The sequence below is a fragment of the Aristolochia californica genome, unplaced genomic scaffold (assembly GCF_029961685.1).
Source record: "Aristolochia californica isolate CCGP_79_NKW_82.1479 unplaced genomic scaffold, dmAriCali1.0.hap1 SCAF_7, whole genome shotgun sequence".
Taxonomy (NCBI): domain Eukaryota; kingdom Viridiplantae; phylum Streptophyta; class Magnoliopsida; order Piperales; family Aristolochiaceae; genus Aristolochia; species Aristolochia californica.
The window spans coordinates 36,354,855-36,496,433 of NW_027182268.1; the positions used below are offsets into that span (position 1 = coordinate 36,354,855).

The window sequence follows — 141,579 nt, forward strand, 5'->3', positions numbered from 1 at the left end:
CCAACTAGTCCACAACGATAACTTGTTGTAGGCTGTTGTCCATGCCTATGGGTCAACTTGGGCCGCACGACTGTGTATCACTCTTGCCACAATGATGCAGACGTCCTTGTCGCATTCTTTCCTTGATGGCTGAGAAGAAAAACATACCAAACAGATCTGCTCCCTCGATCGTTTGGCAAAAAGTAAGTTAATTGGGCTCTTCCCAAACTTGCTCGTAAATGTGTAAGTGACACAAGGGTCTATGTCCTGTTGCAAATGCCTCCTCCGTCGCATACTCGTTTGACACGTACACGAATATGCCAAAGTCGAAAAACTGGTCCATTAGCTCCTCTTTGAGTTGCCTAATGCGCCTTCGCATCAAAGTGGATTCATGCCAAAGTTGATGTTTTGACACTTTGATCGCCCCCGATCATGTTTACAATCTCCCTCCACAAGGGGCAAGGTCTTTGGCATCTTTCGGCATGAAATCCTTCTTTAGGACTTTCTCTTCAATCATACCTACCAAAGAAACAAAAAGATTGGACTCTCCACCTTTAAGACCCCTCTTAAGTTGGAGGGCTGAAAGTATAGCCATTTTCCTCTTTATATAGTCCCCTACACCATAAACTACACAAGGTCCTTCCTTGTCTATAATCCCTATCATTCCCATATAGGATATTACAAAGGCCTAGCTTTTATAAAGAAAATCCACCCCAAAGATTACATAAAGATAGTCCAAAGGAGCTATAACAAAATTTAAAAATCAAAACCACTTTCCAATAACGACGTGAACATGCTTGGCCACCCCAAGCACAACTTTGGCTTCGAAATTGACAACCTTTATTCAACTGTTCACAAATTTCCACCTAAAGCGTAATCGTCTTACTTCCTCCTTCAAGATGAATTTGTAAGTTGCTCCCAAATCAGCAAGAGTTTTCACCTTGCCATCATTTAGCAACGTATTACGAAAAATCAATTTAGGTCTTATTGATTTCTCGATCATTGCTTAGATTGAGTTGAGCAACATCAACGAACCAATTCGATGTTCTTCAACATGTTGATCATCACCTGATTACTCGACCCCATCATCTACTTTGATAGCATTTAGTAGTATCTTTTTACTTGGACAATCCTTTACAAAGTGATGTCCTTCACATAGAAAACAAGTAATTCTTTGGTTTTTAGGATTACCTTTCTTTCGTGTATTTCTTCTTCATTTCTCCATTTTTGTGGTTCCCTTCATATTTCTTGGAAGTCCATCTCGAAGAATATTTCTTCTTATGGTTCTCATTACTTCGATTTCTATCCATGGATGTGGTGACATTATCATTGAATTTTCTCTTAAAATTTGTTAACTTCTTTGTGATGGCTAAAACGGTTGCAAACATCTTCACCTCCCGATGCCTCAACTCTTATTCAGCCCAAGGATGAAATCCGACAAGAAAAGAAAACAACCAATCCTCATCAATCATATTAGAAATGTTTAACAGTAAATAAGTAAATGATTGAATATACTCACAAATCGTTTGTTTTTGCTTCAATGTACGTAATTCTTTTCGAGTTAGGTAATCGACATCTTCGGGAAATAAATGGCACTTCAACTCGCGCTTGAAATCCTCCCAAGTGTCAATCGAGTTTTCACTATTTTGACCATTACCAAACCTCCTTCTCCACCACAAGATAACATCATCAATGAGACACATAGATGCGATGCGGTACTAACCTTTCCTTCCTCATCTGTGAGATTTGAAGCTTTGAAATACTGTTCAACTTGCCATAAAAATTCTTGATCTGCTTTAGATCTAGTACGACCCCATGTGGTTTGAGCACAAGAACCTTGATCTCTTCATGTGCGTAGGAACCCTTTCCCCATTCAAAATGGCTCGTTTAAGTATCGTCATTTTGTCTATATATCTTCCAACTTTGCTCGCATCTCGATGAGATCGTTGTGAGTATCCACCTTTAGAACTGCAACGATGACATGCCTTCCAAATAAGGTGTTATCCCACATACCTAAAATCCCTAAAAAAAATTATGTAAATCCGTCAGGACAAGCCCCCAACTTCAAATTTTGAATTTTGAACTCATCGGCCAGCCAGTAGCCACAACCTATTGCAAGCTATTGTGTGTGCCCATGGGCCAGCTTCGGGCGCGCCTGTGTATGATCTTGAGTGAGCCAGATTGGGGACTGGTTTTAGTTGAATCTAATTCAACCAGTCGGTCCACTCCGAGTTTTATAACACATCAACAATGAAAATCGTAAACTTATATGCCTGAGTCTATCTTTCAATACGTCTCAGATATTTAAAGGTGTTAATGTAATATATCACTTTTTGAATATTTAATAAAACTTTGGTTCAAGATTTTATATATGTTTTAATATATATGTTGAGCTTTAAAGATTTAATATGATATAAAAAACACTCACACCATATTAGGGGGGGGATTAGTCCACGAAGAACTTGAATTGAATTGAACATAGGGGGGGGTTAGTCCCACAAATAGATACATGAAGATCAAGTTCATGTCCAACATGAAGATCATGTCAGTCATGTACATGAAGATCATCTTTGCACTTGGTGTGAGTGTTGACGACTTCATGTGCACTGGAAAACAGTTTCCAGTGTTAGTGCCCCAACATGAGAAAAATATAAAAAACAAGAGAATCTCTAAACCTTTACAGTACACTTAATTACAACATAATCTTTAAACCCCAAATTAGGTAAAACAACCATTATTACTACACGAATAAATTATTTAATGTATAATTACATATATTATATATATATTTATTAATTGAATTAGATATTTTATTATGCATTAATATGGTAATTACATGAGCCAATGAAATATGCACATGATTAATTACAAATAATAAATAAATAACGTTATAAATAAAAAAATGAAAGTATTACGTGGAGTTATTAATAACATATGATATACTTTAACCTAAAAATGAATAATTTAAGAGAAAAAATTAATCTAATCATTAATTTATCACACTATATATTTTATGTATTATTATTATTAATTAATAATATATTATCACAAATATTTATTTTAAAAATATTTTAATTATGACTATTAAATCACTATTTTTAATATAGTAATTATAAAATAAATGTATTAAATAAATAAAAATAATTATTTTATAAATAAATTTTATATATTAATGATTTTGATGATGATAGTTTTAAACTATCGTCGTCTTCTTCAGGGGCGAAAAATTATCATCGTCTTCCTCAGGGGTGAGCCAGCGGGCAACGACGACGGCGACGAACCAGTGGGCAACGGCGACGGCGGCGGGCAACGCCGATAGAGGCGGCTCTCCGACGGTACGCAGAGAGGGAGAAGAGAGGGAGGCCGAGAAGCCCAAATGTCAAAATCGAAGAAAACCGAAACTGAAACAAGGAAAATCGCAAGAAATTGGAAGGTCTTTTGGGGGAAACAATAATAGCGTGAGGGAGAAGGGAGTGAGATGCCGAAAGGGAGAAGAGAGGGAGAAGAGACAGAGAGATAAAGAGAGAGGGAGAAGCGAGCGGGAGGTTCAAAGGGAGAGCGAGTCCGTGAAGGAGAAGGACCCCGGGAAGATGTTTGCAGCAAGAGATGGAGGCAGTGGAGAGGGACGGCGGAGACGAGAGAGGGAGCAGAGAGGTCGGGCTTCAGGGAGACGGGAACGAGAGCGAGGTGCGGGAACGAAATGAGTGAGACGGTCTGAGCCACAAAGAGCCCACGCGAGAGTCATGTAGATGATTCTCAAAATCGCTTTCCGCCCTTTACTCTTGAGATATGAACTCTTGAGTCATGTATGTTCATGTACATGACATGAATTTCGGCGCTCCCTAACGACATCAGGACATGAACTGTGTAATGCGCATGAAGATCATGTCCTGAGTCATGTGCACTAACCCCCCCTTAAATCAATTGATTCAACTTCAACTCATCTTTGGGTGTTAGTGTAGACGAGTTCAAGAACACTAGAAAACAAATTCCAGTGTTAGCGCCCCCAAATGAAAAGAATGATATAAAGAAGAGAATGAGTAACCTTTTATAATATACTTAAATATAATATATACTTAAACAAATAATTAACCAAAATAAACATGGTTATTACACTTATAAGTGATTTAACGTGGAGTATTAGAATATATTAATATCCTAATTAATGAAAAACTATATTATATTACTTAATGATTATAGTTTATTATAAATTAAAAAAATAATTACATGTGACTAGAAAAAACTATTTAAAATAAATAAAAAAGTTAAAAATAACATAAGTGAATATAATAAATAAATAAATTTTTTTTTTAATAACATAAGATGTATTTTAACATTAAAACTCACTATTTTAATAACAATAAAAATATATAATAAAAAAATAAATATATTAATTTATCAATAACATAATATATATTTTACATATTATTAATTAATAATATATTAACAAAAAATGAAAAATTAATGGTTTAATTAATTGGATAGTTAAACCAATTATAACGATGGTTTAATTTTTCCAAACTTAGGAAAAATTAAACATCGTCTTCCATAGGGTGCGTCGTCTTCCTCAGCGGTGGGTCAACGAAGGCGACGCTCCGACAGTACACCGAGAGGGAGAAAAGAGAGAGGTCGAGAGAGAAGAGAAGTCGGGAGGCTGAGAGGGAGAGGCTCGGCCTCCCGTGCTCTGCGATGGAGGTCGAGAGGGAGAGGAGAGGGAGGCCGAGAGGGAGGAAGGCCGACGGGGGTGGGGGAAGGAGGAGAAAAAAAAACTTTGCTGAAAATCGTGGGGGGAGAAGGGAAGGAGCAACGCATGTCGCGCGTTTGATTCGTAAAATATGTATGAATTTGTTTTCCTCGATTTTTACCTGAGCGAATGAAGTGGTGTAATTTCACTTCAATGTAATTCATTCTACACTAACGCCATTATTTAATGAACTAAATAATGCATTCCAGTTCATTATGGACTAAATGGATACTTCGCCTTCAACCTGAACCATCCTCTTTCTAAACCCTAAATCCTATGTGGAAGCACCATTTGAAATGAAAACGAGTCTACTCTTCCGTCGTTAGAGGCAACCTTGTTGGTTTTCGTAGTTAGAAGAAGATGACGGTGAATATTAACCTTGTTGGCAGTGATAATCCCCTTTCAAGAAGTTGGGCAACGACGACAAAGATTCAACAAGTCTTTAAAAAATCCCTCAGTCAAGTTAAATTAATTTAACCGAAAAGGGGGCTGATCCAGAACTGGTGAACGGCACGGCACGGCACAATTTTTTTATTTTTTTTACATAAACTTCCTGCTTATTCTAAGATGGAACTTTACACTTTTCTCAACTAAATAATCGTTTCCAGGTTTGATTACATGGTTTGTAGCCGTTGCACAGTTTCGCTTTCTATCTTCATAACCAAGGAGAAGAGCATATGATCAGTAAATGGAGTGAAAGGGGATGGGGCGATGTCATTTCTCATCTGTATGTTGGTCGAACATAATTCTACCAGTGGTTTTGAATTAGATTCTTTCCTTATCTGAGTTGTTTCAGCAAAAGGGTTCCTTGAAAAGATCATTCTCAATATCGAATTTCATGACTTTGAAAATATATATTTCGTTTCTCCTGTTGGTGCGAAGAACTTAACAAAAATTCCCACCCTTTTTATGGATGGATATTATCATATTTTCTTTTCCTGTGAAAAGAAAAAAAAATCCTCTTTCTCTCTGATCTCCACGTATTCTTTAAACGTCTGCTTCGGCGCATCTTCAGTGAACCAATTCTTTCAATCTCTGGTAAACTCTTGCACTCTCAAACCCAACTCTAGAGCTCGTGACCTGCTAGAATCATAAGAAAAAATCAAACTCCAAAGAACTGAGAGCAGAAAGTAAGAAAGGAAGAAGAAAGATTTGAAGGCTGAACACACCCACCTGTGAGTGGATTATGTGGAAGATCTTGTCACCCACAACGGAGAAATTGGCATTCACCACTTCAACGCCTTCCTCTTCCAGAACACTGATAACATCACAGAACATGAATTTCTTGTACAGCCCACTGATCAAAACAACCTCCAAACTGGAGCCCAATTCCTTGACTTCGACCATAGGCAGCCATAGGCCTATCGTCATCCCGTCGCTGAAGCCTTGGTTTATCCCTTCCACTCTCACCGCCAAATCCCTCTTTGATTTCAACTCCTGGATTTTCTCTTGCAGGTTCTTTATGTAAAATGCCGCTTGCTCCAGCTGGTCTTGCTGAGACAAGGCCTCCTGAAACAACAATAGGTAACTCATTTCGGTAAAATTGCAAGAGAAGTTCTGTCCAAGACGGTCGAAGCCAAAGGTAGAATTGAAATTCAAACGAACTAATACCCTCTTTTTCAAAAGCAAATAAGAGAAGAAAAACGAGTCGACTTCTCTGTATTGTTAAACATCATTATATCGCAATCCAGAAAACGGGAAGAGCGAATTCTGATACGATTAAATACTAAGCGAAAACCCACACACTAAAAAAATAAAAATAAAAATAAAAAGTGTAAATAATCTCAATCACGAGAGAAAATTTTATGCACCTTCGGTTGGTGATTTGAAAGGAGAGAAGCCAACTTGAAGCAGAGGCTTTTCATGTGCATTCTCCTGTTTCTCTCCACTGTCTTGCGTTCAAGCTTAGACGAAGCATGAGAGCGCTTCATCTTCACCCTGCCAAGTACTTGAACCAAGCAAGGGAGAGGCCAAAAGTAGTAGAGAGATGGAGTTGTTCTCCGACAGAGCGGAGGGTATTTATAAAGGGGAGGATGTAGAAGGGCAAGAGGGAGAAACAGAGGAAGGAGAGATAAGGGGGTAAGGGCCCTATGGCCTACATCGACCTTTGGTTGCTTTGAGACGTGGAGGGTGCGACGGAGAACTCATAAAAGGCTGCGGCCGGCTGACTTTAGTCAACGGCGCGGTTCCACCGACCACGATTTCAGACGGGTTTTCATTGTAGGGCATCACCTAATCTTCAAGTCATAAAGCCGAGCCGAACCTAACCCTTGTCTCGAGCCTGAAATTATTATTGAGCTCGAGCCCAACGAGTTTGAGCCGAGCTTCGAGTCGAGCTCAAGCCTCAACATACATTTAAAACTTTTTAAAAAATAAATATCGAATAAAATGTATATAAAATTATATATACATTTTACATAAAATTGTGCATGACCTCTACATAAAATTAGGCATAACCTATATATATAATACGTATATAAGATTGGGCATAACCTCTACTTAAAATTGAGCATAATCTATATATGTAATACTTGTATAAAATTTGGCATGACCTCTACTTAAAATTGAGCATAATCTATATATGTAATACTTGTATAAAATTTGGCATGACCTCTACTTAAAATTGGGCATAATTAATATACATAATACCTGCATAAACAATCCATAAACACTTCATAAAATTATCTATACATTCCATAAACACTCCATGAAATTGTTTATACACTCTATAAAATAGTCTAAACACTCCATACACTGCATAACATTATAAATAAACTCCATACAATAATCAAACACAACAAAATTAAATGAAATATCACTATCAATTTACAATCACCAAAATAAAAACTATAAATCCTTTAAATAAAATCCTATTACTATTAGAGACTTACTAGAAAATTACAAGAAATATTTTAAATTTTTCTTAGGAAAGTTAAATGGACCTCTTATTGCCTTTTCTAAGGAAATAAATAAAAATTAATAATTAATCTAATATATTATTATACTTATCGATAAATTTTTAATCACATAAAATGTCAAACACAAAATTGCTATGAAAATTGCCTCATGCTCAAAGTATTATATCATCAACTGTCAAATACTTATTCAAAATTTTTCTATATGGTTTTATAACCCATCTTGGCAAGAAAATCTTACTTAGAAAATTATATGATTTTTTAAAAAGAATTTATAATTAGAAAAATATTTTGAAAAAACATGAGGCACTAATGGTCCCTATATTTCTACTAAAAATATTTTTTCAACATTTATCGGAAAAACCTCTAATAGTCTCTAGAAACGTATTTCAACTAAAATATCTTTTCAATTTATTTATGAGCTATGAGGAAGGGACAAAGAGTTTTATTTTTCCTTGTTTATGATCTCGCCCGTAGGGGTGGCTTTGAATAAATTATATATAAAATTATGCATACATTTTTAAAAAATATAATGATAGGGGAGGTTCAGGATTGAATTTCAATAATGGATTAAAATGCACCAATATTAATCTTTTTTACTCTAATTGTTGTCTGGCTTGTTTTGTAATTACATGAAAATTTATATTCTAAGAAAAACTAAAAATATTTTTCCTATGATACATATTCCCAAAAAAACCTTTAAATAAAATCTTATTACTATTAGTGACTTATTAGAAAATTACAAGAAATATTTTAAAATTTTCTTAGGAAAGTTAAATGGACTTTTTATTGTCACTTCTAGGGAGATAAATAAAAATTAATAATCAATCTAATATATTATTATACTTATCGATAAATTTTTAATTAAATAAAGTATCAAACACAAAATTACAATGAAAACTGCTTCATGCTAAAAGTATTACAGCATCAACTGTTAAATATTTATTCAAAAATTTTCTATACAGGTTTCTACCCCATCTTGGTACGAAAATCTTACTTAGAAAATTATATGATTTTTAATAAAAAATTTCAATTAGAAAAATGTTTTAAAAAAATGAGACACTAATATTTTATAGAAACTTATTTTTATAAAATTTATTTTAAATTTTTTCAAGAGGAAAAAGTTTTTTTTACTTTCTTCGCACGGGGAGGGGGGAGATTATTTCTCCCCTAATTTCTCCCCTGAAGTTAGGTTCTGGTTTTTCGTCGAGACTACCCGGAGGGAAGGGGGTTACGGTGTCGGGGAGGACTTGTCGTCGGGGATGACGGCTACGACGGAGGCAGCGGTGACAGAAGCGGTGGCGACGAAAACAGAGGCGATGGCGAGGAGAGGAAGAAATCGAACGAACGACCACAGAGGCAGCCGACGAGCAACTGCGATGGCGGTAGAGACGACAGGCGAACAGCTACAACGATGGTAGAGGCGGCGACAACAGCCGACGGGAGGGGCTCGGCCGTGACTAGGGGAGGAAAAAATTCCCCCCCCCCCCCTCCCCACTCTTGATCCCGCTCCCAATCCCGATACCGATTCCGACTCACCTCGAACTGCCTAGTGAGCCAACGAACTAAACCTGGCTTTGATCGAACTTGGCTCGTTAAGGTAAATGAGCCAAACTCGATAACAAATCAAAACAAACTGGTACCAAGCCGAACTCGAGCACCTAGTGAATCGACTCGGTTCAAAGCCACCCCGAGGTGGAGCTCGACTACCAATAAAACGAGGGAACGGTGGAGCGTCGCCCTCTAGTTTTTGCTACCCGAGAAAAGTGAAACTACCGGATCTTTAAAACACCACGACGAAAGAAACGAGTTCTTGTGACGGGCCATGGCATTAAAGAGATTGGCGAGGTTCCATGATCCGTCTGACTCGGAATTTAAGCGGGACAAATTTCAGTAAAGCACGAAAACGTCCCATCATTTCTGACGTGCGCCATTACGTGCTCGGTGAAAATGTGGTCGGTACCCATAAATGGGCGGCCTCGCAGTTCGCAATTCAATGAACTATCAGCAGATCGAACACTTTCTTTTCCTGTGATTGATGATGGACAGAAGAGACTGGCCAAGATTTGACGTTTGGTTTCTGGTCAGTGGTCGCTCATGGCGAAAATCGATTTCTGCGGGAAGATGCAAAGGATTATACCCATGTCCTTATCATTTATCGATATTCCACAGTCGGATCTTATTTAAATTAAAACCGATGTTATAGAATCGACTGATGTACTTTGTAGATAAAGATCTGTCTCTACTGTTAACTGTATGATTTTGAAGAAATTACGCTGAGAAAAGCCCCGAAGACGCGAGGAATGAGTGGCTTTTTTTCTTTTCTTTTTTCAAGGCTGTTTGGTTCGTTATCAGCAGTGTAGTCGGAATAAAGAAAAGATAGGGAAACCACCTTCACTTTCATGATGATCGTTCGCTTTTTCGTATCGTCAAAAAAGCTTATCATCACTACCAACAAAACGAATAAAGGCGGGCTCATCCTGATCCTCCCTTCGTACACGTCTTCAGAGGTTTCGCAGAAACCAGGAGCCAACCTACTTTCTGGATTGCATGTATGTTTTAGGAAGGAGGGTAGTTGGATTGAAGAGCAGGAAAAGAGCAAAATTTTCTGTTTTTAGCATGAACACACTGCGACTTTCCACCATTTCTGCGATACTCTTTTCTTCTCGTTTCATATAGCATCTTCCCCCACAGCGTAGAGAAAATAAGTGCGTTTGCGTCACTCGAGTGATTGCTGTGCTTGATTAAGTCACGATCCAACCTTATTTTCGAGCTGTTGCGGAGAAAGCAGGAAGATTCTCAAATTTCATTCAATCAAAGTAAGAAATAAAAGAGGATGAAATCACAGATGGAAAAGGACGATTACGCAACGGTAACTTCATCAGCAACGGACGTCATTTCTACGACGTAGGTGACTTCTTTAAAATCTTACGTCATTCCTCTTTTGCTCTCTCGATTTCTAGATCAATCTTTCTCTCTCTGCAACTTCTGTTTAATTTAAAAGGATTATAAAAAATCGTAGAAAAAGGGTTTACGTGAAGCGTGGTTCGAGAGTGACCCTCGAGTTTTGCCTTTAAATTATGACCGCCGATTTCATCTTCGCGAAGAGTTTCGAGTTGCCCTCGCATGAAATAGACCCTGAAAGGTTCTTCTTTGCCGGAAATAAATAGTCGGGACCTGACGGTCAACGGTCCTGTGATCGTAGTCGCCACTTCAAACCTGAGACCATCTAGTCTTCTAAGAATGGAAGAGAGGAAGGAAATTTCTTGCTCTGCTTCCACTGGAACTGTGGGACTCTGGCTTTCATGTCTGGTAAAAAATGATTTCTGCGCCGAAGAGTTTCAAAAGAGGCGATCGAGCGTCTCGTCTCCTGCATGTTGCACGACTCTTTATGGGCCCTAACGTCGGCTTCGTATAAGAAAGTCTCTTCCTTCGGCGGTCTCCGGCCTGCATTTCTCTGGTCGTCCTCATGCTTTCAGGTGAAATCTGCTCTACAGATAAGGCTCTTAATTTAGTTTTGGGTTTTCGATAACCTGCCTTATCCCCGTGAAATCTACAGATAAGATTTGGGTAAAAGGCTTATCCCAGAATGATTAGCCATTTAAGAAATATTTTTTCTAGCTAATAAACTCAAGATTTTTGTATCCACTTATCCACATGGGATTATTTTTTAATAATTTTAATAAATATTAGTAAACATATAATAATAATTTATAATTTTATTCATTTGAATAAAACACAAGGTTATTTTAGTATTTTAATATTTTATTTATTTAATTAATTAATAATGGTTAAATTCTTTAAGGGTTTAATGTTATGGTTTAGGGTGAGCTCGATTTTCGGCTTTTTTTCCATAAAATCCGGGGTACACTTACGAACCTTTTTGGTGTTCTTAGGCATTATTGATGTGGGCCAAATAGAATGGACTCACATCACTCTCCAGGCAGGTCTTTTAGACCAGATGGTTTCGCCCATAAAAAAGTGGCCAAAATAGAAGCTTCTCACGTCAGGAGAAAGTGATGTATATAGTCTTTGAAGTTGGGGTCGTGGCACAGGTCTAGAATGGGTTCAGGTGACTATTTGCCGGTTGAACTTGACTGAAATACATGTAACATGTGCCTCATTTGTTATTTAAGAACTTAGTTTTTTTTTTTTTGGGACTTATTGATGATGTGGGATTTTTTTTTTTTCTTTCCCACCTTTAACCATATGTCTCAGCTAATTTTCAACTCTTCCAAAAGTAGCATAAATTAATGCCAGAAGACCTTCAAATTGTGGCAGCAGAATCACAAGGGCTTCTTCCTTGATGGTGAACAGCTTAACCACACCCACTACTGGGTATTGGATTGCTACCTAAAAAGCTGCTTCTCTCTGACTGTCCAATCTGATTCACCCCTAAAAGACAAACTTCAGTCTTGGGAGCTAAATCAACTGATTCTGTGCAAAAAACCGGTTCCTAGTCCCAACCCCCATATTGTACCACCCTCTTAGAAACTCAGTCAATTTGCTCTGTTCACGATCAACCCAACGAGTTCCATAACCATGGTTCAAATATGTCATGAGATCTTGAAGCACAGCATTATTCAGAAAATACTAATCTGAAAGCATTCCTATTCTTCAACTTGATGAGAAACCTTATAAGTAACTCAACTGTGTAAGTTTACAAAAGACTAACTTGATTTTCTTTCGAGTAAACAAGGCTCTTTGATGGTGAAATGTTTTAAATAATCACAAATTGAAAATTGCTCTGAAAGACGGATGGTATTTTGAATATGAATATGACATATTAACGCTTCTTTACGTGTTGCTGTTCTCCACCCCTGGATCAACCTCACTGGTCCTGTTAAAGCGTACTTGCCAATCCTATCATTAAGGAAACGGAAGTAAGGTGAAGCAAGTTAGCAAATGTAGTACTTCATTGCAAACTTCTCTGATTTCTTAGTTGCTTGTAGAGAATTTGCAGGTAAACTTAAAACCAAAAAAGTAGAACGACTTACACCTTCTAGTTCATCTCACTTGGTTATAGCAGGGAAAGGCAAAAAGAACAAAACACCTATAAAGATGATTTCTCATAGCAAGAAGGAACAAATAAAACTAATTTTTTTTTTAAATGGCATATAAAACCTACAAGTAAGAAGGGGTAAAAGAATAAGATGCACACAATAGAAAAGGTTCACAATAACGTACGAAGAAGTTGGCTAAAATCAAACGGATTGTTGCCATTATTTAATTATGACAAATGAAACAAGACACCTGAAGGATTGTGATAGATTGGACATTTTGGTTAAGCAAACCCACCAACAAGAGATCGGTTGGAAGAAATAAAACTAGTGAGTGAAACCCACAGAAAGCTTGGAGAATATAGGTTTGCAGACTGAATTGATCTTCATATTGGTGAAAGTAAATGCATGGTCCAGAGTAGGATAACCACAACTCAAAACCTACACAAACTTTTCCATGTGCATGAGATCAGAATTTTAACTATATCTTGATATACACAGCTATGTCAGTAAGGTTTTCCTACAGCAGATGTACTGAATGCTTTCTAGGGAAATGAAAGAAATTCAAACTTATGTTTGTTCCACCAAGTATTCCCATAACATCAAATGCACCACACCCATCAAACACTTCCGTAAAATGAAGAACCGTAATATTATTCTTGTCATTGTGTAAATTTTATGTAGTAAAGGACATTGTTTTTTTGATAAGGAGAAAAGAAAGTAGAAGCAGAGAATAATTGAAGAGGATATATCAATAGCACTCTATCAAGCATATACCATTATCCAGCATGAAAGTACTGATAACTTAAAAGAGTTTTTAGAAGAGTTTTTCAGTGGAGATGTTCTCTCTTGAATCCAAAGAGGACACTGAGTCAAAATAACTCAGAATCAATAAACAGTGTAAGGCAAGAGCAGGTCAAGACTGCACCTGCTAAATCTGGAAGGTGAATACAGAAAAACTGAAAGAAATGTGAAAACATGAAAGTTATAGTTTATTGAAGTAGCAATGGCTAAGAACTATTAATTCCTGTTTAACGTATCTCAAATGAGGATAACAATTTAAAGGAAAATACCTTCTGCAAGCCACCCCCAGTTCTGAGCTTCGAGAGAAAGCATAGAAGTAAACAAAGCAGAAGCAGTAACACTATGCAATGGCATCAATGACTGGGCGGAGCCTAACTCCCAAGGAAACCTAGCAAACAGGGGCCTGATTTTAGACATTTGATTGTAAAGAATAACATACTGTGTGTTTATAACTAAATTTCACAGTCAGTTATAATAGAAAAGAAATACACGATGCAAATTTAACAGGGTTATGTGCATAGGTTTTATACCAATATGTAGCAACCAATAAAGACAACCATGTTTTTCATAGAAACAGAAATACACAATATATTGACAGGAAGTACAAAACACAACAGAAGTTATGAAACCATCTTGCAGAAATACAGTAACATGTAAAAATCAGATCAATAATTATGCAAGCTGGTGGAAACAGCAAAAGAGCAGACAGGATAGCTGGGAACAGCAACATGGCAACAGTGAAAGACCAATAAGTCCAACAACATAAAGAAATAATAACACTTGTTTTTCAGTTCATATCCAAGGGGAAAATACATCAACTAAAACATATGAGAGTTAAGAGTTGCCGGCCAAAGTATTCAGCTACCCTTATTCAACACAAATTAACTCCATGGTTTTGGGGAAAAAAAGAACAAAGAATAACACACACCCACCCACCCACCCACACACACACACCCACACACCCACCCACCCACACACACACACCCACACACCCACCCACACCCACACACCCACACCCACACACACACACACACCCACACACACACACACACACCCACACCCACACCCACACACACCCACACACCCACACCCACACCCACACACCCACACACACCCACACACACCCACACACACCCACCCACACCCACACACACACCCACACACACCCACACCCACCCACACACCCACACCCACACACACACCCACACACACACACCCACCCACACACACCCACACCCACCCACACACAACCCCCCCCCCCCCCCCCCCCCCCCACACACCCACACACACCCACACACACCCACACCCACACCCACACACACACCCACACACACCCACACACACCCACACACCCACACACATACTCACACACACACACACACACACACACACACACACACCCACACCCACACCCACACACACGCACGCATGCGCACGCACGCACGCACGCACGCACTGCATCCCAAACCCCAGTCACCCCAGTCACCCCAGTGAGACTTGAAGCCAATATCACAAACTAGAAACCAAAGGCAAAAATATTGCACACAGAAATAGAAATGTAAACACACAAAGCAATATTGCACACTGGACAAAATTTAATTTCAGATCCTTAACGACCGGATTCAACCAAGTAAGATAAATACAGAAAGTAGCAAACCAAACAAAGTCAACTTGTTTAGATAATAATAGACATAAAAACCATCTTTCAGGCATATAGTTCAGTTCACCGAAACAGCCAGACAAGCTCCATATGGTATGAGTCTACCTAATCTAAAAGCAGATGGGGGCATCATATAGAAAGATACCCATCCAAGAAAAAGAAAAAAATAAAAGCCCCGACTTGGGAATTCAGGCACAACATGCTCACAACAGAAAACGAGAAGAGCCAAAAACTTCGAACTTCCAAGAGTTGATCCGTATCAAGAAACTAGGGTCTAATCCATAGCACGAACGTAATAAACAACAATAGAGAGCCAAACATCCAGAACTTTTATGAAATGTAAACACGAAAACTAAAAAAAAACACATTAAAACCCATAAGTTTAGACTTCTTACCTAGAGACTAAAGTACGTCTATGTCGGGAAAAACGACCAGAGACGGGCGCTGGAGACGCTGACCCCATATATTCAGCTGCTACCATAGAGAATGATTTAAATCTTCTCACAAATGTAGCAGAAAGAGAGACAGAGAGACGTCCTCTTGCGCAATTAGCAGCCATTTTCTGCGAGCGAACGCGGCCTATACTTTTCTGCGTTCAGCAGCCTTGACACGCACCTTATCAGGGAGAGAGATTTCAGCTCAATCCCTGGCTGGCCGAGCTGCAGATGGACTTTCGAATGCCCGAAGACACTGACCCAAATTTTGAACGCGGATAGCACGTACCAACATCCAAAACCCGATAAAAGCCAAAACCCTAAACCCTTGTCCCCTTGGGCGTATGGGTGAGAACGAGTTGGGTCAAAGGAAGAAACCGACCCGATTCGACCCGGTTTGTATAGGAAAGGGGTTTTCCCCTCTTGTTGCATGGCAGGGGGTATTTCACTAATATGGTGTATTTTAAAAATGTTTTGTCAATTAAAATATTTATTTTATTATTAAAGTCGATTTAAATGATATATTAGAGAATTTTGCTGTGATAATCTCTTTCTAATCTAACCCTATCATGGTTTTTAATGTTGTGGACAGGGTCAAACCCGTTTCCAGCCTGACCCCGGCTTTCTAGTCTGATTTCTCTGGTTCTACTTCTGCGTAAAAGTGGAGCTCTCGATTTGGCTCTGTTGCACTCTCTTTCTCTCGCTCTCTTCTCGGTCTCTCTTGCATTCCTTCCCTGTTTCCATTTCTCTCTCCCCTTTGCCCTCTCGTTGTGTTACGGAGTCGATAGCAGACCGAATCATACAGAGGCGACGTAGCTTTAAGGCCATTTTTGTAAAAACAATCATTCTCCTCTAAAGAACCTAGGGTCGGCGTTCCCCCTGAGGAACCCAAGGTGCAAGCTTCCCTTCGACGAGCTTGGTCTTCTCCAATCGATTTCCATTGCGTTCCTCCCTATCTCTTCCCCATTCCGTTTTCAATCCCAATTCGTCATCATAGGTAGACCAGAAGGTCACGACGTCCTGGTTCTGCTCCAGAGTTGCAAGAAGACCTCTCCCACCGTCGTATAACTCGGTCCATGGTCAGAGACCACAACACGTTGGCTCTCTGTTTGATCTCTCTATGCTTCCATTTTTCTTTCGCTCTGTCACTCTCTTTCCCTCCCTCTCCCCCTCTCTCCCCAATCTCTCTACCTCTCTCTCGCTCTCTGTGTTTGACCTTTAATAGAAGGTAATCCTCAGCCCTCTACCCAAAGTTCAGAGAGTCCTTGTCTCCCCTGTTGGTCTTCAACAAGTTTGGACTCGTCATCTGTTAGGTGTAAGCTCACTTTGAGAAAGAACAGGTACTGTCAAACATCATTTGTTCATTCTTCTTAGATAGACCACTTTCGCCACTTCTTCTCACATTTGTTTGAACAAATTTTTCTTTTTTCTTTTTTTATTGTTGATGCATCTTATTTGAAGAAAGCAGCATAATCAAGTAATATTAATATTTTTGTCTTTTTTCATGTAGAGCTTAGCACATTGTTTTGCATTAAAAAACGGTAAAAACTATATTAATATTCTACCACTAAGTGAGATGATGGAAACTGGTTACAGCTAACCGGTAAGACCATTCAAAAGTGAGGTTCCTAGGCAAGTCTTTGATGTTGTCGCTAGTTCATTACAATTATTCGTTTATGCAGAAAGTAAACCACAGTATGAAACAAAAGCAGCGCTATATGCATAGCAGAACCTGAGTGGTGCTACTATCAATGATTGGAGTATTCAGACACACACTTTTTTCTATTTCTGTAGTTGTATTAGGTTTTCTTAGGATTATTATAGCATTCAATAATTGTGAGACAATATGTTAAGTGAGATGTCTCGTTTGTTCTACCTTATCACATTGTAATGAAATCCGAGGGGGACTAAAAGATATGATGAGAACAATTTATAGATTGTTCAGCGAGGCAGCTAGCTGATCTAATGATTTCTGCCAGAGGAATGAGAAGAAGAGGCTGGATGGTTTTCCTGATTCTTTATTTATTTATTCTCTAGTTAATTTGAATGTATATGGAAACAAGTTGTGTATAAGTGTACAGAAGTATATCAATGATGGTATCACTGATGGGCCAAGCAATTAGGATATTTTTATTTTGTTCTTTTCCAACAGTTTCTTATATCATTGGTCCTTTTTTTTTGTTCAAATGCTTTTTATTTTCTCCTTGCAAAAAATAACAATGTGCAATGAATGTTATCTTACAAACACGTGTATTTTATAGACCTTTTTTTATTTATCTTGGTACTGGCACTTGCTGTGAGTTGCTTTACACACTTGTTTCCTATCATCATAGATTTCATATGAACCTTAATTTTATGGACCATTATCCACCCACTTCCTTTTTATTATTATAATGTACTTCTCTAATTGATTCTTCCGCATGCTTATGATTTAGCCATTTTTTTCTATGAGAGAGAGAGAGAGTAGTTTCTTTATTAGTTTATTTATAGTCAATAATTTTCCTAATCAGCATTTGTCATGCTGATTAGCCTCTTTGTGGGTCCACAGTTTGTGATTGCATCCTTTCCATTAATTCTAGACAGCCAATCATATGCAGGACCTGCCATATCAACGATTTTTTATCGTAACAATCGGGAGTCTTCAGAGACAGCCCATTCTTTACAGCCACTGTACGCATCCTTCCTGGCAGAGTCGAGATGGGTCGTGGCAAAAGACGATTTCCTGATAGGAGATCCAAGGAAGAGGAAGCTGAGGAACAAACCCTCCCCAGAAGTATCAGATGTTGAAGACGGTTCAGGTGATTTATTGACAACCGTCACCTGAAATTTCTCTAAATAGGTACTTTCTCCCTAATGTTTTCTAACCCTTATTTGAATAATTATGTTTAGATAAAAGAAAGACAATGTTGGAAGATATGGACCAGGGGTCGAAACAGAAGGCCAAAGAGCACATGCAACAGCTGCAAAGACTCCAAGAGAAAGTAATACTCTTTGCCTATATTTCATTAATTATGAAATGTTAATTCCTCATTGAGATGCACCTTTTCTTATTTTGACTGGAATTCCTTTGAGCATGTATATGAATGGAGAAATTGAAGCCTGTGGGACATGTGGCAATTAGTCTACATCCTTTTAATTTCTACTTTTCATATCAAATGCTCTGGAATTTTACTTACTCTTAAGCAATCACATTTGTCTTACTGAAATTTTGCTTAATCTTGACTTTTATTGTACTTTACTGAAATTTTCTTGTAGACTAGAGAGCTAAGCAGGTGTGCTGCTATGCTTGGGTACATCTAAATGTTTCACTAGCTGTAAGTCTTTCTACTTTGTTTTATTTCTGCAGGACCCAGAGTTCTATGAGTTCTTGAAAGAACAAGACAAGGAGCTGTTAGATTTCAACGATGAAGACATCCCTGTAGGTGTTTTGTTTAAAGCTTGGAGAGTATTTATCATGGTCGTCCACCAACTTTTATGTCAACTAATGCCCATATGTGTTTGTCTCAATGTGGCTTAAGGATGATTCTGAGGCTGAACTCGATGAGATGAAGTCTGAAGATATGGCAGAGGATGTCGAGAAAGCATCAACAAATATAATTACCACTGCCATGGTTGATTCATGGTGCAATTCAATTCAACAAAATCGAAGTGTGGGAGCTGTTCGCTCTCTAATGCGAGCTTTTAGGACAGCGTGCCACTATGGTGATGATGGTGAAAAGACAAAATTCAATGTCATATCTAGTAGTGTATTTAATAAGATAATGTTGTTTGTTCTAAATGAAATGGATGGAGTTCTACGTGATTTGTTAAAACTCCCTAGCAGTGGAGGTAAAAAGGAGACCGTTATTGATTTGATGACCACCAAAGCATGGAAGAACTACGGGAGTTTAGTGAAGTCATATCTTGGGAATTCCCTCCATGTATTGAACCAAATGACAGACAATCAGATGATTTCATTTACTCTACGGCGTCTCAGATATTCAGTCATATTTTTGGCAGCATTTCAAAATCTTTTACGGAAGTATATAAAGGTTAGCCACTTTTGCTTTTGGTTTTCTCTTCTGCATTACCCCAACAAGAATAAAAAGTAAATTTTTTTATTTACTTATTGATGGCCAGCAACGTGTGCTACAGTGGCATAATTATGATGAATCTAAAAATACCAGAATTACCTGGATTAGTTTAGACTTTTTCCAATTCCATGGGATTGATGAAACAAGAATAGGTTTAACCTGTTCATAGATATTGTCTATCAGTTTTCTACATGAGTAGCTTGCATATTATCTAACCAGTAATTAAGAAGTCCAACTGGTACTGCAACACTTCATGATTCAATTAAACTTGCTATCTAACACAATTCAGGCATCTTGTGGATAGCCTTCAAATGGATTCTTGAAAGTTACCCACAAAAGAGATCCTATCTTGAGCTTTTAATATCCTTCACAAACAGCTGCAACTTAGTATCATATTGAAATTTCTCATTGCAGACCTGCCAGGGATCTTCCTTTGCTGTCTTCTTTCTTGTATTTCATACATACACATTCCAAGTTACCCCATCTGCGAGACAAACAAAGACCTTGCATTAGGAAACCTTGTAATGTGGCTATGACATGGGCTCAATCCACCTGGAGCAGCCTCCCTTTTGGTTACTAGTTCTACATCAATGCACACATTTCTTCGATGCATTTATGTATGTTAACTTTTAGCAATAATTTCTTCTGGCTCTTTTCATCTGAATTTTTACTTTGTTCCTATAGGTTGCTCTTCATTTCTGGGGAACAGGAGGTGGTGCGCTTCCCGTTGTTTCTTTTCTATTTATAAGGGACTTGTGTATCAGACTTGGTTCTGATTGTCTAGATGCTTGCTTGAAAGGAGTATACAAGTCTTATATATTGAATTGCCAGTTTGTGAATGCGTCAAAGTTGCAACATATTCAGTTCCTTGCAAACTGTGTCTCTGAACTGTATGGTGTAGACCATGCTTATGCGTATCAACATGCCTTTGTCTTCATTCGACAGCTGGGCATGATCTTAAGAGATGCTCTTACAGTAAAGACCAAGGTATATGGATATGTTTTATAAGACTTTTACCCATTTAAATTTGTATTTTACTAGTTCAGTTCTATGCCTCATTTTATTGGGAACATCAAAGTCACTATGTTTCACTATATTCCATCCGTATTTCAGTCTAATTCATGTAATCTCTTTTGCTGTTATTGTTGAAAAGTTTACTTCTATTTCAGTTTTTCCTTTTTAATTGTGACCCATGTCATTGAGAACATGGGAAACATGTTGTATGTAAGTAGATTTTTACTTGTAATTCTACTTGTAAGTTCTCAAGCTCAAACATTTGGTAGATTTTTATGACCTAACTTTTTTTCTGCTTAAACTTTTGGTAGATTTTTATGACCTAACTTTTTTTCTGCTTAAACTTTTGATAGATTTTCTATTATGATCCATGTTGCACATTGGTGTCTGTTGCTTTTCACTTCTATTACCAGCTATGCATATTTTTATGCAAACCCTTGCCATTGCAACTGTTCATCAAGTACCAGGAAGATCTCACATTTGTAGGTCTCATACAGAAGGCTTCTGTAGGTGACATTCTTTTAGAGAGCCGCATATCAAGTCAATGGGATCTGAATTATTTGTAGGGGATGAAGGTGCAAATGAGTTGCCTCATTTTGCTGCTGACTTGTATTAGTCAATGTTTATCAGCCCCTCTTTTTTATTTAGAACTGTGGAGAACTATTCTGAATGCCCCTTTATGTTAGAAAAGGAAAACAACAATTGTTATTTCTCAAGGTGGATGGTGATTTCGTAAATAAAGAATCAGTTCATGTAACAGTACGATTCTTTCGTGAGGCAAAAGAGCTGCATGAAGAGCTGGATTTCCCTACAGCTCATTTTCCCCTAACATGTCTGTACAATTTCTTTCTTCCTTATTTCTTTAGGCTGAAAACTCTAATAATTACATAAGATAATACTCTTTGCTTTCGTTAATAAATTCACCAAATCTCATTTCAAAAAAAAAAAAAAAATCATTTCAAAATAAATAAATTAACCAATCTAAAGGAACAGAAGCATAAGCCCTCAAGAAGTATTTTTCTGTAATTTCCCAAAATGTTTATTACAATTACAGTAATTTCTAACTGGTTCTTGGTTGATAGGCTAACCAAACAGTCATTGGACACACTTTTGTGCATATTATTGACTACTTTCCTTTGGTTTTTGTAGGAATCTTTTAGGAAGGTTTATGAATGGAAGTTTATGAATTGCCTTGAACTTTGGACTGCAGTGCTATGTGCCTATAGTTCTGAAGCTGATTTTAAACCTCTTGCTTATCCACTTACTCAAATAATATCTGGAGTGGCCCGATTGGTGCCAACCGCAAAGTACTTCCCACTTAGGTTACGGTGTGCAAGAATGCTCAATAGGATTGCTGCTGCTACTGGTACTTTCATACCTGTTTCTATGCTCCTTCTTGATATGTTGGAGATGAAAGAATTAAACAGACCCCCTACCGGTGGTGTTGGCAAAGCAGTTGACTTGCGTACGACACTGAAGGTGAAGAATTCTTTTTCAGTTTAAAAGCACTGGTTGTTTGTGGACATAATGTAGTGGATGTCCAACTAATATTGCCTCACATAAGGTCCCTTGTACTAAATTAACATGATATCATTTTGAGACCATTAGTTAGTGGGTTGCAAGACAACATATAGAAATTTTGAAATGCATTACTATATTACATGTTAAAATTGTAGGGATCCTTCCGAGCTTAAATGTTAGGTATGGTTTTCATTTACAAAGGTACATAGTTTTAAAATAACCGAGGGTGAGAAGAGAAGAAAATAAAGAGAAAGTCAAGTCCTATTGACCAAAAGTTTTATCTCTATATGAGCCAACTGTTTACTTTGTTAATGTCTGATTTATGTCATATTTGTAATGCAGGTAAGTAAACCAACCCTCAAGACACGTGGCTTCCAGGAGGCATGTGTATTTTCTGTTGTTGAAGAACTTACCGAACACTTAGCTCAGTGGAGCTACTCTGTAGCCTTCTTTGAGCTATCTTTTATTCCACTAGTTAGATTACGAAATTTTTGCAAATCTACCAAGGTTGAGAGATTCGGTAAATTAATAAAGGCACTTGTCCGTCAGGTATTTCTCTATGCTTTTCATTGTTCTTTTCTTCAGGACCTCTCTTCTCAGGATATCCTTAATTTTATCAGCTTTTTACATACAGATTGAGGCGTCTTTAGAGTTTGCAAACACAAGGCGTATGACTATAAAGTTTTTGCCAAATGATCCTGCCTTAGCATCGTTTCTTGAGGTTTGGATGATTGCTTCCATTAGTTTCCCTTTTTTATGTGTATTTTGAGGGGATTCATACTTTTAAAAGTGTAAAATTTTAAAACAGCCCTTGATTGATAAGCTATAAATCAATGTTTAGCAAATGTAAATGAACTTCTTTGCATTAGTACCATGTCCATTGATGATTCTAGTATTTGATTGGCTACTCCTTCCCACTGTCTTCAAAGTGTAATCCGTTTTTTCAGTAAAAACAGATGACTACCATTTCAAAAAGAATTGATGCTTCTAGTAGAACCATAAATATATCTAGTTGAAATTAGTTGTCACACAATCTATGTATATCCTCGCAGATAATATAATGATTTTCCATGTATGATGAGTCAGTGAACATTTCATTATAGGTTGAAAAAGAGGCAAAAGACAGCCCTCTGTCTCAATATGTTGCAACTCTACATGCAGAAGGACAACGGAGGAATGACTCAATGGCTGAATCCAGGTCTGACTCACTCATTTTATTACACTTATTCAACTTATTCCTTGTGAAAATATTTGTTGTGTTAAAAAAAGAAACTAATTTGTTGTGCATTTTTCTTTTCAGCATTGTTGTTGGCAAGGACTCCGCTATATTTACTAAAAAGATATCAGGAATCAACGAAGAAAATGTTGTGGAAAACACTGATGAGGGGGTTGCTATTTTCAATTCTTCATGGTTGCCTGGAAGCAAGCCAAAGTAAGATTTTTGTTTTCTTCTTTATGTATTAGTATTTATATTTATTTCAAATATTTCAAGGTAACTGTCATTTTGATGGGTTAGGTGAAGAGGTGTTATAGTTATAGAACCTTTTTCTGCTCTCATATTTGAGAATTCTTTGGCAAGGTGGTGCTCATAAACTAAGGTTGGAATCTAAATTAAACATTGCAAGTAAGAAGAACAGGAAACCTAAGAAGTCTCTTTTATATGCCATGAATGTGAGTTTTTAATATGAAAGATATAAGTGTTTTCCACTAGAAAAAAAAATTCTTCGAACCATCTATCGTTTACAACTACGAAGTGGAAATGGTTGATTATCTTCAATCGTGTTTTCTTAGGTTCATGATGGCACTCAGTAACAGTTTTGATATTTGAATATTTTGGAATACAGGAGCAGTGATGGAAAGAAGACAAAGCATTCAAAGAAGTCAAAGCCTGACATAACCGCAGATGAAGATTTTGTGGAGGACTTAGTCCTGAGTTCAGATGATGAAGGAGAAGAAGAGCAGAGTCTCAATTCTGTGTCTGCTATGCAAGGGAAAGTGGTAAAACATACGACTGCCAAACAAGGAGACAATGGTAAGAAGCGGACACCACCAAGAAGAAGACATGCCTCTGCAAAGAAACCCAAGAAGATGGGCAAATGATTCGTGTCCATGTTAATCACCGCTAATGTCTTACTACAGATCACATCGAGTCTAGTGTGGCTGTGCCGCAGAGGCTTAATTATCATGTTGTGCATGCATGGGAAGCACTTAAAAGAGGAAGAGGCTCCTCAAGTGCACCTGCAAGTGTAGATTAGTTTGTCTGGAAGTAAACACGGTTCTTGTAATCTGTGAAGGGCCATAATTTTGTCTTCGTAGTTGTGCTTTTTACTTTGAACTGATGGGGAGCAGAAATTTTGAGTATGTTAAAACGTTTCAATATTGAAGGCATTGCTAGTGGATTAACCTTCTTTCGAGTATGATTTTATTGGTGTCAGATCTGCTGTTAGAGAGGTGGGTAGTCCAAGCACCCATGGGTTTCATTAGAACTGCTTATGTTTCAGGGAACACTGCTTCAGACAAGCAGTTTGAAAAACCAGGCACTCCGCCGTTCTTCCAGGCCGGTCACGACACCGTTGATATGGCTTCAAAACCTGGTAACCTAAGAAGGGGTAATTAGACTACTGTAACTTAAGAATTCAAAGATTAAGAGGAACATTCTTCAACTTTGGCAATTCTAACATTTCTGTCCAATCAATTATCGTTCTAAACATAAAATGAACAATCTGACTAAGACTGGATCTCTTGACTTGATTGATCATATTACTGTGTGATAAACCAAAGATAGGGGAGTTAGTTATAGAACTCATGTGATGAAGCCAATTTGTTATTGTTAACTCATGTGATGAAATCAACTTGTTATTGTTAGCTTATTGTTACTAATTTGTTATAAGTGTCTTTCTTCTAAAACTTCTATTAGCTGCATTTTAGTTATACCAATTGTTATCACTGTTGGTTTTCTTCTATTGTAATCACATTTTGATAAACTATATAAATTCATTTTTCTTACTCTTGTTTCTCTAAGAAAGAGAGCAAAGATTACAACTTCACAAATTCTATCTTGGTATCAGAGCTTTTGAGCAAAGGTGTGGGAATTCTCTCCATTTTTTTTTCTCTTGATCCAATCATGGCTTCCACTCAATCTTCTTCGTCCTCTGGCTCAATTGGATCTGGACAAAGCTCAATAATGGTGACCATTCCTTCTTATCAGATGCTCAATCACACTTTGTCAGTGAAACTTGATCGAACAAATTACATCTTGTAGAGATATCAGATTGATAATGTTGTTTTTGTTAATGGTTTTGAGGATTTCATAAATGGAACCTCTATCTGTCCAGAGAAAGAATTGAGTTCAGGAGAGATCAATCCAACTTTTGTTGCTTAGAGGAGAGAAGATCAAACAATCCTCAGCTGGATCAATTTGTCACTCACACCAGATATCATGGCACATATCATAGACCATAATTTCTCTCACTCTGTCTGGAATGCCTTAGAGACTCATCTTCTTCAAGAGCCAGAATAATGCAACTAAGGCTAGAGTTACAATCAACGAAAAAAGGCTCACTATCTATGATAGACTGCATAGTGAAAATCAAAGTAACTGCAGATAAACTTGCAACTATTGGAGAACCTGTCTCAAAACAAGATCAGGTTATGAATCTCCTTGGAGGTCTTGGATCTGACTACAATGTTATTGTTACTGCAATCACCATTAGATATGATAAGATCTCTCTTGAAGTTGTACACAATATGCTACTAGCTTTTGAACATCGTCTTGAGCAACTAAGCTCGATTGAACAAATCTCAACTATATCTGCCAATTATGCCTCATTCCTCTAATAACAGAGGTGGTGGAAGAAAATTTAATGGAGGTCGTGGACAAGGCTATACTCCAAATACCAGCAACTACCACTACAAAGGACGTGGTTGTGGGGGTAGATATAGACAAAATGGAAGGCAAAACTCCAGCTCCACTGAGAAGCCTCAATGCCAATTATGTGATAAATTTGGCCACACAGTTCAGGTTTGTTACCACAAATTTGATATCTCCTTTCAAACACCCAGGACACTTCTACTCCTTCAAATGTTGGTAATCAAAACACTACACCTGCTATGGTTGCCTCTTCTAACAATCTTGTAGATGACAATTGGTATCTTGATTCTGGAGCAAGTCATCATTTGACTCAGAACATGGGAAATTTAGCCAATGCTACGCCATACACTGGGACAAATAAGGTCACAATTGTTAATGTTAATCATCCATCCATTTCGAATACTGGTTTCAAAAGATTAGTCTGTAACACACACTCTTTCCAACTCAAAAAGGTGTTTCATGTTCCTTTTATCTCAGCAAACTTGATTAGTGTGGCTAAGTTTTGCTCAGATAACAATGCTTTAATTGGGTTTCAATCTAATAGTTTCTTTGTGAATGATCTACATACTCAAAAAGGTGTTTCATGTTCCTTTTATCTTAGCAAACTCGATTAGTGTGGCTAAGTTTTGCTAAGATAACAATGCCTTAATTGAGTTTCAATCTAATAGTTTCTTTGTGCATGATCTACATATGAAGAAGGTGTTTGCTCAAGGAAAACTTGAGAATGGTCTTTACAAATTTCCAGTGTTCAACAACAAGAATACGGCTTATGTTGGTATTACTAATACTACCACATTTCATTCTAATAATTCTGGTATTGTTGATAATAAAGTAGAGTTATGGCATCATAGACTAGGCCATGCTACCTTTGACATTATAACCAGAATTATGAATCATTGTAATGTTTCTTGTGGAAAATATAAAGCTACTGTTCGTTCTTCTTGTTAGCTTGCCAAAGTCATAGATTACCAACTCATCTCTCTATTTCTCGTGCATCTAAACCATTGGAACTTGTTCATACATACATTTGGGGACCTGCTTCAGTCAAGTCTACTTCTGGTGCAAAATACTTCATCCTGTTTGTAGATAACTATTCATAGTACACGTGGTTTTATCCTTTGCAAACAAAAGACTAAGCTCTTCCTACCTTTAAGCAGTTCAAACTTCAAGTGGAGAATCAATTTGATGTAAAAATCAAGTGTTTACAATCTGATAATTGTGGCGAATTCAGATCTTTCATGTCTTTTCTCATACTATCTGGTATACTCCATCAATTTTCTTGTCCTTACAACTCATATCAAAATGGTAGAGTCGAGCGGAAACACATGCACGTTGTTGAGACTGGTTGGCCTTGTTTGCACATGCTTCCTTGCCAATGAGATTCTGGCAGTATGCTTTTCAAACAACTACTTTTCTCATCAATAGAATGCCAAGCAAAGTTCTCAAGTATGACTCTCCCCACTTCACTCTTTTTAAAAGAATTCCAGATTATAAGTTTCTTAGAGTGTTTGGCTGCCTTTGCTATCCTTTTATTCGAGCATACAACAACCATAAATTGCAATACAAATCTATAAAGTGTCATTTTCTTGGCTATAGCTTCAATCACAAAGGATTTTTGTGTCTTGATTATCTGACTAGAAGAGTGTATGTGACACCACATGTGGTCTTTGATGAAACACAATTTCCTTTCGCCTAGCCTAAACCTTCTTCACCATCCAATGATATTATAGCAGAATGTTTCACTCTAGCCATTATAATTTCCTCTACTTCTTCTAATCCTTGTTCAAATGGCAGTAATGATTCTATAGCATCTCAATCTCTTTCCCTGAGTGAACTTTCTTACTCTATTACTCCTATGGATACACCAACAACTTCTCTTGTCTCTAGTTCTTTACCTGAGTCAATACACGAAACTCAACCACCTACTCCTCCTCCTGCTCCATGAATGACAACAAGGTTGATGTGTGGTATAACCAAGAAAAAAAACCATTCTTGATCTCTCTGCCATAAAATTTTCTGAACCATCCACTCTCAAACTAGCCTTCAAAGATCTAAACTAAACTAAAGCTATGGAAATGGAGATTGCTACTCTTCATCGAAACAATACTTGGGATCTTGTTGAACAACCACCTGATGTCAATGTGATAGGCTGTAAGTGGGTGTATAAATTGAAACACAAGCCAGATTGGAGTATAGAGAGGTATAAAGTCAGGCTTGTGGCAAAAGGTTATAATCAAACTCATGGTCTGGACTATTTTGAGACTTTTAGTCCAATAGTTAATGTTGCAACTATTCGCATCATACTTAACTGTTGCTCTCAGTTTCAAGTGGGAAATTCGATAGCTTGATGTTCACAATGTTTTCCTAAATGATGAGTTAGAAGAGCAAGTCTATATGTCTCAACCTCCTAGATACTTAGACACTTAATTTCCTAACAAAGTGTTTGGATTGAAGAAGGCTTTATATGACTTGAAACAAGCACCACGAGCTTGGTTTCAAAGACTCAGTTATATTCTTGTACAATGGGGATTCAACAATTCTAGGACTGATAGTTCTATGTTTCTACATTTTGGTAAGGCCACTACTTTGATAGTACTTGTATATGTTGATGATATCATAATAATACACAGCTCCTCAACACATATTTCTTCTCTCATAGCTAAACTTGATTATGTTTTTGCCTTAAGAGACTTGGGTCAACTCTCATACTTCCTCAATATAGAGGAGTCTTACAATGAAGGCTCTATGCATTTGAGCCAAACCAAATACATTTCAGATCTGCTTCATAGAACTGAAATGTTTGATACAAAACCAGCAAAAACACCTGGTGCTGTTGGGCGGAACTTGTATATTTGATGGTGATCCTATGGCAGAGGTTACTCAATATAAGAGTGTAGTAGGGGCACTTCAGTATGTTATCTTGACAAGACCTGATATAGCCTTTGCTGTCAATAAGGCATGCCAATTTATGCAACAACCAACCACAACTCATTGGTTCTCAGTCAAAAGAATACTTTGATACCTAAGAGGAACAATACAAGATGGGCTCCTGCTAAGTCCTCAAGTAACTTGATAATAGAAAGATTCACAGATGCAGATAGGGGTACTCAACATGACAATAGGCGAAGCTCAAGTGGGTATCTGGTTTATCTAGGGGATAACTTAATCTCTTGGTCCTCTACCAAACAAAAAATAGTGTCTCGCAGCAGTGCATAATCTGAGTATCAAAAACTTGCTTTAGCTACTGCTGAGATTGTTTGGATGCAAGATTGACTGCAAGAGCAATGTGTACCAATACCTGAAATACCTCTGCTCTGGTATGATAATATCAATGCTTACCATATGGCAAAGAACCCAGTGTTTCATGCCAGAACAAAACACATAGAAATAAACCTTCATTTCATACGAGATCAAGTCATAAGAGGAAAAATACAATTACATTTTGTTCCTCCTGAAGAGCAGCCAACAGATCTATTGACTAGGCATCTCACAAGTTCAAGGTTCTTGTCCCTCAAATCACAGCTTCGTATAACTCCATGACATTTTCACGTGAGGGGGGATGATAAGCCAAAGACAGAGGAGTCAGTTATAAAACTCATGTGATGTTTGTTATAATTGTCTTCTACTAGACCTTCTATTAGATGCATTTCAGACTGTTATTACAGTTGGTTTTCTTATATTGTAATCTATTCATTTTTCTGACTCTTATTTCTCTATGAAAGAGAGCAGATATTACATTTTCACAAATTCTATACACCTTGGACGCGCAATTATATCAGTCCAGAACGAAAGCCATATATGGCAGGTAGCCGTCACGCGGGATGTCGTCAGGTCCAGCAAATGAAGGACGTTTGCAAGAGTTTAACCACTCTTTACTCTTCATGTTCTCACTGTCTAAAGCAATGTGTAACAGTGAGAAGAAGAGGAGCAAAAGCTGCAAAGTTGTACAAGAAGCACCACGCGCAGGTCGTTCAGTCCAGTTCCGATTATTCTGTCGGCACCGGTCTGTCAGACTCACCACCAACCTTTTGTCCTCTGGCTTCTTCCATACTCTGTCTTTCTATCTTAATGTTCATCGTCTATTAAGACAAAACTGGGGAAAAAGACGGCCTCTTCTCTTCTGAACAGTATCGAAGCTTCTCCATCTCGGTTCTTACAGCTTCAACTTTGTTCGTCACTGGGTTTTATTCAGCTTCATCAAATAAGAACTCTTAATTCCCAGCAACTGGGTAAGATCGTAAGATCGATTCAAACCAAGTTTCCTTTTCTTCTACTCTGTCTTTATAACGTGGCGGATTTCTTTTGATAATTGAATTATTGTGCACTGTCCCACAGCCATGTGGTGGTCTCATTTCATCTCCAAAAACCAGCAATAATTACAAGCCATGTGCACTTTGTGGCCTACAATGCACCTGCTACTTTATCCCACCACTCTCATTTTGCACATTTCTCGTTCTCTTTCTTTTCACTACAAGCAGAAACGACGATACCACTTTGCATTTCTTCCCAGTTGCTGAATAGCATTGGCATTTGCACTCTTTGATGAGCTTACAACTATTACCAGTGAATGATCAGAATCCACAACTTTCGATCCAAATTTAAAGATTTATCGCTGGATTTAGTATGATCCTCTGTCTGTTTTCTGACGTTAAAATGGAGAAGAAGGTTCTTTTCGTTGCGGATTCGGAGCCAGCAAACACTCGGGGGATCATTCAAGTGGTGCACTCTTGACTGTCGCATGTCATAAAATCAAACACCCTGCAGTGGCCCAATATTCAATGGAATCGTCAAGTTTTTCCTTTGACTGTAGCTCTGATTAATACTGAGGCTATCATCTCCCTCGGATTCTGGTAGCGACAATACATCATTCCGAAGAACCCACAGTAATAATAACCCTTCATGGAAGCTCTGTTCTATTCCTACCAATAAACCTGTGTTCTTATTACGTCTTTTCAATCGTCACTTTTCATCATCTGGCGTCATGTGATGGAAATAGGGCTCTCTGCTCTCTTGGATGCTATTCTTCTTGACAAATGAATTCTGTTTTCTGAGTAATAAAAACTACATTTTGATGCATGGGGAACTAAGCTCGAATAGTGCAGAAACGGGATTAGATAGTGCCCGACTGTCATGACATTGCCGCCATTAATTCGTTATCTACCGTCCTTCTCAGCTTCTCTCACTGTCATCAACATTCCGGAATTTCGGTTACACACATGCGCGCACATTGCAGCTCTGCGGCTGTCTTCGTTCCCATCCACCACTTGAACGTTTTTCCAGTTCTGGGACACAGTAATCTCTCATAAAAGTTACCAGACTGTCGGTTTTACTAGGAAGAACAGACTTCTTTATTTCAAGCCAATTTCATCGAACAGAAACTGCGCAATGTAATCAATGCATCTCGAAGAAGCCATGCCACCTTACAGTTGTTGGAATTGACCCATTGGAGTGGAGCTACTGTGCTGGAATCGACTCTAGAAACTGATGGCATAGTCGAGCTATGCAGATAAACATCTCAACTTCTCTCTCTGTCTACTAGGTTCTGTTGCATGGACATGTCAGGCTTCCCTTGCACAGAGTGGAAATCTCTCAACTGTACCCAGCTCTTACATTTGACTCATAGCACGGCTTCTCCCAACTACTCGAAACGAAGTAATACGCTACGAGACGACAACCCAGTCCCTCTCTAATTACTCTTCTCTCTTCGTCTCCGTTCACGGGCCGCCGACACCAGGGTTTCCTGATCGGCTGACCCCCTCCCGCAGTACTAGAGACTTGGTGTGAACACTTGAGCTAGAAACTTTCCTTGATTTTGGATCGTATTCCATTAAAGAAATTTTGTTCTTCCAGATTCTATCAATCAACCCCCAGCAAGTGCATTTATTAAGCTGACTGTTATTAGAACCGTTGCTCTAAAAGATCGACCTTGTAGAGAAGGAGCAATGTGAATATTAAAGACATGGGCCAAATTCCAACACTCCCCCGCACATGCGACGCCCACAACACGGGCACCCCCATCAGCGGGGGACCAAATTTGTCAACACAGATATTGGGGGCAGCGGGATTCGAATACATGACCAACCTGGCTCTGATACCATATTAGAACCATTACTCTAAAAGACCGACCTTGTAGAGAAGGAGCAACGTGAATATTAAAGACAGGGGCCAAATTCCAACAACTGTATTACCACTCGGATCACAGAAAGGAGTTTTGACTGTTCGATCGTTCCATTTTAATCAAAGTAGGCTTTTCTCTCTAAGACATTAAATCAATCTGGACAGCCAAAATTAATGCTCTTAACAACAAGAACACGAGACTCCTCAAAATGCTATTTCCAGTAATGCCCACTTCCTCCAGACCTTGTCGCTCGTATAATTGATGAGAGTAAGAGATTAAAGAGTTTAACAAAGCAGGTATGTTGGAGTTTATCCTAAAGCGACTCTCAGAGATGGAATTGTGGCGAGAAAAAAGCCAAAGTTAAGGATTAGAATTCTATAAATCGTGGAAGTTTATAGGATCGATTTTTCATTTTTAAATAGATGAGACAATGAGAGTCTTAGCTTTACACACGAACAAAATTACTACATTTACATCTTCTGCTCCAAAGTGAGAGAGAAAGAATACCACAACATCACCCCCTACTTCCAAGAACACACTCCCACGTTCTTCCGATTAATGATCTGCGACCACCCTGTAAGCCTAAAGCTTCATATTCCTTCTCTCTATTCTTTGTTCGCGTCCGATATTCCAAAATTAAAGTGCACATAAATATGAGAAAAAATATCACATTAATTAAGAATGTCACTGAAATAACATTGTTCATACAATGAAAAATTTACATAATGGAACCAAGTCTCATATTCACAACATGATCCTTGAATTTAAACGGTGGCATGCCCTTAGTCAAAAGATCTGCGATTATTAAGTAAATGCTGACGTGCTCAATGACCACTTTCTTTTCTTTAACACGCTCTCTTATGGCCAAATACTTTATGTCGATGTGTTTACTTCGAATTCCACTTTTGTTGTTCTTGGCCATAAAAATAGCAGTTGAATTATCACAATATATTTTTAATGGCCTAGAGATAGAATCCACAATTCTAAGCCCAAAAATAAAACTCTTAAGCCATACACCATGTGAAGTAGCCTCAAAACAGGAAACTAACTCGGCTTCCATAATTGACGTGGCGGTCAAAGTTTGTTTGGCACTCCTCCATGATATTGCTCCACTGGCCGTCAAGAAAATGTATCCTGATGTTGATTTACGGGAATAAATACAGCTAACAAAGTCAGAATCTGAATAACCAATAACTTCTAGATTGTCGGTCTGTCTATACATCAGCATGTAGTCTTTGGTTCCTTGAAGGTACCTCATTACTTTCTTTGCAGCTCTCCAGTGGTCTAATCTGGGATTACTCTAATGTCGCCCCAATATTCCAACAACAAATGTAATATCAGATCTTGTGCAGACTTGAACATACATTAGGCTTCCAACAGTAGAAGCAAATGGAATATTCTTCATTTGTTCCCTTTCAAGGCCGTTCTTTGGGCATTGGTTCAAATTGAACCTATCACCCTTCACAACGGGAGCTACACTTGGTGAACAACCCTTCATCTGAAATCTCTATAACACTGTATTAACACAGGTTTCTTGAGACAGACCTAAGATACCTCAAAATTTGTTTCTATGAATCTTAATGCCAATGACATAAGATGCCTCACCCATATCCTTCATATTGAAATTGTTTCACCTCATGTAGAAAACCCTTATCATTGGTTGCTAGAAAAATGTCATCCACATATAAAACAAGAAAACAGATTTTACTCCCACTGACCTTCTGGTGTATACATTGATCCATAATGTTTTCTACAAACCCGAATGAATAAATTACATTATGGAATTTCAAATACCATTGGCGGGACGCTTGTTTTAATCCATATATTGATTTTTTTAGCTTGCAAACTAATTGGCCACCATCACTAGAGAGGAATCCTTCAGGTTGTTTCATGTAAACTCCCTCCTCAAGATCTCCATTGAGAAATGACATTTTTACATCCATATGTTGCAACTCTAAGTCAAAATGGGCTACTAATGCCAAAATTATGTGCAAGGAATCTTTCTTAGATACAGGAGAAAAAAATTTCTTGTAATCGATTCCTTCTTTCTAAGCGAATCCTTTAGCAACGAGTCTTGCCTTGTATCGCTCAATGTTGCCTAATGAGTCTTTCTTTGTTTTAAAGACTCATTTACATCCAATGGTTTTAAATCCACTAGGCAACTCAACAAGATTCCAGACTCCGTTACTCTTCATAGATTTCATCTCTTCCTTCATGGTATTGTACCATATTTCTGATTCTTTGCAACTCATGATTCTGAAAAATTCATGAGATTATTTGTGGTTCCAATGTCAGATTCTTGCAGATACACAATATAATCATCAAGAATTGCTGATTTCCTGAGTCTAGTAAATCTTCTTAATGTTGAACCATCATTTTCCTAAGAAGTATGTGGTTCAACTAGTTGTTCAAAAGTGCTTGGCAACTCTTGAAGTACCTGATCTACTGGAACGTCGTCAATATTTTGTGAAACTTCAATGATTAGTTGTTCAACACCAGTTTGTACTTGAGGGGTGCTGTGAACAATAACCAATCTATCACTTAACGTTGAAGGTTGAGATTCTGAATGATCCTTCTCAAAAACTATGTTCCGAGTTGGATTCCTTTCACTGATCAAGTCATTTTCAAGAAATTTTGCATTTCTTGATTCCACAATCCTAGTGTTTTGAGAAGGACAATAAAATCAGTAACCTTTAGACATTTCAGCATATCCAATGAAATACCCACTAATGGTCTTTGGTCCAACTTCTTCTCTTGTGGATTATAAATTCTCACTTCAGACGGGCATCCCCAAACGAGCATATGTCGCAAACTCGGTTTCCAACCATTTCATAATTCAAATGACGTTTTTGGAACAACCTTGGTTAGAACTCGGTTTAATATATACACTGTCGTCTTAAGTGCTTCAGGCCAGAAGGATCTAGGAAGATTGGAGTTGCTAAGCATACACCGCACCATGCCTAATAATGTTCGGTTTCTTCTTTCTGCTACACCATTTTGGTCCGGAGAACCAGGCATGGTACATTGGGCAACAATCACATGTTCTTGAAGAAACTTTGCAAATGGCCGAGGTGCTTGTATATTCTCTGTGTATCTACCATAGTATTCTCCACCTCTATCTGATCTCACGATCGTAATTTGTTTACCGCATTGTGTCTCTACTTCAGCCTTAAAGATTTTAAAGGCATCTAATCCTTCATTCTTGTTATAAAGCATGTAAAGATACATGTATCGTGAGGAATCATCTATAAAAGAGATGAAGTATTTCTGACCATGTGAGTCCATGTTTGGACTACATATATCAGTATGTATGATCTCTAATATGGTTGAACTCCTATTAGCACCTTTCTTTGACTTGTTAATCTGCTTTCCCTTAATGCAATCTACACAAGTCTCAAAATCAGTAAAATCCAGAGTATTAAGTACCATTTCATTCACTAATCTTTTAATTCTATCTATGGATATATGACCTAATCTCCAACGCCATAATGTAGAGGAATCCTCATTAATAACACCTATTTTATTACCAGTGTGAACATGCATTGAACCGTAAGTGGCATTGTTTTGTAAATTAATGATATAAAGACCAACAAACAATGTACCATTCCCAACACAATCAGACTTATAATATAAACTGAAAGAAGAGTCTGAAAAGTTAAAAGAATATTCCTAAGGTACAAGCCTTGAAACTGAAATCAAGTTTTTGGAGAAACTTGGAACATAAAACGTCTTTTCTAATTTTAAAACAAAGCCACTACTTAAATTTAAATAGCAAGTTCTTATAGCTTCCACATGTGAGCTCATCTGGTCTTTTGAGAAAATGTTATGCTCACTTCTCACTGGTTTCCTTAGGTTTTGCAAACCCTTCAAGGAATTCTAGATGTGGATTGTTGATCCAGAATCAATCCACCATGTGTAATTATTAACATTAACCATATTAGATTCATAACAAACAAATGATGTTAGTGTACCTTTGTCAGCAAACCATTTCTGAAACTTCGCACATTCCTTCTTCATGTGTCCCTTCTTTTTACAGAAGAAACACTTGAAATTTTTCTTAATACCAGCTTGGGGGGGTATTTTACCCTTCCCTTTTTGTTTGGCTTGATACTTACCTTTTCCATGTGTTGCCAGCATGACAGTTTCTCCTTGTTCTATCACCAGTCTCTCTTCCTCTTGAACACACATGGTCAAACGTTCATTAACTGACCATTTATCTTTATGTGTGTTGTACGAGATTTTGAAGGGTCCATATTGGTGCGGAAGGGAATTCAGAATGTAATGTACCACGAAAGATTCTAACATATCAACCTCGAGATTTTTTAATTGAGCCGCAATATCCCTCATTTCCATGATGTGCTCACGCACACCTCGCATACTGGTGTGCTTTAGGGATGAGAACTTCATGATTAGGGTGCTTGCTAATGCCTTATCTGAAGTGACAAATTGTGCATCAATGGCTTTCAGCAAGTCTTTGACATTTTTATACTGCTCAACAGAACCACGAATACCAGCAGCAATTTTAGTCTTAATGAACATTACACCGAGGCAATTAGATCGCTCCCATCGTTCATAAAGTGTAATTTCAGTTGCAGTGCTAGTATCAGTAATTACTGGTGGTTAGTCTTTCCTAACAACATATTCTATGTCCATCCACCTTAAATGAAAAAGTGTTCTCTTTTTTCAGACCTTATAGTTATCTCCCATAAGATCAGGGATATCACACCGAATATTAGAGAAATGTGCAGGTTGTACAACTGCATAAAATTAAAAATTACATGCTTATGTTAAAGCTAAGGCTTGAATAAAATATCATGCTTTACCAATGTAAATCATGCTTAAAAATTAAATCAATTGACATAAAAAACATTGCCTGTGGGCTAAATATTTTTTAATTCAAGCAGATTCAATATTCTTTATGAGTAAACTTGATGATAAAACTATCAAATTATTTATGAATTCATAATTCCTGTGGGTAAATTATGAATAATTTGATATTTTATCCTAATTAATATAAACTCAAATATAATAAAAATTCCTTTGGGATAAAATTTATTATAAGAAGTATAATTAAGTACAATTAATATCTACTGTTTCTTTATGATAAAACTATTATATTATTTATGAATTCATTATTCCTGTGGGTAAATTATGAATAACTTGATATTTTATCCTAACTAATAAACTCAAATATAATAAAAATTCTTGTGGGAATTTTTTTATTATATCAAGTAAAATTAGTTACAATTAATGTCTACTATTCTTTATGTGATCCTAATCATAATATATAATTTTTATTAAGTTAAAGATGTTGTGGATACTCTCTAATTAACAAAAATTATATGGATCACTAGACATTAAATCTCATAAATGTATGAGAATAACATGAATTGCATAATTTTAACTTACACTAACATGTTATCATTATGCATAAAATATTCTCATAAGATATGCATACTTAAAAACTATCATATCATGCATAACTTTAATTTCATGCATTTAAATATATGCCAAAAAATGTATAAAAACTGTAACATGAAATAAATATAAAAATTCCAATATCCATAACAGCCGATGGCTAGTGGCCTAATGGTCACTGGCGCAGATGATTTTACCAATGCGCGGGTTCGAATCCCGCTGGTGAAAAATCAAATATAAGTACGGAGTCGGCTCGGTCTAGGAACGGCGAGCCAACTCAACTCGTCCGAGTCGACCCATGCCTTTTTTTTCCACCGAGTCACCCCGACCTGAGTCGCAGTTGCTGAGTTGGAACGGCGAGTCCCAGAAGACTCATCCTGAGTTAATTTGACAGTATTTAAAAAAATACCTTATGAATTTAATTTCATATTTGAGCGCTGGAGGTCTTCAACCTCCAGCCGTCTGCAGAGACAAAGGTTTGTCGGCATTCCTTAAAATCGTCGACGCCGAAAAACCTGTTGAAAATATCGCCGGCGTCGGATTCGACGTGATACAGCGACGCCAGAGAGCCGCGAACTGTTGCCACAGTGAGCTCACAGAGAACGTACAACGACAGGCTCCATCAACGTTCTGTAAGTTGTCGTTGCCAGCAAACCGTGTGGAATGGTCGTCAGCGCCGACGTCATGCTCCGACGCTGATTGTGGCCGATGCCAGAACACACACTCTCTCATGCAGAGACCACATAATTTTTTTTTAAAAATAGAGACCGAAAACAGAACTTTTAAACTTAAGCTCAAATGGAACCGATACGAAGGATCAAAGGTCTGCTCTGATACCAACTGTAAGCCTAAACATGACTTGCTAATGACATGAAATTTATCATATAAATATAAACGGAAGCAAATATCATACCTCCTTCCATACGCTTCAAATTCATTCTCTCTGTTCTCTGTTCTCTGTTCGGCGCTTCGGATCTCTAAACACTCTCGGCGATGGCTCAAATTGAAGAGGCTTGAGAGACGAGATGGGGGACCAAACTAAATCCAAGAAAAACGTAATTGTGCCAACCTCCCATCAAAGTATTAATGGCATCGTGTTACCGAGGGAGTTGCAAGCAGTTTGAGACCATACTTAATGAGAAATTGTTTCTCATGATAAAATGGTTAACACACCCAGCTCATGTCATTTTAGAAAATCCAGTTCAATCTTCGCCGCCCCGCCGCTGAGGGCCATGAAAGCAACATGACCCCGGCCCCATGCCGATGTGTCTATGTGGCATATGGCCACACCGTTATTGATCTTCTGCTTCTTCTAAACGTCCAAGATGTCGGCTTCGTAGATGCGAACCTAGGGCACCGAACCAAATTCGAGAACAGACTCAGGTGACGTGAGACGCTCTTCGTCACTTTCCCGCCATTTAGTCCCACCATCCATCCCATCTCCACCCTCCCTTCTGATCCGCCAAAGCTCTCCTGCACCTACACCACGAAGTCGTCCATGTACTTCGTCGATAGTCACCCAGAACAAATACATTTTGATTTATTCTATATTGTATATTGAGTCTTCCATAAAAAATATGAATCCTCTCAATATCCTTTTCTTTAGGTGATTTCAAAATTGTATTATAAAAATTTGTTGGTATCAAAGCATATTTATCTTCCCATTAATTCTTCTCTTCTTCTACTGCTGAAGACTCTAAAATTGCTCATCAACAACACTTGCAACAGCGTCGACCACGATTCCTCCTCCTGCCGCTACTGCACCGCGAAGGTCTTAAAGAAAAAAAACAAGCACTTTTCCGCCAGGGCCTTAGGTAGATTAATCCACATCTCTCCTTTCATTCTTTATCGTTGCTGCCTTCCCTAACACGCTTCTGCATTTTGCCTCCAATGCCTCATAGGCTCCTGCAACAGCCTCCACCGTCTCTTCTTCCTCCTCCCTCTACATTTGTAGGCATACTCGAGTTATCTTCTCTGATTAATCGGGAGGTTTGAAGAGGGAGCCCACAGGGTAAGAGAGTTGCACATGTGAATTTTGCATGTGTAGAAAAAAAAAAGGTTTAAAAAAAAGCGCTTGTGCTTGAAGACTTCATGTTAACTATTTTCAGTTCCAACTCTATGCCTATTTAACTTATGTTGACTCAGCCAAGTCTAGATCAATCAACGAGCTCTAACGCTCTTCCCATGTCTCGGGTATAGCGTTAATTGCCTCCTCATTTTAAGGTTGTTTGAGTTTTTTTTTCCTTTTTCCAAAACAATCATTATGACTACTATAAACAAAACTCCAAATGCTTTGGTGCACTCAACACCAACGAATTCCATCTTACCACCATCAATATTTCTGCATAACTTCTCTCAAACTCACCTCTACCAACTATCTCTCATGGAAGCTTCAGTTTCAAATATTCTTCATTGGTTATGATCTCCTTGGGTACATTGATGGTTCTAAACCTTGTCCACCGAAGACACTCACTGCTAACTACTCTACAACACCAAATCTAGATTACAACGTTTGGGTTCGACAAGATCAACTGATCCTTAATGCCCTTATCAGTTGTCTGTCTCCTACAATTATCTCATTCATTGCTCGAGCCACCACGTTACTAGAAGCATGGACTATTCTTACTAATACATACGCCAAATTATCTTGTGGACGCATCAAACAAGTCTACACAACTTTTTGAAATTATTTTCTCTGATGTATGGATTTCACCTATTTTGTCCGAAGATGGTTTCAAATACTATATAATTTTCGTTGATCACTTTACCAAATACATATAGTTTTACCTACTAAAATGAAAATCTAAAGTTCAAGAATTTATTAAGGGTTACAAAGCCATCGAAGAAAATTATTTTAAACGCAAAATTATCACACTCTAGTCAGATCATGGGGTGAATATATGAGCCTCAAAGATTACCTTTCTCTAAATGACATTTCTTATTTAACCACTCCACCTCATACACCTGAACATAATGACTACTCAGGAAGATGGATCATCATATTGTTGAAATTGGTCGCACCTTACTTTCTCATGCTTCTCTTCCAATTATCTTTTGGTCCCATGACATGATTGTCTATTTAATTAACAAGTTGCCAACAAAAGTTTCCGTAATTTTTAAAAGTAGCTTTCATAGCGTTGGAGTTCATGGCGTAGGATTTGAAGACATTGTCGCCAATGTTAGCATGTTCGCGGTATGTTTTGAAGGACTCTATAGTGGCGTTGCCTCCGTCACTGTAGTTGTTGAGTGTGTTCTCGGGGACCTTGTTGTTGAACCCATAAGAAGTGAACGTGTCGTTGGTGCTATTCCCTGATTCACCGTACCCAATGAAAGTGGACCCTATCACGTTATTGTTGTTACCATAGTTGGTGAAACTACAGTCAATGTTGTTGCCATTTTTGCCGTAACTTTTGAAAGATTGTTCGCCCGTATTGGTATCATTGGAGTAGAAAGCGAAGTTTCTAGAATGACCAACAACATCACCGATGTAGGAAACTGACATAGATTAATGAAAATAACATTTTTTAGATCAAATATTGATCCTTTATTGCCTTGTGTGAATGATATGCCGCCATAATAGAAGCCTGCAGACCAGGCTTCCATCAACGGAACCAAAGGATCTCTAAGTGTCAGAAATAGTTTTTTTTGTTACCAAATTTATGTATAAATACACCTTGTAACCTTGTTAATAATCGTGGAGAATAAAGAGTTTTTCATTAAAAACTTATATGGTATGAGTCGTCGTCAATCCCCAGTGTATCTAATAGCCATTTTTTTGGGCGAGAAGTTTCCCCTCTACGAATCGTTGCTCTACTTTCGCTGCTCCCCAACGCTACACATCGGCTCTTGACCACGATTCTAGCATAGTCATTGCCCCTCATATTTCGTCCTGACGGAACGGCCCCTAGCGTTCCACCTTTCTCCGCCGTTGCATCCTTGTTGCATCCCGTAGCACTACCTCACCTGAGACACCACCGACGTTCCCTGATTTTAATTGCCGTCTTTTTTTTTCCTTAGAGCCCGAGGGCTAATTTCTCCATGAGCCTCCTTCGTCCAACCCAAGCAAGGGAACCCGGGTTAGCATCGGCCCGTAGTTCAATCTTGTGCCTGGTCTGGTTCGCAATGGTTTAAATAAAAATCATGTCAAACCTCAATGGTTGTTGAATCATTTATCATCTTCTCCCATTTCATACTCTAATCCACATAATCATCATTAAACTCTCCACCACAAACTACTTGTGGAAAAACCAATTTCTTCCTCTTCTGAAAAATCAAAATCTCATCAACTATGTGGATGAAACCCTCGTGCCACCTCCTCAATTTGCCACCATGAATTCTACCACCTTACTGTTGAATATCTGGCATTGTGAGCAATGGATCAACGCATTTTTAGCCTCCTCCTTTCCTCCCTCACCAAGGAGACAATGGTCGAAGCCGTTGACCTCTCCATTGCATGCGAGGTCTGACTCGAGTTGGAAAATGCCTTCAGTCATCAATCAAATGCTCGAGAAATCCGTCTCAAAGACTATCTCCAATAGCTAAAGTGTGGCAATCAATCCGATGTTGCTTACACCCGCGTTTTCGAGGATATCTACGATCAACTTCATGCGATTGGCAGATATGTCGACAACACCAACAAAATCCATTAGTTACTCCTTAGACTCGGCACCGAATTTTCCACCTTCTTCGTCATAAAAATGGCCCTCACGCCTCTCCCTCGTTCCTCTGACCTTGTGTCTAGAGCCGAGAGTTTTAAGCTCTTCTAGAAATCTCTTGAGAGTTCTATTTCTCCCGTTGCTGCTTTCACTGTTGCCTCCCATTGTTCAGACTGGTTGACTCTCCGCGGCTCTGATCGAGGTTGTACTGATTTTGGTCTATGGCGTCACCCTCCTCACTGCTAGATATGTTGTCTTAATAGTCACTATGCTAATCGCTGCAACCAACCTTATGCCTGTAGTGAGTCTCATGCCCTCTTGCTAAAGCTTTCATTGGATCGTGCACTCTCAATGGATTTACACCCTCTGACTGGTTTTTGGACATTGGGGCTTCTCCTGATATGTCCAATAACCCATCCGTCCACGGGTAAGGACTCTGTAATTGTGGGGAATGGTGCCTCCTTATTTATCTCACACATTGGTATTATCTCTCCTACCCCCAATATTCAGTTGTTAGATGTTTTAGTTGTTCCTCATCTCACCAAAAATCTTCTTTTAATTAGTAAATTAGCGTCTGATTTTCCTTTATCTGTTACATTTACTAATAATCTTTTCACTGTACAGAATCATCTCACAGGAATGGTGGTGGTAACCTATAAGAGATATGGAGGCTTATATGTGCTGGAGTTTGGCTACCTTACCCTTCTTTTTGTCATTAAGAATAAATTTTTACATGTTTCCTATGATTTATGGCATGCTCACCTTAAACATATAAATCATTCTGTTATTTCTTCTTTACATAAATAATGACATATCTATCTTACTTCTTTATTGCCCTCTTAATCATTATGTAATTCATGTCAATTTGAGAAAAATCATCATATGCCTTATCCACATCATGAACATAGGTCGTCTAATGTGTTAGATCTTACTCATTATGACATATGAGGTCCTTCACCTGTCAAATCCCATTTAGGATTTGCATATTATGTTATTTTCGTTGATGATTTTTTCCGGTTTACTTAACTTTATACTTTGAAATTTAAATGTAATTTTTATGATATTTTTACCTAATTTTAAAAACTTGTGAAAAATCAATGTTTGGTTATAATCATGGTGAATACACTTTATAAATCTAAAACATATTTATCAGCTTCGTTGACGTCTTGATATTTTAACTCTTGTTGCCATCTGTTTGTAAATCTCACTCACAAATTACAATACTGTAAGAAGAGACATCGTTTTCTTAGCCTCAAATTAATGTTTCTACGTGCTTAGTAATCTGTACGTTGATTTCATGAACAGCCTGTAAAAACACCACAGAAACTACCATTAATGGCGGTTTGGGTTCCGCACAGATCACCGTCGGTCCACATTTTTTATCAACGTCCCTTCTCCACGAGATAGTTATCCATTAAATTAGTGGTAAGCAATGTTATAAACACTGGTCATTGGTTCGATTCAGCACAGGCTAATTAGGTTTGATCACAAGAAGTTTTTTCTTCCCCCAATCACTATTTCATTTTGCGTATGGGAAGGCCAGGGGGAGAGCGGCTACTGTTCTTACTGCCATTGACAGCCGGAAGATCAGTAGCTCCTCCCCGGTTGTCTTGTCAAATGAGCAGCGAGATTATTCAATTTTAGCACTGAATTCATTAGTATTAAATACAAAAAATTTAAAATATGGGTGGGAAGGATTAGTATGGGTCCATGAAATCAAAAAAGGTTGTCTCATCACATTGTGCCGTACATGCCCTGTCCGTAGCCGAACATCGCCCTTTGGCTCTTTCCGGGGTCTCTGTCAGGCTTCCTTCCTGAGATTTAGAAGTCTCTGCACCCACGCATGGCTTCTTCTCCCAACCACTCAAAAAGTCGAAACGACACGACAACCCAATCCCTCTTCACTCCGAATTTTAATTGAATCGAGATTGTAATCCGTTTCGGAAATCTACTTACACAGAAGCTTGAATGCCTTCCATTAATCATGGTGGGCTTCCCAATTTACGAATTACTACATGAAGAAACTGCTTCTATACTGTAAAAGATTAAGAAGAAATGACAAATACAGAGTTTATTGAAGATGAACGCAGCCATTCAAATCCAATCGATAGTGTTCTGGAGGAGAGAGAAATAGAAGGAGACATAAACACGTCTTAACTACCATAATCTCACACGGGACGACCACCCATTCGATACTTACTCGTAGCATAGCTTCAAACAGAAAACTAAGGCTGCTCCGATCAATGATCTGCGGCCACCCAAGTCATGTCATTTTGGAAAATCCAGTGACAGACTTCAATCTGCCCCGGCCTGCCGCCAAGGGCCGTGAAAGCACCATGACCGCGGCCCCACGACGATGTGTCTATGTGACAGATGGCCAGGCCGTGATTGATCTTCTGCTTCTTCTCAACGTCCAAGATGTCGGCTTCGTAGACGCGAACCTTGGGCACCGAGTGGCAGAAATACACCAAATACGGGAACAGACTCTGGTGACACGAGACGCTCTTCGTCACTTTGCCGCCGTTTATTCCTACCACCCGTCCGATCTCCACCTTCCCTTTTGATCCGCCCAAGCACTCCGTGCTCTTCACCGTCACATCTTTTCCCAGCACCTGTACCGCGAAATCCACCATGTCCTCCGCCGATGTCACGCACCGCTTCGTCTCCCCCCGGCTCGGCTCCCGCTCGCACTCCTTCAACGTCTTTCCCACGATGTTCGCCAGCGTCGAGTTCTCGTCGGAGTTGAAGTCCTTTAGAAGTTCTCCCATCTGCGCTGACGAAAACGGGAGCTTCTTCGCGAGCGATCGCGGCAGGAATGACCGCGGCGGCATCTTGTCGGTGATGTCCGGCATCTTCATCACTGTTCCTTGCTTCAAATTCGACTCCCTGAAGAACTTTCCTTCTTCCACCACCCACTTGTTCGTCGTAATGCCTCTACGGGTTTTAGATGAAGTGATCGTCTTGTATTCAGCGAATGAAATGGTGTTCTTCTTCTCGTAGTCTTTGAACGTGGTGTTTGCGTTGCTGTACGTCTTGAATCCGATCGTCTGGTTGTTCGCTCCCTTGCCGTAATGCTTGAACGCGTCGGATCCGGGGTTCGCCGAGTTTCCGTAATTTGTGAAAGTAGCTTTTGCGTAATTGGAGCTTTTGGCGTAAGACAAGAAGGAATCGTCGCCGACGTTGGATTGGTCGCGGTAGCTGTTGAAGGACTCCGAGCCAAAATTCCCTCTGTCGCCGTAGCTTTTGAAGGTGTTCGTAGGCACGTTGCCGTTCTTGCCATAGGAAGTGAACGTGTCATTGGCGGCAACCGCTGATTCACCGTACCCGGAGAAAGTGGACCCCAAGACGTTAGAGTCCTTTGCATAGCTGGTGAAACTGGTGGGTATGCCGGTGCTTTTTCTTCCGTAACTGGAAAAAGATTGGTCGCCGGCGTTGGTCTCGTCGGAGTAGGAGCTGAAGCTTCGAGTACCGGTTCCGTCCTGGTCGTAGGCGTTAAATCCAAGATTGGGGACGTTGCCATTCCGCCCATAATTGGTGAACTCGCCGGAGTTGCCGAGCCCAGAGACGGAATAGCTGGAGAATTGCTCGGAGAGGACGTTGACATCGGGGCCGTAATTTACAAAAGTGTCCTTGTGTCCGAGAGATTCGCGACTGTACCGCTTGAAGGAGTCAGCAACGACGTTCTCCCCGTCGGAGTAGTTCTTGAAGGAGTTCCCATCACCGAGGGCCCGGGTGCCATAATTGGTGAAATTCTGATTAACGTAGTTGGCGAAGTTGGAATACCCGTTATGTTTGGCTAGACTAGGAGACGTCTGAGGAAAGCAGAAGAGGTTGGCCCATGCGCAGAAGGATGGGAGTTGGGTGGACAACGCATTTTGATCCGCAAAGCTCTGGAGAATAGCAGAGTTGTGGGGTGTGAGAGGGGAGAGCTTCGAAAGGAGAAATGCCGGTTTGGGGAGTCTGTTGGGGATCTTCTGTGTCCAGTACCGCAGAAACGAAGCCTTGGGAGTGAAGGGGTTATCGGCGGTGGTGGCTACTGCAATGGCTGACACCTGCAAAACCAGACAAACGAAATCAGGAGACTCATAAAGAGCGGAATCAAAAACTCTTTAAGAAAGAAAACTCAGAACCCACTACTGAGAGAAGTAGATGGAGAAGAAAGGGAAGCTGCATTTTCGCTCTGGAGAGAGGCACAGTTGAGGGAGTGGAAAAGAAAGGGTAATAAATAGACGAGGGGAAGCTCTTCCCTCTCACCACCGGTCGGACCCTTTGTTTATTTTAGTGCAGAATTTTTTGGAGCGTTAAGCAGTTGACGCCAAAGGAGAGCCAATTATTCCTAACGAAATGTCAGAAACTCTCATAACGTTACGATATTCAGGAGCTTCGAGAAATTATAGGCTACGCCGGACGTCCTGCTCTCCTAGTTTCACCCTTTTTCCCACTTTTTTATCATAATTGCGCTTTCAACGTTCAACCCACTCAGATCTTTTCTCTCTCTCTCATGGTGGGAAATCATCTTAAATTTCAATTCCTTCTTTGAAACTGAGCACTGGCACTGATCAGCGAGTGATTTCTCGGTGCTGGAACAGATGACCGTGTGAGCTGAAGCCTGATGGAAAGACGAGATTGGAAACTGAAATTGCAACCGCTGAGCGCCTGTACTGTAATCGCACTCACTGGAATAATGGAAGTAGAAACGAAAATCGTTCCTCTTTTGCTTTTGAAATAAATGATTACGGAGCCCCTCGAAGTGGGATGCTTAAAAAACGCCTTTTCTTTTCATGTTCTCGGGGAATCTCTTCCGAGCACTTTGAAGGATCACTGCTGCCACTGTTCGACCGACACCAGGAAGCAGAAGAGGAGGGACCGGCACAGATTAAACAAGGATGAAGAGCATTTTTTTAGATTAAACTCCTGTCGAATCAATCTATATTGTCTTGTACATCTCAACCATCACTGCTTGTTTGATTACTTGACCGTTTTTACTCTAGAGAAGCAGTCGAGGTAATTGAGCCGGAGACTGCTTACAGAGAGTCATTTTCTGTAGCTCGAGAAGATCTTCTTTGGGGTTTCGACTTCTCTTTCAATCATCAACTTCTCAAGGACGACTCAGCTCACCACAATCTCTCAGTTTCCAATTGTTTACAAGGACAGGCGTCTCTGTTCTTGGATCACTACCAGACCTTTGAGCTCTAAACACCATTAATCTCGCACTCAAATCTGTCCAAAAGAAGCACTTCTCTTTCTCTCGTTGTTCAGTTAGAGATTTGTTTTCACTTTTCAGTCATTGGATAAAGATATCAACTGTTTCACAAAAACTGAAACGACACATACTTTTTTAAACGTCTCCGTTCAGAAAAATGGAAAATAGAGTTCGTCACCACAAAAGCCGATTCTTTACCCTCTATCTTCAGATTCCATGGCGCTGGACTTGCCGTCCTTAAACTGATTCTTTGAAAGAGGGTCCGGATAACACAGACCAAGCACACAGAGAAGAGATAAAAACAAGGAATCGAAGAAGATCTGATTTTTCTGTCTTTCTATTTCCAAGAAAACGGAGATTGATGACATCGATAGGGTGATCAATGCAATATATCCTATTTGTTTGAGTCTGTAAACGGGTTACATTTCAATCTCGCAGCACAATTCCCGTTGGAATTGGAAAATCTGACAAAAAAATGCTCCCTTTATCTGATTATTTTTTAGCTTAGTTTATGACAGAAGTCGATTGACCCTTAACTCATAGGATTATGGCAGGGTAGTTTATACACTCTGAAGTATAAACTCCGGTAATCGCCACTGCCGACAGTTCCCACTATCCCATCTCAACCGGCCTAAACTTTCAAACTTTCAGACTTTGACTGCGACCTCCACTTTCACGAAACGCCTTGGCATCGGTGATTTGGTATCCAAAGTCAGACAGGAGACGGGAACCCTGTCTGCGCATTCGAAGATGGAAGTATTTTCGGCATCAATCGCTGCGGCTTCTTCGCTGTGTATACAGGAGATCGACTTGCAGCCCTTCGAACGAATACGGATGCCTGAGATTCTCTATATCCATTGAAACAACCTAAGAAGTGTACGTAAAAATGGGGAGAGGCTTCTTACAAATTTAAAACATCATCCAATTTTTTTTTTTTTTTGCAATCTGTAAGCATGAACTCTGATCTGTGGGTGAAAAGAAAATATTTTTCGTTTTTTAGGCAGAAGCAGCGAGCGAGAGAAAAGAAGAAAATGATAGAAATTAAATAAGAAAGACTTGGTGATCCAGATTCCAGATTGGTGGTGAAATTGAAGGAAGCCATTTTACAGCAACTTCTTTCGGCTTCAACAAATCTTTTCCTTCCATTTTTTCCTTTCTGCTCATCGATCTACGACCACCCAAGTCATGTCATTTTGAAAAATCCAGTGACAGACTTCAATCTTCCCCGGCCCGCCGCCCAGGGCCATGAAAGCACCATGACCCTGGCCCCATGCCGATGTGTCTATATGACAGATGGCCAGGCCGTGATTGATCTTCTGCTTTGTCTCGAAGTCCATGATGTCGGCTTCGTAGACGCGAACCTTGGGCACCGAATGGCAGAAATACACCAAATACGGGAACAGACTCTGGTGACATGAGACGCTCTTCGTCACTTTCCCGCCGTTTATTCCCACCACCCGTCCGATCTCCACCCTCCCTTTTGATCCGCCCAAGCTCTCCGTGCTCTTCACCGTCACATCGTTTCCCAGCACCTGCACCGCGAAATCGATCATGTCCTCCGCCGATGTCACGCACCGCTTCGTTTCCCCCAGGCTTGGCTCCCGCTCGCACTCCCTCAGCGTCTTTCCCACGATGTTCGCCAGCGTCGAATTCTCGTTGGAGTTGAAGTCCTTCAGAAGTACTCCCATCTGCGCTGACGAAAACGGGAGCTTCTTCGCGAGCGATCGCGGCAGGAATGACCGCGGCGGCATCTTGTCGGCGATGTCCGGCATCTTCATCACCGTTCCGTGCTTCAAATTCGACTCCCGGAAGAACTTTCCTTCTTCCACCACCCACTTGTTTGTCGTAATGCCTTCACCGGTTTTAGACAAAGAGCTCTTTTCGTTCTTGTATACGGCGAAGGAAACGGTGTTCTTCTTCTCGTAGTCCTTAAACGTGGTGTTTTCTCCGCTGTATGCCTTGAATCCGATCGACTGTTCCGTCGCTCCCTTGCCGTACTGCTTGAACGTGTCAGATCCGGGGTTTGCAGAGTTTCCGTAATTTTTAAAAGTAGTTTTCGCAGCGTTGGAGTTCTTGGCGTAAGATTTGAAGACATTGTCGCCAACGTTGGCTTGGTCGCGGTATGTTTTGAAGGATTCCACGGCGGCGTTGCCTCCGTCACCGTAGACGTTGAATGTGTTCTCGGGGACATTGCCGTTGAACCCATAAGAAGTGAATGTGTCGTTGGCGCTATTCCCCGATTCACCGTACCCAGTGAAAGTTGACCCTATCACGTTACTGTTGTTACCGTAGCTGGTGAAACTGGAGTCGATGCTGTTGCCATTTTTGCCGTAACTTCTGAAAGATTGGTCGCCGGCGTTGGTATCATCGGAGTAGGAAGCGAAATTTCTAGACTGGCCAGCAGCATTGTTGTCGTAGGAGCCGAACTTGAGATCGGGCACGTTGACATTCCGACCGTAGCTGGTGAAATCGCCGGAGCCTCCGAGACCCTTCGTAGAATAGCTGGAGAATTCGTTGGAGAGGACGTTAACGTCCTGTCCGTAGTTTTTAAAGCTCTCCTTGTGTCCGAGCGAGTCGCGACTGTATCGCTTGAATGAGTCGGCAACGACGTTTTCACCGTCGGAGTAGTTCTTGAATGAGTCCGTGCCACCGAGTCGGCCGGTGCCGTAGTTGGTGAAATTCTGATCAACGTACTTGACGAAGTCAGAGTCCCCGTCATGCTTGGCTAGATTAGGAGACGACTGGGGAAAGCAGAAGAGGTTGGCCCAGGCGCAGAAGGAAGGGAGGTGGTCGGAGAGAGCGTTTTGGTCAACATACGCTTGGAGAATAGCAGATTTTTCGGGGGGGAGAGGAGAGAGCTTCGAGAGAAGAAATGCGGGTTTTGGTAGTTTGTTGGGGATCTTCTGTGCCCAGTATCGAAGAAGCGAGGCCTTGGGAGTGAAGGGATTGGTCCCGACGGCCTCGGAAGCAAATGACACCTGCAAAAACAGACAGAAAATCGGTACAGAAATGACGCAAGAAAGACAAAGAAGATTCAAGAAATGGCAACTTCTAACTCACTGTACAGAGACAGACGAAGCAGAGAAGGAGAAGCAATGGATGCTTCATTTTTCCTCCGGGTCAGTGAAAATTGAAACAGAGGAACCAGCAGAGGAGAGCATCAGGATGTTTAGCTTTGCAGATAGGAGGAGCATAAATAGGGGAAGCGAAAGCGAGCCACAGTTGTGTTTGTGTTTCTTTTCTTTTCTTTTCTCCCTCGTTGCTTTACGCTTTTTCTTTCTGTCCTTTGTTTATCTAATCTTCTTCTTTTCCCACTGTACGATGCCATTTTTGTTCAGTTTTTGCCCCCAAATCGACCATTTATGTCTATTTCTTCATCGTCACTAATCAAAATAATATAATCAATAATTTGAAAGAAAAATAGTTGTAACAGACAAAACAGATCAGTGATGCAAGTTGAGGGAGAGAAGAAGCCTAGACAGCATTGTTCATGCGATCTTGAGAGTGTATTGGAGAACCCTGGAAAATTAAATGCTCCACTCAATGTTGCACAGAGTGGTTGTGCTCCATTTTCTGGTCACTGTGACAATCCCACCTGGTCAATTCTTACTCTGTTATAATCCCATTGAAGAGCTCGAAGAGGGATACTATCACTATGTATGGCAGGTTCATCCTGTTAAAGAAGACCCTTTAATTTCTCGCTCTCTGGGGAATCTTTCCTGAGAAGATTACAGCGACGACTGAGAGGCCGACACAGAGAAGAAGAAGAAGAAAAGAGTAGACTGACACAGGCATGCATTTCAAAAAGCATAAAGTGACATTTTCAAATAATAAATTCTACTGCCTTGTGAAACTCAATTGCTGCTGCTTTGTTTCCTAGTCCTGTAACCCTCGTGGCCTTTATTTACAGCGAGAAAAACCATTTTTGCACTTGAATTTTCTTGTTAAAATCATCATAAAGAAATATTTTCAGTGAACGGAAAGCTTAGAAGCACGCGTTTTACTGTACAGAGATATCGTGCATCAGGTTCCCCCGTTTTTCTTTGTTTCTTCTGGTTAAAACGCGTCTAGTATTTGTCTGTTTACCCTCTCTTCTCTCTGTTTTCCATTAATATAAGTCTCGTTTTTCCCTCTCCTGACAGGTTCAACTGTCCAACGCTCCAAGCCATTTTTTTTTATGCAAACACGTTTCATCTTTCTGTGCCCGAAGAAGAAGCCTTGGCTTGCTTTCAAGATGTCCTCAATCTACAATGAAGTTGAAACCGCAGTTCATTACCAGAGTCTTTTGGTTATTTACTCTCCATTGTTCAGGCTTGTTGACGTCGGAATCAAATGGAACTCGAGTTGCTCTCCCTGTTCAAATTCAATGGAGGGTTGGAGTTGCCCGGAAGCCATTGTTGTCCTGGAAGGGAAGCATTTAAAGGGAAATAGAATTCATCAAAAAGGCTAACAAGCAAACTGAAATCCACGACGGACAATTGACATTTTAAGAATCTGCTTCTAGCTAAAACCCAGAAAGAACAAACGTAGGCTATTCGTGTGTTATTTTTCTCAACTTCCAGTCAACAGAAATTTATGAAAGATCTAACTAACAAGCTTCTAGTTCCAGTACTGGTTCGACCAGTGACTCTTTTTTTTTTTCTAGGGGAGAGTTTCCGTCCACACATGACAGTCACCATTGATTCGCAGATAATACAAGATATCAATTAATTAAGAAAGGCATAATTGAATCCAGGTTGGTCGAGAAGCTAGAACTAAGAAAAACCCATATTTCTGTTGGGTTCAGTAACCAGTGCTTGTCAGTAGCAGAAGCTCCGCCATTATAGAGCAGGTCATCGTCTAGATTCACGTGGTGAAAGAGATACATGCGTCGTGATGCTTTATTTTATCAGAGAAAGAGAGACAAGGGTCAAGAAATACAGAGAATAATCTCTTATAATAAGCGAGAAGGATAAAATGTAGATTAATTAGAAGGAGCTGAATCCTTGTATTTTTATCGATCTTCTCTACACTGCTCACTTTGAACTGGACTCAGATACATCAAAGAGAAGGAAATGATAGATCCGGAGTAGGTGAGTGGACCCTAGAATCGTGTTGGAAACAGCTCATCCCTGACCAGTTCAGATTGATCCCTTCATCAGTTGCTCAATCTTTTGAAGAGGGCCTGTCCTACACTGTAAACAAATTGATTCTGGAGCTGGAAAACAGGTCTATCATTTATGTTTCTGTAGTCCTACATTAAATTACTCGATTGTTTTGCAGATCCTCCTATATTCAACTAAAATTTCTATCTGGACATGCCCTAGATTTATCGATATCTATTAAGAATCCGATTTAAATCTAATAAGCGTATAGATTTATAAATTTGTACATAAGTATGATTCTTGATAATAAAAAAAATTGAATAAACAATTCTTGAACTTTGATAAATTGCTTTCTATAAGAAGAGACTTGCATGGATAAAGCCACCCACAAATTTCAGCAACCAAATTGAAAAAAAGAAAAAATACAGACACATCAAAGGAGAGAGAGGGCAGCCACTAAAAAGCAAGAAATATGGGTAAAATGAAAACTGCATTGGATAATATCATATCTGATGAACCAAAGCAACCATCTGGTAGATACCAATATTTAAAATTCCATAAGCATCTGATACAGCAAATAAATTACTCAAGCACGAGTTCTAACAGGTAGACTTGCAGTTTCTTTAATCCGGCACGAAAGCAATCATCATTAGCAAAGTGAGACTTCGGACCGATCGGAATTTTGTCCACATGACCATTGAGCTTTGCAAGGTACGATCGGCCTCCTACTCTCGGTAGCTTCTCATGACTGTAACCTGTTTCACTAGCTGACCAGGAAAAAAACAGAAATATCACTTGCAAACCTCAAAAAACCAATTTTGCTTTTTGTGCACTAGTAGTAATAGAGGGAGGTCATTCGTTCACTGGTTACTCTTCCACGACATTCACCAGCTCATATTCCACCAGTGACAAGTTATTTTCTTCCTTTACAGTGAAATCAGCAGGGTCTGTAACTTCAACACGGCCCCACTTGTCCACAGCAAGCCTCATGGATCCCTTGAACATATCAATCTTCGCATTCCGCAGAATCACACTAGTGTCGGGCTTCATCTTGTCCACTGCACACAGCACACACAACAAGTACTGCTTTATATGGCCACCCGTTTGAAATGAGATCAGTATAAAAAAACAGTATAAAAAAACTCAGAAGCATAAGCAAAATGCCTATTATATGCAGGGGTACATGGTGTAGTGTGTAAAATATAGCTTAGCCAGATAAAAAAACCACTTCAAGTATCCCAAAATTATAAGGAAAATAAAAAAGCATAAAAAACAAAAGGTGGGCCATAAAGATGAGAAATCATGTCCGCAAGGCCATCCAATTCCATTCATAAGATTCAGTGCTTACTGAAGGAGAAAGATAACTGCAAACTATCAACAAAACTAAAAAAGTACCATAAAGTCAATTTAAAGAATTAGTTTAAAGAGCATATAAATTATCAAAAAAAACAAGAGGAATGACTTCAGAAGTTCACACGCTTCACTAAAAGGTTAAGCCAAGATTATCAGACAACTTCACTTTCTGGTTCAACCAATGGATAAACACCAGACATTTGGACCCAACTGAGAAGCCCTAGGCTCTGGCATAAAACAAAGCCAACAACTTTCTCTAAAATTTGAAATAACCAGGCAAAAGAGTCTTTTTCCTGTTACTGACCATCAAATGACTGTTACCTCTCTTTGGGTTTCAACAAATGGATAACCACCAGCCATTTGGACCTTACCTGGAAAGCCGTAGCCTTCAGCATAAGAGAGAGCCAACAAGCTTTCTAAGATCTGAATTAACTCGGTCAAGGGTCTTTTTTCCTACCATCAACAATCCAATGGTTAAACACCCTTAAATGGGATGGAGTTGTAGGATTATGAGATGATCTGATCTGAAGCCATGTTCAGTCACTTGCTGAGCCGAATTTATTACTCCAAGTAGACCAAAATAACAAATTTGGCCCAGATTAAAGTTTGCAACTGAAAGAGGCTGGTCTCAATCAAATCTTTAGCACAACAATATAGCAACTCCAGCACAAAAATAAACCAACAAACTCAGATAAATATAGTGTGCAGCATTCAGGATCAGAATGGATATTATAAAGGTGCTGGTATTTTTTCTTTAAAATGCAAAAAAAGGTGTAGAAACTTCAACAACCATTTTTTTGAGAAAGGGTACTTTAACAAAAGTTTGACACTCCAAGATGAACATTAAGAGGAAGACTTCCCACTTCATAATTTAACGTTTCTTCAACATAACAACAGCAGGGGTATGATCCAGAAAATGAGGGCCAGGAATGCAATGCTGCCAGAAAGGATGAATCAACTTGAGTGAAAAACAAAGCAGACCATTTAACACAACCCTTCTTCGTTTGATCTCTCCTTTCTGATAATTATGTTGCTTGGGAGTGTCTTCAATTAATATCTTTCTGTCATCTTTAAAAAAAAGGAAAAAACAAAGATCCTTTTCTCTCTTTTTCTTGAGTGTAATTTTGATGCTTAAGGGATACAGATCAGAACAAGCAGCTATGATCCAATAGCTGCAAGCAGCAGAAGCATAGATCCTGCCTATTTTAAGGAAAATGAAGATGCTCAGAATGAACATGGTGCACATTATTACTAACTGCACCAGCATAATAGAGCTCTAGAGACAAGAAGCTCTCAAGAACATTTTGATAGACATGTTTTTTTTGAAAAAAAATAGAGTACATCTTTGCCTTCGACATCATTTTTTTGTTGGCTAAAAATTTAAGGATCTCACGGCACTCATCCTATTCCATGCATGCAATGAGTAGTTCATGCAGACATTTCAGTTAAAGATTATTTTTCTTCAGCTGTAGTGACTTCCAAAGTCACAGTCCAGAAGAGAAATGTGGTGAAGTGCAAGGCCAGAACAATATCAGCACCAAGAAGGGGTTCAATTATTGGGCTTCGACTGATAAAGAAAACAAGTGCAACAACCTCTTTTGATTCTTTATGTTGAACATGACGTATTGAGAACGGAGAAGGATCAGTGGTATTGAGTATAGAGAAAGACACATATAATAGAATACTGGAACCAGTTTCACAAGTTTAGGTAAGTAGAGACGATTCTCAGGAACTTCTAAACAGAAGCATGTCAGCTCACTTTTGAGTAAGAACTTAGAACAATAAAGCATTCAGGATAGTTTTCAACAAATGGTCACTGATTTTGTCAAAAAAAAAAAAAAAAAATTCAACCATCCCAACTCAGGGCCGTGAAAACTCAGCCAAAGATTAGGCTGAACAAGGGAAGAATATACTGAAGACTGTTGACCATTCTACCTTTTTAAGAACAACAGAGTTCACCATACTGAATCACACAAAAATCACAACAAAGATGAAGTGAACCACATTGGCCACAAATACATCATATAGGCACTCAACCTACACCTCATTTAATAACATACTATGACGGAGTTCATTCACTTAAAGCTGTTCTAAGGCTTTTCATAGGGTGTTCAAATAAGTTGGAATACAACTACATGTCACAACTGCAAAGCCTGAATGAAATCTGTTTAGATCACATAGCTCAAATGTCCAATGATCATTCGTCCAATTAGTTTGATGAAACCCCAACCAAGGGCCCATTTAGAGGTATTAACGCAGACAGTGAAAGAAACCTTATTGGATTATGTGGGTAGGAGAACCCTCACATTGAACTAAACAAAAATAGATGATAAAAAAAGCTGAGGGAATGATACTAAAATCAGCTTTACCTACAACTTCATATGTCTTATTCCTCAATCAGTAGCTTAATTAAGGCTGCAAGGTAGATTGGATAATAGGAAAAGTGTTTGCCGAAATTGCATACAATTAAATATCTATAAATCAATACCTGTAAGATCAATAAAGAGAAAATACAGTCAAGGAACAAGGAAGTCTTTTCTTAAATTCCCTTCTGACAAAAAAATCTTGTTTTGGTTCCAAATATCTTTTCTAAAAAAATCTAGGCATCAGTAAGCTGGAATATCCATGGGATATGCACAACTTTCCTGCATAGACCAAAGAAAATGGTCTGACACTTTTGTGATAACAGGACATCTTTGATCCAATTATCTAATTGCACCAAATGCATATTGAGCCTACAAGCAAACCTACGATGTGCAAAATGAGTGTAGATATGCAAGATCTCATTAAGGCAGGGTTTGTTGTACCTCTATCAGCATAACAAACTAGAAATTGCCTATGCAAATCAGAATTTTAGATATTATTTTTCCTCTTAACTGTATTTGGTCTCATGTTCCTAGATCAGCTAATTCATCTTAGCTTTTTTCCAGCAAAACAAGGGATCTCTTTCCAATCTCTTGTGGTAATGGGAGATCAACTTGCCAAGCCCTTGTCGTTAGATTATTGGCTTTTGCCGTGAATAAAATTCACCTTTCTAAAAAAAATAAGTCATATCTTCACTACACCGGTGTAAGCTAAACTGCAAAGGACTCCACAGGAAATACAGTTGAAAAGCATAGATAGTAGAACATAATATATGACAAACAAAACAAACACAGGAATCATACGATAAATAACAATTCCATCTCAAGAAATTATGCCTTACATTTTTTACAAAAAAAAAAGCCAAATGGAATCCATCATTTGAGGCAAACAGTTGTTGATTGACACATACTCATCCATTTCCCACTAGTATTGTTAGAACGTTCTAACAAATGTTAAACAGTAATTCATACCATAAAATATTATTGATACATTATGATAATAAATTTAGTCAGAATAATCACGTCTAAAAGAGAACATAATTTTGGAAAAATATTTTTATGAAAGCTGCAGTACAATGTCCATATGATCTTATTTTTTAATTCAAATGTGGTAAGAATGTGTCTTGTAGGTACAACAACAAACAACAAATGACCCAAAAGAAATACCATAGCATATCTCCATATGAAATAATTGCATTTTTATTCCACTGAATTTTTTTTTATATTTTCAATATAAATACATCCATGTTTATTGCAAATCAAGAAAACTAAGAAGTCATAACAACAGGCGGTTGTAAATATCTAAAAATAAACAACTGCGGTCCTCCCTAAAGAAAAACTAAACCCCAAGTGTGATATCAATGCTAAGCTATGCACATTAACTTCATCTTAAAGATGTAAGTGCATAAGCAGTAGCTCCGGTGAAAATGTTTTCCCAAATGAACAGAGCAAATCATGACAAGAGAACTCCAATGGCATAAGAACAGCAATCATTCAACATGAATGACTCCACTGAAGAATAAATATGACATAAATATACTCAACTAGTCTCATGCCACAAAACCCATATCTCAATTCAAACATAATAATTTTGCACAGAAACAAGAAAGCATAACTAAATCATGGTGCCTAATCTGGATAGATAAGGTAAGGTAAACTGTTCAAACATTATAAAAAGTGGCCTCCATTTATATATGAAAATACCATAAAGTAACAACTTTTTGTTGAGATGGTTTATTCATCAGATAATGTAAAACCTAAGGCCAGAGAACAACAACACATGTCACAATTCAAATAGTTCAAGTTAGATTACTAAATAACCATTGAATGAGACTACCAAAAAATGGGTTATCCATATTGGTAAAGCCATTATTTGGTGACTAGAGCTGTGCATTTTAGCAATTCTGTCCCAAAAGTGCCCAACATCCTAATCCACCCACTACACCTACACCTGTTAAGTAGATACATATAAAGCAGTTTGGCACTTTTCAGACTATGCATCACATCACAAAGAAATAAGAATTATACCTTGATCATTTCTGGCTGTAAAGACAATCATCCCAGTTTCATCTCCAACCAGACACTCAGCAATACGCATTTGACGAACTTGGGGCCCATCAGGGCGGCCCTTCTGCAAAACCATTTTCGAACTTACCACCTTCACAATTAGGGTGTGGCCGCTAGTTCCAGGTCGGAGTTGATCCACCTTAGTAAATACAGGTTTCCTCATTCCAGGCTTAGCCTCAGCCATTTCTAACCAAACCTGTTCATTTAATAACAAAAAAAATAATTATTTATTTTTAAAATGAAAAAAGAATAAAATGTCAAATAATATTCTGATGAAATAACTAAGCCAGAGTTAGAAGAAGAATCAAAAACAAAATCATAACCGTAGGCTATAGAACAAAATTTAGAATCATAAATAAAATAATGTAACAATGCATAAATAAATGTTTTCTAAAAAAAATACAGTGATATTTAACTTTAAATCAGGAAATCATGACAGATGGATCCAAATTACGATTACTGTGGGATTACGAGGTTCAAAACCTAACAAAGAAGACAAAATACATCATTTATTAGAGAACATAATCACTGGTACACACAGTGACTGGATGCAGCTCGCACAGAGAAAAATAGAGCACAAACTCTAGCAGTCTGGCATGCTAAAAAATTTCTATAATCATCAAAGCATAAACAGGGATCCTAAGATGAATTGAGTAAGAGATCAGAGGTGGCAATGAGAAAACTAGGGTAAGTAAAGTCTTTACCTTGGTGAAGATGCAGGTATAACTACAACAGAGATTCTTTAAGAATAAGCCAACGTCTCTTTTGGGTTTAATGAGCAAATAAGCATTAGACTTTTCAATCTAACTGGGAAGTCATAGGGTCCAGCATAAAATAAAGCCAAAAAATGTTTCTATGATTTTAAACAACCAGGGCAAGATCCTCTTTTCCCAAAATTGACAGGCCATTGGTTGTCAAAGGCAATCTCTTTTTTGAGTTCAACCCACTTAATAAGCGCCAAAAATTTGGATCTAACTAGGAAGCCATAGCCTCCAGCATCAGATAAAGCGAACAAGCTTTTCTAGGATTTGAAGAAACCAGGGCAAGACCCTCTTTCCTGCAATTGACGGGCCATTGGTTGTCAAGGGGCAATCTCTCTTTTGGGTCCAACCAGTTAATAAGCACCTGACTCTTGGACCTAATTGTGAAGCCATAGCCTACAGATAAATAAAGCCAACAAGCTTTTCAAGGATTTGAAGAAACCGGCAAAAGACCCTCTCTTCCTGCCACAAGCCCATCCAATGGTTAATCGATGTACTAAGAGATTATCCTACACTAAGCTATAGGATTATATGATGTCGAACCCATGCTTCTTTGACCTGCTGAAGCGAACTTATGACTACAAATAGACCAGAATAATAAAATCATGAGGCTGGTCGGGCCCAGATTAATGATTTCACAGAAGTCTCAATCAACATCTCTGACAGAAATATACAGCTAACTTCAGCGAACGCATAAAGCAACACTCTCCATATTATCATCCAGTTTCAGCAAACAAAGCCAACCAGCTGAATGGTAAAACTGAGTTCCAGATAATAGAAACAAAAAATGAACTCAATATGCGCAGTACTTCTATGTATTAGAAAGCAAAAAATAATTTTCCACAAACAGTAATAACAGAGAGAAAATCAATAGCAAATATAGACAGAGTAGATCGCCCAGGATGGGAATCAATAGGCACCTCAACAATTATTCCATGCTCCAGTGATGGAAACAAACATTGATAAGAACGCTTGCTACATTAATTTTTAACATTTCCTAGAAAACAACAACACCGGAGGCATGACCCAGCCAATTAGGGCGGGGACTGGATCACCGGTAGAAGGGATTCGAAGGTCCTCAGATGGACCGAGTGAGAGATCAGAAACTGCGATGAGAAAACTAGAGTTCACGAAGACTTTACCTTGTCGAAGACGCAACGAGAGAAAAAAAAAACACAGGAATTCAGATTGAGAGATCTGCTTCTGTTGCCTATGAGACGGCGACCATGGACTTGGCATTTTGAAGGACGAAGGGAGTGGTGCGAAGACGTTCGATCTGAGGCATTTTTCTTTCGTCAATCAGAACGGTACACCTGGATAATATTGGTGCATTGGGCAGTAGAGAGTGGGCGACTCGACTCGTCATATCTGCGACGTGAACAGCAAGTCGCCGCATCTACCCTTCAACTATAATGTGGGTCCGGCATATGGGACCCTGCTCTGCCAATTCACGAATCAGCAATCAGAACACATAGAGCTAGTAGCGAGTCAAAAGGGAATGACTCGGGGAGTCTTTGGATGTTCTCGATATACATTAAATGTACTAAAATTAATTTTTTCGAAATAAAAAAGAGGAAAATAAAATTCAACTAATAGTAAACAAATAGTACTTAATCGTTGGTAATCTCTGGGGTGTTTAGTGGTGACATTCTTGGGGATGAGAGTGATGAACATGGTTCCCAAGTTCTTGAAGGTGATCCCTTGATGATGGAAGGAGTTAACTATGTTGGTGATGTCTCTTTTGAGGGTTGACTAACAGAGTTTAAAGAAGTCACAGTTGAAACCATTGGGCTGCGGAGCACGATCGGTAGGTAGGCAGACCAAGGGTGGCTCATTCAATTTTCTTTGTCGAGAAGGGGAGCTCGAGAAGGTTAGCAATTGTATTTGAGATGGTTGGTAGCTGGATGTTGTCGAGCTTTGGACAGTGGGAGCATTCGTCACTGAGCGATAGAGGTCACCTCATTGTTGAGACTTATGAAGTGATACGGTTGATTTTTCTTCTGAATGAGGTTGTCGCATGAAAAAACTTGTTATTGCCATCTCCTTCTAGGAGCCCTTTGTTTCCGGTGGATTCACTCACAGTGAGATAAAGAGATGGAGCGAGTTTGAAGAACGAATCTAACCTCGAATTCAGAGAGAGGGTTGATGACCATTGTCTTCAAATTTGTTATTTTGGATCGTAGGTCAGATTTTTCCGCAATGGTAGCAAGAGGCTTGCTCAAGGCTCACATTTGGAGATGAGGCTTAATATGCTCGAGTATATAGGGAAGAGCCCAGGCATTGTTCCAAAAGCCATGTGTTCTCAAACCTGAACGACTTAGGTCCCCACTGGCCAAGTTTGGTGTCAAGAAGAATCGGGCAATGATTGAGGATTTTACCCATAGAATTTGGGTAGAGCTGAAGCCATTGTCCATTAGCCAAGAAACGATCTAGCTTGGAGAGTATGGGTTTGCGTTGTTGGCAATTAGACCAGGTAAAATTCTTCCCCAGATAAGGGGATGTCTTCCAGGTCGCATGCACCAATGAAATCGACAATTAGGTAGGCAAGTGAAAGAGTGAGAATTTCTGAATTTGGAAGGGATTCAAGGTGATGGGAAAGGTAACAGGGAGTGCGTATTTAAGGAAGGGTGATAAAAGTGTGGATATGACTGAGAATTGGTTGTATTCAGAGTGGGAGACAAGACAAAAGTGTTCTAACAAGGTTGTTCAGAGGGGTTATCCATGGGGGATTGAGGCAAACATAACAAACTATTTGGATGGGGGACGTGGTCGTGTCTTGAATAAGACAAAAAGGTTGTTGTGATGTGACCCGTGTCATGCACAGGTTGACTTATATAGGGGAATTGTAGGTAGGGGTCACAAACTGTATCAGGGGCATTTGTGTAGGGAGGCAAGTGATAGAGATAAAGATAAGGATAAGAGAAGTTGAGATTGTCTCAACTTGTACTTCTAAACCCATGTAAACTTTATTAGTGATAATACTTATTATGTAAAACCTTATCCATTTGTAACCTATAAATACTTGTATTGATAAATGTAAAGTATCATAAAATATTTTATTATTCGTATTCAATATGGTATCAGAGTTTAGATCTCTCTGATTTCTCCTCCCTGGCATCGCTACAAAACCAGAGTCGTGCATCTCTTTGTTCCTTCCTCTCTACTATCACCGAACTCCTTGGTGTCACTATAAAACCAAAGTCGTGCATCTCTTTGTTCCTTCCTCTCTGCCATCACCAAAATCCGACGGAACCTCCAACAATCGTCGATGACGGCACCCGAGCCACCATCGCCGACAATCCTGAGAGCAGCACTCTTACTGGTCATATGCTTTCTCCACTACTATTTATCTCATCAACTGTTTACCTACACCCACACTTAGTCTTCTTTCACTATATTCCAAACTTTTTGGCAACCCTCTTAACTACTCTAAACTCCACAATTTTGGTTGTTTCTGTTATCCATGGCTCCATCCATACACCTCCCTCAAACTCACTCTACGTTCTTCTCCTTATGTTTTTCTAGGGTACTCTACCATTTAAAGTGCCTATTTATGTCTTGACTCCAATACCTTTCGTCTTTATGTGTCGCATCATGTTAAATTCGTTGAGTCACTTTCATCTCATTTTGACCGACCCACGTCTGACATACTCTCCCATTGGTGTTCATCTGTGTCCTTTCTCCAGATTATGATACATCATCTACAACTTTGATCCCTACGCCATTTACAAGCCCCGTTCACCACCTCACCCCACTCCACACCACACTCCCACATCGGTCGACATCATCCATACCTGCTTACTCCCCTCCCCGTGTTATTGTCACCAAATCCAAGAATAACATGTACATGCCCATCCAAAAACTGAACCTCACAACCCAGGTTCCTGCATCTGCCAACCGTGAACCCACAACCGTAAGTCAAGCTATCACCGATCCCAAATGGCGTCAGGCTATGTTTGATGAGTATGATGTTCTTGTTCGAAACGAAATATGGGAACTTGTTCCATCAGATCCTTCGTAGAATCTGGTTGGTTGCAAATAGATTTTTTATGGTTGCAGCATTGACGGGTACAAGGCTCATTTAGTTGCCAAAGGGTGTCACTAGCGCCTTGGAGTTGATTATCATGGAAACTTTAGTCTTGTTGTCAAACATACCACTATGTGTATTGTTCTTAGCCTTGCAGTAAGTTGTGGTTAGTCGCTTCGACAACTTGATGTTAACAATGTTTTTCTCAAATGTACTCTATCTAAAGATGTTTTTATGACCCAACCACCGGGCTTCATCGATCGTAATAATCCCAATTATGTTTGCAAACTTCACAAGGCCCTCTACGGTCTCAAGCAAGAACCCTGTGCTTGGCATCATGAGTTGTGTCAGTTTCTCATTACCTCGAGTTTCACCAACTCTCATGCAGACTCTTCTCTATTTTATCTCTCACACATGTTCAGTTGTGTTGTATATATTGGTCTATGTTAATGACATTATTATTACAAGAAAAAATTATCAAGTTACCACCTACTTGCTTAGAGATTCTCACTCAAGGCTCCTTGGTTTATTTTTTTGGTATTGAAGTTGTTCCTTATTCTTAAGGCCTACTTCTGTCTCAACGCCGGTATATCTCCGATCTCCTTGCTCGCACACGCATGACCAATACAAAACTTGTAGCTACATTGCTTGCCACATCATCTACACTCACAATTAGGGGTACAAGCGAAAGTCACACATGTGCAAGGGAGGGGGGGTTAGCAAGCGGCGGCGACAACTTGTCATCGGGGATGAAGGCGGCGGCAGCGACGGAAACAGAGGCGAAGAAATCGGAGAAAGAAATCAAACCGACGACGACAGAGGCGGTCGGCGGGCAGCTGTCGATGACGATAGCAGCAAACGGGAGGGGCTCGATGGTGATGAGGGGAGGAAGAATCCCCCCCCCCCTTCGTCCCGGTCCCAAATCTCGAGCCCATTCACGAGTCGGCGCGCAAGCTCAGCTCGTTAACACAAACAAGCCTTATTTGGATCTCAAACTTAATTCGAGATCCAAATAAATAGAGTCGAACCGAGCCAAGCTCGAGCCGCTCGAGAACCGGCTCGGTTCGATGCCACCCTACTCACAGTTCAGTCTGGTACGACACTCTCCGATGCATCTAAATATCGGATTGTTGTTAGGAGTCTACAATATTTGTCTCTTACTCGCCCTGACATTACTTATGTGGTAAATAAGTTATCTCAGTTTATGCATTGCCCTATTAATGATCACTGGGATGTAGTCAAGCAATTGCTACGCTATCTTTGTGGGACTCTGGATCATGGTATTGTCTTACATTGACAATCTTCTTTGTCTCTTCATGCATTCTCTAATGCTGATTGGGCAGGTAAAAATGATGATTTCACTTCAACTGGCGCCTATATTGTTTACCTAGGTCGCAATCCTATCTCTTGGAGTTCTAAGAAGCAACGGAATGTGGCTCGATCTTCTACCGAAGTGGAATATCGATCTGTTACAACCACTGCATCTGAGATCCGTTGGATTTGCTCTCTTCTTACTGACCTTGGTGTTTTTCTTCCACGACAATCGATCATTTATTGTGAGAATATCGGTGCTATAATTCTATGTTCCAATTCAGTCTTTCACTCGTGCATTAAACATGTAGCTTTGGATTACTACTTCATTTGAGAACACGTTCAGAGTGGTGCTCTTCAGATGACTCATGTCTCCTCTGTTGATCAATTAGCAGATGCTCTCACCAAACCGCTTCCCCGAACACACTTTTCTTCTTGAAGACCAAGATTGAACTCTCCTCTCGGAACTCCAGATTGTGGGGGCATAATAGAGGTAAAGATAAGTATGAGAGAAGTTGAGATTGTCTTAACTTGCAACTCTAAACCCATGTAAACTCTCTTAGTGATAATGTTTATCATGTAAAACATTATCTCTTTGTAAAGTATCTAAAAATATTTCATTATTCATATTCAATAGCAAGTTATCCAAAATGGGGTCCGCATCATTAATGGCAGGTCTACAATTGTGGGCTAGGGCCGTCATAGGTGCAAAGAGTTTGAAATTTGAATTTGGCTTGTATCTGCATGAACCATCGATAATTCGATGATCATGCAAGTTATCCAACAGGTCAAGAGTATCCCCAGATCGAGGATTTGGTGATGTCAAGTCCGGAGAGAGATCCAAAGGCCAAGGCAATTTGGGTGAAAGTGTGGGTATGCCAAAGTTTGGCAGGGATGCCCAAGATGTTACTCCATTGCCTAGGGGAATTATCTGGTTTTTAAGGAGTCCAGCCTAAGAGTATGGTGATGTCGGGTCAATGGTCAGTGGGGAGAGTAAGGGCGACCATTTTATCAGAGTGTTTGAGGAAATGAAATATCCATTCTCCTGGTCGGAGGAAAGAGTAGGATGGAGATGAATGGAGGTGCAATATTTCGCAGAACCAGGGGGCGATGGATTGTGGGCAAGGTGGTTGGTTGTAGGTGGTGATGATAAGAGACAAAGAAAGTAGTTTTTCGCGTTCCATCTTGAGGGAAAAGGGGATAAATATCCAAGGTGGTGGCAGTAGGCACTGCTGTTGAATTTCTTGTTGGGAGAAGTTAGGTGGTTGAGTGGGTGGGATATTCTGTAGTGTTGTTGTGTTAGAGTGGAGAGGGGGAAATCGGAGGATGGGCGTTGCGGAGGTTGGTATGGCCGGAACTGGTGGTGGTGTGGAGTCTTTTGCTGCTTAGACGTAATGTCTTCCATGTTCCAGTTGGCAAGCAGAGGATTACTAGGGGGTTTGCAGTATCATGTTCTGGAGCCTTACCCTCTTAGGCGTGATCAAATACGTGTGTGATAATGGCGAAGGAACAGAAATTGGTACTGTTTTTATTGTATTCAATTCATTTGATTTTGCACATCTCCTTCCCGGCCACATTCACGCAAGTCAGGGTGAAAGCAGACTACTTGAATCTGTTCTTCGCAAGAGTGTTTTAAAATTTAAATAAAAGAAAATGAGAACGTGTGTTAAAAATAAGAAAACCACTCTACAGTAGCATGAAGTTGAATCACTTGACATGCAACTGTAAATCATTTAACAGGCTAAAATGGATAAAATCAAAACGCGCAAATGCACAATTGCAGCCTGTAATTAACAAAACAGGAGTTCAGAATTCAGAGCCCTTGACTCATGAAACGGAAACTCTTGTTAAGACACTTTAAATCCTTACAGCCGCCCGTTGATAGTCACATGACCCACCTTATTGAAGCGGCTTATTTTAGTTTATAATATAAACCCACACGCAAGCTTATGAAAGGTAAGACAGAATTTAAAGGTATTGGCTGGCCAATTTCCCTTCCTTGACGATGTAATGTTGAGGAGGGAAATCTTCTCCCTTGAAGTATTTGTCCAACATGTCTTTGACTCCCGCGGCATAGCGCAACTGCACAGCATATCATTATATAACCCATCAAGAGTCTAGTCTGTAATCGCCTCAAAAACAGACCAAGAGAGAAAGTTAACTAGCCTGAGCGTCAATGGTTGTGCCAGATATATGAGGCGTCATTGCATGGTTTGGCATGTATCTCCATATATGGTCTTTGGGAGCTGGTTGAGGAGACCACACATCCCCACTGTAACCTGCAAATTTTGGAAAAGATATAAAGGGCGTTGGATCTGTTGAAGAAATTTTTCTACAGCCTACGAAACAGGATGTCGAGTGAACTCATTTATCCCCTTGTGAATATGTCCAATTTTGGTACCAAACCCACCCCCATATAAAAGACAGGAAGATGCCAATGGTGAAGTACTAAAATACGGGAAGTTTTCCAAGTTCAAATTTGTTAGTGTAGACCAATAAGGTTAATCCCCGGTGAGAGAATGGAAGGAGCCCATTTAAGGAACGATGGGTCTTATCTATCTTCTCTATTTGATCCTGAGTGGGACCTATTCACGTGGAAGCCAGTAAGTCCCACTAGGAGACCAATCACGTGGGAGCAAAATGGGTCCAACTGTACCACAAATAACCTATAAATGCCCAATCCAAACGATAAGAAGCAACAAATGAGGGATGTGAGTGACCTGCCATGTATCTCACATTCAATTACCTGCAATGTGCCCACTTGAACAAGCATCGGCAACAGCCTGGGTATCCATGATGGCTCCTCGAGCATTATTCACAATAAGAACTCCCTTCTTCAGCTTTGCAATCCTTGCGCTGTCAAACATCCCTCTGCCAAAAAATAATAATAATTTTATGTAGATAAGCTATATATAGAATTTGTAGAATCACAAATAATAATTCCTTACCTGGTTTTCTCGGTGAGAGGCATGTTAATAACAATAATGTCACACTTAGGAAGCATTTTATCGACATCCTCTTCAAACTTTGCACCTAACTGGTTCTCCAATTCTGGGTCCATCTTGATCCGATCATGATAGAGGAGATTACAGTTGAAGGGCTTCAACCGTTGCAATAGAAGTTTGCCAATGCGCCCTGCACCAACTGTTCCCACTGTTTTTCCCTCCAGATCATAAGCTCTGTGAGCAATAGCTGCCACATTCCAATCTCCAGAAATCACTTGCTGATATCCAGGTACGAAATTGCGAACAAGGATGAGAATCCTCATCAGCTCATCTTCAGCAACTGAAACCACGTTGCTTCCAGTAACCTCAGCAACAGTTAATCCAGCCTCAGCTGCAGCTTTTAAGTCAATATGGTCCGAACCAATTCCTGCAGTGAGAAGCAGTTGCAAGTTTTTGGCTTTCTTGATTCGTTCTGCTGTTACATAGGCTGGATGGAAAGGCGTGCTTATGAGCACATGCAGATCAGGAATATGCTTTTCCAGCTCTGTATTGGAAAATTAACGTATCCTATGTGAGTTAAAATACAAACAGTTTTCAATAATTAAAACACAAAGTAACAAGTTGGAGCAAGCGGTGAATAAGGATAATGAGCGTTTAGCTTTCTTCTCACATCTAATGAAATTGAATCTATCACTTAATTGATAACTTACTAATATAACTAGCAAACAGTAAGTAAATTGGAGGTATTGTAGTCTATTCTCATGAGTGCTGACAAACTATCGGGCAACAAACTATCATGCTAATAATGCATTTGATTCAAGATGTTTAAATTGTGAAAAGAGTACATATCAACAATGATTAAACGTACTAACCACAAGTAGGTCCTTCCTTGTCATCAGTAACAATGTATTGATGGCCCTGTGATTCTAGCCAGTCGCGTATGCCCAAAGCTCCCTCTGCACATCCAACGAAATTGGGATTCATTGAAGCATATTCGTTGGCTTTGTAGAACACTCCCACAATCTTCTTACTCCCCGGTGAGGCCTGCGTTTGTGAACGAGACATTTAATTACCAAACCTAACATTGCATTAGGTTTAAAAGGGAATATTAACTATGAAGAAGAAATGACCCAGTTTTGGACATTGCTACTGCTAATACCGCATTTTACTGTTAGATCCAAGTATAAAATATGTGTCATAGCTGCTCCGTCAACTGTTCCAATCTAAACGATGTTCGTAGATCTATTAGTGGTCAAACTAGTAAATAGTTAAGGAAAAAAGTCATGTAGTTCGGACCACCAATGCATTAGCCACAAATAATCCTACATGCTAAGCTTAATTGAGCGCTTAAAATGGCTACCAGAACTAAAATGGCTCCAGACTCAGTAATTCGTGCTACAATCACCGCATCCGAATAGGTTACGTTGTTTGCAGTGCTTATCTCCCCAATATACACAGAAAAGCTCGATCTACAAACAAAACCTCAACCAGAAATTAATAATAAAGTATGTCCAAAATGTAAAGATCTGCTTCTTCCACTCCCTAGCATTCAACTTTGCTACAAAGCAGACGATCGGGGCTGCTTAAGAGTAAGTAAAGTCGATAAACTAAATAGTAGAAATGACAGACAAATTTAAAAAGAAATACTAAAACAAATAAGAGAGGTACATGAAGTTGTCTGGTGAAAATCGAAGGACCCGAGACGGAAGAAGCAGGGAGGAGCGATTTGATAGCGGTGGTAGCAACTTTCTTCATCGCCATATTGGTTTCGAAATTGGAGCGCTTCCGCCGGGATAACCGATGGAGACCAAAAGAGAAGGGAAGTTGAACAGTCCAGAGAGTGCCGACAGCGAGGTCTGCATAAGCAAATATCAAACCATATTTATAGGCAAAAGACGCGCCGAGTGGTAGGCGTAGAGGAATTGGATTAGCGTTACTTTCCGAGTCTGATCCACTAGAGCGTGACGTAGACCATATCGACGTGTCCTGTCCAAGTTCGCTGTCACTGCTGGCCCCTTGGGATTCACGTGACTACATTCCACCAGATGATTTGCACGCACAGCCGCCGCAATTATTTCCCGTAATGACTCCCGAGTAGGCACTGGTTCAACTTTAACAGATGACCGATTCAAGTGATCCAATCCGGGGTATGAGTTTTACATTTTACGGCGTAGGTTTAAGACGGAAAAATACTCCGTCAGAACCGTTTGCGACACGTAGATTTTATACATTTAATATCTTTTACAAAAATAAAAAAATAATAATAATAATATAATCTTATAAATTTATTTCAAAGATAAAATAAAAATTTAAATTTAAATGCATTTTATACTCATAAATCTCCAATAGATAAAATAAATGGAATAATATTATAGAATATTTATGATATATAGAGATTCGTTTGCGTTACAGGTAAATCAAGGAAAAAAAAAACTCGCTATTGGGCCTAAGAAGGCAGAAAGAGGACTTGAGATGAAATGAGGGAAGTCATTACGGAAAGGAACTTACTTTGTAGAAGTTCGTCTACAACCAACTAGACCTGTACGAGGCCATACAAAAGGGCAATTACAAGAACTGTCAGAAAATACATGTTTTGCACAACTAAGTACTTACACAGTTTACACAGAAATATTCTTGACTACCAAAAATAGGCTGCTACTTTGTAAAGAACAGGCCCTTTTTCTTTCCTTTCCTCTTCTCCACAGCCTGAAAAAGAAAAAAAAAAACAAGGAAAAAGGAGGAGACCTTTTAATACTTCTATAATAAAAACTGAAAATAGAAAAAACGATCCAATCTGAGTTGTACCCTCATAATAAATAGTCTCAATGTAAGCACAATGGTGTCTCTTAACCTGTCAAAATGGAAAGGCAAAAAATATGAGGAGACCTTTTAATACTTCTAAGTCGCTTTGACATCTGAGGAACAGCATATTTCCATTAAGATAGAGTAGGTTAGGAAGAAATATCGGTACTTACGAGCTACTTTCTGCTGTCCTTAAAAGATATTCTACTCCACTAGAACTAAGGACAGAAAATTCAGTTGCATATCCAAAAGGGATAGTAACCTGCAAATATAAAGATCAGATGCTATGTGCTGGGTTTTTTTTTATTTTCCTCTGAAAATGGAAATGATTTTATATGCTTGCTATTTATAGCCAGGACCCAAGTGTCCCAAAACCATACAGAAGCAAAATAGCATAATACATACCGACATAGTTGGCAAGAACTTCTCTGCCACAACAACACCACGAGGTCCGTTACATTTGATACTGTAACCTTCCCTCTTAATAGCCAAAATGGCTGGCTCCCATATATCCAGGCATCCAGCCTGCACATCATAAACAAGAAGTTGACAATCAAGATACACATATAGAAAACAATGAATCATTGCAAAACATGTTCAGCGATACCCATACCGACAATGACACTTCATATGATGCATGTCCAGCAAAGTGTGTTTTCTCAATTTGTCCTTGAATCTCGGAATCTGCAATCAACATGAAGTAATACTAAGAGAAAATTTGAAGGCTCTCACTAATTTGCAGTTTTAATGTAAGATTTCCTGGCAAGAAATGACAACAGAAGAACTTGACACATGTAAGTCATTAGAACTACTTGCAACTGCTGCTTATGCCTCACAACACTTTTATAACTTAAAAAGTTAAATCATGAATAAGTGGCAATGCTACATGGCATATGTATGTATCACTTTTTTGGAGTAAGATACAGTTTCATACAATGATACTTGAATAGTGTAATAAGGATCCCAAATAAAGATTCAGCTTTTAACTGTTGGAGTTGTTTGAGAGAAGTAACTTGTGCCATTTTCCCGGTATTGTAGATTATATAACGAAGAGATTCTTAACCTAATGCACACGGATTACTAATGTAACTGAATTAAACAAACAATTCTTTCATGCAACCTGTAGTATAATTGAATGCTATAAAAGCAAACAAATAATGCAGCCATCTGATCAGAAATTTTCAATAAATCGATATCAAAGAGACGGAAGTTTTAGGAACCCCAGGATCCTTAAAGCGTGACTAACAAACCCTTGGTCATACCTAATTAGAGCCTATAAATACTATTAAAAGGAAAGAATGATGAAGGTACACAAGTATTAGACACATAAGCAGTGCTCAGTTGTCATGTTGTGAGTAGAACTAAATAAATTATGACCAACTTCTATACATATAAGTTGCAAAGCATGAGGAAACGAAAGTAACTCAAACTACTCATTGGAAGGCATTGGAATCTCCACGTATTGTATAAATTCTTTTAAGAAATTGCCAGAGGTATTGTATGTCGAGATTTTATTTTATTTTGAATAAAACTTTTTTTGTACTGTCCAAACATATTTAATCATTTGCATAAATAATAAAGTTTCTCATCCCTTGACAGAAAATAAACCAAATGTTAATTATCCAAGTAATTCAACCTACAATAAAAAATAAAACAATCTATCTATTATGTTTCTATTTTCTTTACTAAGAGTTTATGCCGTGCTAACAGAAAAGTAACTGTCAAACACAAAAGAATTTAGTCTTTTCATATGGAACTGCAAAAAGCTTAACGCAGATAGAACAACAAGGGTGCTGCAATTGCATTTGCTTTTTCCTAAAAAAGGATAAAACAGCTTACCACAAGTTATCTTCCTTTGATCATTCGCAAAGACCTTAACAAGTTCCCCCTGCATTACATGCTAACATATTATTTTAATTATTTAAAAGAAAATACTAAGTACACCACAATCAAGCAAAACATAGTCCTACAAAGTATCTGAAAAAAGCACTCCTACAAAGAGAATGTGACGGGGGACGATTACGTCATTTTGATTTAGTGATTCCGATGGTGAAATTGGGAAAGAAAGGGAGAGAAACAAAGAAGGAGAAAAGGAATTGAGAAAAAGAGGAAAGGAGAGGAATAGAGAGGAAGGAGAGGAAGGAGAGGAAGAACGGGAAGGGAGGAAACAGCAAAAAGAGAATTTTCTATTTCATCATCGTCAATCTCCCGTACAGTTACCATCTAATAATAATAAGAGAAATTCAAATTCAAATTTCAAAAAAGAGAAAGTCAATAATTGATAAACCTCGTAAAATCAGGGAAGATAAAAATAAGTTAAAATAAAATAAAAATAATAAAAATACAGAATCACCAAACCACAATGTGGTGGGCTCTATGCCTCCGAGTATGGTGATTGGCGGCATACTAGTGTCCCCTCTGACTCTCCTGGGGTAGTGAATCTTTACCTTGTCAAGTGTAACTCCTGGTGGCTCTAATAGTACTCGAACAAATCCGAGTCCAACTACTACAATGTCTTGCGACAAATCCAAGTGTTGTCCGAGTTTGGATGCCTCGCGCAATGTACTAACAAACATTGAACTTCACCACTCTTGGTAAAAACCACTTGTTCATCTAAAATAGCATCAATATGGTCTTTTTGTACAGGTGAGAGGGGAAGAGGGGAGGAGTCAAAGGGACTGCAGAAGTGGGAATAGGCGTTGTATTCGATGATGAGGTAAAGTCAAGAGTCAAACAAAAAGGATCATAAAAAATGGAAGAATGACCCATGTATGCTATGAAGTCTTCAGAGCTAATTTCAAAGTTAGGTGGCACATCGACAACATAAGCATTAGATCCTATTCTTTTCAACACCTTAAATGATCTTGTACTACGAGCTTGCAACTTTCGAGCATACCCTGACGGTTTCACCGAGTTGTTGTATGCAAAATGAGCAACTGGAAGAATTAAATCCCATGCCCGATGATGCTCACCAACAAGGCAATCAAAGTAGGTTTCCTAAGCTCTAGTTTACGACTTCAGTCTGAGCATCAGTCTATGGATTGTAGGCAGTAGAAAATTTTAATCGTGTACCCACAAATTTTTTCAGATGTAGCTCATAAAGCGAACATCCCTTTCAAAAACTATGGTCTGAGGAAGACTGTATAGTTTGACGATCTCATCAAAGAATAGTCGAGCGATTTTGGGTGCATCGAAAGTTTTAGCGCCAGGTGATAAAATGAGTCATCTTGGAAAAACAATCTACCACGATAAAATGAACCATTTTTTCGAAAGGTACGTGGAAGACCTAAGACAAAGTCGATACTGAAGTCTTGCCAAGGGCATGTAGGGACTGGTAGGGGTGCATATAACCTAGTGTTTTGTTTCTTATGTTTACCCAATTGATATGTCCTACACTGTCCAACCAATTTTGCAACCTCCCTTTTTAAGCTCAGTCAATAAAATCAACATTCCACCTCCTCAATTGTTTTATTTTGCCCAAACTATCCCCTGAGTCCTCCTGCATGGAGTTCCCAAATCAAAAAGTGTCGCATGGACATACAGGGAACACATAGCTTATCTGCTTGAAATAAATAGTCATCCTGAAGATAGAAGTCATCGATGAGGCGCCTCTATCCCTCTCGCATCTCAAAACACATGTTACCAAAGCCAAGGCAAGAGGCATAGTCATCTATGAGCTTCTTAAAACTAGTAACTTGCACACTCACAACAGACAACAAACTAACCCTACGACTGAGGGCATCTGCCACTTTATTCACAATTCCGGACTGGTGCTTCAAGACAAAAGAGTATGCCGATAGGTACTCGCCCATCGCGCATGCCCAGAATTAAGTTTCTTTTGAGAATTGAGATATCGAAGGGCCTTGTGATCGGAGAACATGACAAATTCTTGCGGAAGGAGATAGTGACGCAAATAAAGTAAAGCTTGTACAACCGCATAGAATTCTTTATCATAAGTCGAGTACTCTTATTTGGCATCGTTATGTTTTTCACTAAAAAACGCGATCAGATGTTGCTCTTGACTTAGTACTCCACCTATGCCTATACCTGATGCACCGCATTTGAATTTGAAACCTTAGACAAGTCATGTAATCGCATAACAAGTGCCTTCATATTTTTTTAATTTCTTGGAAAGAGTGAGAGGCAGCTTTTGACCACGAGAACTCTCCTTTCTTCATACAATCAGTGATGGGCGCCATAACCAAACTGAATCTCTTGATAGTCTTCCCATTAAACACAAAGAAACAAATGTTAGAGCGCCCATAAATGGTGACATCCTGATCATAAAGCCACGGTCTACCCAAAATAATATGGCCCACGTCTATGGTGATCACATCACACCAAATATTTTCCTTTTACTCAAGGAATTAAATGGGGACCAGACACCGGCCTTCGAGTGAGATGGAAGTGTCATCGACCCATGAAACTCGATAAGGTCAGGGGTGTGGAACAGTCTCAAGGCCTAAGTGGGTAATAGTGCAAGATGATACGGCATTGATGCAACTGCCGCTATCAATGATGACTTTACAACCCTCGTCTCCACACTTAATGTAAGTATGAATATAGTAGTCTGACGCCAATCATCAGACTTCTTGGGCTGAGTCAACGCACATTGGACAACATTCATTATGGGGATGGGAGTTATAGAGTGGCCGAATTGTCCTCATATGTCTCATCTAACATATCAAAGTTGGCAAGGTCAGGTTCTTACTCCACATTCTCCTAATCATACTGTGGCGACTTCTGATCCTCAATGAAAGGGCCCGAGTACTACAATTGGACACAATGTGGTCAAATCCTTGGCATTTGTGACACTGAATTCTAGAATTGAATTTTGACATGTCTTTCCACTATTCCTGATATATGGGGTTCCGAAGTGCGATTCACTCTTGAAGGGGGTGCCCCTAATATTGACTTTCGTGGGACTTGAGGATAAACAATAGAAGACCTAAAAGGCATCGAACGAGTGTCAAACCGATGTGTTGGCGGAAACTTGGAGGCCAACTCGTAATTATGTGTGGCATAGGCCTCTTCCATCGTTGTGACAATTCGAAGCAAGATTTCATGCCTAAGGTCATCATTGAGGCTTCACTCAAAAGTTATCACTTCATCCTCGATGACGGAACAACGCATTTGAAACTCATCAAATTGTGTGATGTATCCGGCGACTAACTTATTCTCTTTCCTAAGATTGTGCCATTGTTCTAAAAGAGTGCTTCAACAGGAGGGGGGAAAGTATTTAATTTGTAATTTGAGTTTCATTTCCTCCCAATGAGTAATAGGAGGTTCATGCCCTCTGGTGATTTCCTTCCCAATGTCAGCTAATTTCATTTTGGCAAACGTAACCTTCCTATCCTCAATAGTTCATACCACTCGAAAAATTGGCCCATCTCACAAACCTACATGGAAAATACCCATGGGTCCAAACGACCATCAAATACAGGGGCCTCGACCTTTATGTGTTTCATAATTTTTTCTTTCAGCCCCTCATGGCACGGGGCGTAAGATGCATTATCCTTAGGCAGCCAAATCATCTTGTTTGGGATGTGGTTTCTGATTTTGACAGTATCAAGATCAGCTAATAGGTGGCAGACTTCAGAAGTTTCTTCCTTATTGAGACCACGGCAGAAATGGAGATTCCAAGAACTGGTATCCAAGCAGTAACAATAGTAATGTCTTGACACGTGGTGATCTATAACAAGGTACTGTATTGATCCTTTATTGGCCCTGATCTGCAACACCAATCATTCCAAAACTGGATTTTACAACCATCCCACAAAGTAGCACACAGCCGCCTCAAATATAGGAAGGAGGGAAAACAAAGATCACCAAAGGGAGGATAAACAAACAATGACGCCTTCCACCTCAAGTCCACCAGTCACCATCCCATTAAAGCTTTGAGGCAACCATGGGCCTCCACAAGCTACATGTACAAGTGTTGAATATCCAAATCCACTTAAGCAGGAAGGCTCTGTTCATGTCCTTAGTAAGGAAAATGCCTAGTCCACCAAGAGATTTAGGCAAGCAAACCTCCTTCCAACTAACAAGGTGATACTTGAATGCGTTTCACAAACCCCTCCAAAGGAAACGCCTCCGAAAGGTTTCAATGCGATCACGGATTAATGTTGGGCACGACAAGAAGGATAAGTAGTAGTTTGGGAGCCCCACAATGCACAAATTTCGAAGGGTAAGGCTTCTAGCATTAGAGAGGAGCTTCCCCCTCCAAGTAGCTAGATGCTACTCAAGTCTTTCCACCCTTGGAGTCCACAAATTCTTTTGAGGACTGCGATCAAATAGAGGAAGGCCGAGGTAGGCGGTGGGGGGGAGACCAGTGAACAGCCAAGATAGTCAGCCATAGTGCGGAGTTCCTCGAGGTCAACGTGATAGCCCAAGCAAGGTGGTCTTGTGCCGATTGATCCACAGCTAGCCTGATGGGAATATCTGATTCCACTTCAGCTGAATCCATGGGCTAGTCATATTTCGGGATCGCCTTACCGGCCCTCTCATCATTGAAGGTGATTCTCAGGTGGTCATTAGTTGGTGCTCCTCCTTCGTGTCCCCGCCATTGGCCGGTCTTCCACCACATCTCCGACTTAGTTTCCAAACTCCATTGTAATTGGATCCATGTACCTCGCTCAGCTAATTCTCTAGTTGACGCTCTTGCAAAGAAAGGAACCTCCCTCCAATCCCTTGTTGTAAAGGGAGGTCTCCTTTAATTGCTGTTGTAGCTCTGGTTCTCTAGTAATAAAATTACTCACTTCTCTCAAAAAAAAAAACACAGAATCGAACTCCATTACCACTTCTAAATGGAAACAGATTCCATTACCGAAAACCAGTTTTAAGTAAACAATAACCCTTCCACAAAACTAGAATTGTGGACTGAAACGGAATAGAGGACAGCCAGGAACCCTCAGCCTAACTATATTTAACTAAAAGAAGCTACCACCAAAGTGTATTCCGCTCAGTTACAAAATGCCACAATCACTTTTCTGGCAAAGTTTTATTTATCATACTTATAGACCTTAAACCCAAACCACCACTAGCTTTTGGCAAATAAAGTCCATCCCAGTTAACCAAATGATACCCAAACCTATCTGACGCACCTTCCAAAAGAAACTGACACATAATAGACTCAAAGCTACAGACCACAGACAAGGGATGAAGTAAAGATATAGTTTGGAAAGCCTACTAAGATAGCCTTCTCCAAAGTAGTCCTTCCAGCAAACCTCAACTATTTACCTCTCCAGGTATCAAGCTTTTTTTCAATTCTTACCACAACAGCATCCAAAGGTCAATTGTAAGCCTTCCTAGAAAGAAAGGAAGACCGAGTATAAATTGTGCAGAGTAGACACTTTACAACCTAAAGCACCACCTAGAGAAAGCTGCAATTCCTTAGAAAGGTTCACTCCTAAAAGGGCTGATTTCGACCAATTCACTTCCTGCCCCAAAATTATTCATAGATGGACAAAAGGGCCTTAACAGTAAGCAATTGATCAAAGTTAACATCACAAAAACATAATGTGTCATCTGCAAATTGCACTAAAAGAGAACAGAATTGCCAAAGAGATTGCGAAAGAGCTTTAGCCAATTATAGGCTTGAGCTGCTTGAAAGATTACAGCAAGTGTCTCTCCTACAATGTTGAATAACGTTGATGATAATAGACAACCTTGTAGTATCACTCATGTCTCTTTAGGAAACCTTATGCCTCCCCATTGACCAATACAGAAAGGAAGCTGAGGATAGAGCTATAAACCCAAACCTCCATTTAGGTCAAAACCTCATTCATTATTCATTCTTTTTAATAAAATTTCACCAGTTCAAAAAAAAAAACCTCCTTTGTGCTCTTCTCATAAAATGTGAGACTTTTTTCTCCCCATGTTAGGATTAAATTATGCTTTCCCAACTCCTTTTGCTTCCGCGTGCAGAACTCCCACACAGTTTCCCCTCCCTAGATTGGGTAAATAAGAAGGGAAGTATGCACATAAATTGATCAGTGTTATAAATCTATCTCCTCATCATAATGTTAATGATTGCCAATGTCCTCCTCCTACCTCAGGCATTATAAAACTCACTTTTGGTGGAAGTTCTGATGGATATCCTAAGCCTGAGACTAGCAGTGGAGTTTTTTAGAAACGTAGAGCATGCCCATTTGCTCATATTTTTTTAATTTGCTTGGAATTGCAGATTAGAAAGAAACCAAGCTTAGAGCTTTCCTTACTGGCCCGAGTATCTTTAAGGAGAGATATTCAGGTCATCTTATTATTCTGAATCAGCCCCCTAATTTGTATTTTTTTTTTTTTTGGTTCACTTTTAGTAAAATCATCCATTATTTGAAAATAATGCCAATCCCTCAGAAATTGAAAGACACGAACCCCATTTAATATTTCATCTACTGACTAGGTAGTCACAACTAGCCAAAAACGCTTACAGATTTTCATGATGCCAAAATTCAAATTTTACAAGGCAATTTTACAAGTGTCATCCCAATATTTGCCTAGACTGGCCACCCTAAGTACTCTTGACAAGATCAACAAAGACTATGCATGCTCCCTCCAGCGCACCCTATTTCTTGTAGGTCCTTCTTTGAAAAGGCAAAGATTGTGAAGTTTATCTCTCTCAGAGTCACATAACCCGGCCTGGACTAGAAGATAGAATTGGTTCAACTGAACCCAGTGCCTAGTCTAGGTCATATATGTATAAAACCGGAGAATGATAAAAACCCTGCTGACCCAAACAGGATTGATGGTTCAACTGGAGAACTGGCTGACCCGGCAGATCATGCGAGTCACTATCACACATGGAAAAATCCCCCTCACACAGCAAATGAAGAGGAAGGGCAGTCTCTCTTGGCAATGATGGGGAATGCAGACCTCCCCTGCCTATGGCAGAAAAAGGTGGAGGGCAATGCCATTCTCCTTGAAATGACGGAGGAGGAACCCACCTCGTAGAAGCTTGACAAAGGAAGGGGCCGGAGCCCACCCTTCCCCCCTGAAGATCAGGAGAGAAACTCCCTCACTCTTCTCTATTCTTTTATTTTTTAGAACTAAATGATTTCATTCTGTGTCAATCAATAGTCATACCCAGTTGACCTGGGTTCAACTGGATCCGGTCACCTCTCCAGGTCTGTTTGGATAACATTGGTCTATTCTTTCATTTCACATTTATTCGAGTGCTTGAAACCCTAATCACTCCATTACGATCTTTATCCAGCAAAACATTAGAGTACCTTCCTTTTCCTGTTATCAAGGGGTTGAACTTCAATTGCAAGATATGAGTCTACATCATCAGCTGTCACCAGGTAGTTGGGTTGTTTTGCTCCTGCAGCCAATAAGATGTTCAGTAATCAGATTCGGAGAAAGATGCAAAAAAGTGAACAAACGATGAAGATTAGAATTAGTTGTAGAAGGATTACCAACTATATAATGGACTGACCCATCCTCCAAATATCTCACCCACTGATTGTGAAAACATTAAGTGAGCAACAATTAGCTAGAAGGTAAAACAAACCAAAATGATCTACTTTTCATATTAAAGCTACACAAGGCGTCTACCAACCCAAGGATTAGCACAAAACATTTGAAGAAACATATACCTCAAAATTGCAACTCATAGTTCCATTAATAGAGTAACCACAGGCTTGTAGCTCTTGTCCAGGAAATGCTTCTCCAGCAATTTGGAGGCCCTCTATGGCCGGAAGTGGATCATCATCTGCAGCTGTGACACGCAGGGTCCTCAATGACCATTACAAACAAATGAAACTAAACAGCACTACCAAGTTGAAATAATTACCTTCAGAAAATGAGGAACTAGGCTCCTCCAAGACTGGAGGAAGATAAGGAGAATATGATGAACCTGGATCTTCTTGTGTAGGTGTCATATAAGAACTGTTACCAGCAGCCCAATGGACAGAAGATGATTCTCTCTTGGTGGGGATCCCGGGTATATCAGCATCATCCACCTCATTCCTACCAAGAGATAGAGGTCTATTAGAGTGCTCATCATTAAGATGTCTTGTATCACCTTGAGGGGTAAACCGAGCTGGAGCATCTTGCACAGCTGGACTCCTAAGAGTAGTGCGTGAAAAGAGTTAAAATGAACTCCCCAAGAAAACTTCTTTAAAGGAAAAAGTAAACTAGAAAGAACAAGATATTAACTGACAAAATTAATTAATAAAAGGTTAATAGTTGTTATGGTTAAACAAGGTGACTATAACTAGAATGAGAAAGATCTACTTATGTCTCCTATGATCCATCAACAAAAGTTGTCGAATAGATTTGTTAAGAGCCTCAATAAAAGGTGACAAATAGATTTGTTAAGATCCTTCAACAAAAATTGACAAATGGATTTGTTGTGGGTGCTTCATGCGTAGGTTCAAGCAACTATTGAACAGACTGAAGACTCCTATGGAGCTAAAGCTGATAAACATCTTCGAATAAAAACAGAAAAGGCCTAATGAAACTAGTGAATGTCTTCAGGTTACCTTCCCTAGAGGCCAATAACCATGTGAAGTTTATTGCAATGCAATGCCTACCAAGTAAAAGAACGGCATGCTCTTGAAAAAACAAATGAATTTGTCTATGCATTTTCTCATTTCCTTCAACGATGACAATCTGAAAATGAAGCATCTTCAAACCCAAGAATGAATTTTTTTCTCAACTACAGGTAAGTAAAACCAGATAAATATTTTGACAGATTTTATGATAAAAACCTATAGAAAGAAGAAGGAAAATAAATTAAATCCTAAGAATTTTAGGAGCAAACAAAGAGTGGAAAGAAGTTTTCGGAGAAGAACAAAGGCTGTTCAATCGAAACATGTCAAAAGAGTATTGCTGCAATTTCTAATTCACGTGGAAAAAATTAGCGTGGAGACTCAGTGTGCTTTGTCATAATTTTGCTCTTTTTATTGAAAAAAAAAAAAGCAAACCCTAATTATATTATGACTGATCTACAGAATCTATCAAATATAAAAGGCACACTGTTTTTAATTCTAAAATAGAAGATTTAAAGTTATTATGTTCAAGTTGTATTTAGTTTCTAGTCAATTATAATCTTTAGACTTAGCAGGAGGCATTTCATGTGCCTAGTATGAGGTGCCCGGAAGAGTTATTAATATGCACTATGGAAGATTCCTACTTACACTTTTATACAGAAGTTTCTGCAGCTTCTCAAGTTATGGAATAAATTTCATGATTCTACTCATCTGGCTAATGTGGCGTGAGGTTTCTGTCTCCTTCTCTTTCAACCTTTTCTCCAATTTTCATATTTTAAGGTTAGTTTCCTGCACTCTTTTCAACAAATGTACAATTTTTTCTGCTGCAGACAGAATGAACTATAACTATTTATAGCCTGCTCACACACATGCAACCAACAACAGAGACCTAAACCCTTGAAACTTCGATGAGGAAAAGCTTCTAAGGAAAGAGTGAAGATACAATAAATAGAACATATATATTGCAGTACAACCAAAGACTCACATGTTTATTATGAATTGCCCTCAAAAAGCAGTCAACCTGATGAGGCTCACCTGCTAGCAGGGGGAGAAAACCTTCCGAGATTATCATGCTCCAAATCTTTCATTATAACACCAGCAGAAGCAGGGAGATTACTATGGTGCCCAAATGTGTCCCATTCAGCAGTTCTTGTTGTCTGAGCATTTAAAGGAGACGATGATGGTGTTTGTGAATGAGAATATGTTTGCTGAGGTACAATCTCCAAGCCATTTTTATTCTGACACCACAAAGATACGAATTCAAACACTTACATTCTCCAATAGTAAAGGTATCTTTTGAAAAATAAAGAACATATAGAGGACATTGTCATACTGTACTGGTCAAAGCTACTCCAAAGGAGTTAGTAGGTGATTGTGGAGTAAAACTAGTGCTGTTGTTCAATGCATCAGATCGCCATGGGGCTAACTGATACTGTGACTCCTTCAACTTTGCCTGTAGATCGAAAATGAAAACAGATTAAAAGAAAATTTCAAGACGGTATTTTTTCTTCTAATTCCTTATACAGACACTCAAAAATGTGTAAGGCTTGGACCAAGTAACGCCTATTAAGAAAAAACAGGTATAAGGGTGGGCATTGGGTCAGGTTTGGTGGGGAACCCAACCCAACCCAAAATATGCGGGGACGGGGTTAGATTTCCACCCCGTGGGGCAGGGATGGGGATGGAAATAAAACCCCATTGGGTTTCAGGTCAGAGACAGGTTTCCCTGAACCCGACCCACGGGATATATACCTATAATGCCCCCCTTTCATATTAAAATGACATTTGGTTTAATAAACAAAAAAAAGTAATTGTTTAACTTTAGTCGGGGTATTTAAGGGGAAAAAATATTTCAAAACACTTTTCTCGTGGACATTTATACCCTCTTATTTAAAAATAAAGACCCAAACGTTTTTTCCTCCATATGAAGAATAAAAAAGTTGAATTTAGGGCATTTAAGGAGAAAAAAATAGGCTTTGAAACCTTTTTTTATATTTTTTTATAATTTTACAGGTTAATAATTTTTTTATGGACCTTTATTTATGGGCTGGATCGGGGATGGGTTGGGGATGAGTCACGGATGGATCGGGGATGCGAGAACAGGGCAGGTATGGGATTTTTTCGAGGACAGGGATCAGGTTCGGGTTCAGGTCCTTAGCCGCCAAACTAAAGGCTCAGTGGCACACCTACTCAATTCCACCATTAACTAGGTGTACCACTGAGCCTTTAATTTGGTGGCTAAGGACAGCTGTTGCAGCAGGCTTACTTTGTGTAGCTAGCTAGCTGGTAACAAGGATGCAGCACCTTCTACAGATGGTCGTAACAGAGATAAGACTATTGAGGTAGATGTATAGAACATTATGCAGGACGATCAGAGATTAACATATTTGTGAACTGGGCATCACACAAGTAGACAACAAAATTAGAGAGCCAATGGAGATGGTTTGATGAAGGTTAACATGGATGGAAACAGTGAGGAAAAACTTGAAAAAGGTCGAAGAGAAATCCACGATCATACCCATGCCCCAGCATCCAAACAACACTGCAGTCATCAAGACTAACCTAATGATTAACTAAGCATTTGATAGAGCAAAATGGAGGATTGGTAAAATGTTTATCTCTAGATGCGCGGGTCATATTCCTTAGCGCTTTGGAAGGAGAGAAACAACAGGAAATTCCAGTTCAAATCCTCCCCAATCTTTGTGCTTGCTGAACACATTGTTGGCCAGGTCTCCACCAGGCTCCTTTGGCAGAAAGAATTCCTCCACCTTAGCAACTCTAATTTCCGTCAGAACTGGCACTTGATTGCAGCTATGGTAGGACCCTCTCGTCCTCCAAATATGATTGTGTGGTCCCATCCCCCTTGGTCACCTCAAACTGAACTTTTATGGCAGTGCCTTTGGTTGTCCTGGGCCCACTAGTTTTGGTGGAGTAATTCACAACGAAAACGGCAGCCTTCTCTCCTTTACGGGTCCTTTGGGTATATCAAAGTCCACCTCCGCTGAACTTATCGGGCTGCTTCAGGGCCTCACGATCTTCAAGGACCAATTCTCAGGTCCTCTTATCATTGAAGGGGATTCCAAAGTTGTCATTGATTGGTGCGGCAAATTTAAACCCCCCTGGCAGCACTGGGATGTCCTCCTAGGACAGTAGCATCTTCTCCTCCCTCAATTGTACTTGGGTGCATACTCCCAAATCCGCCAATTACCTTGCGGACTTCCATGCTAAACGGGCAGGATCCTCTCTCCAAACCCTTATTGTGGATGGTAGCCCCACCCTATAGGTTGTACTTCTCCTCTTTTTCCTTTTTATAAAATTCATGCATTCCATAAAAAATAAGAAGAATGGAGGACAATCCAAATAGTGAACCCTAATTATTTTCTTCAAGAAAACTCAATATAGTTGGACGTAGGGTTTGATGATGGTGACAAAGATGATGAAGCTTGTGCTCAACGCCAAAATTTAGGTCTTGTTCTCAGAAAGAGAGTAACCCCAACCATCTTATCCCAACAAACAAATTTCACATATTTGTCTGACTCTTCAAGGGTATCAATAGATTTACTCATACGATTTATTTTGTACATGTTAAAAAACTAGTTCACCTTACCCTCACTTTCATATCTTGATGTACTCTAGTTCCCTAAGTTGAATTATGTCTATAATCCAAGTTTCATGTATATAGGACATGTAGAATGGGAGATATAAGAAGATTAGTGTTTCACTTAAGTGAGGGCCATTATTGTAATTTTATGAAATCCAATAAATAGGTTGAGGGTTATGCACGACCCCCAACACAGCTCACTTTTCTGAGCTTTCTCCTCCAACTTTTCTCTTTCCTCATTCTCTCTCCATCTCTCTCCTTACTTTTTTCAATCCATGGTCAAAAACTTGTCCAAAATTAGGAAAACCTATCAAAGGCAAAGGATCCAGATATCCAGGAGAAGCAAAGGAATTTAATAATTTTTATGTTCAGCTGACCATGGTAGCCAATTAACACACCTCAGTTATAATAAGCTTTTCTTGTAGATGTTTGAACAAAACCTGCAAGAAAAAATTGATAGGTAAAGTAGAACATCTTAACAGAAATATAATTCAATATTCAAATAATTACATCATGCAAAAGATCAAAACTAAACCATTTTTCAAACCATGCAAAAGCTAGTAATATTAAACAGTTGGTATAAAAGACAATAAAATAATAATATTACCAAGAATAATGATAATTAAATGCACTATGAACAACTTCGTTCATGTCCTCCGAAAGCATGAAAACATTCGACTAAATTGTCTATATTTATCGAATTAGAAATCAAAAAGAACTTTCTTAAAACTTAATTTGCTAAAATATAAACATGCCCATAGTTGTCAATAAAAATTTCAAGAGTAAGAAAAGCAGAAATTTTCTTCAGAAACTCCAGCTTTCCACTCAAGCTGAATGGAGGAACTAATAGAAGCAGATGGAGTTTGATTGCTGCCCTCTCAGCTGCCAGGAAGAGCCCAGTGCAAGAATGGATGCCTACCAATCGTGGGATAAATTAATTAAATTTTGATGGATGCTCATTGGGCAACCCAAGCCTAGCTGGTTTTGGAAGTGTCTGTAGGTTGACTGGCAGTGACAATTTTTCTTCTTTTGCTGGCCTCATTGGCATTACATACTCAACCACTGTAGAGCTGGAGGTGCTAAGGCATGGCTTTAGGATCTTCAAGGAAAAATTTGGAGGCTCGCTCCATGTGGAAGAAGCTCATTTTTTTCTTCTTTTGCTGGCCTCATTGGCATTGCTGACTCAACCACTGTAGAGTTGGAGGTGCTAAGGCATGGCCTTAGGATCTTCAAGGAAACATTTGGAGGCTCACTCCATGAGGAAGAAAACTCTCAAGTGTTATAAGCTGCTGTCTGTAGAAGCATGACCCCTTGTTGCATCACGGGTTCATTTTTTATGAAATCCTAAATTTAGCTACTGATCTTTTTTGTAATTGGAGTCAAGTTCCAAGCACAGCCAATGGCACAGCCGACTCTCTTGCAAAGGAGGGGGTTTCCCTTCAAGCCCTTGTTGTTAAGGGTCCCCCTTACTAAATTTTTTGTGTTGTTTATATCAGGCTTGCAATAAAAAATGCCTTTTTCAACCACAAAAAAAAGATATATTATGAAATACCAACAGGGAAGTTAGAGACAGGGTAAAAAGATTCAACGAACCATGAGCACTTACAATAGAGCAAATGCTGTAAAACTCAAAAATTACTTTGTAATCAAACAATGGCAAACCTTGAGGTTGTTAACAATTGACTGAGCATCGGCCACAGGAGATTGAAAACCATACTCTTGCAGAAGAGGCAACAAAGATGAAATAAAGGTAGTTCTTTCTTGTTGTGCAGCCTGAAGAACCAAAAGGTGTGCCACAAGGATTTATTTCTCATCTCTCAAAACAAATTAGTTGAATGAAAATTTAAAGAAAAAATTGATTACTAAAATATTTTTCTATCAAGGAAAGAAAAAAAAGAGTATCTTAATCTTTTAAAACTAAAGAAAAGAACATCTTTTATTAATTGTTTCCGATTCACCACCTCTTATCTCATTAAGATAACTCAAATATGAATAAATAGAAGTAGATGATATAATAGGAAAGATTAACTTGATTTTGTTTGCAAGATTTTATTAACAAAATACAACAAGAAGAGGAGAGAAAACCTCAAGCCCTAGGGAGGAAGAGAATACCCAACAAAAATACAATTCCTGAATACACAAGACTTTGCTAGACTATCAGCCAATGATTAGCTAATCGTAAATACAGTGCCAAGAGACATGAACATGAGAAATCTCATCATAACAAAACTTATTCAACATGCTGGAGGAGAAGACCCCAGTAGCCAGGATATAACAACAGATGAGTCGCCTTCCACTAATAAGAATTAAGAATGTTCTTAAAAAAATTGTTTTAAAAATAATACAAGAAAAGACAAGAAAACTCTTAAAAGTCATCTTCAAAAAGCATGCATTTTGTATGCAATAACTGTTGCCTAATTACACAAGAAAATCAAATCAAAGTCAGATTTGGAGAGTTTTGTTCATACTTTTAAATACCATTTAGGCATATAGTCATTAAAAAGAAGAAAAAAAAGTCTAAGCATATAGTTTTGAACTTCTGAAATACACTGACATCACTTTAAAGTGTTGCTAAAAGCTTGTTCTGAGAAAATTCTTAACTTGTCTAAGATAAATAATTTTTTTGTACGTCATAAGCACAGCAAAGCAAAAGTAATCCTGCTTCATAATCAGATTGCCTTCTTTAGCCTCAATGCCAGAAAGAAATCATGAAAAAACAAACAAAAAAATAAATAGAGGGCTTATACTAACCGCCTATGCTGTTTTACATAAAAATTATCTGTCACTATGACATGGAAATCTGAGATGAGAGATAATTTATGTTAAAATTTAACTTTCTAAGCTCTCATTGTCCTCAAAAGAAATATTATTAATTATTGAAGTATGGATGAAAAGGCAATTTTTATCAGTAAAGTAACAATCAGAAGAGTTATCGTACCTGGAGTGCATAGGTGAGACGTATGTTTTCCTCAATTATATCTTGTCTATATGATAAAGCCTTTGAAGCAGCATCAACCAGATCTTGCTGCTGCTGATCAAACGCCTGTTTGAAACACATACATCAAACTTTGAGCATAACTTATTGCTTATTTACTCGTTAAAATGTGCATCTTAGCAATTTTACTTACCAAGCGCATATGTGCGATGCGTTTTTCTAGAACATACTTCTCGTTACGTATTTGAGCTTCCTAATCAAGAATCACAGCACCAAACTAGTTTAAATTAGAAATGAAAAATAGAAAAAAAGAAGTCAAACCCACTCATTCAATCAAAACAATTGTCTCCCTGCCTTCATAGAATAGTCAGCCAGATGTTTTCTAAGTTGCACTATCTCCTCTTCATGTTCTCTAACCTTGAATTCCTAAATTATCACAGCAGCAATATGTCATGCAAAGCAAATGGCAAATTACAGGGCAAGCCAATGATAAAACTATGACACCAATAATACTTTTTTTCATAACAATGAGAGAAAGGATTCCATTTAGATGACACCAATAACATCATACCTGCTTCAGCAGACTGCTTGGGTTTATGGGCATCAAACCTTGCCCAGATAAACTAAACTTAGGATCATATTCTCCTACATTTGGATGCCTACAGCAAAATCAACACACATATAACATTTTTTCCCTCTGATGAAACTGCTGCAGAAAATGTTCACTGTTTTTTCTCAGATCTATATGAGGGGAAAAAAATGCTCACCCACTGGGAGAAAAGGATCTTGAAGATGGCGCTGAAAACTGAGAGAAGCCAAGATTATCTACACCCACCTTCCCACCAGAATGGACTTCCAAAGTCCCATTTACCTTATTATTGACAGAGTATTGCTGGCTTTCATAGTATGGTTGTGAAGCAGGGTCCTCATTTTTGCGGACAACAAGTGTACCTTGAGGGTCTGGAGTAACATTGTTTGTCCATCTGAACCTATTCCCATTCTCAGTAGGAGAAACGGGTAGATGTGCCTTATCAGTTCCCTTCTCATGTTCATTTGCAAGACCATCTGCAGATAGTTGCAGGGATGTTGAAGGATCTGATTTCTGCCAGAAAACAAATGGAGACATTCCAATGTAACTGCAATAGACTTCCTTGGCATTGAACAACAAACTAATCTTTCAATTCCAGTTTCAGTCTACCATGAGAAGTGATTTCTTTTTTCATCTCTCTGCTAGACAAAAACAGAAAACCAACAAACTAGTCTTTCATATTTCAGTGTCACTCTTTCTTTTTTAAACATTTCGGTTTCTCTCTTCAGTTAGAAATGATTTTTTTTCATCCCTCAGCCAGGTACAACAGAATTCACTTCTAAGCCTCCAGAATTTACTGTGGTATGTCCTGTGTAAGGGGGGAACCATAAATGCACTAACATGAACTTGAGCTTTTGGTCTTGTTTCCTTTTCCCTGTTAAAAGGCTTTCTGTACTAAATTTTGTTTTTGTACAGGTTGTGTACCACTGATCTCATTTTTTTGCAGTTAATTTCCAAATATAGACTTTAATTTGGCCTAATTTCAAGTACATCCACAAGTTTATCATATTTACAAATATGGCCCAATTATTGAAATATAGGGTGTGTTTGTGTCAATAAAAAATCATAGGAAAAAAGTGCAAATGGAAACTCTTCCATTTCATTACCAAAAGTTTCTGCTTTGTGCCAGTTTTAGGTGATTGGAAAATTTTAATCCCAATCCGTCTTGTCCCACAAAAAGCAAGAAGGGTAAAAAAAATGAGTCTGTACTGCTATAATAGGAAAGAATGGGGAAAACAAATGGAGAAGGCACAGACACAAGAAAACCAGTCAAAGAGAAATTATTTTCCCATATAAAAATTTTCAACTACAAGATTGGTCAAAAGGGAAAATGATTTTCGTGTCATTTTGTTTTCTTATGATGAAAAAAATGGTCCCACAATGGACAAACATTGTCATGCCATTAAAATGTCTTGACATAATAAACTAAGTGTAGCAAACATGCAAATGATAATTTTGCCCCACTATTGGAAGTTTTTTTTATGCCCTTAATTTAGAATTTTTAATTTAATATAAAGAGTAAGGGATACGGGGATCCTCTTTCTGCTCCAAAATTAAATATTGCATGATGACAATTTTGCTCCTTTTTTTTTTGAAAGTGGACAATTTTGCTCCTTTGCTAAAAAGGTTTAATTCAATATAAAGCATACATAAGGTCAGGGGCCACTTCTTCCTCATGGAGAGGAAAATAGACCCCCACATCTTCTTCCTCTTTCTCACAGCAAACAGGAGAATGGACATGTCTCCCACCCCCTCCCTTGAGACACAACATGCAGGAGAGGAGGCTCCCCTTTACCGTTTTGCACAAACTGATAGAAAGGCACAAGGGGCCTTCATAGTTCCCCTTTCCGCTTGTATAAGGAAGAGAGGGGATACAGAGAGAAGAGAAGGCAGCTCTCTCTCTACACGTATAGATATGCAAGCAGAAAGAGGGAAGGAGCAGGCTCCTCTCCCCTCCTCGCTATTCATGACCAAGAGTAGGGAAGGAAGCTCCCCTCCACACATACTGAGAATGGCATGAGGGAGTCCCTCCTCAACCTTTTCACTATTTGTGAGGCGAGAGAGGGACAGGAGGCCCTCTCTCTCACTCCTTTGGATGAACAGAGAAGAGGAAGGAGAGGTACAACTCCAACCAAGAGAGAAAGAAAGCAAAGAGAAGATAGAGACGGTCCCTTCCCCTCCTCTCTCCTTAATGGAGAGATGGGATGGAGTTAGGGCCCTGGTACGTCCCAAAATTTGTTTATGATTTTTAAATTAAATAAATAAATATAGATGATAAAAAAATTAAAATTAATTAAATTTGAAAAAAACGATAGCACCTTAAAATAAGAGACTCAATTAAGCTTTCAGACACTAAGTTGGATTGGCCCACACCTGAAAATACATAAAATTTGCAGCCATATTTGGAATTAGACCAAAACTAGGGAATTATGCTTATTTTCAGATATTCACAATTAGAGGTCAAATTTTGAGAATTTAGTTTGCCAACGGCCTACCTTTCCAAACCACAACACTCGAAAGTTTTCTTTACCTTCCCAAGAAAGGCACTTTCTATTTTAATTAGCATTTTGACAAAGGGAACTTGGATATGCATTTAAAAAGCTTTTTTTTTTTTTTTTTTGAAGAGAAACACATTGAATTAATCCACAGGCACAAGGAACACAATGGGGACTGGGAAGGGCAGGCTTACAATGAGGGATTGGAGGGTGACCCCCTCTTTAGCCAAAGAATCGGCATCTAGAAAAGCTTTCAACAACCAAAAGGGTTATTTTTTTGCTTGTTGAAGAAATGAGAAAGACCAGCCAACATTTGGAAGAGGTCAAGCAGCATTTCATTGGAAATACAAAGTTCCCTCACCATTTTTAAACAGAATGTCATATGTCACAAGTTGCTTCAATCTAACCATCTCCTAGTCAACCAATAGGCACTGAAAAATAAATATGGCCTTCACCAGAAGAATACACCAAAACTGACACATGATTCCTGGTACTTCAATAGTCTCCCTTTTCCTTTTTGTTGTTCATAATAGGTATGTGTGATGGTGGGTGGTGATGATCTTCATTGAAAAGGACAATGATAAAAAGTATTAGAGAATAATGCTCATTATCAGGTGTTTATGGTTTCTTCAAAGTGTCGAGATAGAAGATACAAGTGAATGAGAAAAAAGGATGATTTGCTCTCTCTCGCATGCCACACAAAATATGCAAACGCTGGAGTTAATCATAACCAGTTAGATAACAGCATAGCTGCAGAATGCAAGAGTAACTAAATCACTTACATATCTTTCCAGTTCCTCGCCTTTTCTCTGAAGCTCAGTTCTTAAATGATTATTTTCTTCCAACTGTAATTTAAAATTTTAAAGAAAATCATGAGCTCCACTCTACAAGCATATAAAATGTAAAATATGTAGGGAAACACAATTGTCTATTGCATGGTGAAATATCAGATAAGCCATTTTATCAGGTTAAATATCTTCTGAAGCAGTTCACATCAAGAAAATGAGATTGAAGAAGTATAGACTTTATATCTAACCCATCAGTAGCACAAATAAATTTGACCTGTAGCTTGGATTACACAAGCATTCATGACTTTAGATATATGATCGTGTTATTTCTGTTTATATTATAGGAAGGTATGTATGAATTGGTTGTTCTTCAGACAATAGCACAAGCAGGCAAGAAACCGAGCTGCTGGCCATCATCAGTCTTGTAGAGCACAAAGACACTGCACTGGAAAACCCGAGCCAACACCAAATGTAAAACAGTAAAGGTGTGGCTCCTAAAAAACTATGTTCATCACAGCTTTAAGTGGGTGCAGTCTACCTTTGTTGGCAGAGAGAGATTTTCCCAAGCACAAAAAAACAGAATAACTGACTAACCCATATTCCAAACATAACGGGGAGCTACAATTGAATCCAGCAAGTGATATCACTTTCACTGTATAGAATTCACAAACAAGGCCATGCATCATTCATATTTCACGGATTTTTATGAAACTTTCCTTAACGGGACAATCAGACAAAAGGTATCTTGATAGCGCGTCTTATCCGTCATACCAAGTCGTTCTCCTAACTAATTTAAATTTGTTTCAGTGAAAAAAAACTACGAAAGAAATAGGCTTAAAGTAAAATATAAATATGACGAGAAACTTGTTCAGAGGGTATCCTCCGACAAGAGTCGATAACCCTAACCTGTTGTTTAATTGTATTCTCAGCAGCTTCGACAGCCTTCATAACCTGAAGCAAACTCTCTTTAGAAGAAGGATCATTTATTCCCAGTCCCGATAACCGTTGGACCAGATTTCCCGTGCCGCTATCCGCAGACGAATTCCACTGAGATCGAGTGTGTTGCATGTACGAAATTTCATGTCTACCGTTTCCATCGTAAGCTCCCATAACTAAAATCAACTAAAAAAAATCTCCTCCAAATTTCAGGATTCGAACTTCATTGCTGCGAAGAGTTCCAAAAGAAACGGACAAGAATGAGAAAAGAGTAGTGTTTGGATATTTCATACAATTGGGTATACAGAGGAAGCTTGAATAACCAAAAACCCCTGGAATTGCGATGTAAACGGAAAGGAAATTCAGGCAAGGTCCAATAGAGCAGCAACAGGCAGTGTGTGTGTGTGTGTGTGTGTGTGTGTGTGATCAGAGGTTGCTCGAACGAAACTCCCTGAGAGGTGCGCTTTCTTGGTTTTTTTTTTCCATTTTGTGCGAAGAAGACTGGTATATGAATGACCTCTAACTTTAGAAAAATTACTGTTGCAAGCTACTGCAGACTCAGTCAAATCGACATCGCAGAGCAAATGCCACGAAGACCGTTGATCTTGTGGGGGCAGCGCTGATCAAAGTCATTAGAGTACTGTCGCGACGCGTGGCAAATCCAAAGTGAACCTCTGCTGCCTTGGACCCCATGAAGACTGAGAACGAGACCAACGTCGAGGAAGCTTCCCGGACACCGAGCTTGGCCTCGCATTTCACCGTCCTAGCGTCAACCTTACGGCGATGGAAAAAGAAACGAATGCTACCTTGCTCGCATTTGGGCGACTTCTGTGGATGCAAAGCATCGCAGCCGCCGGATACACGCGTTTATTGCGATAGATGGACGACGCAGACAATTAATCAAGGCGGCTCCGATTATCTTGCCGAAACGCGATTTTTTTTTGCAGCACCGCCGGCGGCTAAGACCGAGAGAGATGATAAAGCAATCTCATGATACGGCATTATCATTGAAGAGTCGCGATGATTCTCTATTATAACACTTCCCCTGCAAGTCTTGCTTTCCTCCGAGAAAGATACCTTACGTGCTCTTTTTTTCTAAGTTATCGATTAATATTATGAAAACTCATTTGCATAAATACACTTTGCAACTAGAAAGATGACATAATAACAAAAACAATTATATATTTTACTACTCTTTTTTTTGGTTTAGACCTCGATGTTCTCTATATTTGTGAGTGATAAATTTGAGTCGAAGGCTTTATCCTAAAATGACTAGCCACTTCGGAAACTTTTTCTCTCAGCTAATAAATGTAAGATCATGATACTCACTAATGTATATGGGATTATCCTGTTAACAATAGGAATATTTAAGATAATTTGTCTTTTAACCATATTGGACTTAAAAAGTTCTCTATTTATGTAGAAACATAAATGGCGCAAAGGCTAGATGTTGGGTCATTAGAGATACAATTACCTGAGTAGTTAGAGATAAAATTCAGGATAGTTCTTTACTAATCGTAGGGATCCTAACCAGACTTTTCTCTCCAATAAAAATAATAAAACAAGGTATTACGATTGATAATTGAGTGAAACAAGATACCACAACCCAATATCGGGATTCAACTGGATTGTGGGAAATCAATGTGGGGTTATTGATTCTTTTAAATCAAGAGTTTGAACACACGACAAGTCAAAAGAAGCTTGCAATAAATAAAATAAACAAATTTAACCCCGTAATTGAGCAATCCCCCTCCAAATCTAGGGTCAACCCAATAAATCACTTTTTTCCATAATGTGACATTCCTATGAACCAACATCCACTAATGTCAAATAGATTTGGTTTAACTACTTAGCCATTATGTGACAAAATCTCATTCTTGACTTTCTATGATTGTTGTAGATATGCAATACCCTAAGGTGCATTTGACTTTCTCCTTTGGAGTACCACATATCCATATTCTTTGCCTAAACACCCTCATGAGATTTCTCTCCCTTTATATATATATATATATATATATATATATATATATATATATTTATTTATTTATTTATTTTATTTATTTATGGCAAAGGGTACATCTAACCTAACCCAATCTCTCTGAGTCAATTTCATATTCACTATCCCTTCCAATGGGTGGGTAATTAGTAATGACCATGAACTAACATATTTGAGTATGCACAATCTCCTTAGGAATGCCTACAAGAAATATAAGAGATAGCAAAACACCAATCAAAATAGGAGATAACAACATCTTGCTCACTTGGTCTTTCTACATTGTTTAAAGATAAAATTAAACCCAAACGACCAAAGAAAGCCCACATATGTAAGATTATTATAAGATGGGCCACATGACCAAGGAAGACCCATAAGATAGGCCTAAACCCATAAGAAGTAGGACCCACAATGATTACCAATAGCTGGCATCCTTATCACATTAGTTGGAAGATCGAGAAGGACTCCCAAAAGTATATTTATCTTAAGGTCACGACCAAGAAGAGTTTTAGTTTAAGTTATATTTGTCTTTTATTAATATTGAGTTACCTAATTATGTTAGGACTTACCTTAAGTGTTAGAGTTTGGGTGTAATTGGGACAATGGTAGTTTTATTGTAATTGGACTCTACTACTTTCCTCTATTATAAATAGAGGTTTATGTATTCTAATTACAACAAGTTATTGATGTCAATAAAGTATTTCACTTTTTCATAAATTCAACATACATCAACACTAGACTCTAATAAAAGTGCCTCTATTCAATCTAACACAAATTAATAAAGAAGGATATACCTTCACCAGACCAACCACCTAAGATCATAAAAAAGAGTTGCCTTTTTTATTTTAAGATAAACTCAAGATGCAAAAAAAGCTTATAAGAAATGCCATAAAGCTTCAATGATTCTCCTGCAAGGTGATGATTGGGTATGGTCCTTAACTCTCTCATTCAATTTGCCAACCGGTTAGAGGACTCGAACAAAGAAGATATTTTTAGAGAAAGTACATACAAAGCGGCTATTGTGCCATCTAGAACATTAGAAAAGATACATCAAATCAAAATCTCAAATCAAATTAAAGTATTTGCAAACAAAAGCATCATTGGAATATGTGAAAAAAATAAAAAATTAACAATTTGATTCTTGTTAAGGTTTATAAGAATTTTCAGTAAAGATACATCAAATCAAAATCTCAAATCAAATTAAAGTATTTGCAAACAAAAGCATCATTGGAATATGTGAAAAAAATAAAAAATTAACAATTTGATTCTTGTCAAGGTTTATAAGAATTTTCCACAACAAACTGTTATAGTATTTAAATATTTAGCATCTTACCTCTAGTAGGACAAAAACTAAATAATAGATGATGCTGTGAAGTAGGACAAAAACTAAACAATTGATGATGTTGTGAAACTATAAAAGAATGCAGATTGACATAGAATAGGGTTGAATAGAATCAAATTGGAAAAGATTAGCTTACCTTTGGTCTGTTCATGGCTTCCGTCGGCAACACTTAAATCAGCAACCAAAATCGGTTGAGCAATGAAAACATTAACGATACTAAAGAAGAACATGGCAAAAACATGTATGAAATACATTGAAATATGGAAATCCCTTTAAGAATAGGGTAGTTTGTAGCAAAAGACTCTTATTATGTGGTTATTGGCGAGTGGTTACTGGTTAGGGAAAAGCGGAGTCCAAAAAGGTGGACGAGTCATGCACAACTATTGACTACCCTATTATCTCGAAGAACGACCTTCTGAATCCCCAATATCTTGAATCCTTGATTCACGCTGAGGTTTAAGTAAACGAGTCGGCTCGTGAGCTTGTGAGTAGAACCACTGTTCATTTGAATTTCGCTCGTTTACTTAAACGAGCGTGAACCCGATCTCAAATTTGATTCAAAATCAAGAAAGTTTGAACCAAATCAAGTTAGGACCAAGACGAGGTCGAACTATTCACAAACCAATGCAGTTTGTTGCCACCCCTAACCATAAGTTTCTTAGTGGGCAGGTATTGTTGTTGCCACAAGGCTCTTTGTGAGCAAGTATTGTTGCTGCATTAGTCTCAGTGTGAGCAAGTGTTGTTGTTGTTGTAAGTTTCTGTGTAAACAAGTGTTGTTGTTCTCGATTTTGTGCTAGAGTTTCCTAACCATAAATCCTTGAGTGTTGAAGGCGGCTGTTGTAATTGAACTTGTCCGGTTCTGATTTATAGATATCATTTGGCTTTTCATAGTATATCATTTAACTCCAGGACAAGAGATCCATGAGAGTGGAATAGCAATCTGAAATAAATCACGATAAATCTTGGTGTTGTGGATGTGATTGTGCTAGATTATTTTAAAGTTCATAAATTTGTATAAACCTATTCACCTGATTAGGTTTACTTGAATTAATCTTTATTCAAGTTAAAATAATAAAAAAATTCATATGACTTGTAATTACATTACATGAACACTATAAACTAACTCTTTCATTGGGTTATTGACTTTCTAATTTACAAAAGGCTAACTTATCCCTCTCCACCTTGCCATTCAACACTTGGAAGGGATGCATTTTACTATACTTTATTGTGTTTATACTACCCTATTTGTAACATATAGGAGGGACATACCAAGTGCATATCCACTTGCTATGAGATGACCTTGATTACTATCTATATATATATATATATTTAAATAAAAAACAAAATTCTAAAAAATTGGTTGGAAGTGGGCATGATTATCATAAATATAATAGACCATAGACCTGACATCCATCAAGCAAAAACGTCGTTAAATAAGGGTGTAATGGTCCCCCCCGGACAGCGAAGCTGTGTACCGTGGCTGCGTTCGGGGGTCTCACTACCGAAACTAGATCCATTAGAGTGTTTCGTGTACTACGTCAGTTCGTCTTGTCGGTTATCTGCTTTTCACTTACGGCTTTCACTTCTCGATCGATGCATTCATCGCCTGAAATCGAGTCAAAGGTGCTCGTGTTGAGCTTTCATTCTTCTACGATCAGTGGCTGAATCCGTCAACCATTTGTTGCGAGTTTAGAACATGTTTCTTCTTCGAGTGAATTTAGGGTTTTAGATGAAGGAACTATATCATGGCAATCAGAGGCGTTGATTTTAAGTGGTAAGTCCAATTTCTCTTTTACTGTCTTTATGTTCTGACAGTCGTTGCATAGTTTAAGTACGCGATTTATAGAACATGCTGCTTTAATTTACCTTTTGTTTTTTCTTTCTAATTTGGTAATATCTGTTTTCCTTGCAGGTATGATGGTTTTTTTCTGTCTATGCTCGCGACGAGTGTGTATCCTTGCACTGTTTTTCATTTTTTTATTTCTTTTGTCACATTCTTTCTTTTTTCTGCTAATCTTCTCTTGTAGCGAGAACATGATCGATTTTCTGATGACTCAATTATGTCAACAATGTATGTCGAGATTCCTAGCGTGTGTTAACATTCTAGCTAAAAATGTACAAAATTAAGCTAGGGAACTGTATTTTACGCAATGAAGTTCGGACAGACAGAAATTCAAACCCTTCATTAAATAATTACTTGATTTGCAGTTAAATCATTCGGTTGAAGTATACTTTTTCAATCTATTGATTCCTCCTTACATTTTAGGACCTGTCCTCCACTCTTCTTTTCATCTGTTCTAGCTTTATAAATTTTTTATTTTTGCTAGGTGAGAGGGTGAGACATATTAAACAAGTGCAAGGTGTAAAACAGCGGAATGTACAAGACACAACATATTAGGCTATACAAGAGAGACATAATAGTACCTCTTACAATAAAACATTTTAAGCCATAGGATACTGATTTATCCATTACATTTACAACATTTACCACCAAAAAGGAGTTCAAAAGCATAAATTTGGAAGTTGCAGACGCGTGAAGAGTATAAGTGGCTCCTACGCCACTGTTGAAGTTGAAAGTTGACTCAATGAAATCCTATTAGTTTGAAACTTTGAAGATGACAATTGAATTACAACTTCTCTTTAATGGAATTAGGCTAGGTGAGCTGCCCCCTACTGTTAAACTGAGTCCAGGCCATCCCCTCATGGAGGAATAATAGATTTGTAACAATGAGTCTTGAGAGACAGGAAGAAGATTGAAAACGATTGGCATGTAAACATGTAGGCCCCACATAAAGGTGGACATGGCTAGAGGATCACTGGTCATATGTTTAGAGGTTCAAATCCAGTAACACCTGTTTGGAGTTTTAAGTTGGTTATATTGCTGCAACACTCAGATGTTGACTTGATTGAATGGATTGGTTGTCTGCGATGGTTGGATTGACAAAGGCTCCCTAGAAATACCGATCAATCCTTTAGCCAGAGCCCCCCTTAGAAATTGAACTTTGTTTGTCATCGGTGTTAAAGTTGGTTTAAGGTTCATTTTAAAATGAATAGCCAAAGTCAAGAGGTCTTTTCTGAATTAATAACAATAAGATATTTCTTGACTTTAACCTACGGGGGAGATTATTCTCACTAACCAATTCCACTAACAACCGGAAGATCTCTAAACTTTTTAGTTTTTGCTTCTGGGCTACCAATTCATAGAAGGTGTTTGTTTGATAACCTCCTTGTTGATTCTTATCTGCAGCGCATCTTGACATCTGATGATAGAACCATTAAAGGGCGGCCTATTTTATCAAAAAAAAAAAAGGAAGGCCCATTGTGATAGAAAACCATAGCCACTCTGCACGTGGCAACGGTGCATGCTTCACTTTATGCAAAAGATGAACAATTGTTCCCATCAATAGATAACATAAATCATATGGCTACATTGTCACACTAGTTCGTCTTAAAAAACAAACCGGTAGTCAAATGCCCATAGTTAACTCAAAACTCCTTGAAGAATGCACCAAATCTGATATCCCCATAACAGCTAGCCTCTTGTTCTAGAACAAGACTAAAGGCCTCATGATGACTTCATGGTGAGCGTGGAGGGGAGATGCATGTGCATCCCTCTTCAATGCTTGGGTTTTGCCTTCACTCCCCTTAAGATTCTAAGGTGGAGAAAACATCATGGACATATGCTTTATTACATTCCTAGGCTGTACAATGTGGTTCATCATGTAATGGGGTGCAGGGAGAGAGGAATTTCATTGAGGTTGCTGCAGATATTTTTCTTTTTATTTTATTTTTTGAATTTTTGGTGAATTATTGTGAAAGGTGGAAGCAGATTGACAGATTGACAGATTCAGGGATGGGTGCTCATCAGAAGGGAATGATGAAGCTATGAAAAATGTCTGGTTTGCTACGTTTACATGACCTCAATGGCAATCATCCTATGTTTGAGGTTGAACACCCTTATCATAAAGTAGTGCTTCAATGTTGGGTGTAGGAAAATCAACAGCCTCCAAAAAGAAGTGGTTCTCTTTATTAGCAAGAGACTGTTAGATACCTACCCAACATGTTAAAAGTACTAGAGTTGATGAAATGCAGAAATATAAGCTTTTTAATTTATCAAATTCTACACTAGCCCGGCCTGATGCCTGTACCATAGGTTGGGTTACAAAGATTTATTTCTCGTATAGAACAGGTGCATATATTCTATTGATGCAGAGGTGGGAGACAATTTGCTAGGGCCCTTGATCTGTGTGTGGAAAACGCTATTGATTTGCCTGAATCAACACAGTTGACACAGCATTTGGGTGCTATGGCAGTGCCATCTGACCAAAATTGAAGCATGTAACATTGTATTGGAGTTCTTACCATGTGATTGATGATCGTTCAGTCATGTCATCTATATGCTCCATTTTGCATTTTGTATGTCTATGGTTTTATTTTCTTTTTTATTGTCATTGTAAAAGGGTATGAACTTCTTTATATTTTCCTGTTGGGTTTGTTTTCCTAGGATTCACTTAACCAATCCTATATTGTTCCTATGTGGAACAACATATCAAATCTTCTCAGGGATCTATGGATTTGTTGTTGAAATTGCACTATTTCCCTTTAAGACAGTATGTTTGGACTTGGTCTAACACTAAGGAACAACCCATATGGCCCAACTTTTTATGTTTATTGAAATGGACCTGGCCTTACTTTAATGATGAACAGATGTTGCTTAAGTGTTATCATGAGAAATTTCAAGCTTGTAACATTTTATTTATGAATTTCCAAAGAAAATTACTCTCTTGTAAACTAAAAGTGGAATTTGCTTGTTTTAGTATAGGATAAACCTTCTTGTCAAACAAAAAAAAGGGATTTTACTGTTTGACTGTCTCTGTGTTGGAGGTAGGCTATGTATGTAAAGTTTATGTGACCTATATGTGTGCAGACCTGAAGGATGAAATAGGATAAAGAATTAGGATCTGATTGATAAGATGAGTTCCAATGCTGAAGGACTATTATGCTTGAAAAGATTTAATACATTAGATCTTGGGGACTGAACTAGGTGCTTTCCTTTGTTTCAGTTTATACGTAAACTTTACAAGTTAGGATTCATTTAGTGAGCCTACGGTATGAATTTTGCCGGTCCCCTAAACTTCTTGAATAGCTTGTTGAACTTTTGAAGCTAACTTTGTGTCCATGTAGTCTTTGACAAGTTTACCATCAGAATAATTGTTGCAATCAACTGGAAGCATTATCATCTTTGTACATATCCTCTGCACATATGGATTGTAGTGAGTTTCCTGAACCCTATATACATCTTGGTGGTTTCAATAGATGAAACTAATTGTCACTCAGCATGATGCTTCTGTTTTGCAACAGGTTGATTATACAGCTGTCTTTGTTTTTCGTCTGCTAATGTTTGTAGACAATGGACTTGCTGCTGGACTGGGCTTGTAAGGTTCCTTTTGGTTTTCCTGTGTATTTTTTTCATTTTTTAAACTTCTCCTAAATAATATACTTGGTGAGATAGAACTATATTCGTAATTGGTTCATCATGTGCCCGGGAAGCTAACAAGTCCACTTACCAAGTTGCCAGATTAAGTCATCTCCTTCCAATTTAGTTATTATCACAGATTTTCCTTGTCTCTAATTGGCTGCCTGTTGTTGGGCTCCTCTGGATTTTTGCTGGCCCTTCCGTTTGGGGTCTGTGGTTCTGGTAATTGGGTTTTCTCTTGTTGCTGTTCGGCTTTCCTTTTAATAAAATTTGCACCGTTTTTTTAAAAGAACTGTATTCATTGGACCTTATGAAGATTCGAATTTACTATTTCTGCCTAATGGTACACTGGAGTGGCTGGATCTCTTTCTTGTTAATGTTCGGTCAGTTGTTTAAAACATTTGTTATGAGCTATATTTTGAAACATGATCAAGGCATCAAGCTGGCAGGGTGATGGGCTTGGATCAAACTGGTTCAATAGTTGAGGCCCACTATTTCAACCGGCAATTTCATCATAAAAAGCTGTTAGAGAAATAGAATTGTGGTTCTCTTCTTTCTCGCTTCCTCTCTGGGGCCAACAATTGTTCTCCTCACCTTCCTGGTCCAACAGTTCATGTTCGAACTAATTGCTTCAACTGGATTTTTGTTCCTTGAGTCTGAGTTATTCAGCTGTTACGTACCCAGTTGTGCAATGGGTTGTGTCAACCTAGGTTCAACTGGATGGAACTACTGTTTGGAAGGTTGAAACTGAGTGTTCTCCATAGGGTAGGTCAGATATTTCATGGGTTTCATATAGAACTGTAGCGTTACTCTGCTATTCACCCTTGATGGTTGTTAGCCTATTTTTCTTTTTATCAATGGTTATATGCATATTTTTTTTGCAGAGTTTCTTTTAATGTTGTGAAATATGCAATAAACAAAAGATAAGTACAAAAACAGCAAAAAAAATAATAATCTATTAGTAGGAATCAAATTCACAGCAAGCTGTTGCAAATTTCTGACTTCCTTAGCTGGCTGATGCTATTCAGTTTTGCTAAGTAGGATTTGCTCCCATGAGCATTGTTTTTCAGTAATGAGATCGGTAATTTGAAGAAATATCTGGTCGAACCTCCAAGTTGGCTTGGTCTTTCACATCTACAGAATTTCAGTTAATGTACAAAAGATGAACTTGTCACAAGTGAGAATGTTGTGGTAGATGTATTATAAGAGTAGGATAGGCAAATTTTGAATTGATATATAAGTGATTATTTAAGATTGGCACTGATAGCTGAGAGGATAGGAAAGAGTTGTTTGAGATTGTTCTTGCATGTTTTCTGCGGGAAGAAGGGTTTTGCCAATATTGATTGATGAACTGAGAACAGCAAATTAATAGAAGGTTCAATATAAATGAACGAAAGTAATGAAGAAAGGTTTGAAGAAATTTGACCAACCAAATGGAGTAGCAAGTTATAGAGCAAAATGGAATGGGGGGGGGGGGGGGGGGGGGGATTCATGTAGCCTACCCATACTCGGTAGGAGCAAGGCTGTGATGATGCTGATATGTGTTGGGGTTTGTGGATGATTGAGAAAATAAGATTTCTTTGCTACCGCCATTGCTGCTACTGCTGCTTGAGTGTCGTAGTCATCACAAGCATGCTCTGCAGCAGGATTCCTTCCCCTTATTTGGCACACTTCTGGAGCAATCTGGTCTAAACCTTGCTTGCATTTTTTTTTCCAAAAAACGAGTAGCATGTCTTTTGGTTGGACCAGGTCATAATGTTAAGTTGTGAGTAGCTGGAGCATGTCTTGGCATGCTAGTGGGAAGCCAGGTTTGCAACATGGCTTATTCCAACTTCCAATTATAGGAATTGTGGGTGATGAGTATAACAAATTTAGGGTTTGTTAAATTTTGTAGGAAGAAAAAGATGGGAGGCATTATAGTTTGCAGACCCTTCTTCCCTATTTATAACTTTACCATTATAAAAAATTATATCCATATCCCTGCAACCCTTAATCCCTAAGAATTCAGTTTCTAAGTAGAAAATATTTGCCTAGAAAATAAGTAAAACCTAATTATAACTTCTAATACTCCCCCTCAAGGTGGACTATATAGCTTCAATTTCTTACAAATTTGTCTCAGTCCCACAAGCATAAAAAGAAAACACAAAAAGTTATTTTTCAACACAGAATTGGTCTTGAAGAAACTCAGGACTATGTGGCTTCTATGGTCTTCAACCTTCAATATCTTTGCTGCAAATTTTTCATATTCCATTCTCCACTTACTTGGATGTTCCTAACTACAATTTGTGGAATTCTTCATTGTTGGTCACCAAATTTTTTTTTCATGGTAGGCTTATACCAAATACCTCATTCTCGTATTTCTTTTTCTACTTTTACCTCTCAAGCTGAAGATTAAAAGGACACAAAGACCCAACTTGGATGCAACAAATTTGGGAGAAGAAAAAACACTTTAGCCAAACGACAAAACTCCGTACACTAGTAAAAAAAGGTCAAAGCCTAGAAAGAACTCCACTCAATTTCAAAGGCGGAAGAGAAATCCAATTTCAGGACATGAAAAAGAGTACTCATTTTTTAAGGGTAGATTAGAAAAAAATCACCACTTGGGTGAAAAATAAAAAGACTTCGACTCAAGTTGGAATTTGGGCATACTCTTGATCTTTGCAGCTAGTGGGTCTATAGGCATTGCTCCAAAGTGATAAAAATAATGACCAATTGAAGAAATATCAAAGAAACTCAAAGATATATAAAAAAAGTAGTAGCACTCATACTTCAGACAGGAGGAGGTGCATAATGCAACACTCATACTTCCAAAACCTACTATTTAAATTTAGAAACTTTAGACAAAAGGAAGTGCATTATGCAACGTCTATGCCAAAAAAAATAGACTAATTTAGCATTCGGCATGGATAGAGCAGTAGTTGATGTTCTTTAAAAGGGGGATTGAAGTAGGGAAAATCTCACATTGAGAAATCTTAAGATAAGTGATTGAGTTATAAGGTTGAGCAATAGGCCTCGTAAGTGCCTAGTCATTTTGGGATGGATCCTAACTCAACCCAACAGTGGTATCAGAGCAGGTTGTGTGCGTGGACTGAGGCCTAGTTTTTTTGTGGCTTCCATGATATAAGAGCCATGTTTTGTGTGTTTTGAACACGTCGCAAACCTGTTATATGTAAGCCTAGGTGTGAGGGGGAGTATTGAGTGGGAAAAAGTCCCACATTGAGAAGTGTTAAGAAAAATGATTGTGTTATAAAGTTGAGCAATAAACCTCCCGAGTGGCTAGTCATTTTGGGATGGAACTCGACTCAACCCCACAGACGATGTATCCACAACATACAAACAACTAGGCTCTATAAGGTGTTTTTTCTCACTTCACATTCCCCCTCGTTAAGGAATGTTAATTGCTTCTCTATTGGCGTGCTAAGTTTTCCTGTTGGAGAGGCACGAAGGTTGTTTGTGTGTGAGGTCTTCATTTTCACTAATCTTGTTAAAGAGGTATGCAAAAACAAATAAAACAACAACATATGCCAACTTGTTGGGACTAGAGAAAATTTGAAATAGTTTCCAAAAAATAGACTACCACGCTTGGACATTGCTGTAAGTATCAAAATGGGAAGCTTTCTTGAAATAGATTCCAAATTTGATTAGAAAACTTCGAAAAAAAGAAAATCTTGCAAAAAGGAGTCATGTTGGTAGAGTCTTGCACTAGAGTTTGAAAACAAATAGGAGACTTGGCAAAGATAAAAATAACAACTCAAAAAAAAAAAAGGAAAAAAATGGGGCTTAAAATTCAGATTTCCGCATGTAATAGGCATCTACTTGACCTTTCCTTCTTCCAATGTTGATATCTCTCACTAGAAAAATCGGATTGAGAAACGGTTTTTGGGTTAGAAATATACTTATAGATCTTTTTTTTTTTTTGAAACGGTGATAATTTTATTTCAAAATAAATTAGAAAAAAACATCAAAGGGAGGTCTACCCTTACAACCAGAGATTGAAGGGAGGGACCCAATTTAGCACAAGAGTCAGTAGCCGAATTGGTTGATTTAAGTATATGAGACTAAGTGTAGGAAATAGAGGAGACAATATCCATAATATCAAGAAATGTTGCCAATGGCACCATGGAGGGAAGGAGGCGGTGGAGCACCATCCAATGACCACCTTCGAGTTCCCTTTGTTGGAAGATGGGCCCAAGCCCACATGGCCAAGGAAGGCCCACAAGTTCATGTGTGTGGAAGATGGGCTCAAGCCCACAAGACCAAGGAAGGCCCACACATCCAATAGATGTGGAAGATGGGCTCAAGGCCCATAGACTAAGGAGAAGGCCCATAGACCCATACAATGATGGCATGGTGGTAAATAAAGAGTCATCTCATAGAGATGACATTGATGTAATTAGGTTAAAGTTTTAGGGGTATTATTGTAATATTTTAGAATCACTACTCTATAAATTGAGCTTCAGGGGAAGGGTTAGGGCATCAAGTTCATAACTTCTTCTTCCTCTTGTTTTCTCCCAATGGATCTCTAAAATCCATGGAGTCTTGGAAATCAACACCCTTCCACAATAAGCAGACTGTTGAAATGATTTTGAAAAATGCAGAGGCTGTGGAGAAGTCTCGAGAGTTCTGTCGTAGTCGAGTCTACAATGCTAAGAGGACCAAAGTAAAAGATAATAGCTGAACCTCCGGGATTGGAGATCACCCCACCAAGGCCCACCATCCCAGGATTCCCTAAGAGCACTGCCATCAAAGTTGAGCTTGAAGTGACTGGCAAGGGGAGGCATTCAAACGGCCACCTGGTGGGGGGTAGAAGGAACGAACATCTGAGCACTTACCTTCTAGTTGGTGCGGAGAGGGGTACATGAAAGACAAGTAAATTCTGTCCGAGTGTGGATCCAGGTGGAGATGAGGCCCGTAATAGTACAAATAATCTCAATAGCAGAGCAGAATACACAATCAAAAGGCCGGGAGTTCCTCTCCTTCTAGAGGCACCAAGGGATATAAGCAACACAAGTTGATAAAAGGAGTTTGCCTAAGCTGGGCAGGCGAGCCCCGGAGGGGTAGCGGCACATGGTGCTCAGGCCGTGAGGGGTGAAAAACTAGAGGCCCATACTGTCAATCAGAGAAGTCCAAATTTGCCTGGCAAAAATGCAGTGCAGGAGGAAGTGGCTAGTAGTCTCATTCTCTAGCCTACATAAAGGGCAAAGTGGATTAGAAGAGGTATTGCCACACTGGATCAGATTGTCAGCAGTGAGGATTCTATTGCGGGAGACGCTCTAGAGGAAGAATCTCACCTTGGGAGGAGCCAAGAGACGTCAAGAAATGGCAGCCGGGTGAGGGGCGGGGGTCCTGGTCCAGCCCATAAGGAGACAATAAGCCGAGGAAACAGAAAAAACGATCGCTGTCATCAAGAAGCCAGATCATCCGGTCGGCCACCCGAGCACGAAGCTTAATACTGCCAAGCCTGTCAATCAAGTTGCAAGTGGCAATGGCCTCCTTGTCGGTGAGGCCGCCTCTCAGACGAAGATCCCAAGAGCTGTTTCCCCAAGCGTTGGCAACAGAGAGATCACGACAGGTGGTGAGCTGGAGAAGCAGGGGGAAGGATGAGGCAATAGGGCCGTCACTCGACCACTAGGTAGTCCAAAAACATAGGCTGGATCCATCACCAACTAAGTAGCGGATGGCAGTGCAGAAGGAGGAGGGGAGACTCATAGATCTTTCTTTTCACATATAATTCTCTATTTGAGGTCTTATTCTTGATGGCACAAATCATCCCGCAAATTGGAGCTTTTTGAGGTCGTTCCAAACCTTCCTGATATCTGACCTTTGCTGCTTCAGATGTTGATTTCTCTTTATAGGAAACTTTTATTGCCAAAATTCAATTTGAGTTGGAAACTAGACTCAAAGATTTTTCCAGCAATATATTATTTGAATAATGAAAATGTGGTATAATAGTGCGAATTTTAAAAAAAATGGGTATGGGGAATAGGAACTCAAGGGATAAAAAATTTCTTTTTCTTCATTTTTTTTTCTTCTCCACCTTTTGCTTTTCCATCTCAGAACCTTACCCGCTCTAATATCACTGTTGAAATGAACCCGATTCCATCACAAATTGACTAACTACTTAGTAGGCCTATTACTCTTACAACCCAATCATTTTTCTTAACACCTCTCAATGTGGGATTTTTTTGCCTTTTAACATTCTCCCTCACGTCTAGACTTATACATAAAGTGTCCGCGATTTGTCCACAACATACAAACAACGTGGCTTTTACCTCATGAGCCCACACAACACAAATAACCTAAGAAGCACACACTGAGCCTCAACCCATATACACAAGCTGCTTTTATACCATGCTGAATTTGTAGGCTTTACAAACCCTTTTTCCTATTTATGACTTAAACAATATAAAAAATTACATCCCTGTCCCTGCGGTCCATCAACGCTAGAAATTCAGTTACTAAGTAGAAAACACTTTCTTAGACAAATATAAAATCTAATTATACCTTTTAACAGGGTTCATCCTAACTAGATCACCATGGTTATAAATATGGAGGGGCAAATGGGAAAAATCTTGAAACTGAATAGAAAGGTGAGAGAGTCTTGATCTAGATTAAAATGTTTAAACATGCATGGTTTCAGATTCATGTACCTGTGAGTCTGTGCAAATTTGGTTTGGAACAGCTGAAGTATGACCAACTTATTGTTTTTATATCTGTCAGGCATTGAGTTACTAAGAAAGAATTGTCTCAGTATCTCACTCCTAAATCAGACAGAATTGTCATTTTTTGAATTATAAAAAGACAAAATTGTTTCCAGTATCAATGAATAGTATCGCAGATTATGTAACTAATTAGAGTAATTATCAGCAAGCTTCTTTTATAGAATATCTGATAATTTTCTTGTAATGTTATTGCTAAAATTGTCTGGAATCAGGCATTTGTCTAACTCGTTCTGTTACTTGTGTTCTGATAGGCACCTCTTACTTGTCAAGGCTAAACAATGTTGTTTTGTTTTGAAATTGTACATGATTATAGGGATTTAGGGTGGCAGCAGCGATATGCTCGTTTCTATGGTAGAATTGTGGTTCTGTCAGCCCTTTCTTTACTCCTGTATCCTTTTTTATGGGCTTGGACTGTGATTGGTACACTGTGGTTCACGAGTGCTAGAGGCTGTGTAAGTTTCGGTTTTAATTTTCATAAGTTATCCTTATTTTTTTTGACATCCTCATTAACAAACTTTGAATGGTCATATTTAAAATTGTTGCAGCTGCTTATCTTTATATAATTGAATTCTTGTAGTTGCCCAAGGAAGGTCAAAAATGGGGTTTCCTTATATGGTTGCTTTTCAGTTATTGTGGACTTGTCGGAATTGCTTGCATCTCTATGGGAAAGGTATCTATCACTTTTTTAAAAGACCAAATAAAATTTGACAGTATGTTAATTCAATAAAGCTCCTATATCATGGCGTGATTGTGTCATAGAATCTTTTAAGCTTCTCTCAATGTTTAATATCTTCAAGTAAGTATTCACATTATTGAAATAATTTTTTGTCTATAATTGATGAAAGGTGATTTTATTACTAGTACCAAAAAGGAGGAGCTAACTCCTAACAACAAGAGATTGCAAGGAAGCTCCCTACTTGGCTAAAACATCAGCCACATAATTTGTTGATCTCAGAATGAGAGACCAAAAAAGTCTAATAAATTGACAATTTCCATAATTTCAAAAAAGGTGTCCCAATGGTGCCACGGAGGTGGCGAGGAGTTTTCACACCAGCCGATCACCACCTTTGAGTCTCCCTCAATGAGAATGGGCCTAGAGCAATGGTCACGAAAAACATGGAGCCCATTAAGGGGTGGTGGATTGTTGGAAAACAGAAGAACAATTAATCTACAACATAAATGGACAATTGGGGGTAACAAGGAGATTATTGAATTTTATCGGCTAGTGGTTTGCATCACATGCTATTGCCAAAATTTCCAATCACAAGATTCTCAACTTGTGAATTTTATCGGCAACTAGCATCTCAAGACTCATATGGCTTGAATGGCCCTGAGTTGGATGAAGAAAGAGATCTGTCTTACCTTTTTGTGCCAGAAGTCAGCAGTAACATATAGAGTGAGACTATTAAAAAAAGAAAAGAAGAAAAAGGCCTTCTAGAGGGAGGATGCCACATATTTTGAAGAGGTAGGTATTTCCATTGTGATTTATATTAGGTGTTTTTAAGTTTTAGAGTCTGCATGAGTCATGGTGCTTTTGGTATCTTTAATGGTTGTCATGCTTTTTCTTTTTCTGAAAAGACACATTGTAGTTGTTACAGACCTCAGTCTAAGCTAGAATCAGTTTGTTGAGCTTGTAGAGATGCTTTGGTAATGGAGGCGTGTTGGCGTGAATTAGGGTTGAGGACGGAATTTGGTGACAATCACAAAAGAGTGGAACAGCAGAAAACAATTTTGTGGGGTGCCAAGCTGCCTCCACCTTGGTCATCTTTGAGCTTTTATTTCTTGCTAGGACTCTACAACTCAGTGAGGTCTACTGACAAGTGGATGCCCCTTACAGTTAATCTCTAACTCAATTAAATAGCTAATGCCTAAACTACCCCTGCATCCTGACCTGCATGCTCATCTCCTCTACTATTCACCCAAATCCTAAAAAATAGAATTACTTATAATATTACTACTAAAATAAAATAAAATGGTATTGGTAGCTAACATAAGTCATGTTTTAAAAATCTCACTTGACATGCATACTAGCTTTTTGAGTGATCATATTTACCTAACAAACCAAAATTAGTTGTTGAAGTCTAGATCTGGTGTTCCCTTTATTTTTTTTCTTTTGGAAGGTAAATTCTCTATATCTTCAGTCCTATATTTGCTGTTTGAGGTTTATAAGGGTAAATTATTTAGTCCTTAGCCTTATCTTGCCTATGTTATGACAATGATACTTAGCATTGTTTAGTCTACACAGAGTTTCAAACACCTGGCATCATTCATAAGCCTATTTCAGCATGATCAAGACCCTAAAACCTTTATGTTGGATTTCAAAAAAACCTTTATGTTGGATAAGGCCATTATATTAATCTGTATCATGTTTCATATTTTGCTTTGAATGAGGACATGCTTTGTATGCTGCTCTTTTTTTTTAATACTATTTTTTTAATGTCTTATTCCACACCCTTATAATCTGTTTTCTGTTTGTATATCTATAGATAATAATGCCTGTCTGTGCTTTACTGCACTTTTCAGTTCCCTGAGTTTTCTTCCCTCTTGTTTCATTTTCGAGATGTTATTTACTGGGGTCCTCAAACAGTCCATATATTCTGCCATAGATTTGAAAGGCTGTTGTGTCTTTTCTTCTGTAGTGGCGGGTTCGGAGGAATGCACTCCTACAACGTGCCCAACAGGGGATTCCTATTTCAGAGTATGGGGTGAGCTCTACCTTTCCATGTCTTGGGTTCTTATCTGTTGTTAGAGTGATTTACTTTTTATCCAACATGAAAATTTCTGTTCATAATAAGTCGAGGTTTTTGATAGTGAGCAGGATTTCTAATAAGATTAATGTGAAAGGGAATCTGCAAAAATAGATTTAAGTTCTTAGTCATTACTTGCATGACTAACTTTAGTAATTTCTAAAGGTGCCTGCATTCTTCTTATCAATTGATGCTTGATGTTGGGTATGTACAGTTTCAGTAAATTCCTTTTTCAGTACTTAAAAGAAGTTTTTTATGAGGCAAAGGGTAAGTCCATGGGCATAAAGCAGCTATGGTTCATAATGACCATTTCTATGACCAAGACTGAGGGTTGAAGTCATGTACATGAAACGGAGCTATGATTCATGATGACTCATTCTTTGAGCATTCTACTTAATAGTCTCTATGTGCTTTGAGCCTTTGGTTCAATAGCCACATGGGGGTTTGGGTTCTTTAAGTTCCCGTCTTATGGGTGTGTTTGGTACTTGTGTGTGTGAATGCGAATATTCATGAAGAGCACTTGACATTTGCCAACATTATTATGTGTAATCACAACTATTATATCAATGTAAGTTGTTGTGCTTTTGTTGCTTCCTGAATATTGGCTGTCATTGCCTGATGATCAGTGTGTCTCAAAAGTGTGGATTATTGCTATTACTTGTTTTTTATGATGTTTGTTATTTTAATTTGTAAGGATGTGGTACCATCTTCTGAGAAATTTCATTTTGGTTTACTACTAGCTGGAGAAGTTCTCTCTCTTCCCTCCCCCCCCCCCCCCCCCCCCCCCTCTCTTTCTTATGTGTTATGTATGTTTATTTTATCTTCCTTGTTGGGGAAGAAGGTCACCCTTAGATTTTGGACTATTACTTCTATTTATTAAAATTACTTTTGACAGTGTGAAGCTTACATATAGTAGTAGGATTCATGAACACTTGTGCAAAGCGGCTTCTCTTCACATACCTTACTGTTGGCTATGCCATAGTGAACTACATTTGTTGATTTGATTTAACATTGTGTTGGCTTGTGAGTAATTGGAGGTCCTCAACTGTTCCATGACATATGATTTGATAGTGAACCTATGTGGACCAAAGACAATCTTATGGAGCCACACTCCTAATTGGCTAGGAGTAATCTTCCCAAGAACAGCTTGTTGCGGGAAGGTCTCTTCTGTATAATAAGAGTTCCATATGGTTCTATTTGGTTTCTTCTTGCTAGCTTATCTTCTCTCTCTTTTCCTCTGCATGAGCTGCTCCATTTGTTGCTTCTTGTCCTACCCTCTTTGCAATGGATTTTTATTTCAAATGGTGAGAAGTTTATCTTTCAAGACAAATGGTGAGAGTTTTATTGAGAGAGAAGAGCTATAGAGAGCCTCCTGTGAGATAAAAGACTTCTTAATGAAATCTTGTTCTCATTGTGAAAAGCATTTAAAACAGAAGCGAGTTTCATGACAGGGTTGCCAAACGAAGAAACTCTGTTTTGATCTAAGAATGGTCCTCTCATTCTTCGTTAGCCTAGTCGATCTTCTTTAATTTGTATGCAATCCTCGCAGGTGGATAAAGAGACGGGCCTTAGTCTGCTAGATACTAGTTAGAACCAAATGAACTCTAACATCAGTTTTGCATCTCTTTCTGCAAAAGTTGACAAAGTTGAATTACACTGAAAAGACAAAGTTGATGTTGAACTTGACTTTCTAAAAGTGGCAATGGATGAAAGTCATGGTTGATGTCATTGTAAAGGTTTTGGCTCTGCTGATCAAGTGGTTCTTAAGAATGAGATTTTGTTGTTTGACTTGTAGAGAGATTTTGTTACCTGGGTTGATTGAGCCTTGATTAGGCATTCAAGTGGCCAATGCTGGCATTCTGCCTTGGTCCTCTCAACCCTTCAGAAATGTAGTTAACCTCATTTTCTATGTACTGCAGAACCTAGACCTGCAGCATTTATTAATTGATGTATGAGATGGATATCCAGATATGTGTAAGGCTTGTAAAAGCAATATACGACACTTAACAGTGTAATTTAGAAGTTCTCTAAAAAGACAGGAGAGTGAGTGACGTTCCTTTCCCTTGCAGGTTTTGGTTGACATGGTTCGGGTACCTGTTTGGGCATTTGAAGCTGCTGGCCAGGAGATGAGAGGAATTGGGCAAGACACTGCGTATCATCCTGGTCTCTACCTTACTACAACTCAGGTAAATTGTCATTGAGGGCTATGTACAATTCTTTGTGTATCCCTCTATATTATGATCATGCCTAGGGATTCTAATGCTGTACATGGTTTACAAGCTGTAAGCTTCACGGTATGTGATGCATCTTAGACCTTTATCATAATTAAAATTATTTGCCCTGCCTCTTCAAGCTGGTTATTCTGCTCTTATGTTGTTGAGATCTTTGATGTCTATCAATGAAAAGGTAAGTTTTCTTATAAAAGGCTTTCAGAAAGCATGATTAGTTTCTTTATCTGCTAAGTTGATTCTGTGTTGATCCTAATTGGATGGGTAAGTTTTGTACTCTTAATAAAACCAGTATGTCCTTCGATTTTGTGGTATTGGATTTCTATCTAAATTATTTTTCTGTGGTGTTGATGCTAAAGTCTATCCCTGTTGAGTGTGATATTTGTTTATTCATGTACCTATGGTTGAAGTGTACTTTTTATCATTCAATATTTTCAACCGTTTTTATCATTTTCTCTGACTGAAATCTATTGTGCTGGCTCCAACTCTTGTCTGAATACAAAGAGACATGTTAATTACTGATTTATCTTGTTCTTCTGTTCATCTCTACTGCTTGAATCATTCCCGTCAACACGGAGATTTAATTTTTTTTCATCTTTGCTGTACAGAGGGAAGCAGTGGAAGCACTTATTCAGGAACTTCCAAAGTTCAGCTTGAAGTCTGTTCCAACTGATTGCAGTGAATGCCCAATCTGCCTTGAGGAGTTTCGTGTAGGGAATGAGGTAAGTAGAACCAGGCATTAGCTGTTTATTCTTTTCTTCGATAATGTGTCAGTTGTTTATTTTTGAGTGTCATTTAATACGTAGTGGTGAATATTACTACTTGATGATGCTCCTGCACTTAAGAGACTTGAAATCTTGAGATTGTAATAGTACCTCCCAGTATGGTTCACAGCATACATAATGAAAGTGAGAATTGCTCATTTTGATGACGTCTTCTACCATTGAGCCATTGGCTAAGATGATGATATCCTTGTAGTATTTAGGTTCCATCTTTTTTTTTTTTTAAAGCGAAGTTTGATGAACAGTACCATTGAGTTGATGACCCAGTGCGGTATCTTGATTAAATTTGTTTCAGGATTCTAGTCAATGGAATTTATGTCTAAAATGTTACATTCCTGACCCGTTGAATACGATCTCATTCATAATCGTATGGGAGTACTTGTTGAAAGAGAACATTCCTAGCTAGAAGGAAATTTAATTTCTCATTTGTGGGTGATCTTTTTATTATTTGTGGTGTCAGGTCCGGGGCCTTCCTTGTGCTCACAATTTCCATGTGGAATGCATAGATGAGTGGCTTCGGCTGAATGTCAAGTGTCCCCGTTGCCGTTGCTCCGTCTTTCCTAACCTGGATCTGAGTGCTCTTTCCAATCTAAGAGAAGATTCAGGGCGAGCGTCTGACAGTGTTGTCACAACTACTCGCTACATGCGACAGACACAGCCTTCTGGGCATAGCTATCTGTTGCGGATGCAGGGATTTCTTCGTACTATTCAAACGGAGAATGGTGTTGTTGAGAATGAGGCAGATTTAGGGCTGGAAGCACAAGAGAATAGGGGTGCGCGAATTGTAGTAACAGAGGGTCCTGCAAGCATGGCAGCACCAGGAATGATGACGTGTGTCGTTATTGATCAATCCTCTCAGCCGGATCAGAATGGGCATAATCATCAAAGGTAACAGATGATTCAGCTGTAATAGTCGGAGCATTGGAACCAAAGAGGAAAGGAATCTAAAATCTCCTGTTGTTAGCATTTGTATAATTTAATTTTTTTTTTTTGTTATCTAACTAAAACTTAGGACGGCCTTCTCTTTTGAAAATTTGATAAAAGTATACAAAGTGTTTGATCGAGAATCGGTCCCTTTCATAAGCTGAAATTGAAGGACATCGTGTCAACTGTATTAGTTAGTTGGGTTGGTCCCACATTATTTAAATTTATTTATAATACCTTGATGATTTCAGAATTGGTCCAGCCATGGGTACCAAAATTTTCCAACATTTGTGAAAAAAATTCATTTGATTTTTACCCAACTTATTTAAGCTAATAGCATTTTAATGATGATATTTAAAAGAATTAAATGTTTAAATGTCAAAGATTATATTTACGAGTCATCCTGAGTCATCGAGACCGAATCGGCAAAGACCGGTTCGGGTTTGACAGCTTACACTTAGGCAGTACAGTCGTCTTTGTGCTTTCCAGGTGTCCATGAAGGCTTAGTAGAAGCAAAGCAACGCCACAAAAGAATCTTGCCTGAGGTGGGCCTTGACACGAAAGTTAGTAGCTTTTTACTCCTACACGCACAACCAGACACCTTCGATTCCAATCTTCACTCCAAAGCGCAAGTGTTCTGTATACATGTGTAGGCCCGTAAAATAGATGCCTCGGCTTCTTTATACTGCCATTGACTCAACCCACCAACTCTTGCTAACACCGCCGGCCTGACATGGATGCCATTCGCCGATCGGCTCGGGAGCAAAATAGGTCCCCGCCGCCGGTGGACAACCCTCCGTCGAATCATATGGAGGAGTCCCCAAGGGTATCTCCTGAAAATCCTCTCTCTCCGGCGATCCGGAAAATAACTGTTCAGGAAGTTCTTGCTTTACCTCAGCCGCCACAGGCGTCCAACCGCACGGTGAGGGACGAGCTGGGCCTTTCTACGCTCTCTGCTCCTGCTGTGGTGAACCGGGCCAACAGAGAGGATCTGCCGGCCGCGACGAAAGTGGAGGCACCGTCTGGCGACCGGAGATCGAAGGTTGTATTGGGGATTCTGCGTCGATCGAGGAGAGATGCAATGTTGAAGAGGGCGGAGCTAGGGTTTAGAATCTGTGGCCTTCTTTTCTGTTTGATCTCCTTCTCGGTGATGGCCGCGGATAAGACTCGGGGATGGGCTGGAGATTCTTTCGAAAGATACAAGGAATACAGGTATTCAAGACACCTACTTAACTCTTTTTGTTTTTTGTTTTTATTTTTTATTTTTTATTTCGGCTCGGAAGTGGATTGTCATATTTCATTTGCTTCTGGTTTCGATAAAAAGTCCAAGCGTGGAATTTTGGACTCAAGAGAAAAAGAGAGAACAGATAATCGTTACTAATAATCGCTCCTATGCTGATACTGTTAGGGATTATGCTGATAATCCCATATACTTTTTTATTTTAAAATTTTATAGGAAATTTCTCATCATTTGCTCTGAACTTTTAGTTCTGATTCATGATTTTGTTTGATTCATTTCTTTCTATTTGTTGTGCTGTGGATAATTCGCAGTTGCAGAGATGTTCGAATGTTATGTATTTACCCTTCTGCCTGTTTTCTTACTATTAGAGATTGAGAACATGTGATTCGGTTCGTCACTTTTTACTTTCCAGTATTATCTTATGCTTTCGCTTGTTCTTTAACTAAAGTCTTCATTTGCATTCGTGAAACTTTTCCCTTTCTTTTCATTTATGTTTTAGTAGTTTATTACATCTTCTTTATTCGGTGAACAATTTGTGAATGGGCAGGTACTGCATATCGCTGACCGTAATTGGTTTCGTGTACTCCGGCTTCCAAGCTTACGCACTCGTTCACCATTTGGTCACCGGGAAGTACCTGATCCAGCATCCCTTCCGTCGATACTTGGATTTCTCGTTGGATCAGGCAAGTATCTTTCTAATTTCGAATTTTCAGTAAAGAAAAAGCAGGGGGAGAGGGGTCCATCATTAGAGCTGACTGGTGGAATCCACTGCCAGGAAGTTTGTGTTTGTTCCTGCTGCTTGTCCTGTATTCCTTATCAGGTGCTTGGATAAAAAGGATCATAAGAGTTAGTGTTATTTTATTACGATAATCATTGAAGATCCTTCCGAACGAAGAATTTCCAAATGGGTATGATTTGCAAAGTTTTACTAACCAGCAGAGCAGCAAATCATCCAATTCCTGGATACCGATGGATTGATCTTTTTGTTTTCTTCGTTTCGCAAAAGTTCGATCATTGATGGTTTCGACCATTATGAATAGTGTTTGATGTTTCCTGTGAATGATTGCAGCTACTGGCGTATCTGCTGATATCAGCTTCGTCGTCAGCTGCAACTCGGACTGACGAGTGGGTCTCGAACTGGGGTGAGGATGAATTCACGAAGATGGCCAGTGCTTCCATCGGGATGTCGTTTATGGCTTTCGTATCCTTTGCTCTGAGTTCGCTAATATCAGGCTATAATCTCTGTAACGGAAGTGTATAATACAGAATTCAAGACTTCGTAAGCCAACGTTTGGTTTGTTGTACAATGAGGTTAGACAAATGGGCTTAGTTTAGTAGGTAATATAAACCCCAAGTCTAAGTTGACAGGAGCCTTTTCTAGAAGGAAAATGTTTAAAGAATAGTCTGATATGGATTAACGAGTACAAAGATCTTGAATTTATAAATTTGTTAGTTATTTTAGGATAATTTTTTTACTTAATTTTATATGTGGGAGAGTGTTTCCGCGTCCCTTTTTTTAATTAAAGTTATTTTAAAAAAGTTAAACTAATTATAATTATATTATTTATTTTTATTATATTATAATAATAATATTTATCATAAGTAATTATTAAAAACAGTACTAATTATGAAGCTTAGCTTGCATAAGAAAGCTTAATTAGGTAAAGTTAAGTACGCTTCTTCTGGAACGTTCGCTCTTGAGTCCTAGCCAAAAATCCGAAAAGGGTGGCCACCCACGTGTCACCACTTCACAGGGTGCTGCGACACTGCCTGCCTGGTGAAGCCTATTTACACAGCGCCTGGACCCTGGCGAGCAGAATGCAGATAAGCAGTCATAGGGGACAATGGAAGCCATTCTCAGCACCGCCATTTCTGCGCAATTCAACCCTTTGCATCGGTCGGTCGCCTCCAGGAGACCCTCTTTAGGTTCCTCATTTCTCTCCCTAACACCCCTTCACCAGCATTCTAGCGACAGCTTGGCTTCTTTGGGCAATCAGCTCTCTGTTCGTACCTTCAGGATCTCTGCAAGTTCCCGTGCAGCCTCGGCTTCAGACACTAAGGCCAGTCCCACTATTCCTTCCGTGATGAAATCTTGGACCTACGGCGAGTACGGCGGCGTTGATGTGTTGAAATTCGATGACAATGTTTCGGTGCCTGAAGTTAAAGAGGATCAGGTTTTGATTAAGGTTGTTGCGGCAGCACTTAATCCAGTTGATGCGAAGAGGAGGCAGGGGAAGTTCAAGGCCACCGATTCACCTTTACCCGTACGTTGTCTTCCTCTTTCTCCCCCTTGGATTTATTTTTAATCTTTATTCTTTAATCCCGTTGATCTTTGTTGGCATTTTGGTTACTCAACTAACTATGATCAACTGTTTATGGTGGTGAGCAATCGTCTGGCTGCGACATACTCTACTTCTCCAACAATCTGAATTGTTTTACTTCAGTCATTCAAGAACATTCGGTTGTCTGTTCAAGAGCAAAGGAATTGTAAAACTAGTTTCTTTTCTGTGGATTTCTTTCTTAATTTGGGTTTTCTGTAGACCGTTCCAGGCTACGATGTGTCCGGAGTAGTTGTAAAGGTGGGAGGCCAAGTGAAATCCCTGAAGGAAGGTGATGAAGTATACGGGGACGTAAATGAGAAGGCCTTGGAAAACCCAAAGCAATTTGGATCCCTTGGTGAGTATACTGCGGTTGAGGAGAGACTTCTGGCTCTTAAGCCAAAGAATCTTGATTTTGTACAGGCTGCTAGCCTTCCCCTTGCCATTGAGACCGCCTATGAAGGTCTCGAAAGAGCTGGATTTTCTGCCGGTAAATCACTTCTTGTTCTGGGTGGGGCTGGTGGTGTAGGATCTCTAGTAATCCAGGTAAATTTTCACGCACCGAACCCACATTTTTGTTGTATTTAGTTTCAGACTTTCAGTTGTGCTCTTTTCCACATTGGAAGAGAAAATAGTGCAGAGTTTGGTAGAGTTCATCGGTTCTCGTTTCAAATAGTTAGTATATTGACAGCTCCTGGCTTCATTTTGGTCAGCTTGCAAAGCAGGTGTTTGGTTCATCCAGAGTTGCAGCTACGGCCAGTACTGGAAAATTGGAGCTTTTGAGGAGCTTGGGAGCAGATTTGGCCATTGACTACACCAAGGAGAATTTTGAAGATCTACCAGAGAAATTTGATGTTGTATATGACGCAGTCGGTAAGCTCGCCTCTCGAAATAAGATTAACATCATCGAGTTGTCTATCTTCAAGAAAAACGTAAAGAGCAGAAACGTTTTTTTTTAAAAGAGAAACGGTGCCTCCATCAGATAAATTCAATTAATTATATGGGTCAATTTCTAATGTTTTAGCACCAGAGAAAGAAAGAACTTGAAGCTGATTCAGTAGTTAATAAAACTATGCAGGACAGGGCGAGCGAGCAGCAAAAGCCGTGAAGGAAGGCGGTAGCGTGGTGGTTCTGACCGGGGCGGTCACTCCCCCAGGCTTCCGGTTCGTGGTCACTTCCGACGGGTCTGTTCTAGCTAAGCTGAATCCTTACATAGAGAGTGGAAAGGTGAAGCCGATTCTGGATCCGACTGGCCCTTTCCCTTTTCAACAGGTACCGGAAGCTTTCTCTTATCTTGAGAAGGGGCGAGCAACAGGAAAGGTTGTCATCCATCCTATTCCATGAAGTGCGAGAGACCATTAATTTCTGGGGAAGCTTCCACAAATTACACGAACTTCTCTTTGAAAAATGTAGAATAGCTTGTACAGCTGCAGAGCTTTCTACTCGAAAAGAATGAGTAAAATAGTTGAAATTATATAAATGGATTCCCCACCTCGAATGTACTCTTCAAAATCTCTCTTCTGCACTGTCTAATAGAGGAATTGGCTGTGGATTTTTAAACTTTCCTGGGCTTCTCAGAAGGGTAATGTCCCTGAGAATTCTGGACCTTTTCCCTGTTTAATTACTTGCTTTAGTGTTTGTTGGAGTAGAGAATTTTATAAATGTGGAAGTGAACCTTTGTTCAGTCCTGTAGAGGAAAGCCCTGCGCTTTAATCAAGAACAATGGGGAACCATGAAGGGTAGTATCTCTCACGTGGATTAAAAACACTATTCTTAAACCATTCAGGAAGAAAGAATTCACAAGGAAGAAATTAGACCGAGACAAGCGACGAACCTCCGAATATTCTTCTTGTTTCATTCTTTAGTTCTGAAATTTCCGTATGAATCCCCCTCTCCTTCTCCTTTCCAAGCTGTCAGCAGCTTCCCTGTCCGGCGCGAGTGTTTTTCTTCGAATGGCGGAACAGCCGTCGCTGTGATATTCTCTCCTCGCAGCAGGCCTAGATCCGATACGCTCTCCGGAACGCCAGGCGGCTGCAAGTGATCTTCGTCATGGGGTTTGAAAAGATTTGATAAAAACTATCACACATAAAAGGTGGTGGGGGTGTTGACCATGAATTTATAATCTTTACAATGCTATATATAAAATATTATAATTAATCTGAAACGGAAATTATACAAAGAATTAGCCTGTAATCAGGGTTAATTATCTTCAATGGAATATACAAAAATGGAGCCTTGAATTAAGGTGACATATCTTCAACAACTTTGAATCAAGGCGATGTATCTTTAACAGTATCTTCAACATCCCCCCGCAAGCTGAGCGTCGGATTGGAATGAACATGAAGCTTGGATCGAAAAAATTCAAAAAGAGGTCGAGGAACACTTTTGGTGAAGATGTCAGCCAGACAACAAGTTCCTGAAAAAAATGGTAATCTAATTCAACATGTTTGACCTGCTTGTGGGAAACAGGATTGGAGATTAAGAAGATAGAACTTTTGTTGTCGCATAAGAGCATGGGTGGCTGTGGAACTGGGACCTTGAGATCATGCAGAAGATGCGTAAACCAAAGAAGTTCAGCAGCAGTCATAGTTAGGGCGCGATACTCAGATTCATAATTAGAGCGGGAGACAGTAGGTTACTTCTTTGCACTCCAAAAAACGAGATTGTTACCAAGATAAATGGAGTAACCTGATGTGGAACGACAAGTATCGGGCAGCCAGACTAGTTAGCATCCGAATAAGCGACTAGCGCACTGGGAACATTGGATGGACGAAAAATAAGGCCAAAATGGAGAGTGCCCTTAACATAACGGAGAGTACGCTTAACAACAAGAAAATGATCTTTAGTAGGGGTGTGCAAAAATTGACTGACAGAATTAACAACATTAGCAATATCTGGGCGCGAAATGGTCAAATACTGAAGGGCGCCAACCAGAGACCGATAGAGAGTAGGATCAGAGAAAGGAGAACCATCAGCAGACAAATGTTGGGAAATAACCATGGGAGTGTGAACATGTTTGTTGTTGAGCAACTGAGCGCGAGTGAGAATATCCAGAGCAACATATTTTAACTGACTGATAAATAGACCATTAGAAGTGGGCGAAGCTTCGAGACCAAGAAAGTAACTGAGGAAGCCCAAATCCTTGGTAGAAAACTCAGAATGAAGCTTATGAGTAAAGTTGTCAAGCAGATATGGATTGTTGCTAGTAACAATAATGTCATCAACATAAAAAAGCAAATATTTAGCTAGAGTGTTGATGAAAGACAAGGGGAGAGTGTCGGTGCGGCTACAAGAAAACCCAAGTGTGAGAAGAAAGGAGCTGAAACGCTGAAACCAGGCACGAGGTGCTTGCTTGAGGCCATAGAGAGCTTTCTTTAACAGACAAACATGAGTGAGAAAGCGAGGATCAATATACCCAGGATGTTGTTCCATATAAACATGTTCAATAAGGTTGCCATTGAGGAAGACATTCTTGACATCAAGTTACCGAAGAGGCCATTTATTGGTAACAACAAGAGAAAGCACAACACGGACAATGGTAGCTTTGACAACCGGACTGAAAGTGTTAGTGTAATCGAGACTAGGTACCTGAGTATAACCTTTGGCAATAAGGCGAGCATTGAGACGCTCTATAGAACCATCTGGCAAATATTTAGTGCGAAATACCCCTTTAGAGCCCACTATGTTGGTGTTGATAGGACGAGGAACCAAAATCCAAGTGCCATTTTGTTGCAAAGTTTTGAACTTCTTCATCCATGGCAACAAGCCAAGCAGGATTCTTAGCAGCAGATTTGAATCCTTTGGGTTCGGTGGAAGTAAGAAGAGTCGGAATAAGTCCAGAAGAACCCAAGACACTGAGATGCGCTGGATGACGAGGCTTGAAAATACCAGCTTTAGTTTGGGTAATCATAGGATGAGAGCCCAAGGGAGAAGGCGGATGAGCAGCGGTCTCAATAAAAGGCGGACTAGAGGCCGAGGGTGGCAAAGAAGCACCTGCAAGAGGATTATCAACCTGCACAAACTCATCCAAAGGGTCAGAACAAATATTACACGGGGAGGAGTTGGATCGAGGAATGTGCGGGGAATGTGGAGGAGGGGAAGGGGTATGTGGCTCAATATGATGAAGACGTGGTTCCAAGAAATTGGATATGTGAAGAGAAGAGAGTGGTTGGGTTTGGGAGCTAGGGATTGTAGGAAAGTGAGTTTCATCAAATTGAGCATGCCGGGTGATATATAGCAGAGAGGTGAGAGGATCAAGATAACGAAACCCTTTGTGAGAGGGACTATAACCTAAGAAAATGCAAAGAACACTGCGGGGAGAAAGTTTGTGAGGCATATAATCACGCAAGCAATGATAAACATGACAACCGAAAGGATGAAAATTTTTATAATTCGGAGAGTAGCCGTATAAAAGGTCAAAAGGTGACTTACCTCCAAGAAATGGAGTGGGCAACCAGTTGATGATATAAGCTGCAATGCTGAAAGCGTCAACCCATAAGTGAGAAGGAAGATGAGAGTGGAAAAGAAGTGCTAAGCCAGTCTCAGTTAGATGACGATGTTTTCTTTCAGCCCGACCGTTTTGAGCAGGAGTATATGGGCAAGAGAGTTGATGATGAATGCTAGAAAAATGTAGATGGGCTTTGAAGCAATTACTAGTAAATTCGGCACCACCATCACTTTTGGAAAATCTTGATACGAGTGGAATGTTGGGTTTCAATTTTTTTTTTTGAAATTGAAGAAAAATATCAAATAAATCAGATTTAAATTTCAGAGGATAAAACCAGGTGAATCGGGAATAATCATCAATAAAAATGACATAGTAGAGAAAACCCGAAGTTAATTTGGCTGGGGAAGGACCCCAAAGATCTCAATGAATGAGATCTAACACATGAGACGACCTGCGTTCATTTTGAGAATAAGGCAAACGATGATTTTTAGCAAGTTGGCAGGTACTACATAGTTTGGGAGAAGGCAATAAAGACGTAAGAGAAAAATGTCATTTTTTATTTAAAAATGAAATAACAGAGTGATTCACATGACCAAGATGAGCATGCCATAAATCATATGAAGCACGCAGAGATTTATTTCGCAGAATAGAAAGAAAAGTAGAGTTGCCGCACTCCAGCACATAATACCCTCCATCTCTTTTACCGGTTGCCACCACTTTTCCTGTTTGACGATTCTGCATAGTGAAAAAAGTATTATTAAATGTAACAGAGAGGGGAAAATTAGAAGTTAATTTACTAATTGAAAGAAGATTTTTCGTGAGATGAGGAGCAACCAAGACATCTAATAAGTGAATATTTGGAGCAGGAGAAAAGGTACCAGTGTGGGTAATGGGTAGAGATGCACCGTTTCCTACGATCATAAAGTCCTTACCCATGTAATTTTTGGACTGATCCAAGGTAGATGGATCGGTGGTCATATGGGTTGAAGTCCCAGTGTCCAAAAACCAGTCAGCAACCTCGAATCCAGAGAGAGAACAAGATGTGTTGAAGGCTTCAACACGATTAGCCAAGGAGTCAGTCTGAGTATACCGCTGATTGTAACGATTAGCATAATGGCCCTCCATGCGAAAAATTTGGCAGCGGGGTGGACGGCGACCCTGACCAGAGTGGGTGCGTCCTCAGTTGGAAGAGTTGCGACCGTGGGAATGAGTACGACCTCGGTGGTTACCACGGGAAGCAGAGGAAGTTCCATGGGTATTGGTACGACTGCGATTAGTGGCTGTGAACGCCGCAGTGGTGGTAGGAGGCTCAAGGGACCGCTGGAACAACTCAAAACTTTCTGCTTTAGAAACTAAATCTGAAAAACAGGGGAGAGTGGTAAGAGCCATCTGAACGGTAGAAAAACTGGAAAACTCAGCGTCGAGGCCACGAAGGAACCAATGCACTTTGTCAATGTCCTTGACAGGTCTACCAATGGCATGGAGCTGGTCACAAAGGGCTTTAAAAGTACGAGCGTACTCAGCAATTGGTTTGGTGCCGCGTTTCATCAGTCGCAAATCATCCTTGAGTCGTAGTTCACGGGCTTTCGAATGATGGCTGAAGGTATTCTCCAATGCGACCCAGACATCACGAGCAGTGGAGACGCCAACAACGACAGCCATGGCTTCCTCGGTGAGAGAGAAGAGCAATAAACTGAGAAGCCGTTGATCGGCTGATTTCCATACAAGAAATGTGGGGTTGAGTATGGTAGAGGTGGCTGGTTCAAATCGAGGTGGCGGGATAAGAGTACCATCGACGTAAGCTAACAGTTCTTGACTCTCAACGGGAGGAAGAAATTGGCTTTTCTAGAGAAGATAATTAGAGGGAGAAAGCTTGATGGTGATCATGTGGATTAGAGTGTTAAAAGGAAGAAGATGAGAAGAAGATTCGGAAGCCAAGGGAGACGCAAAGCGTTTTTTTTTTTTTTTGGAACTTTGACTTTGATTTTGATCAAAGAGATAAACTAAAAAAAGTTGGGCTTCAGTCCGAAGGCGAAAAGGGTCCTGAAGGGACGATAGCTGACTCACCAGGAGGCGCAGCGACATCTTCTGTAAAGACCGAATCGAGAAGCAGCAAAGCCGAAAATAAACCGGTGGAGGAGAAACTGGCAAACGGCGATCGGACAGCGATCGATGGCAGATTGCAACGGCAAGCAGCGACGAGTGAAGGACGAACGACGATAGAGATAATGTCTTCGGTTGTAGGTTCGCGTCGGACGACAGAGAGCAGACGACGAACAACGACGGGATGCACTGCCACCGGTTCCGCCAAGAAAGCGAAGTTGTCGTCTTCCTTCAACGGCGACGATGACAGAGGCGATGAACAATGACGCCGCGGAAAAAATAAAGGGGTAGTGAAGCTCGGCAGAGAAAGAAAAAAATTTAGAATCGCTCGACAGAGACAGGGTAGAACGCTTGCTCTGATATCATGAGAAGATTTGATAAAAACCATCACACCTCGAAGGTGGTGTTGATGATGAATTTATAATCTTATACAGAATATTACAATCAATCTGACACGAAAATTATACAAAGAATTAGCCTGTAATCAGGGCTAATTATCCTCAACGGAATATACAAAAATGGATCTTTGAATCAAGGCGACATATGTTCAACAGCCTTGAATCAAGGCGACGTATCTTTAACAGTATCTTCAACAGGGTTTAGTGGCCACGACAAGAGTTAGTTCAACAACATGGCCTGCCGTGTCCTGGCGGAGGAAGACGGGGCCGCTTGTCTTCTGGGCGTGTACTGCACCGGTGGGTCCAAGCAGGACGACGATGGTCTCGCGACTAATTATCGAGGCGGCGGGAGGCATGGTGACATTAGTTGACACGCCGGAATTGCCCACCAAGAGGCTGACCCCGGCTCAAACGGAAAGCGTCTTAGGTCGGCTCGCTGGTTGCGACAACAGCGTGGTACCGGAGTGCCTGGTGGTTGTGCTCGGGTGCTCGTACATGCGCTATTCCGGGAGGCAAGTCTTGATGAAAAAGGTCATGGAGATCAGAGCAGTGCTGCGCGCAAAAAGGTGCTTCTTGTGGCGCAACGCAACCATGAATCTTCTTGGGCAAAACAACAGTATCACAGTGACCAAAGACTGAACGCATTCAAAACATAAAATTTTGTTCAAAATTGAAACATTTAACCTTCTTCAATATGTTTTGTATTTCGGTGTTAATACTATTTACATTGTGACGTTCAGTTGTTCTTCAGGCTTGCCTTTTGTGCTGCTATTAACGCACAAGAAGGCATTGAAAAAGGCAAAGGAAAAAGACGACCTGAGGGCGAAGACGGACTGCATTTACTTCATAGAGAACTACACTCCAGGCAATGCAACGACGAATGGCAACCATTCCATCTGATTTGTGCTTGCGGAGACACCCATCGTCTTCGTTATCCACAGACCGCGGATTTCAGTAGCTGAATTAGATTTGTGGGAAATGCAGCCTTGGGTTGCCTTTTTGTAACGAAAAAAAAAATCTATTTTAGTCCAGATTTGTTGCAGAACGCCACCTTTTTAAACCAGTGTAAATGTAATGCCTCCCACATAGTTTAAGATTATTCTGGTGGTGTAACTTTAAGGTCTAGTTGGAACCCTTACCAAAGAAAAAAAAAAGAAAAAAAAATAAGAATTTGATCATTATTATCCCTAAAAATAGTGAGTGAAAATGAGATAATGATCAAATTCTCCTTTTTTAAATGAGTGTAAATGTAATGCAGACGTTTTAAGTATGGTTTTCTGGTCTAGCTGTGTAACTTTTAAGGGTCTGGTTGGAACCCTTAGGAAAGAAAAGAAAGAAAATGAGAATTTAACCATTATTATCCCTAAATAGTTAGTGAAAATGAAATAATGATCAAATTCTCCTTTTTAAATGAGTGTAAATGTAATGCAAACGTTTTAAGTATGGTTTTCTGGTTTCTCCCCTCCCACATAGTTTAAGATTATTTTGGCGGTGTAACTTTAAGGGTCTGGTTGGAACCACTAGGAAAGAAAAATAAATAAAAAAATGAGAGTTTGACCATTACTATCCTTAAAAATAGTTTGTGAAAATAAGATAATAATCAAATTATCTTTTTTCACTAACTATTTTTGGGAATAATAATGGTTAAATTCTTATTTTATTTTCTTTTCCATAGGATTCCAAACAGACCCTAATCATCAGACTGATTTCGTTTCCGATACGAAATCCTAGCTCTTCAATATCCAATACGTGTTTAATCACCCATATGGGATATTGATGAAGATAATTTTAGATGAGGTGAAAGTTTACTCTGTCCTTCTACTTAGATACTTTATTAGAAGTTGGGTTCAAGGTCTATCCTTGAATGACTAGATAAATTAGGCTTTCCTTTCAATAGTGAATAGAAGCCTCCATCATCCCATGTCCTATAACAAGTAAGAGACCCCTCTTTCATCATCCCATGTCCTATAACCAATAAAAAAACCCTCTTTCTAAAATGAAGGGGAGGGTCCCTATTTCTCCTACCTCTTGCAGTTCTCTCTTGCATTGGTGAGAGAGGCAAGAAGGAATGGAAGTAGGCCTCCCTCCCCTCTCCTTTGTTCTTACTCTTGGCACACTTGTTTTTTTTTTATTTTTCTTCGTTACTTATAACTATAGTTGAAATTAGGTCAAGTGACTTCATGTTTGAAAATTAAATCTATATAATCATGATGTTTTGACCCATCTAGTACCCTATCTCAGAACTATCTAGTTTACATTGGTGCATTCAACCAAAAAATCTTTCTTTGGTATTTCTTATCAGCTAATTACTAGATCTTTTAATTTTTTTCTATTTTTACAAGTTAAATTTCACAATTTTGAATTAGTAAACATGACAACTGCTGCAAGATTTTCTATGAGTCTCCCTTGCAAATATCTCTTCTACTATTTTACCTTGTAATGTCACATAGGTAAATTGGTAAGATGGCCAGTTTTGATCTAATTGGGTTAGACCAGGTTTCACCATAAGTTGGACTAAAGTGGGATGATACCATTAGACTTATAATATATTTTTATTTCGTTAATCTTTAACACAATCCAATAGATTGGTAAATTGGCATGAAGATTTCTCACAAGTGTTTGGTCTCCACTTTGAATTCTTCCACCAACAATTTTTTTTTTCAAGTCTCTTATATTGTTTATCGAATCGAACCTGATTCAATATGTCTAATTTATGGTAGGACTCGACTAATCGGCCGGGTCATCTGATTTTGAGGTAAATCCAATTTTTATCTAAATAAGAAGAGTTAAGTCAAGAATTCTTGTAATTTTATCCCAAAATAAAACTACTAAATAGAAAATTTATCATGCAACTCAAGATACTTTGAGATGTGGGACTTTTTAATACACATACACATATGGAAGTAAGGTACATCAAGCCGTTTAAGTGCATTTATTTCATAATAAGGTGACCAGAGTACATTGTCTAATCAGTAGACTAAGACACACAGAGACATATTCATAGTAGTATATAGTCTGAAATTCACTGCATGAGAGCCCATGTCTGCAAATCTACTCTCTTATTTGATCATTTTCTATACTTGTATGCATCAAATAAGTACTAAAGCCTTCGGACCTCCAAAATGTTGGTTAAGTGACAGAACAGGAGGAGCCTAATTGTCCAGGCCTTGCCTAGAGTCCAAACACCAACAGTAGTAATCCGATCTGGAGATGTCGAGTAGCTGCTCAGGTGACATCCTCTCCAGGTCCTTCTGCCTCGAGTTCGCATAAAGGGATTTGTTTTGTGCTTCGACCCAGTAAGGATGATCCTCAACCGGATGAACTTGATTGCGCATTCTCACGTAAAGTCTCATTGCGGCCACACAGTCCTCGTAAGGGTCTTGGATTCCGGTCTGAATATCGTAGCTGTCAATGAAAGTTTTGAATCTGTTCAGCCAAGTATCTTGGAGAGTATTCATGAACACAGTCTTGAATCAGTTGGGTTTGAAGGGCTACTTACCCGAGGTAAGCTTGGGTGAGGTACTTGAGGGAGTTGCTTAGCTTGCTTGTCTTCATCAATGGTGGATATTTGGCCGTGTCCCTGAACAAGCATGTCAGTACAAAATAGATAAAGAGTCATAGCTTGCTTCTGTTTCTCTGGTCCCGTTATATATTAATTTCCTTCGATGAATCATGAGAAAAGAAGGAACTGACTATCTTCATTGAGGATCTTACCTGATTAAGAGAGAGGGATATTCAATTCCTAAACAGGCGAGGTCATGATCCAGACCATGACCCACGAGGATCCATGCTTTCCCACCCTTCGTACGAATTTTCCAGAGCGCTTCTCCGTTGCACAAGAAGTCCTGAATCTTCCTCTGAACTTGCTTCAGCGGCATTGCATCCCTGAGGTGTTCTGCTCTTATGCCCGTCGATTCATACCTTGCATGTGTTTGGAGAAATGAAGCTGATTATTTATTGAACTCTCGGTATTCCGAATTGTTTCTGAGTGTTGCTCTACGCTTACCGATAGTTTGTGATTGGAATCTGAGGTTTGATATAGGTTTGAAAGACGGTCTTTTCGTCTTCGTCAATGAGGCAGACCCTCGCACAGAGATCAAGGGTTCCGTCGCTCCCGCCGCCAACCATCTTGCACGCTAGTGCAACCACTGGTTTTCTAGTGTTGTACATCTCGTTCTCATTGGAGGCGGTTATGCTGAGCTTAGACATTTGAGATGCCAGTCCCTGCACAGTCCGGTTCAGGCTCAGCATCTCACTAACAGTTGTTCACGATTGAAGTACATAGAAGAGTATGAGGAAGAACTCACAGCTGCTGCACGCGGGAGTTGGCATGATCCTCGATGAACCCTAAGAGCATATGCGCTTTCGAGAATGCTCAAGCAGAGGTTGCAGCCTCGTGTGCTGAATATCTTCGCGCACTCGACCTTCGGTAACGGACCTGTCGGGGTACAGAATTAACCTCTGGTAAGGCCAAAAGAGAAAAAAAAAAGAAAACAAGATCATAGGCTTTGAACTGCGAAGCAAGAGTGTCGTTTTACCTATCAGATGCTCCCTGAGTGATTCAAATGATCTGCAGTGCTTCTTGCATATGCCACACATTGGTTCGTGGACAGAGTGGTAAGAGGTCTTCATGTGCTCTACCAGATGCTCCAGTTTGTTGTACTGCCTGAAGCATGCGGCGCATTTGTTCCTGGAGAAGAAACTCATTAGCCAATTTGCACGAAAATTCACAGAATTTTTCCAGTAAAACTCATCAGCTCAATATGTTCCAGTAAAACTATCTTCTCCTATCCCAGAATGGGATGGTCACAGGAGTTTTTAACTCTTATCTTCTATTTCTCTTGCAGCTTCAGATAAGCATCAGACTGTTTACGTTTCTGCTTTTGTTCAGTTCACTTTTAACTCTTATCCTGATTGAGGAGAATAAGAAGGAGAAAAAGAACATATACAGTCTTCTGATGCATGGAAGACGGAGAGGATCGAAATCTTTCAAACTAGAAAAGATGGAAGCATGGAAGACGGAGTGGATCGCAATCATGCTGATTTACCTCAGAGACTCCGATGACTCACCCCTCCCCTCCATTTGCTGACTGGTATTACTTTGGAAGAAGAGAGATCGATGTGGGAAATGTGGTGAAGAAGGAAGAGACTCTGAGGTGATTTATATGCGTAGGAGGAAGAAAGATTCCTCTGCGAGGCACCACCTTCTGATGATTTGGTCGCATCTCCATGCCAGAATGGCGTCACTTGTGTTGACTATTGTTGATATCACTGGAAGAGGATTAGGCCACAGTCGCTAATTCCGTATGATTATTGTGTCTAATTACACGATGATATTAACCACGGAAGCATGGAGAATTCCTCTCCGTTCTTCTCCTTCTTCGGAAAGACAGAAGGAAAGAAAATTTTAGAACAACCAGAAGTATTACTCTGATACTATATTGGATTTAAGAATGTAGAATAATATTTTCTGTAATTATCAAGTCCTGCATAAATCCAGAATTAAAAATAAATTAATATTTAACAATGTGAAACATGAGTTTGTCCTCGAGATTTACAAAGCATATTCAAGCTTCAAATCGTACCAATCCATCCCCAGTAAGAACCTGTCCTGGGAAACTCATCCTTCTCTCAGCCTCTCTATTTCCGGAGAAAGATTGGTCAGTCCGATTTGACTTTGAAGAAGAAAGGAAAAAAGTCAACAGTATTATCATCTTTTGACCGACCATGGTCCCATGATTTTCGGTCATCTTTAGAGATACCCAGTCTTAAAGTAGTGGGCCTTGTGGCTGCTTACGACAAACTCTACAGTTTGATTCTTTATGGTCTCATCGCTTTAGAAATCGAATGTCAAACAGAGACACATGGACACCTAAGTTCCGGTTTTATATTCATCAGGGCTTTCCGCAGTAGGCGATATCGGGATATTCTGAGCGCTCCCCTTTCAGTACGCAGGAATCGTCTTCAACCTTCAGCTCATCATTCACAGAGCACCCACTTGCTTTACCAGCAATTCATGCAATCGCAGCAACTCATAGTATCACCTACTATGTTTCCGATTCTTGTTTTGGCAAAGTTGACAAATAACCCGAGGCGGGCACTAGTTTCCAAAACGTAAAGGGAGGAGTCTGTTCAACGATTTTGATGCTGCTAATGTCTGGTTGTAGGGGTCAGTGGAGAGAAGCATCTGCCGATAAAGAAAGGAAAAAAAATGCTTAGAAAAGTTCAGTATGTGCATATTCCTATTCTTGAAATTGGACATAAAACTTGAAATTCAAAAAGAAGGTCAATACAGGAATCTCAACGAAGAACTCAAATGAAAGTTCTGATTCTCCATACATATAGTGGAAGTTCTGTCACTCCATACATATAGTGGAAGTTCTGATTCTCCTATGGTCATGAGAAAACGCCCGCAGGCAGAACATGCACCAAATATTATCCTTACGATGATTATATACCCTGGACGTCAAGGCTAGTCGCCTTTCTTCTCCACTTGCATGTCTTTTTCAGATGACCCCAATCTTCGATCGTTTGGAGAACCAGAAAAGAACATGAGGGGCCGATGATTTGCTTGTTACAGTTCGAAGGAAGAGATACAAATCTTATCCTGATAAGTGTCCTCAAAGTAAACCGCCGAGGTATAAAGAGTATGAGTTGGCTTACTTTTGAACCTCCCAGAAGAAGGATAAATGCGTATCTTCAGAGTGGAAGGAGACAAGACGGGTCTCTTTCTTATAACTGTTGCTGGGTTAAGCCAACTGCCACTGATATATTGTCCGAAACCCTTAAATCTAATACAACCATAATCTAGCTATTACAAATGGAATTAAACAGATTCTATGAGCTCTCAATGCAAACCGAAACTTGTTGATTTACCGATAATTATCTGTGACTGCAAGGTGAAAGCAAGTATACAGTATTCCTTCTCTCCCAATGGTTTCTGGAGGCCAACATCGTGGGTGTTGCCTGCCAAACTGGTTTGGGAACTTGGGACTCTTGATTTTAAGTTAAAAACCAAAGTTGTGGAAGTTTTTTTTAACTAATAATCATCTTAAGTTTACAAACCTAAACCAATGTAAGATTATTGTCACCAAAGCAGAAAACATAATTTTGGTTTCGACAGAAGCAGTTTATGTGAAAATAGAGAATGAAAGCAAATGGAACAAACTTTTTAAACTGAGAAAAATATAGTTAAACTCGTGGGCTTCCATGGCTTTCTGGTGGCTTTGCTGTGTCACCCCGTAAGTCCCAAGTTCGAATCTATAACACCAGCGGCCGAACCAGTGTTCTTCGTAGGCTAAGCAATGGATCAGTCTTAGTTCGATGCTTCTCTTCTTCGCTGTGTCTGTTAAGCTAACTCTCCTGCAACATTTCAAGATAGACGAGGAACTAAGTCACCTTTTCAAGTTAATATAAGAACCAAAATTACCTTAAGAGTTTTTTCATTTGATTTGATTTTAAGAACGCTTTCAGTTAGATTTTGGATATAAATGCTGGGTAATTAACTAATGGGTCTGGAGATCAGGCGGAGAACTTGCATTTTCCCTAATTTATGCCCGAAATCAAGGCCGAAGCCGTTACAAAGTGAGAGTGAGAATAAAGGAACCCAACTTCTCTGTCTATTATTGTAGGGCTTTTCACCAAATTACTTATTTTAAAAAACTTATTTTGATAAATGACATCACTTTGAACTTATTTTGAAAAATACCCAACTTTAACCGGTCCACTGTACATGTGTATAGTCAAAGGTGACACGTAAACTTTGACTTATTATGTGTTACCACGTCATCAGTACTGCGTGAGTAGATAGACATAGACTGCCACATCACCATTCTAACACATCATCTGCCAGGTAAGATGCCACATCATCTCACGCCACGTAAGCCCTCGTTGCTTCTTATTGTTTTCGTTATCTCTCCCCGCACGATCTTTCTCCTCTCCTCTCCTCTCCTCTCACCCTCTCACCCTCTTGCCGTGCCAGCTGCCGCCGCTCCCCACTGGTCCCTTGCTGCAGCCGCTCGGCCTAGCCCTCGATGCCCCCCTCTCAAAAGCCGTCTCTTCCTCTCAACCTAGACTTCGTCTCAGCCACATCTCTCACTCTTCTTCTCCGTTCCCCACTATTCATCCTCTTGCCGCCCCTTTCTCAAAACTAAAGCCTACCATTTCATCTCCTCATCTCCCCCTCTCTCAAAACCGAAACCTATAATTTCCTCTTAGCACCCTCTCTTAATACCCTATCATTTCACTCTCTCGCCGCTCCTTCTTTCAAAACCAAAACCCTACTCACCCTCCAAACCCAAATTTGAATTTCAAAAGCCGATTTAGCAAGGTGATTTTTTAGGGCTTTTGTTAATTAAATCTAATTACTGTATTTAATTACAATGTTGATTTGAATTTAGGTGTTTAATTACTGTATTGATTTTTTTTTTGTGATTAAATTTTTAATTTATGATTTTATGTTAATGAATTTTCTGTCAATTGCAGATAAATTAAAATTATTGTAAAGTTTAATTGAAACTTGATTGAATTTCCCTCTCCGTATTTATTAATTTTCTGTATTTTAGTTTACGGATTCCTATGCCATTGAATGTTGTATTTTCTGAAGTTGCAAATTTAATTTTAGTTTAATTTTTTTATTGATTAAATTGCAGTTTACTCTATTGAGATAAGATTTGTAGGATTTTTGGTTGCTAGTTGTTGTTAAATAAATTTGAAGTGTCATGGAATGATTATGCCATGTGGTGAGGAGATTTGGGCGTTATAAATATCCACCACATGTTTTTTTTTTTTTTTTTTTTTTTTTGTTTTCTTGTGTTTGCCCTAGTTACTAGGATGGGTAAGTTTGATTAAGAGTAGGTTGAGTAATGGAGAGTTGGTTGAGTCCAGCTCAAACTATGCCGAGTCACCTGCACCGGCATCCATTAGCCAATGAAATCTGACCCCCATCACTGACGAGGGGTGGTTCGTAATGACAACGAAGTCATATGGAGCTTTACCAAGAGTGTTCGGTGAATTTTGACGTAGGTGTGTTTTTGCATTGTTAGGACTAGTCATCTGCTATAGAATGAGTTCGATTAATTTTTAAATGTTGTAGAATTAAATAATTTTGAAGTGCTATTGAATGATTTTACCATGTGGTGAGGAGATTAGGTGTTATAAATAATCACCACATGGTATTTTTTTTTGTGTATGTTTTATTGAGTTTCTAGGGATGGGTAGAGAATCTGATTAAGAGTAGGTTGGGTAATGGAGGGTGGGTTGTGTCCAGTTCAAACTAGGCTGAGTCGCCTGTAGGGGCATCCATTAGCCAACAAAACCCTACTCCCATCACAGACGAGGTACAGTTCGTAGTGACTGTGAAGTCATATGGGGCTCTACTAGGGGTGTTCGGTGAATTTAGAATTAGGTGTGTTTTTGCATTGTTAGGACTAGTCATCTACTATAGAATTAGGTTGATTGATTTTTAAATGTTGTAGAATGTTGTTGAATAATTTTGAAGTGCTAAGGAATGATTTTGCCATATGGTGAGGAGACTTGGGTGTTATAAATAACCACCACATAGTATTTTTTTTTGTCTATGTTTTATTGAGTTTCCATGTGTCCCTAGGGATGGGTCGAGAGTGTGATTAAGCGTAGGTTGGGTAACGGAGGGTGGGTTATGTCCAGTTCAAACTAGGCTAAGTCATCTGCAGGGGCATCCATTAGCCAATAAAACCCGACCCCCATTACTGATGAGGTACGATTCTTAGTGACTGCGAAGTCATATGAGGCTCTACCAGGGGTGTTCGATGAATTTGGACTTAGGTGTGTTTTTGCATTGTTAGGACACACCATGATCTTTCTTTTGCTGCCTAGTACTTTTTTTACATTACATGGATCACATTTCTTTTCGTGGTTTTGGGTTGAAAGTAGTTTTTCTTACAATATATGAAAGTTCTATAGCTTAGCCAGATATCTATTGCTTTGTCTCTCAACTTGCTATAGTTTCATTTTCTTTCTTCAGAAAGGCTCTAGCCATGATCGACGATTATATGTATGGAGTTTTGAGGAGTTATTTGATTTGTCAAACTTAGATATCACTTCCACTTCACGATTTTATTTTTATATCACTACAATTGATCTTTACAACGAACAAGTTTGATCACTTATATCTGTCTCTTTGCCAATATCGTTTCCTCTATATTTTTTGTTTCATTTCAACATATAAAATACTTAGTTGAATGCATTAAGGTTTGTTTTTCCTCCTTTCATGTAAGTTCAATATTTGATCTTCCCATCTAGAAATAATCAATCAAAAGCTTGGATGGGTCCACCAGATTTGTTTGTGGAACTTGTCTAGCAGGTAAGAGTTTGGGCAATAGACCTTTCCGATCAATTGAAAAATGACTCACTTGACCTCCTAGATCGACAAAAAACAAGGGCAACCCTTGGGTCATCAACTCAAGCGAAAACTGGATGTGGATAATGATATGGGGATGGACTATGATGGGCGTTTAGTAATTCGTGAGGATGTTAGACCTAAGCGGCGAGAAAGCACTAATTCAGGTAATGATACAAGAACTAGAAGCCAAAACAGTAATTATAGTTATTTGACTTCAAAGTCCTTGTCAGAAGGAAGGAAGAGGTAGAAAACATGAATTTTTATATTCTTTGACATTTTGATGTCAAATCATTTATTAATATATGACTTCCTTTTACATCCATCCTTGCTTATTATTGTAAATATAAGGTAATAAAATGTGTACTGAAAATTTTGATTTTTAAACTCTAAAATTTTTTTTTCAATTAATAAAATATTTTTTTAAATTAATAAATATTTTAAATCGATAGTAAAAAGTATTAAATAGGTAAGAGTAATATTTTTAATTAATTAATATCTAATTTTATATTCTATTATTTTAAATATAAGGTAACAAAATGTGTATCGATAAATTTGATTTTTAAACTCTAAAAGTAAAATTTTTAAATAATGTTTTTAATTAAAAAATATTTTAAATTGATAATAAAATGTGTTAAATAAGTAAGAGTAAGATTTTTTAATTAATTAGTATATTTATTTTATTTTAATTATTTTAAATATAAGGTAATTAAAAGTGTATCTATAAATTTGAAAAAAATGTATTGATAAATTTGATTTTTAAACTCAAAACTAAAATTTTCAAAAAAATTTAATTAAAAAATATTTTAAATCGATAATAAAAGGTGTTAAATAGCTAAGAGTAAGATTTTTTAATAACTTATTATTTTAAATATAAGGTAATAAAAAGTGTACCGATACATTTATTTTTTAAACTCTGAAATAAAAATTTCATATTTTTTCTGTTAATAAATATTTTAAATCAATAATAAAAGGTGTAGTAAGATTTTAAATTAGTTAATATTTTTTAATAATTTATTATTTTATAAATAAGATGATAAAAATTGTACAAATAAATTATATTTTTAAACTCTAAAATAACTTTTTTGTATAATTTTTTAATTTATAAATATTTTAAATCGATAATAAATGGGTAAGAGTAGGATTTTTCTATTTATAAATATTTTAAATTTATAAATATTTTAAATCGATAATATGTTAGTAAGATTTTTAATTAAGTATTACACTTTCTTTATTTTTTATTTTTCAAAATATCAAGTAATAAAAAGTGTAACGATAAATTTTATTTTTAAACTCTAATACAGAATTTATATATATTTTAATTTAATAAATATTTTAATCAATAATAAATGGTGTTAAATAGTAAGAGTTAATTTTTGAAATGATTTATTATAATAAATATAAAGTAATAAAAAGTGTATTCATAAATTTGATTTTCAAAATAAAAAAAATATTAAATTTTTTATCATTTAATGACATGGCATCTTACTTGGCAGATGACGTGGTAGTCGATGTGTCTATCTACTCACGCAGTGCTGTGTCTATCTACTCACACAGTGCTAATGACAATACACATATATAGTGAAATGGTCAACATTGGGCATTTTTAAAAATAAGGTCAAAGTGAAGTCATTTATCGAAATACATTTTTAAAAATGGGTAGTTTGGTAATTTTTTTATTATTATATTTAAATAATTTCCTTGAAGCTATGGAATTTTGTTCTTTTCATGAAAAGAGTTGACTGGTCTTCGATTATATATATTACAGGAAATTTATCATGTTGGGCAAGCGTTTTCTTTTTAACAATGGCTACCTTGCCCTCAATCCTGAGCAAATTCGATCCTATAAGTCCATGATCTGAGACCGTGTAACGAACTCGGAACCCATTTCGTAGCCGTTCATGCAAATCAAGTGCCTAAATTCGTTGGAGTGGAAGAGGCCATGCATCGAGTGACCCTCCAATTCCAGCAGATTCTGCTCCGGCGTGGCCTGCGTGGAGCAGCTGCCTCCATGACTGCAACATTTCATTACTTTCCTGGTCTCCCTCCTTTGAAGGCAGCACCAGATGATCCTTTCTGCTGCAGTTCATAAGGTGACCGCAACCAACGAAGAAAAAAATAATAATAATAAAAAAAATGAAGAAAGGACTCCAGATATGGGCACAAAATACAATTCGTTTTTAGAATCGAACTGACGATTGCAATCAGGAAGTAAAAACAACTAAAAGAACTAGAAACCTTCAATGATGGCAGCCATCATTGCCTCCTGGACTGGCTCCTCGACGACGAACAAGGAGAGATGGAGCGGGGGATGATGGCAGAGGAGAGATGGAGATGGGACCATTTCTTCAATCCGAAAGACGAATCACTCTCAGCATGTCCAAACTAAAGAAGGGTCTGCATATTTTGCTGAAACGACGAACCATCAAAGTTCGTCAGGTGCTCCGGGTGGAAGAAACTCCAGAACCGAAAAACTCCTCTTCCTCTTTCTACCCCCGCCATGTCTCGTATTCTTCTTCCCTGTTCCTCAAGCTGAATTAAGTGACTACATTGTAAAAGCTGAGTTCAGAAACTCAACAGCAAGCCACGTCTACCAAGGGAAAAAAATCGGACAAATCTCTGCTGCAGGGCTCTAGAAGCGCCGCAAAACAAAGAATGGAGGGAAGTATAAGCTCTGTGGATTATACAAATAGAGCAAATCCTCTCTCACTGTAAGCATGATCTGATACAAAAACCAGAGGTACGAGAGCTTGGAGGTAGGGGACGAAAGCATGTCCTGAGGACAGAGTCAGGACGGGAAGTAGTGGTTGCCGTTGGTCTTCTAAGCCACTGGGGTGATTATAGAAATGTTACATTTTGAGACATTACGGAGGTTGGGCCCACGGCAACCTCCCTCTCCAATCATTACCCTCTCATGTGACAATCCAACCATCATCCACATTCTACCTCCCAAAGCACGGATACTAGAAGACAAATTTTCGGCCATCCGCGTTTCGTCTCTTCGCCCGTCGGAAAAGATGAAGCCCTCACCGATTATAGTAACGCGTCCGTATACGGAAGAAACATACGGGTGTCCGACATGCCCACGGAAACCTCATGTGTCTGGTGGCTCCCACTTCTCTCTTATTGCCCCTGTTTTGGCTTAAACTTGAAAGCGGCACAAAAGATACCTTTGACTTTAAATTACTTACCTGCCCCTCTACCCCTTCCGTGTCGGTCGCCGATCATTCCACCCCATGAAATGACGCAGTTGCCCCTCTTTTTTAATTAGTTACGTATATGGTCCAATAAAGCCCTCCACCGTCAATTACCAGAAAAAGGAGACATGGAGTCAAAGGCAATAAAACTCTGGGAAGAAGGATACTTTGGTCATTTTAACACAAATGAGAGTATATAGGGTCGCTTTCCGTAACGCCGTCAAAGTGGTGTTTTTGAAGTTTCAATGTACTGTGAAGGGTAAAGTGGTTCATTTGGAAGAGTTTCCATCTACGATGTCCCCGTTTGTCTCCTGATACGTGGATACTCTCGCGTTTGCTTTGCCTCCGAAACTGTCGTTGCACCTCTCTCGTCTTCGTCTCTCTTGGTAATACAGAAACCTAGAAAATTTGCCTTCATGATTTCTCGGAAGCAATACTGGAACTGGATTCTGTGCAGGGTTTCTGAGGGTTAACTTCACCGCCAGTAGCTTGCGTCTGAGCTCCAGTTCGAGAACCACTGGTCTTCTTTTCTGTTTGGTTTACGCTGAATCTCTTGGTGGATCTGTCGATTTTTATTTGAAGCAAATTCCCAAAAACAATACCTGATTTTGAGGCTTGCAGCTTTTTACATAAATGAATGTGAGAATTTTTAGCTTTTAATGGAAAAGCAGACATTCCGAAAAAATAAAGGAGCTTTCGGTATTTTTGACTCGAGAAACGTTCTCTCTCTCTCTCTCTCTCTTGAGTTTTCAGCAAAAGCTGTTGGTTCTCCCTCTATCTTAAGTTTCAGCTGAAACACGAAGGGAGTTTTTGTGCTCAAGCAAATTTCTGAAAGACGAGGGTGGCTCGAGTTTCTCACTGCAGGCTTTGGAGACGGTTGACTGAACGTCGCTGTCATTCGATATGCTGTCTTCTTTTCTTTTCTTAATATTAGGAGTAAAATGAAGAGAAGCTTCCATCAAGGAATTCAAGCTTGAGAGTCATCTTTTCGTTCTGAAACAGTGGCGATTGGTTTTACGGGAATTCTAGTTGAAAGCTAAAATAGTGTTTCGGAGGTTCTCACTTCAGCTTGCCGGAACGGTTTTTGGTGTCAAGAAGTCTGATTTCTTTATGCTCTGTTTGTTTTCTGAATAAAGGACATAGGATCTCGGTGACGTACAGTTCAGCCTCTGAATCTTTATTCTTTAGCAGTATATTTCGACACTTCTTCTCTTCTTTCTCGTTAGGCTATAATATTGACTAGGAAGTGGGCTGGTTTTGGAGTGATGGTATTCCTAAATGAAGCATTAGAGGCGGAAAGCTAGATCTGGAGTTTCTTTGTTGTTGTGGCGTCATGGTAGCGGAATTCCTTCCGAACTCCTGGTTTTAGCTATGAGATTGGAAAAATGGGGAGCTCTACGGGAATTTTTTGATCCCTCATAAGGAAAGTTTTTGTCCGTTTACGTGCTTGTTTAAACCTTTTGAAATTGTATTTTGGCCATACAAAATGTAGGCGAAAAAAGTTCCCAAAATTGGTTGTGATAAACTGGACTGGAGGAGTTTTTATAGCTTTGAGTCTTAGAACCTCCAATTTGGTAGACCCCAAAATATTTTGGTGTTTCTGAAGCCAAAGGTTTATCCGTATTTGATGTTTTTCTCGAGTAAAGGATTAGATTCATGAAGGCATTCCATTGCTTTAAGCAGATTGTGCACCCCAGACGTAGAGGAAGGGGACTTTCTCTCGGAGAATATAATCGAGCAATCTCATGGTCCAAGTACTTAATTTCTTCTGGTGGAGAGATCAAAGGGGAAGGAGAGGAAGAATGGAGTGCTGATATGTCTCAGCTTTTGATAGGGCGGAAGTTTGCATCTGGTCGGCATAGCAGGATTTACAGGGGGATTTACAAGCAGATAGATGTAGCAATTAAGCTGATTAGTCAGCCCGAAGAGGACGAGGACTTGGCTGCTGCACTGGAGAGACAGTTTACTTCAGAGGTTGCTTTTCTCTTCCGCCTAAAGCATCCAAATATAATAACTGTGAGTTCTGTTTCCTGGTCATACTTTACCTTTCGCGAGAATGTGGCTTACTTCTTTCCAATATTTTCTGCACTTTCCTGTGTTGTTTTTTACCTGGGACACGGTTGGCCTTGGAATGCAATTGATCACAAGGATGTAGTAGTATTTCAGTAATCAGGTCTGAGAAACTCTTTATAGAATTTGATGCAGCACTTAAAATTTTCATCTTTTATGGTTTCTAAATGGAATGAAAACAAACGGAAGACCTAGAAGAAGGCTCATAGGAGCATTATTCCAGTCATCCAACACGCAATTGTTCATGTGAACATTGGTCTTTGAGTGGACAAATTGTTTCTTCTTCTTGAGAGGTTGAACACATAGATGCTATGTCATTTCATTTGCATAAAAAGCATACTGTGTTTCCTCTTTCCATTTGACCTTATCAATGTGTTACGCCTTTCAACATTCGTTAGATGATGTACCTTCCTTGTTCAACATAATATTTACGTATCTTGGGAGAGAGGGTACCACTAAAATTGAATGAAATAACCTTCCATATTATGCATGAGTCTGCTCATGCTTACTTCTTAAAGGCTAAAAGCATGTACATCTGGCATACTACCAGATAAAGAAACATGTACTTCATGAAAGCTGTCAATCAGACTACCTGCATAGCATTGCTTTCTCACAGCACCTAATGTCACCCAAAACTTGGCAGTAGTGTTCTTCTTTCTTAAAGTTTTCTTTAAAAATGTAATGTAATGCTGAAATGCAAAGCTGCCTTTGTCTTGCAGTTTGTTGCAGCTTGCAAGAAGCCTCCAGTCTTCTGTATCATTACGGAGTATTTGGCTGGAGGTTCTTTAAGACAATATCTTCACAAGCAAGAACCTTACTCACTTCCACACAAACTGGTCGTGAGATTGGCCCTTGATATTGCACGAGGAATGCACTATCTTCATTCTCAGGGAATACTTCATAGGGATCTGAAGTCAGAAAATCTACTAGTTGGGGAAGATATGTGTGTAAAAGTGGCAGATTTTGGAATATCATGCTTGGAATCTCAATGTGGGAGCGGCAAGGGATTCACAGGGACATATCGCTGGATGGCACCAGAAATGATCAAGGAGAAGCATCACACTAGGAAAGTTGATGTATATAGTTTTGGTATAGTACTTTGGGAGCTTCTGACTGCGTTGACGCCATTTCAGGACATGACTCCAGAACAGGCTGCATTTGCAGTCTCTCAGAAGGTAAATAGTGCTGGTTTTGGCTTTTGAAAGAGTTTTGAGTTTGTGCTATATCGGCTTAAGTTCATAGCTGACATGTTAGACTT

The 141,579-nt window shown here is 39.0% G+C and overlaps 13 protein-coding genes across 18 annotated transcripts in view; 5 read left to right on the forward strand and 8 right to left on the reverse strand.

Annotated features, from left to right (window-relative positions):
- Positions 1-5,531: 5,531 nt before the first annotated feature.
- LOC137937819 (transcription factor bHLH162-like) lies at positions 5,532-6,682 on the reverse strand. Its single transcript, XM_068782998.1, has 3 exons — positions 6,535-6,682; positions 5,897-6,232; positions 5,532-5,803 (listed from the first exon to the last, which is right to left on the reverse strand). The coding sequence occupies exons 1-3, from the start codon at positions 6,652-6,654 to the stop codon at positions 5,735-5,737; spliced, it is 525 nt and encodes a 174-aa protein (XP_068639099.1). The 5' UTR covers positions 6,655-6,682; the 3' UTR covers positions 5,532-5,734.
- An 11,569-nt stretch (positions 6,683-18,251) lies between these two features.
- On the forward strand, positions 18,252-24,535 carry LOC137936358 (nucleolar complex-associated protein 2). The gene is made up of 11 exons (XM_068780965.1): positions 18,252-18,334; positions 18,426-18,517; positions 18,883-18,954; positions 19,055-19,567; positions 20,294-20,596; positions 21,773-22,102; positions 22,487-22,693; positions 22,779-22,865; positions 23,248-23,342; positions 23,445-23,576; positions 23,989-24,535. The coding sequence occupies exons 2-11, from the start codon at positions 18,440-18,442 to the stop codon at positions 24,242-24,244; spliced, it is 2,073 nt and encodes a 690-aa protein (XP_068637066.1). The 5' UTR covers positions 18,252-18,334; positions 18,426-18,439; the 3' UTR covers positions 24,245-24,535.
- Positions 24,536-44,218: 19,683 nt separating this feature from the next.
- On the reverse strand, positions 44,219-46,884 carry LOC137936887 (polygalacturonase 1 beta-like protein 3). The gene is made up of 2 exons (XM_068781832.1): positions 46,341-46,884; positions 44,219-46,258 (listed from the first exon to the last, which is right to left on the reverse strand). The coding sequence occupies exons 1-2, from the start codon at positions 46,377-46,379 to the stop codon at positions 44,447-44,449; spliced, it is 1,851 nt and encodes a 616-aa protein (XP_068637933.1). The 5' UTR covers positions 46,380-46,884; the 3' UTR covers positions 44,219-44,446.
- Positions 46,885-48,377: 1,493 nt separating this feature from the next.
- LOC137936166 (polygalacturonase 1 beta-like protein 3) lies at positions 48,378-50,601 on the reverse strand. The gene is made up of 2 exons (XM_068780724.1): positions 50,470-50,601; positions 48,378-50,387 (listed from the first exon to the last, which is right to left on the reverse strand). Exons 1-2 carry the CDS (start codon positions 50,515-50,517, stop codon positions 48,570-48,572), a joined length of 1,866 nt encoding a protein of 621 aa, XP_068636825.1. The 5' UTR covers positions 50,518-50,601; the 3' UTR covers positions 48,378-48,569.
- A 2,363-nt stretch (positions 50,602-52,964) lies between these two features.
- On the reverse strand, positions 52,965-60,322 carry LOC137937057 (uncharacterized protein At4g28440-like). The gene is made up of 3 exons (XM_068782091.1): positions 60,180-60,322; positions 58,238-58,472; positions 52,965-53,551 (listed from the first exon to the last, which is right to left on the reverse strand). The coding sequence occupies exons 2-3, from the start codon at positions 58,458-58,460 to the stop codon at positions 53,361-53,363; spliced, it is 414 nt and encodes a 137-aa protein (XP_068638192.1). The 5' UTR covers positions 58,461-58,472; positions 60,180-60,322; the 3' UTR covers positions 52,965-53,360.
- Positions 60,323-66,048: 5,726 nt separating this feature from the next.
- LOC137937051 (formate dehydrogenase, mitochondrial) lies at positions 66,049-69,168 on the reverse strand. Its single transcript, XM_068782085.1, has 6 exons — positions 68,989-69,168; positions 68,193-68,364; positions 67,324-67,864; positions 67,122-67,246; positions 66,542-66,654; positions 66,049-66,457 (listed from the first exon to the last, which is right to left on the reverse strand). Exons 1-6 carry the CDS (start codon positions 69,079-69,081, stop codon positions 66,344-66,346), a joined length of 1,158 nt encoding a protein of 385 aa, XP_068638186.1. The 5' UTR covers positions 69,082-69,168; the 3' UTR covers positions 66,049-66,343.
- Positions 69,169-69,798: 630 nt separating this feature from the next.
- LOC137936869 (uncharacterized) lies at positions 69,799-92,941 on the reverse strand. 6 transcript variants are annotated; one of them, XM_068781804.1, is made up of 22 exons: positions 92,763-92,941; positions 91,927-92,185; positions 91,015-91,077; positions 87,916-88,250; positions 87,720-87,807; positions 87,503-87,574; positions 87,342-87,401; positions 87,152-87,256; positions 85,876-85,986; positions 84,612-84,653; positions 81,946-82,065; positions 81,648-81,850; positions 79,913-80,187; positions 79,716-79,837; positions 79,536-79,578; positions 79,350-79,441; positions 71,962-72,010; positions 70,736-70,806; positions 70,528-70,647; positions 70,296-70,384; positions 70,126-70,171; positions 69,799-70,026 (listed from the first exon to the last, which is right to left on the reverse strand). In XM_068781804.1, exons 2-22 carry the CDS (start codon positions 92,128-92,130, stop codon positions 69,976-69,978), a joined length of 2,361 nt encoding a protein of 786 aa, XP_068637905.1. In that variant the 5' UTR covers positions 92,131-92,185; positions 92,763-92,941; the 3' UTR covers positions 69,799-69,975. The 6 variants fall into 6 exon arrangements, with proteins under 6 accessions (XP_068637905.1, XP_068637907.1, XP_068637906.1 ...); XM_068781806.1 differs by lacking the exon at positions 92,763-92,941 and adding an exon at positions 92,495-92,512; XM_068781805.1 differs by lacking the exon at positions 92,763-92,941 and adding an exon at positions 92,287-92,419.
- Positions 92,942-96,786: 3,845 nt separating this feature from the next.
- On the forward strand, positions 96,787-114,313 carry LOC137937714 (E3 ubiquitin-protein ligase SIS3-like). Its single transcript, XM_068782841.1, has 10 exons — positions 96,787-97,065; positions 97,204-97,242; positions 100,498-100,564; positions 100,653-100,726; positions 107,803-107,941; positions 108,067-108,159; positions 110,129-110,194; positions 112,306-112,422; positions 113,073-113,186; positions 113,707-114,313. The coding sequence occupies exons 1-10, from the start codon at positions 97,037-97,039 to the stop codon at positions 114,136-114,138; spliced, it is 1,170 nt and encodes a 389-aa protein (XP_068638942.1). The 5' UTR covers positions 96,787-97,036; the 3' UTR covers positions 114,139-114,313.
- Positions 114,314-114,824: 511 nt separating this feature from the next.
- On the forward strand, positions 114,825-116,758 carry LOC137937719 (CASP-like protein 4A3). The gene is made up of 3 exons (XM_068782847.1): positions 114,825-115,382; positions 115,958-116,093; positions 116,480-116,758. Exons 1-3 carry the CDS (start codon positions 114,904-114,906, stop codon positions 116,669-116,671), a joined length of 807 nt encoding a protein of 268 aa, XP_068638948.1. The 5' UTR covers positions 114,825-114,903; the 3' UTR covers positions 116,672-116,758.
- Positions 116,759-117,217: 459 nt separating this feature from the next.
- LOC137937713 (2-methylene-furan-3-one reductase-like) lies at positions 117,218-119,288 on the forward strand. Its single transcript, XM_068782840.1, has 4 exons — positions 117,218-117,674; positions 117,951-118,274; positions 118,442-118,601; positions 118,807-119,288. Exons 1-4 carry the CDS (start codon positions 117,255-117,257, stop codon positions 119,070-119,072), a joined length of 1,170 nt encoding a protein of 389 aa, XP_068638941.1. The 5' UTR covers positions 117,218-117,254; the 3' UTR covers positions 119,073-119,288.
- Positions 119,289-123,354: 4,066 nt separating this feature from the next.
- On the reverse strand, positions 123,355-123,837 carry LOC137937384 (uncharacterized). Its single transcript, XM_068782448.1, has one exon. It carries the CDS (start codon positions 123,835-123,837, stop codon positions 123,355-123,357), a length of 483 nt encoding a protein of 160 aa, XP_068638549.1.
- A 3,991-nt stretch (positions 123,838-127,828) lies between these two features.
- LOC137937385 (RNA exonuclease 4) lies at positions 127,829-129,759 on the reverse strand. Its single transcript, XM_068782449.1, has 7 exons — positions 129,725-129,759; positions 129,215-129,366; positions 128,984-129,114; positions 128,683-128,900; positions 128,391-128,597; positions 128,176-128,256; positions 127,829-128,081 (listed from the first exon to the last, which is right to left on the reverse strand). Exons 1-7 carry the CDS (start codon positions 129,757-129,759, stop codon positions 127,829-127,831), a joined length of 1,077 nt encoding a protein of 358 aa, XP_068638550.1.
- Positions 129,760-139,053: 9,294 nt separating this feature from the next.
- The window catches only part of LOC137937715 (serine/threonine/tyrosine-protein kinase HT1-like), a 3,668-nt gene continuing 1,142 nt past the window's right edge, over positions 139,054-141,579 (forward strand). Inside the window, exons 1-2 of the mRNA XM_068782842.1 lie at positions 139,054-140,267; positions 141,041-141,496. Of these exons, the coding sequence (XP_068638943.1) occupies positions 139,908-140,267; positions 141,041-141,496 (816 nt within the window). The 5' untranslated portion in view covers positions 139,054-139,907. The remainder of the gene's footprint in view (positions 140,268-141,040; positions 141,497-141,579) is intronic.

Excerpts from the sequence above, each read along its gene's own strand:
- LOC137937819 (XM_068782998.1), bottom strand. The coding sequence starts at position 6,654 with ATGAAGCGCTCTCATGCTTCGTCTAAGCTTGAACGCAAGACAGTGGAG. Across the intron at positions 6,233-6,534 it reads TTTCAAATCACCAACCGAAG|GAGGCCTTGTCTCAGCAAGA; the intron begins GTGCATAAAATT and ends TTGTTGTTTCAG. Across the intron at positions 5,804-5,896 it reads TCCACATAATCCACTCACAG|GTCACGAGCTCTAGAGTTGG; the intron begins GTGGGTGTGTTC and ends TGATTCTAGCAG.
- LOC137936358 (XM_068780965.1), top strand. The coding sequence starts at position 18,440 with ATGTTGGAAGATATGGACCAGGGGTCGAAACAGAAGGCCAAAGAGCAC. Across the intron at positions 22,103-22,486 it reads ACTTGCGTACGACACTGAAG|GTAAGTAAACCAACCCTCAA; the intron begins GTGAAGAATTCT and ends TTTGTAATGCAG. Across the intron at positions 23,343-23,444 it reads GACTCAATGGCTGAATCCAG|CATTGTTGTTGGCAAGGACT; the intron begins GTCTGACTCACT and ends TTTTCTTTTCAG.
- LOC137936887 (XM_068781832.1), bottom strand. The coding sequence starts at position 46,379 with ATGCAGCTTCCCTTTCTTCTCCATCTACTTCTCTCAGTA. Across the intron at positions 46,259-46,340 it reads TCCATCTACTTCTCTCAGTA|GTGTCAGCCATTGCAGTAGC; the intron begins GTGGGTTCTGAG and ends CTGGTTTTGCAG.
- LOC137936166 (XM_068780724.1), bottom strand. The coding sequence starts at position 50,517 with ATGAAGCATCCATTGCTTCTCCTTCTCTGCTTCGTCTGTCTCTGTACA. Across the intron at positions 50,388-50,469 it reads GCTTCGTCTGTCTCTGTACA|GTGTCATTTGCTTCCGAGGC; the intron begins GTGAGTTAGAAG and ends CTGTTTTTGCAG.
- LOC137937057 (XM_068782091.1), bottom strand. The coding sequence starts at position 58,460 with ATGGCTGAGGCTAAGCCTGGAATGAGGAAACCTGTATTTACTAAGGTG. Across the intron at positions 53,552-58,237 it reads TACAGCCAGAAATGATCAAG|TGGACAAGATGAAGCCCGAC; the intron begins GTATAATTCTTA and ends TGCTGTGTGCAG.
- LOC137937051 (XM_068782085.1), bottom strand. The coding sequence starts at position 69,081 with ATGGCGATGAAGAAAGTTGCTACCACCGCTATCAAATCGCTCCTCCCT. Across the intron at positions 68,365-68,988 it reads TTTTCACCAGACAACTTCAT|GCCTCACCGGGGAGTAAGAA; the intron begins GTACCTCTCTTA and ends TCACAAACGCAG. Across the intron at positions 67,247-67,323 it reads CCTCTCACCGAGAAAACCAG|AGGGATGTTTGACAGCGCAA; the intron begins GTAAGGAATTAT and ends ATTTTTTGGCAG.
- LOC137936869 (XM_068781804.1), bottom strand. The coding sequence starts at position 92,130 with ATGGGAGCTTACGATGGAAACGGTAGACATGAAATTTCGTACATGCAA. Across the intron at positions 91,078-91,926 it reads AGAATACAATTAAACAACAG|TTGGAAGAAAATAATCATTT; the intron begins GTTAGGGTTATC and ends TTTAAATTACAG. Across the intron at positions 87,575-87,719 it reads CAAGCAGTCTGCTGAAGCAG|GAATTCAAGGTTAGAGAACA; the intron begins GTATGATGTTAT and ends GTGATAATTTAG.
- LOC137937714 (XM_068782841.1), top strand. The coding sequence starts at position 97,037 with ATGGCAATCAGAGGCGTTGATTTTAAGTG. Across the intron at positions 100,565-100,652 it reads CTCTGCACATATGGATTGTA|GTTGATTATACAGCTGTCTT; the intron begins GTGAGTTTCCTG and ends GTTTTGCAACAG. Across the intron at positions 110,195-112,305 it reads TTCCTATTTCAGAGTATGGG|GTTTTGGTTGACATGGTTCG; the intron begins GTGAGCTCTACC and ends TTTCCCTTGCAG.
- LOC137937719 (XM_068782847.1), top strand. The coding sequence starts at position 114,904 with ATGGATGCCATTCGCCGATCGGCTCGGGAGCAAAATAGGTCCCCGCCG. Across the intron at positions 115,383-115,957 it reads GAAAGATACAAGGAATACAG|GTACTGCATATCGCTGACCG; the intron begins GTATTCAAGACA and ends GTGAATGGGCAG. Across the intron at positions 116,094-116,479 it reads TGGATTTCTCGTTGGATCAG|CTACTGGCGTATCTGCTGAT; the intron begins GCAAGTATCTTT and ends GAATGATTGCAG.
- LOC137937713 (XM_068782840.1), top strand. The coding sequence starts at position 117,255 with ATGGAAGCCATTCTCAGCACCGCCATTTCTGCGCAATTCAACCCTTTG. Across the intron at positions 118,275-118,441 it reads TAGGATCTCTAGTAATCCAG|CTTGCAAAGCAGGTGTTTGG; the intron begins GTAAATTTTCAC and ends CATTTTGGTCAG. Across the intron at positions 118,602-118,806 it reads TGTTGTATATGACGCAGTCG|GACAGGGCGAGCGAGCAGCA; the intron begins GTAAGCTCGCCT and ends AAAACTATGCAG.
- LOC137937384 (XM_068782448.1), bottom strand. The coding sequence starts at position 123,837 with ATGGCTGTCGTTGTTGGCGTCTCCACTGCTCGTGATGTCTGGGTCGCA.
- LOC137937385 (XM_068782449.1), bottom strand. The coding sequence starts at position 129,759 with ATGGAGGGGAGGGGTGAGTCATCGGAGTCTCTGAG. Across the intron at positions 129,115-129,214 it reads ACTCAGGGAGCATCTGATAG|GTCCGTTACCGAAGGTCGAG; the intron begins GTAAAACGACAC and ends GTACCCCGACAG. Across the intron at positions 128,257-128,390 it reads TATCCCTCTCTCTTAATCAG|GGACACGGCCAAATATCCAC; the intron begins GTAAGATCCTCA and ends ATGCTTGTTCAG.